This window comes from Elaeis guineensis, chromosome 14, assembly GCF_000442705.2.
Source record: "Elaeis guineensis isolate ETL-2024a chromosome 14, EG11, whole genome shotgun sequence".
Taxonomy (NCBI): domain Eukaryota; kingdom Viridiplantae; phylum Streptophyta; class Magnoliopsida; order Arecales; family Arecaceae; genus Elaeis; species Elaeis guineensis.
Genome location: NC_026006.2, coordinates 55,838,138 through 55,955,628, shown reverse-complemented (window position 1 = coordinate 55,955,628; position 117,491 = coordinate 55,838,138). Strand labels below are relative to the sequence as shown.

Sequence of the window (117,491 nt, the reverse complement as noted above, 5' to 3'; positions counted from 1 at the left end):
ATCCCGCTTATTTATGTTTGTGGATCTAAAGCACATCAAGTTTCTTAATTCAACCATAGTATAATTAGAAAATATTTGGGATACATCTATTTATCCACCAACTTTTTGTTCTATCCTATCTTGGAACTAATTCTCTTATGATCTGGCCTCTTTTATTTGGTCATTATCATAATCTTTTTTTTTTGAAGAAGTATGGGTTGTCTCACGAATTCATTTCATGAGAAAAGGAACGAATACAAGAATAACATAATTCAGCTTTTTGATATTGTTGTCTACAAAATATCATCTAGTGTAATAGATGCAAAAAGTGAGCCTTAGAAAATCAATTCATCCATGCCAAATGGTTGTTTTCTTCGAGTCAAAACGATGTGTTAAAATAACTTTTCCATTGAATAAGATCTAACAAATACCAAACAATTTTACATTTAAATTTTTAAAATTACATATCTATTTGGACTTACCATTGCTTTTTCCTTTCTACCATGCTGTTAAATATTAACCATTACAACATCTTAGATACATCATAATAGTTTCGGGACACCCATGATATGTTATAGCACATCTTATTATTGCTTAAATATTATGATTGTATCTACAATAATTATAATATTATTAATTGACTAAAAAAAGCAAATCACTTTTTTTTTCTTTTTATAAATGTGTGCTTCTAAAACATAACTATGGCACAACTACTTCGAAACCTAATATTCATAGCACTGTAATTTCACTGCTATGGTCTTTCTAAATCAACATTTTTTTTTTTTTTGGAATTTCTAAATACAGCCTTTGCATAGTCGCTAACAAAGGGTGCATGCAGGAGTAGGGAATAAATAGATGAAGATGACCTTGCATGTGATATACACACCATTTTTGGCTATCAAATTTCCCTCTCTCTCTTTCTCTCTCTAGTGAGCAAGAGTTGAATGAACTTAGATTCATTTTCATTAAAGAAGATGATATATATACAGTGCTTCAAAGACCAAAGATGAAAAGCTCAAAGTTATTTACATCAAAACAATAAAGGTCCTTCCTACCTAATTCATTGAAAATTGTTGGCACAACAAGCACATGTTCTATCAAAGTTGGTGTCAACACAAGTTTTAACATCAAGAACCAAATCAGTAAAGCTTAGTTAAAACTAACATTTTGTTGTATAATGAAGAAACCTCTCACATCTAAGATTACTAGAATCCCTTAATTAATAAGCCATTGTAATTTCGAAAATGAAGTTAGAAGCAATGCAAAAGTCTTAACATTTTTCTTTTACTAGCATGAGCCCAACAATTGTATTAAGCCATGTGTTCAAACATATGGTTTGAATTACATGTGCCATGCCTTAGAGTAGAGACAAAAAGAAAGCCTGGCATGTGAAGGTTCCCATACTAGTACGTGATTTGATCAAAAGAATATGTGTTTCCTTGTGGAGGGGAGGATTTTTGGTGTACCTTCCGAATAAATAAAGGATTCAAAAAAAAAAAACAGATGTGTTGAGGAAGTGTTTGTGGACATATGAATATTACTGCAAGGTGAGGGAATTAATGAGTGATGGCATAAGGTTAGTTTCCTCTGTAGTTGAACTACATTTGGAATTTTGATGAGGTTTGAGTGATGTCAATGGATTGCAGCCTCTGAAAGTATTGATAGGAAAGATGGCAAGTGAGAATGGTAGGGTGCATTGCTTTGAATGATGGCATTTTTGTTTTGGTAGATAGGATGAATTTAATTCACCGAGAACAAATTTATCTATGAGAATCAAAAAATAAAATATTCATTGTATCAAAAAAAGAAAATGAAATATTAAAGAACTCAACAGAAAGAATAGTTGTAAAAATCCATAATATAGATTATGTATGATTCACCTCGTTAGAAGCTATCAAATCAGTAGCATTATTAGTTTCTTCGTAAATATATGAAACTTCAAAACACAGCAATCAATTCGATGTTCACCAACAATACTATAAAAATGGATGGAGACTACTATCAGCATGAGATGTTGAGTGATAGCATTGGAGTTATATTGTCAAATGAAGTAACTATATTCATATTTAGGAATATTTGTCAAATGTAATAGATATGGTAGTTATATTGTGTTGTCACAAATGATCATCATACATAAGCAGCAATTGATATCTATATTACAATGTAAAACTTCCTGGAATTGTTATTATATTGACCATTACCTTCATGCACTGTATAATCCACCAATGCAACGTTCTTGTTCAACTCAGCTACTTTGGCAGCATCTTATTGATTACCAGAGGCTATAGAAGAGTTTTGGACCTCAGCAGCTAGACAATTTGATTGGGTAGCTTGTTAGGTACCTTGCTTTGGGATCCAGGCATGACCCCTAGGCATGCTCAAACATTGGCCACAATAGTCATCAATCTTGGGTAGTTTTCATACCAACTTGGAGGATGGTCAAGGACTTGGAGAGCCGTAAGTGCGAAAGTTAATTACCAGTTAAAAAGGACTTGTCTGCTGATGACATATAGTCATGGACTTGCCAGGTCATGTAATTTGCAAATTATAAAATTAATATCTAGGCAGGATTTGGTGCAATGTCTAATACTTTTGCTCCCTAGTTTTGCATTTGCTCAGACCGTAGAGCCTCAAACCAGCCTTTTGGCATCTTTTTAATTTGGAGGATGTCTGAGTAGTTGTGAAACTTAAATATTCAACCAATTTGGGAGATTGGCTTGTGGAAGCCCCTGATTTACTCCTTCAGATTTATAAGATTTACTCCTTGAATCTGGCTTGACCTATCTTGGTCGGACCTGAAGCCTGACCAGATTAGACTCCAACTAATCCTTTTTTTTGTTGGAGGGGATAGACAACCAAATGCTAACCAGGTTCTCTGGTTTTGACTTGATCTGTAACATAGCATGCAAAAGAAATTGGAGGAAATATAGCTTCATATCACATAAAACAAAAGCTGAAACTTAAATTGCTGTAATCCTTCATCCAATGTTCCATTACTTTTTTAACTTTGTTGAAAACCTGAGATGTCCCCCCTAAAGATTCATCATCATGCTAGTGTTTGTGTTCTGTCTTGTTGTAGATAGAAAATGCTCAATTGGACAAAGATAGCCTGGCTCATTTAGGCCTGTGTTAGTTTAGGATGCATTTGGTTACATTTTTTGATTTTTATTTTATAAAAAATATTTTTTATTTTTTTTATTTTTGCCACAGAATAAAGCATGTTTGTTAACTAGTTGCTACAAAACAAAAGACAAAAAAGCAAAAAAAAACATGTTTGATAAGCACATAATATTTTGTTATTATTTTACATATTAAAATCCCTCCACAACCCGTTTCACCTCCCTCAAATTTCCATCCTTATAGAGGCCATTCACAAGAGCATTAAAAGTAACTAAATCCGATTGAATACCTTTCCTACACATCTTTCTATAAATATTCATCCCAGTGACAACCTTGCCATCTTTACAATGCCCATCAATCAATGTGGTGAATGTAACGGCATTGGGAACAAAACCTCTACAGCACATTTCATCGAACAACTGGTTGGCATCCTCCAACCTGTTGGCTTTACACGCCCCCCTGAGCAAAACACTGTACGTACAAACATCAGGATGGACCCCAGCTTCCATCATCCGTCTCTTCAAATCAAATCCAGCATCCAAGTCACCAACTTTACGGTAGCCATTGATGAGAGTATTGAAGCTGCGGCACTGGGCTCAGTTTTAAACCTCCAAATCTCATCGAAAATCAAATGGGCTTCCCTGACCCTATCCTTCTTGCAAAGAGAGTGCATCAACAGGTTGAAAGTTTGCAGCTTGGGAGGGAATCCGGTGGCTAGGATCTCCGAGTAGAAGGCCCAGGTGGCAGCGGGGGAGTCGGACCTCATGAGCAAGTGGAGGAGGCGAGCGGAGGAGTGGAAAGGGAGGGGGAGGCGGTGCCGAAAAGCAAGGCGAAGACAGTGGATGGCATCGGAGACGAAGCCGGCGTCAGCGTACTCGGGGGCGAGGGAGTCAAGGAGGGAAAAGGGGGCGGGGGGCGGCGGCCTGAAGGGCAGGGGAGAAGAGGGCGGGGGCGGAGTGGCGGCTGCGATGGGTGATGAGGAGGCGGAGGAGAGGCCGGGCGAGGGAGGGGACGCGGCGGCGGTGGAGGAGGTGGGCCATGGTGAGATAGGAGAGGGGGATGTGGCGAAAGGGGGGGCGGGAGGAGAGCCAATGGAAGAAGGCGATGGCACGGGAGATGGTGAGGAGGAGGGGGTCGGAGGGTGGGGGAGGGGTAGGTGGCGAGCGTCGGGGTGAGTCCGGATAAGTCGAGAAGAAACCAAAGCAAATTTTAAAAAACGAAAAAAATTTACTTTCCACATAAGGCAATTATTTTTGTTTTTTTTTTTAATTTTTACTTTTTACTTTTTGTCGTGTCACCCGCTTTTTAATTTTTATTTTTCAAAAATCAAAAAATAAAATAAAAATATTTTTTTAGTGGTTAACCAAATGCACCTTTAATAATTTTATTGCAGATAAATCGATGCCCACTTCCTAAATTGCATCCAATTGTTTTTCAATTTTATAACGCATGGGATGAGGATCAACAGCAGTGCTTCGCTGGTCGCATTTATGTGAAAAAAAGCACAAATAGTTCTGACTCTTTTTTTCTTGCAAATAACTGGCATATTCCATAAGAACTACTATCATTTAGCAATTGCCAGGCACATACTATGTTTTGATGGGTTTGGATAGTTATTTATTTATTTTACCATACTATTTTTTTCCCTTTCTTATTGCATACAAAGGAACTAGTTGCAAACCTCCGTAACGAAATAAGATTAACAATAAGAAATTATACCCTACACCATGTGCACCACAACAGTGCACCTTAACACCATCTCAGCGTAAAGGAGAGAAGGGAGGAAGCGAGTGTTCCATCCCCTCTTCCGAGTGAATGGAACCCTTGCTACTTCCCTTTGCCATCCCATCCCAATCATCACCTCTACGCCTCTTCAAGCACATGGAACCCTTCGCTCTGAAGGGATTGCTGGGCCATGTTTGCCACCATCCACACTACCTGTTGCACTGCCTCCATCAATTCCATCGTCGCCCTTAGCAGCTCCGCCAACATCCTATGTGATTCTCCATCGCTCGCGCCATGAGTTTCCCTGCAATTCTACTGCAAGCTCCATGTCCATGATGTACCTGCCCTCACTACCATCACCATCGCGTTAGTATACCTATAGATTCTGGCAGTGGCCTTGCCAAACGTCTCCCACCTTGCCATGCAAATCCTAACATTGTACCTTACGGTCCTCAATGATACCATTGCTATCTGCTGGATTGCCGAATCCATTCTTCCTCACCCGCAAAGCCTCAGTTACCGCGAGAACATTCAAAAACTAGCTGAGTCAGGAATGGGTACCTCCCCCTTGACGAGTTGAGCAAATCCCATACAGTCTCTATGATGACCATAGCACAGTCGCTGGTGTTATTATCGTCGAATGTACCGCCTTTAATGGAGGTACGGCCACCGAGAGTGGTAGGCAAGGAGGACCCAGTGAAGCTCTTCAAGAGGAAGGCACGGACAAGGTTAGAGAGGAGGGCTGGCCTCATGCTCACTGTTATTGCTATTACCAACATAGTCGTGGTGATGGGTCTTCACCTTATCGTCCAGCAAATCACTCACTTCCTCCTTTTTCTCATTTATGCTGAGGTGGCATCAAGGCATAGCACGCCAAGATGGGCTTGTTGTGCTACACCACTCACGTAGTGTAATGGTGTGTGCTATAATTTCTTGATGACAACCAATCAGGTTGATTGAGTTTATTTTTGATTAAAGAATAGAAAAAAAAAAAAAAAAAAGCTTGTCAACCCAAATCTTTACTTATTTATTAAATAGATTAGTAACCAAAACATGAACCCAGTTCATTTATTAAATAGTAATACAACTAAACAAATACAACCAAGATAACTTTTTAACTCGATTTTACATGGATGTTAGTCCATATAAAAAGTATTTAACATGAGCCTTAAACATTGCAATATGTTAAATGGATCTTAAATAGGAAAGACCACAATTGTGTCAATCCACCACAATTATTAAATAGATTGAGTTGGCTTAGATGAAGCACTAAATATGAATTGACCTTTTTAATGAACATGTCGGTTGGGTTGGCCCATTTGTGCTAGGAACCGCTCTATAATAGACATGCTTATCTCATGTTCGGTATATATAGGTTGGCGGGTGCAATTGTTGATTGCCACCCTTAAGAAGAAAAAATTTTAGTGGAAAGAAAATTACCTATCCTATTTTGATGATCTTTATATGGAAAATACCTCATTCTCTTGAAAGGCTAGTTAATATGGTACAAGAGTGTTAAGTTTGCTAGATATGATGAATTCAAATTATCTCCATGATAATTGTTTATTTTATTAACGTGATTAGTTCACATAGTATTGCAATTGAAGGTTATATGTTCAAATCCATTTATTTTTGAGGCCAATTAATTAGTTGACATCCCTTCTCCTATGGAAATTAGCTTTTGCATTCACTCCAAAAATTCTTGAATTCCACAATAGATGATGAAACCATACACGTCAATTACTTTGAAGGACATCATCAAAGTTAATCTTGATCCACCCATTCTATGGACCATCTAGTTTGGAAAGAATATGGCCCAATCAAACAAAGGCCACCCTAGCAAGAGTAAGAAAATAGCATACCTATGTCAAGAATCACAGATCTCATGAGTAGGAAATTTAAAAAATTTTACCTCATACTGGGTAAGTTCTTTGATAGGTAAATATTATAAAAAAATTGATTAACTTTTTTATTGACTAAGTTATCCATATTCTCATGCTTATCTAGATAAGTAAATTATTTCTCTATTGATAGTATTTACCCATAAAATTAGAGGAAAGTTGGAGTTGATCATGGGACGAGCTCGGGCCTAGAAAATGTCAAATTTTACATAAATCCAAATCAAAATCTAATTAAAAATCAATAGAATTTAGGCCTGAGGCATGACCCATGATCAATTCTCAGGAAAGTCAAACTCATCTAGGAGCTAAATAAATCATTTTCCTACCAACTAAAAAATAATCTTTTTATTTTATTTTTAATATACTCTTAATCCTATAATAATAATAATATATAATATAATATAATTATTGGATAATAATATTTTATTATTTTAATATAATATATTATTATTATAACATAATGTTATAATATAATATCTTATTTTACTATTATAATATAATATTAATATCTTATATTACTATAATATAATATAATGTAATAATATATTATTTTAATACATATTAATATTATATACTATATTATAATATATATTATTTTATTATATATAATATAATGTATCATATTATATTATATATAATATATATTATCTATATTTATGAATATTTATTATATATTATTATATATTATAATAAGCAAAATATGATATATTATGATATAATATATCATACTAGATTATCATATATAATAATATTTATATAAGAAAGAATATTATGGGAAATATAGAGAAAACCCAATAATTTATTCAGAAAACTAGTAACACTATTAGAATTTAGATTTTTAGCGATGAAAAATTTGATCATAATTTTTTTATTTTCGTCAGTAAAAATTGTTAATGATCACAAATATTTCATCATTAGATGGTTACTAAAGATATTGTGGCTAAAAATTTTAATGATCAAAATATAAAATTATTAGAAAAAAGTATTATACATAATGATGAAATATAATAGTTATTAAAGATAAATATTAGTGATGATTATACTTATTATAAAAGATTAAAAAATGATTGTTAAAGATCTGAAAAATGATAATTTGATAAAAAACTAATGATCAAAAATAAATTTTAATGAGCATTTAATATCGTCCCTAAAATATCTTTTGTGACAAATTTTTATTGATATTAATAAGGTGATATAATTAGTGACGGAATAAGAATGGTCATTAAAGGCAAGTATTTATGATGATTTTTTTCTGTGGCAAAAGATTTAAATTTTTTTGAAAATAATCTACCAAAATAAAATTTGTTATTATAAATTAGGATTGTGCCATCTCTATTTGTATTTAGGATAAATTATAGGAATACTCCCTCAACTTTAGCTCAATTTTACTTATATTTTTTGTACCTTAAAAAGTGTCAAACTTATCCTTCTAATTATCGATATATTTCAATATGATCCAATCATTTATTTTATTAATAAACGGTATTAGATTTCTCTCTTAATGGACGAAAATACTCTTTATTCATGAATAGACTTAGAGAAGGAAGAAGATGAGAAGAAAAAATAGATGAAGAGGAAGGAGAGGAGGGAAGAATGGTCGCAGGTAAAGAATGGGTTAGAGGAGAGGAAGGAAGATAAAAAGGAGAAGAGGATGGGGACGAAGAAGAGAAACAAAAATGGATTATCGATGGAAAAAAGTGGAGATGAAAGGGGCCGTCGTGAAGGAGATGGCTTATGGATGATTTGGAGAAAAAGAAGAATGAAGAGGTGAAATGGATGAGAAAGAAAAGGAAGTGGAGGGAGCCATCATGAAAGAAGAGAAATAAATGAGAAGGAAGGGGAGAAGAAGGATTTTTTTGTCGATGAGAAGGGGCAGATTTAGGGGGGGCCATCTCAAGGGATTGGGCTCATGGGTTGGTTTCAAAGAAAAAGAAAATAAGAAGAAAGGGGATGAGGGGGGAGAGACTACTGGCAAGGAATAGAATAAAAGAGAAAGAAAGGGAGGAAAAGAGGATCGAAAGAAAGAAGATGAAGAAGGCAAAAATAGATGAATATAGAGGAGGCCGTCATAAAGAGGGATAGTTTGTGGTTAACTTGAAAAAAAAGGATGAGGAGAAGAGTGCATAGAAAGAAAAGGGAGGAGAAAAAGGAGGAAGAGAATGGGTGGAGAAAGTGAAGAAGAAAAGGGAGAAGGAGAATGGGTGAAGAAAGGAGAGAAGAAGAAAAGAAGAGGGAGAAAGAGGGGGAAGGAGAGGAGGAGAAATGGATGAAAAAGAAGAGGGTGGAAGAGAAAAATTGAGCTAAAGTTGAAGAGATGTTCCTGTTCTAACCGGATTCGATTAGAGATCTTATGAATCTATTATATATTTATTTTTTATATATAAGTCTAAGTCTCAATTAAGGATTGAACGCGAAACCTATTGGATATTTGTTTACTACCTAACCACTATGACAATATTAGTTTTTGATATGAAGTCATGGCTTATTATACTTATATAAAAATTTTTATATTATAAATATTTTTATTTTAATATATTATGATAAATTTTATTTTTTACTAATTAATTTTTTATAACAATTTAATCATCTTCTTTTTATAAAGTCCTTTAAAAAGTAGATAATTTATGACTCTTTTTATTTATGCTATAATTAATAAATAATAGTATTTAATATAAAATATTTTTTAATACTTAATACTATATATTCTATTTAAGTTAGATTGATGATCTAAATTCTTAGTTTTTCAGTTTTCATGAAAGATTTTAATAGTTACGTTTTAAACTATTACCTGATTTTTATACATTACTTCTAATATTGATGGTATATTTTGTAGCAAAAATAATTTTTCTCTAATTATTAAATTATTTTAACTTATATAACTTATTTATTAAATAGATGAAATCAAATCAAGTTGAAAATAAATATTTGATCTATCAAAGAATTCTAGCTAAATATAAAATATGTAATCAATTTTATTAAATTGAATCCTGATAGGACGTATGAATTTTCATAGTTTAATATATTTAAAAAATCTATTAAGTTTCTAATTAAAATCATGTGATATTAGGTACATCTTATTATTCTATAATTTTACTCCAATTCTCATAATGATTGGCTTTATTTTTAAGAATATACTAAGTACAAAGTAAAAATCCATATCTTATTTTAATGATTAATATATATATTATTTAAATATTATTATAATTAATATTTTTAGTGATGATATCATTATTTCATTATACTATGTAAGATTATAATAAAAATATAATAATTGGTACTAAAGATAAATTTTTAATGGCCACTTCATAGTTTCATCTTTAATATTATACACCTACAGTAACTATTTTAAAAAAATTATCATAAAAGAATATGCTTTAGTGATGAATCATAAAATTATCATCAATACATTGATCAATATTTATTTTAATGATCATTTTATCAGTTCGTCATTAAAAAATATATACATATAGTGATAATTTAAAAATATCATCATTAAAGATATAAATTTTAGTGATGAATTATAAAATTATCACTAGTAATTTGACTAACATCAATATTGATATTAAAATTATGATAATATAATATATTATCACTAAAAATATATACTTTTAATGATTGCTCTATAAATTTTGTCATTAAAACTATATATCTACAATGACCATTTTAAAATATCATCATTAAAGAGATAAATTTTAGTTATCCTTTTAGCGATAAATTATAAAATTATCCCTAATAAGTTGGTCAAAATTAATTTTAGTACTAAAATTATTTTTCATCATAAAAAATTTTATTTAATGATGAATTATTTATAACAAATTGAAAATAGTCATAAAAGATATATATCTTATAATGAAATCTCATGTCGTCATTAAAGAAATTAATTCAAATGATTTGTTATGGCCATTTCTCATTACCATCACTAAATATAAGGTTTTAATGAATAGACTTACAAAATTAATTTTAATATTAAAATTATTTTTCATCATAAAAAATTTTATTTAATGATGAATTATTTATAACAAATTAAAAAATAGTCATAAAAGATATATATTTTATAATGAAATCTCATTTTGTCATTAAAGATATTAAGCTAAATGATTTGTTATGATCATTTCTCATTGCCATCACTAAATATGAGATTTCAATGATTAGACTTATATTTCGCTACTAAAAATTTATCAATAAAAATCTAAATTCTTATAGTGTAATATAAAAAAACATGGATAACGGATTCCCAAGATATTTGCCAATACATAAAAGAAAATAGATAAATTATTATAACATATAGACTAATATATGCAAATAATAGGATAATAAATCTTTATTTTAATATATATTACTATTATATATATATATTATAATATATATTATTTTACTATATATTATCTATATTTATGAATATTTATTATATAATATTACATACTATAATATTTATAATGAGATAATATAATATATTATATTATTATATATAATAATATTTATATAAGAAAGGATATTATGGGAAATGTTGCTTCAATACTCAAAATTTGGGGTAGAGTGAATCGACTTGGACAAAATAGAGCTGGAGCAATCCTTACGATCTGACGAAAACTCCTTCAATCTGTAAAACTAATTAAGAAATTGGATGACGATCCTCCAATTCTTCACCCTCCGATGCTTAAGTCAATTCGTGCCTTGAGAACAGAGGTGGAAAAGAGTTGAAGAGCAAGAAAACTTAGATGAAATTGGAGGAGAACTATGTAGGAGGCAAGAATTTGGCTTGATGTCCTACTAACAGATCAGTTTCTCATAGTTTATGAGAGTTGGACTTATTGATGCAGGATCTTTGACCCTCTATTTATAGAGGAGATGATGAGATCGTTCTAGAGTTTGTTAAATCATTAGGAGAGTTTGTTAGGCGATTAGAGGGCCACCTGTAAATGAACTGACGTATAGCTCTGCATACAAGCTGGACATGAGATCATAGCCAGCTGTGGCCAAGTAGAGGAATCCATTGTGGGCATTTGCAGAATAGCCAAGTCCATCATAAGAATAGTTCACCTCGGTAAAAGATCGGGGTGCTATCGGGGGTGAAATAAGAATATCGTAACATTCCATGGTAGAGAAGATCAAGGTTTAGGTTAGCATATATCCGACCTGAATATTTTTGTTAGAAGAGTTTACAGGTATAATATCGATCTAAATCCGATTTATAGGTAAGTTGATATGCTGGGATCTGGCACTTTAAGATTGATATTCCTTTAATCTCGTATGATGATGTCATGTGTCTTAAGAATGATTTAATGCACCAATACTTTGCCCTCCACTTCCTATTTTCGAAGTGATATTTTTTTGATCGAACTAGGAAGTAAGAGTATCTTCATAAAATTTTCAATAATTTAAAAAATATTCACAATAAAGGTTGGATTTTATCAATCGAGATGTTTTATTTTCAAATAAGCTTTTTCTGATCAGGATATCAACTGTCTAGGAGATCTCATCTTCATGTTTGCTTCTTCTTGGTTGTTTACTGACTAGGAGATCTTATCTTCGCTCTTAAATTTTCAATCCGATTTTCACCGGTCAAGAGATCTTATCTCCGTATTTGATTTTTAGATCGATTTTTTATTGACTAGAAGATCTTATCTTCGTGCTTGAAATTTCGATCTAATTTTTACCGACTAGAAGATCTTATCTCCGTATTTAATTTTTAGATCAATTTTTTATCGATCAGAAGATCTTATCTTCGTACTTGAAATTTTGATCCGATTTTCACTGGCTAGAAGATCTTATCTCCATATTTGACTTTTGATTCGGTATTCAACCGATCAGGATATCTTATCTTCATATTTTACATCAGAATTTTTTGAGCGGATGTCACCGCCACCTAAAATAAATACACCATACCTCGAGAGTAGAAAAATTAATTATTTGGTTGAAAATGAAGGGACTTGACCTTTCAAAAAATGATCCATCATATCTTCCCTCATCATTGCTTGGACGGATAATTTAAAAATATCAAATAATAGCACAACAAATGTCAACGCCTAATAGGTTTATTAGCTTAGGCATGGATTGATCTGAATAGTCGGATCTGAGGGAAGGTGTGCCTAACCACCATCTGATCGAGTGTTGGTTGATGCCAAGTGGCATAAATCGGTAAGGAAACTAGTTAATCTTAGCCATTGGTCCACCCATAAAAAATTTTTGCCCTCCGATCACTGTTCATGTTCTCTGTTACCTAACAGAGGTACTGTTAAAATATTTTTAAAAGCTTCTCAACACCGAACGATCACCAGAGATAGTGAGGAGCTTCGTCGAAATGAGAGAGGAGGAGTCCATTTCATCTCTTGGAGAGTTTCATCTATTATTTTTAAGTACCAATCCTCCCTCACTCTCTCCTTTTCAACCTTAGGGTAGCTCTTCTTTTCTTTTTGAGTCTTCTTGTTTTTTCTTTGTACTTTTCTTTCGAGAAACATGTCCCACAGAATCAAGAAGGAAAACAAGACCATAGATGAGCCACAGATTAGGTCGTCCCAGCCCCTATTAGCCATAGAGTTAGAAAATGTACCCTGAGATCCTGAGACCGACCTGTTAGGCGAGGAGAGTTTGGATCACAATGCGGAGTCTCCTATGCGTGGTCTCATAGACTACCTCTATCCAAAGATAAAGAGATCTATCTTGACCGAGGAGAACTTCACAGTACTTAGAGATAAGTATGATATATCCGATGAATATGAAATGCTAGTGCCGGATCGGAAAGGTCGAGTCTCTGAACCTCTTGAGGGCTGCATAGACTTCTACAATGAGTCTCTTTGGTTTAGCCTATGATTTTCATTGCATCTTTTTTCTGTAATATCTTTTATTTCTATAGAGTCCACCCTACTCAAATAACTCCAAATGTCATTAGAATGATCATTGTATTCATCATCATATGCGACTTCCTTCATATAGACCTTAGGATCTCCTTGTTTAGATCTCTAGTCCTTTTAAAAAAGCATCCGAGTGAGAAGAGCTAGTGGTACTTTTTGTCTCGAAAGGATTATAAATTCGGGCCTAGCCTGTCTTCTTCTATTCACGGCTGGAAAGGCCATTTTTTCTTTATCCAGGCTTTCATTTCATAAGATTTTAGGACTTCATGGAGGCGTCCGGACACCAAACATAATTCTCATGATGAAAATTTTTTCGAGGATAAGGTGGCTCACTCAATCCGATCACCATCAAAACACTCAAGCTCTCCATTTTGATAAACGATCAGGTGTTGTATGATGTCAGAATCAGTCTGTACTCTCCTCGAGGTAAGATCAGACTGTTTTATTTTAAACTTTTCTCTTGTCTCCAATATTCTAAATCGTATATTTGATGCAGAGATGAGGTTCAATCTTGCAGAGATAGAGGAGAGGAAGAGAAAGGATCAACCGAAATCGTCTATTACTGTTCTCATGCCAAAAAGAGTTAAAAGTGCAGACCCTCTTTCTGCCCCGACGCCATCTCGATCTTCACAGTGACTCCCTTTCCGATCACCTCGGGAAAAAGTAAAGCCTCCTGAGGACCGCAGAACTCTCCTCGAGCATTGTCATTAGAGCCATCTCACCAACCCACCATGGTGAGGATCACGAACAACAACGTTCGACCTGTACCGCCCGCCAAAGAGATTAGGCACAAATCAACCACACTCTCTAGGGCACCATCAAGTTCGGCTGAAGGGGATGTCGTCACAAGAATGTCACTTTTAGAATAATCCTGACTAGATCGAGATCTCCTCGAATCTGTCATGCCGACTGTCGACCTGGAGGCACGTCGGAAGATTAAGCCCAAGGAGATCACCAACCATGGATTTGAATAACTCATGCATATAAGTATTTCTTTCTTTTCTTCTCTCCTCCTCCTCTTCTTCTTCTTCTTCTTCTTCTTCTTCTTCTTCTTCTTTACATTAGTGTATGATCGATCTGAATTTTTTATCCTGCAGATCGCTATAAATTTTAAAGTCATGTATGAGAACATGATCTACCTGCTAAAAAATAAAAAGGCTATGGATGCAAATTTACTCATCCTCCAAAGGGAGAAAAAGAAAGAGTCTGAACTCGCCGTCGAACTCAAATACTAACTCGAAGAGAAGCTGAAGGCCTTGAAGGAAAAGAATTCAAATTTGTTGGACCTTCAACAAAAAAATAAACAAGCAGGAGAAGAAGATCTTCGACCTACATACTGTTGCTAAGAAAAATAAAAAACTGAAACCGAGACTTAAAAATGCTGAAAAAACCAATAAAGCTCATGAAAAAGCCATTGAGGCCTTGAAGAGACAAATAAAGAAGGAGCAGGATAAGACGGCAAAGGTAGTAGAACTATACAAGACTTTCGAGAAGTTTGAGGATGAAGTGTCCGAGAGCTCTGAGGGTGCATATGACTATGCTTTCAGCCAATACCGCAATCTGATCAAGAAGCTATATCCCAAAGTGGACATCTCCAAGATCACTTCAAAGGTGGCCGTTGAGATGGGCGTAAAAGGGGATCTTTAATCACCCCCCGAAGTGGCAAAGGAGCCAGCAAAGGAATCGAGTCGGCCAACTACTAAGATGAATGCAACAGAAGCCACCACTGCGGAGCCCATATTTATGGTCCCTCCAGCGGAGACTGAAGACCTCAAGTCGGCAAGAAACCGAAGTCTACCCCAGCCATGGAACCTATCATTACTGACACCAAGAAGTCAGAGCAACCCAAGAAGGAATCGACTAAGGAGAGCTCCAATGCACCAATGATTATTCAGTAGAATTTTCTTTTCTTCTCAGGATATACTGACCTGATACAGGTCTTTTTATTTTTTTTTTCTTTTCTGAAATATGTAAATCCGATGTGGGTTCTTGTTTCTATAATTTTTTTAAATATCAATGCGAAGGATATTTTCTCAAGTGTATTTGAGTCATGTAATCTAGCAAACCTCATCATTTGCCAAGATGAAATAATCAAATGCATCTTTATAACTCAACAGAATCAAAAATTGATAATTAATTTAACAGAATCGAAGGCTAGTAACTTTAAATTCACCCACCATCAATTAATTAAAAAAAATAGACTGAACGTACCTTTATTTGCATGATCGTGGATGGATCAAGCCTTAAAATTCAATCCGAATGTCAGAGTTTTCAAAAGAACCCAAAGACAATCCCGCTCTAGATATCAATGTAACCTCGGTAAGAAACTGATGTAAAATCTCTCTGATTTTGTATCTGGAACAAGTCATCGGCCGATGAGGGAATAAAGTCCTCTGGGACACTTCCACATTGAGATTCGGAGGAACACGTATGCCTTTTGAATTTTTATCGGACTGAAATCTGGATTGACGTATCGTGCCCTACAGGGCTTTACCAAATTGAAATCTAGATTAAGATATCATGCACTGTAAGACTTTACCGAATTAGGATCCGAATCGACGTATCGTGTCCTATGGAGCTTTATCGGATAAAAATGTGAATTAAGATATCATGCCCTACGGGGCTTTATCAGACTAGAATCTGGATTAAGATATCGTGTCTGATGAAACTTTATCAGATTGGAACCTGAATTAACGTATCGTATCCTATGGAGCTTTACCGGATTGAAATTCAGATTAAGATATCGTGCCCTATGAGATTTTATCGAACTAAAATTTGGATTAAGATATCGTGCCCAACGAAATTTTATCAGACTGAAATCTGGATTAAGATATCGTATCCAACGGGACTTTATCAGTTTGGAATTCGGATTAACGTATCGTGCCCTACGAGGCTTTACTGGATTAAAATTCGCATTAAGATGTCGTACCCTACGGAGCTTTATCAAACTGAAATCTGGATTAAGATATCGTGTCCTATAGGGCTTTACCGGACTAAAATCCAGATTGACGTATTGTGTCCTACAAGGCTTTGTCAGTTTAAGAACCAAATCTTGATACATGGACATGATGTACAAGAAAGAGCTCATTAGAGCATTTTCATTAGTAATATTTTTTAAAATTTTTAGAATTTCAAATGTAAGGAATAACAGATTCATCTAAATTTTTAATTTTATAAGCCCCTAGGTGAACTACATCAGTGACTCGATAAGGTCCTTCCCAATTGAGAGCCAATTTACCTTGCTTAGTAGGCTTTAAAATTTTTACTCATCGCAGGACGAGATAACCCCTCTAAAATGATTTCAGCTTCACTCGGAGATTATAGTACTTAGCGATCCTCTTTTTATAAGCCACTATTCTGATATGGTATGGGCTTGTTCCGTCACTTCATCGAGAAGATCTATGTCAGTCCTTAACCAATCAGAGTGTTGGGAATAGTATCGCAAAGTCAATCATCAGCCTATTGACGGTTGTGCTCCTTTTGTATTAGTACATGAATTATAAATAAATAAAAGTTATTTTGATATTTTTTCATCACAAATGTTTCATCTTCTAATGAACTCCTGTGTTGTGGTGAAGTCCTTATGACTATTTAGACTCGACAAAAGGGGATTTGTCATTTAGTCCTTAAACCTGTTCGCGACCAAATGATACGTTGTTACCAAGGACAACAACGTTTATCGAGCATAGGTCGTTGTGTGCTATATGGGTTGGTTGTCCTCAAAACCAAACAGTGTGGAGACACTAGTATGGCATACAGGTGAGATGTAATGGTACATCTGCACTGAATGTGACCGACTCCGAAGCTATTTCTGCTGTCAAGATTTGCTCCGATGGGATATGGGTATAAATGTCCCTCCGACCTGAGACTGCCACGGTGACTTGCAAGCAACTCACTGCACTTAAGCACTGGACTACCTGAATTTCTAATTCAATGATGGAAGGCTGTTGGGTGTAGTCAAGTACTTGACTTGTCGGTGCGTGTGTCAAGATGGGATTGACCACTCCAGTTTAGGAGCTGTGTACAGTCATGTTTCAATTTAGCAAAATCTTGACTAGGATAGTCCTAGTGAGGAGTCACAGGACTAATTGAGTTGAGCACGATTCGGATGATCTCATCAGGGTTGACAGTTTAATCCTGAGTCATCCTAAACACAGGGGTCAAAAGGGATGAATTATGCAGTAACCATATTCACGTAGGTTCTGAGTGTTGCGATTACAACTATTCGACTTATCCGGATGTCGGGTACCATTGCTAGATGGTCACTTCAATTAGTACAGGAATTGGTTCCTGTGCTACCGGCTTAGGTTCGAACCTACGGGGTCACACACATTAGAGGTTCCTTTCTGATCTGATGGCTGATTATGAGTTTGGGACTCTATGATTGAGAATTAGAATTCTCTGATCATGAGTTCCACACATTTTGGGTACCGGGGTCAAAATTTTGAATTTCAAATTTTGAATTTGAAATTTGAACTCTTCGATCAAGATTTCATATTGATGGACTTTGATACCCGATTGCCCATCGGATTTGGACTCAATAATTATGAGAGATTTTATTAGTGATTTGATCGTTAATTAACTCAATTTGATTAAATAATTATTTTTGGATCAAGTCCAATTGAATTGGATTCAGTTGGGTTTGACCCGATTAGGTTGAGAGTTGACCTAATCATCGAGATGGTTTGGTCCCTGATTTGATCAGGGGTTGGGCTTAGTCAATTTTTGATTTGATTAAGATTTTATTGAGCCTAATTAAGCCTAATTAAGTTAGATTTAATTTAGTGTAATTGTGCTTAACCTATTTTGATTAGGTTGGTTCAATTAAGATCAAACCACCATTTGAATTTGAATCCCTGCACCACCTTAAATCTCTGCGCCCATTTGAATTCATGAGAAAAAACTTCTCATAAATTTTTCCTCACGCAAAGCCCTTCTCACGCCCACTCTTGCGCGCCAATATTTGGATAAAGATGATTAGTTAGCCATTCAAATTCAAAGCGTGTTTGAATTTGAAAGGATAACTTATCTCTTGCGCATACATGACATTATCCACTTAAGCACCCCACATCTCACACGAGAAAGAGTTTCTCGTAAAACCTTTCCACGCACAAAGCAGACTCGCACCTTTTCTTCTCACGCCGAAGTGGATAGGGATGAGTTGGTTTTAGTTTGAATTCAAATTTGATTTGAATTCAAATGTGTAACCACTTGTCTTTATCCTCTCACGCGGATAAGACACGTTTTGAACTGTTTTAAAAGAGATAGGGAGTTGGGGCATGCGTAGAAAAATTTTGAGAAAGAAAGTGGGGCGTGAGGAAGCCTTGTGCATGAGGTGAAGGTCCAAAACCTTTCGAGAGAAAAAGAAAGAAAATTGGGCGTAGGGTTTTTGGTGTGTACCCTAGGGTTTCTACCTAGGGTTCGGGAAGTGAGATTGGTATGCCACGAGTATCGTGAGTCCATCAAATTTCAGGAAGAGATCTATCAGCCTCTCAATCAATCATGCAGACAATCCGAAGCATCCGAAGAGTCGGCACACATCGATTGAAGGAGTTCGGTCAACATAAATCATCAAAAGGGTGAAATCACGAACTAGCATTCGTGAGGAGCCGATCAGATGGAAGCTTTGTGTGGATGATTCGCAGAGGTCAGATATTAGTGTGGCTATGATGTGACGATCAGAGCCCTCCGACAGTGATCAGATTGCGGTGATCGACTATCCGCAAAAGATGATTTGTTCTGAACACAGTACAGTAAAAAGTTTACTGTTTCAAATTTGAATTTCAAATTTAAATACATGCTATTGTATCATATTTAGATCCTAGTATAGAGTTAATTAATACTAATTAATGAGATTAATTAATAATTCTATTGTAAAATAATAATTTTGAAAAAAATTTAAAATTATCATTTTGCCCCTGCACTGAATTTTCGCTTCAAATGGTATCAGAGCATGGTTCTAGAATATGATATACATATGCATGCGTAGATTAAGGTGTAATCTATAAGTTTAAATTTGAAATTTAAAATTTAAAATTTAAAATTTGAAATTTGTTAGAAGTTTCAAATTTGAAATTCAAAATTTAAAATTTGAATTTTGAAATTTAAAATTTGAAATTTGAAATTTAAAATTTATTTAAAATTTTAAATTTAAAATTTAAAATTCAAAATTTAAAATTTAAAATTTAAAATTCAAAGATTGAAAATTCGAAATTTGAAATTCGGTTGAAATCTCAAATTTGAAATTTGAAATTTGAAATTTGAAATTTAAAATTTGAAATTTGAAATTCAAAATTTAAATTTTGAAATTGGTATATTTAGATATACTTGATCCAAGTAGCAAGTAATCTAATTGGATTGGTTGCCATGGCCGTCCGGTCATAGGAGAAAAGTAGGGTTTAAAGGCCCTCTCTTTCCATTCGATGGGATCTCCTATGGCGGTAGGGGTGCCGATGCAATTATATCCCATGCCGATGAAGCAGCGAAAAGACTTAATTATAAAATTTATCATGAATGTGTTAGATTAGATCTAAAAAAAATTTATAATTTATTTTTAGTTATTTTCTGTTATGAAATGAGCACTAGGATTGCTGTTTATGAAATGTGCTGACCCGTTTGTGAAATGAGTCAACACATTTGGTGATCAGAAAATAAAATCTTTCAAAATTTAAAAATTATTTTCGAAATGTCAAACCCTGACCCATCAGCCCAAGTACTTAATTAAAAGAATTAAGTGTTGTCTAGTAGGTCTAGAATTGTGAATTAAGACCTAAGACAATTGCATAAACTTGTGGGTCAATGGGTTAGATGAATTAGGTCCATAATTGGGTTAGACCTAAGGTTAGCTTAAAAAATGGACTAAATGGAGTAATTGGTCAAATCTAATCAAAAGTTGAATTAGATTAGGTCAAGGATACTCTAGACTCAACTTCAATAGTTGTAGTTGAATGGGTCCATGTCTTTAACTAGACCAAGATAGACTTAATTCATGGCTATGCGGTGGAGCCCTATTTACTAAGTTGATCAAAATTAAAACTAATGAACCGGTTGGTGTCTAAGGTAAGTTCGGCAGTTTTGATCAGTGGTTCTTAAGCGGGAGCTACTCGCATTGATTCGATCATTGACGAGTTAATGGCAAATCCCCACCACTGATCTCACTTACCTGGCCAATCTGGTAAGTTAGATTTTGATTAGATCACTTGGTGATTAGAGCTCACCCATGTCATTAGGTAAATCAGTGTGACTGATTTAGGTGCTCCTAATGCCAGCTTTAATTAAATTCTTTTTTAATCTGACTTGGTGAAGTCAGTGGGAGGATTAAAATTGACTGGATGATTTCTTCTCTACTATCCTTTAATAAAATCTTCAAAAATTATTAGGTCCCTAAAATGATTAAGTTATAATGATAACTAAGTCAATGCCTCCCATTAAGTGAGTGATAATGAGTCCATTAGTTCAATGATCATTGGAGACCCAAAGGCCTGGTGCTTATTGGCTAATGAAATTATTATTCATAATATGATAATTTGGTTGAGTCTTTCTGATGGTGGTTAGGTTGGCCAGCCAAAGTCGGACCTGATCATTTATTGGTCTGATTTACCAAATTAAGTCATGTTAATGGTTGGACCTAACCAGATCTTTTCAGTGGAGGCCAAAGCCTACTGATTAGGTTCTGGGGCAAAATCAATTACTAGAAGTTGTTTAGAGAAACAACTGGTTAAGAACCTACCTATAAATGCACATGGGTTGACCAACCAAAGTTGGGCTCGTGTGTAGTCTGTGTGGATTCTAGTACCCATTAAGGAATTAAAGTAATTCCTCGAATTGGAGGTTGAGGCTACCAGTTCGTAAAAATATTGGAAAAAATTTTAGACTAAAGTCCAAGTCTTTAGTATTAATTTATGTACTAATAGAGGTCTGATTTTTCTTTATACAGCTATGGCCACTACCCTGTCGTTCCGGTCATTATTAGATAATGACAAGCTCATGGTGTAGCGAAAATTTAGTGCAGGGGCAAAATGGTAATTTTAAAACTTTTTTAAAATTACTATTTTACAGCAGAATTATTAATTAATCTCATTAATTAATACTAATTAATCCTACACTAGGATCTAAATATGATACAACAGCATGCATTTAAATTTGAAATTCAAATTTGAATCAGTAAACTTTTTACAGTACTGTGTTCAGAACACATCACCTTTTGCGGATAGTCGATCACCATAATCTGATCACCGTCGGGGGCTCTGATCGTCACGTCGCAGCCACACAAATGTCTGGCCTCTGCGGATCGTCCACACGAAGCTCCCGTCTGATCAGCTCCTCACGAATGCTAGTTCGTGATTTCACCCTTTTGATGGCAGATGTTGATCGAACTCCTTCAATCAATGTGTGCCGACTCCTCGGATGCTCTGAATTATTTGCACGGTTGCTTGAGAGGCTGATGGATCTCTCTCTAAAATTTGGTGGACTCACGACACTTGTGGCACACCAATCTCACTTCCCAAACCCTAGGTAGAAACCCTAGGGTACACACTAGAAACCCTGTGCTCAATTTTCTTTCTTTTCTTTCTTTTTCTCTCGGAAGGTTTTGGACCTTCACCTTGTGCACAAACTTTTCTCACACCCCAAAGTTTCTCTCCTGAAATTTTTATGCACATCTCACCTTTCTCCTCTTTTTAAAACAACATCGAACGTGTCTTATCCGCGTGAGAGGATAAAGATAAGTGGTTGCACATTTGAATTCAAATCAAATTTGAATTCAAATGCAAAACCAACTCATCCCTATCCACTTGTGCATGAGAAGAGAAGGGGTGTGATTTGATTTGTGCGTGGAGAGTTTGCACGAGAAATATTTTCTCGTATAAAATATGGGGCGCACAAGATAAGACCATGGCGCATGGATTAGTTGGTTGCTCATTCAAATTCAAACTTTCTTTTGAATTTGAATGGCCAACCAACTTATTTTTATTCAGATATTTGGCGCACAAGGGTGGGCGTGGGATGGCTTCTGCGTGGGGAAAATTTATGAGAAGTTGCTTCTCGTGAATTTAAATATGCACAGAAGAAGTGAGGTGGCGCAGGGAGAAAAGTCAAGGTGGTTTGAACCTAATTGAGCCAACCTAATCTAAATAGGTTAAGCACAATTAGAATAAATTAAATCCAACTTAATTAGGCTTAATTAGGCTCAATAAAATCCTAATCAAATTAGGAATTAACTAAACCTAACCCCTGATCAAATCAGGGACTAAACCACCTTAGCGATTAGGTCAACATTTAACCTAATCGGGTCAATCCAAACTGAATCCAATTCAATTGGACTTGATCCAAAAATAATTACTCAATCAAATTGAGTTAATTAGCGATCAAATCACTAATTAAATCTCTCATAAATATTGAGTCCAAATTCGATGGGCAATCAGGCATCAGAGACCATCGATATGAAACCCTGATCAAAGAGTTCAAATTTCAAATTCAAAATTTAAAATTTAAAATTTTGACCCCGGTACCCAAAATATGTGAAACTCATGATCATAGAATCTTAATTCTCAATCATAGAGTCCCAGACACATAAGACTCATAATCAGCCATCTGATCAGAAAGGAACCACTAATGTGTGTGACCACAGGTTCGAACCTAAGCCGGTAGCACAGGAACCAATTTCTGTACTAATCGAAGTGACCATCTAGCAATGATACCCGACGATCGGATAGGTCGAATAATCATAATCGCAACATTCAGAACCTACGTGAATATGGTTACCGTATAATTCATCCCTTTTGACCCCTGTGTTTAGGACGACTCAGGGTTAAACTGTCAACCCTGATGATATCATCCGAATCGTGCTCAACTCAATTAGTCCTGTGACTCCTCACTAGGACTACCCTGGCCAAGGTTTTGCTAAATTGAAACACGACTGTACACAGCTCCTAAACTGGAGTGGTCAATCCCATCTTGACACACGCACCGACAAGTCAAGTACTTGACTACACCCAGCAGCCTTCCATCATTGAATTAAAAATTCAGGTAGTCCAGTGCCTAAGTGCAGTGAGTTGCTTGCAAGTCACCGTGGCGGTCTCAGGTCGGAGGGACATTTATACCCATATCCCATCGGAGCAAATCTTGATAGCAGAAATAGCTCCAGAGTTGGTCACGTTCAGTGCAGATGTACCATTACATCTCACCTGTATGCCATAGCAGTATCTCCATACTCTTTGATTATGAGGACAACCAACCCATATGGCACACAACAACCTATGCTCGATAAACGTTGTCATCCTTGATAACAACGTATCATTTGGTCACGAACATGTTTAAGGACTAAGTGACAAATCCTCCTTTGTCGAGTCTAAATAGTCCTAAAGACTTCACCACAACACAGGAATTCATTAGAAGATGAAACATTTATGATGAAAAAATATCAAAATAATTTTTATTTATTTATAATTCATGTACTAATACAAAAGGAGTACAACCGTCAACAGGCTGACGATTGGCTTTGGGATACTATTCCCAACACATGGGACCTAATTTCGATAGCTGGTATCGAAAATTGAAAATCATCTTTGAGCATGAGCGGATCCTTTATGTAGTAACGGATCTAGCACCTGAGGAGCCAGCTCCGAACGCTAGTAAGGCGATCCGAGACACTTACCAGAAGTGGCTCAATGACCGCACCACTGTCCGATGTATTATGCTGGCAGCAATGAATGACGAGTTCAGTCGCAGGTTTGAGAACGCCCAGCCACAGGAGATGCTTCAAATGTTGAACGACTCTTTTGGCACGCCTGACGACATTGAAAGGCACAAAACTAATTGTGCCATTTTCAATGCTCGGATGAGGGATGGGGCCTCAATCACTGATCATGTACTGTACATGATCGAGATGATTGAGCACCTAAGCAAATTAGATTTTCCTCTGCATGAGCAGCTCGGTAAGGATGCGATCCTTAATTCCTTGCCCAAGTCTTTCCTCCCATTCCTTACTCATTTTCGAATGACAAAGCCTGCAGTAAACTACCACGGGTTGTTGGAGTTGCTGCAGATCTTTGAGAAGGATCACCAGCTCCATAAGGAGTCGGTAAATGTAGTGGGAGGGTCTTCTTCTCGTCGTCGACCCTTTGGGAAGGGAAAGAAGAACAAGAAGGTGCAGCCTCATGCTGGGACGGTTGCACAGGGTCAGACCAAGAAGCGCAAGCCCTACCAGAGCCAGGCGGAGTGCTTCTTTTGCAAGAAGCAGGGGCATTGGAAGAGGAACTGTCCTCAATACATTGCCTCCCTGGACCCGAACAGGCCAAAGAAGAAGCAAGGTAATTATATGATAACTCCTTGCAACTTTTTCATTTGTGATACTACAGCCTGGGTATTGGATACCGGAAGCCCTTATCATATTTGTAATTCGATGCAGGGTATGCAGGTCAGTAGGAGATTTGATGAAGGCGAGAGGTTCCTGAACGTTGGAGATGGAAGCAAAGTTTCAGTTCTAGCTTTAGGAATCATGAGTCTTGTAATCAATTCTCGTAATATAATTCTGAGTGAATGTCACTATTGTCCAAGCTTTTTATTAAATATTATTTTTGTAGGTCTTTTGGCCATGTACGGTTATGATTTTTTAATAAAAAAAATATTTACAATATCATTTTGAATGGTGTTATAATGTTTGTTGGATAATTAAATAATAAAATTTACTTACTATCACAGCCTGTTAATGTGGTTCAAAACTTTGGTAAACGTCCTAGAATAGATAATGTGTCAGAAGTCTACCTTTGGCACTGTAGGCTATGTCATATCAATAAGAACAGGATAAATAGGTTGGCTCAAGAAGGAATTCTTGAACTTGGTGATTGTGAATCACTTCCAACCTGTGAGTCTTGTCTTCTTGGAAAGATGACCAAGTCACCTTTTACTAAAAAAGGTGAGTAAGCTAGTGAACTCTTGGGTCTGGTATATTCTGATGTATGTAGACCTATGAGCTCAAGTGCAAGAGGTGGATATTTCTACTTCATAACCTTCACAGATGACCTATCGAGGTATGGGTATGTCTACTTAATGAAGCATAAGTCGGAGTCGTTTGAAATGTTCAAACTATTCCAAAATGAGGTAGAAAAATAAACTGGAAAGTGTATTAAAATTCTTCGATCTGATCGAGGAGGTGAATACCTTTCCAATGAGTTTCTGACGTATCTAAGAGAGAATGAGATTCTCTCTCAGTGGACTCCTCCTGGAACACCACAACATAATGGTGTGTCTGAAAGGAGGAATCGGACCTTATTGGACATGGTTCGATCAATGATGGGGTTTGCTAGTCTGCCGATCTCTCTCTGGGGATATGCGCTCGAATCGGTTTGTTACCTTCTAAATAGAGTTTCGAGTAAGTCTATAGCCAAAACGCCATATGAGATATGGATAGGACGTAAGCCAGTACTCTCGCACCTTAGGGTTTGGGAGTGTTCGGCTTATGTTAAACATTTAATTACAGACAAGCTTGGACCTAAGTCTGACAAGTGTAATTTTATAGGGTACCCAAAAGAGATCAAAGGATATTATTTCTACCTTGCTGATGAGCAAAAGGTGTTTGTCAGTCTTAAGGCAATCTTTTTAGAAAAGGAGTTCCTTAGTGAAAGAACTGTTGCCTCTAAGGTCGAACTTGACGAAGTTCGACAGGTGGAAAAATCGACACATGTTACTGAACCTAAACCAAATTTGATTAGATCAGATCCGGAGCCCATTGATTATGCACCCTTAAGACGGTCTGGTAGAGTACCACATCAACCAGACAGATACTATGGTTTCTTGGTCCGGGATAGCGATCCTATCGAACTTGATGAAAATGATGATGATCCGATCACCTACATGGATGCAATGCAGAGATCTGACTCTGAGAAATGGCAAGAGGCCATGAAATCCGAAATGGAATCCATGAAGGTCTACGATGTGTGGACATTGGTTGACTCACCCGAAGGAGTGAAACCCATAGGGTGTAAGTGGGTCTTCAAGAGGAAGAGGGGCGCAGACGGAAAGGTGGAGACTTATAAAGCCCGTCTGGTTGCCAAGGGATATCGTCAACGTTATGGTATAGACTATGACGAGACGTTTTCTTCTGTGGCAATGCTCAAATCCATTCGGATTATGCTTGCGATAGCTGCCCATCTAGACTATGAAATTTGGCAGATGGATGTGAAGACAGCTTTCCTAAACGGAGAGCTGGACGAAGAGGTGTATATGATACAATCTGAAGGGTTCACATCCACAGATGAGTCTAATGTATGCAAGCTACAAAGGTCCATTTATGGACTTAAGCAGGCATCTCGGAGTTGGAACATACGTTTTGATAGGACGATCAAAACGTATGGCTTCGTTAAGAACGGAGAAGAGCCTTGCATTTATAAGTGGGCTAATGGTCCAGTAGTAGTATTTCTTGTATTGTATGTGGATGACATTCTCTTAATCGAGAATGATGTCTCTACATTACAGAGAATAAAGATTTGGCTGTCGTCACAGTTCTCCATGAAGGATCTGGGAGAAGCTTCCTACATCCTAGGGATGAGGATCTATAGGGATAGATCCAAAAGGTTGCTTGGCTTATCCCAGTCCACATACATTGATACTATGCTGAAAAGGTTCAGTATGGAGAATTTCAAGAAAGACTATCTACCAATAGGCCATGAAATTTCTCTCTCGAAAAGGGATTGTCCGACAATACCTCAAGAGAGAGAGCGTATGGGTAGGATTCCATATGCTTCGGCAGTGAGATCTATCATGTACGCCATGACATGTACACGATCAGATGTGGCATACTCACTAGGGGTAGTGAGTAGATACCAATCTGATCCAGGGGAGAATCACTGGAAGGTTGTTAAAACCATCCTGAAGTATTTAAGAAATACTAAGGACCAGTGGCTTGTATATGGTGAATCGAACTTGAGACTTATAGGGTTTACAGATTCTAGTTTCCAGTCTGATCGCGATGACAGCAAGAGTGTGTCAGGATTTATTTTTACCCTTAATGGTGGGGCTGTCTGCTGAAAGAGTTCCAAGGAGCACACTGTGGCTGATTCAGTATGCGAGGCAGAGTATAATGCTGCCAAAGAAGCGGTGTGGCTGAGAAAATTTATCACCGAGCTCAGAGTAGCACCCTCCCTTGTTGGTCCAATTTTGCTCTACTGTGACAGCTCTGGAGCCATAGCTCAGACGAAAAAATTGAAGGTACACCAGCGGATGAAGCATATTCTGCATTGCTACCATCTCATCTGGGAGATCGTGGATCGAGGTGACGTCGACCTTCAGAAGATCAACGGGAAGGAGAACCTGACCGACCCATTCACTAAAGCCATTGCGGTGAAGGAGTTCAACGACTACAAGTCGAAGATGGGTATTAGATACTGCATCGATTGGCTTTAGGCCAAGTGAGAGATTGTTGGGAATAGTGTTTCAAAGTCAATCGTCAGCCTGTTGACGGTTGTGCTCCTTTTGTATTAGTACATGAATTATAAATAAATAAAAGTTATTTTGATATTTTTTCATCACAAATGTTTCATCTTCTAATGAACTCCTGTGTTGTGGTGAAGTCCTTAGGACTATTTAGACTTGACAAAGGAGGATTTGTCGCTTAGTCCTTAAACCTGTTCGCGATCAAATGATACATTGTTACCAAGGACAACAACGTTTATCAAGCATAGGTCGTTGTGTGCCATATGAGTTGGTTGTCCTCATAACCAAGGAGTGTGGAGACACTGGTATGGCATACAGGTGAGATATAATGGTACATCTGCACTGAACGTGACCGACTCCGGAGCTATTTCTACTGTCAAGATTTTCTCCGATGGGATATGGGTATAAATATCCCTCCGACCTGAGACCGCCACGGTGACTTGCAAGCAACTCACTGCACTTAGGCACTGGACTACCTGAATTTCTAATTCAGTGACGGAAGGCAGCTGGGTGTAGTCAAGTACTTGACTTGTCGGTGCGTGTGTCAAGATGGGATTGACCATTTCAGTTTAGGAGCTGTGTACAGTCATGTTTCAATTTAGCAAAACTTTGGCCAGGGTAGTCCTAGTGAGGAGTCACAGGACTAATTGAGTTGAGCACGATTCGGATGATCTCATCAGGGTTGACAGTTTAACCCTGAGTCGTCCTAAACACAGGGGTCAAAAGGGATGAATTATATGGTAACCATATTTACGTAGGTTCTGAGTGTTGCGATTATAACTATTCGACTTATCCGGACGTCGGGTACCATTGCTAGATGGTCACTTCGATTAGTACAGGAATTGGTTCCTGTGCTATCGGCTTAGGTTCGAACCTGCGGGGTCACACACATTAGAGGTTCCTTTCTGATCTGATGGCTGATTATGAGTTTGAGACTCTATGATTGAGAATTAGGATTCTCTGATCATGAGTTCCACACATTTTGGGTACCGGGGTCAAAATTTTAAATTTCAAATTTTGAATTTGAAATTTGAACTCTTCGATCAAGGTTTCATATTGATGGACTTTGATACCCGATTGTCCATCGGATTTGGACTCAATAATTACGAGAGATTTTATTAATGATTTAATCGCTAATTAACTTAATTTGATTGAGTAATTATTTTTGGATCAAGTCCAATTGAATTGGATTCAGTTGGGTTTGATCCGATTAGGTTAAGAGTTGACCTAATCGTCGAGATGGTTTGGTCCCTGATTTGATCAGGGGTTGGGCTTAGTCAATTTCTGATTTGATTAAGATTTTATTGAGTCTAATTAAGCTTAATTAAGTTGGGTTTAATTTAATCTAATTGTGCTTAACCTATTTTGATTAGGTTGGTTCAATTAAGATCAAACCACCATTTGAATTTGAATCCCTGCACCACCTTAAATCTCTGCGCCCATTTGAATTCACGAGAAGAAACTTCTCATGAATTTTTTCTCACACAAAGCCCTTCTCACACCCACTCTTGTGTGCCAATATTTGGATAAAGATGATTAGTTAGCCATTCAAATTCAAAGCGTGTTTGAATTTGAATGGATAACTTATCTCTTGCGCATACATGACATTATCCACTTAAGCGCCCCACATCTCACATGAGAAAGAGTTTCTCGTGAAACCTTTTCATGCACAAAACAGACTCGCACCTTCTCTTCTCACGCCCAAGTGGATAGGGATGAGTTGGTTTTAGTTTGAATTCAAATTTGATTTGAATTCAAATGTGTAACCACTTGTTTTTATCCTCTCACGCGGATAAGACACGTTTTGAACTGTTTTAAAAGAGATAGGGAGCTGGGGCGTGCGTAGAAAAATTCTGAGAAAGAAAGTGGGGCATGAGGAAGCCTTGTGCATGAGGTGAAGGTCCAAAATCTTCCGAGAGAAAAAGAAAGAAAAAAAAGAAAATTGGGTGCAGGGTTTTTGGTGTGTACCCTAGGGTTTCTACCTAGGGTTCGGGAAGTGAGATTGGTGTGCCACGAGTGTCGTGAGTCCACCAAATTTCAGGAAGAGATCCATCAGCCTCTCAATCAATCATGCAGATGATCCAAAGCATCCGAGGAGTCGGCACACATCGATCGAAGGAGTTCGATCAACATCAGCCATCAAAAGAGTGAAATCACGAACTAGCATTAGTGAGGAGCCGATCAGACGGGAGCTTCGTGTGGATGATTCACAGAGGCCAGACATTAGTATGGCTACAATGTGATGATTAGAACCCTCCGACGGTGATCAGATTGCGGTGATCGACTACCCGCAAAAGGTGATGTGTTCTGAACACAGTACAGTAAAAAATTTACTATTTCAAATTTGAATTTTAAATTTAAATACATGCTGTTGTATCATATTTAGATCCTAGCGTAGGGTTAATTAGTATTAATTAATGAGATTAATTAATAATTCTACTGTAAAATAGTAATTTTGAAAAGTTTTAAAATTATCATTTTGCCCCTGCACTGAATTTTCGCTTCAGGGTTGCCTCATGAAAATTTTGACTCTGTCAGGCAATAAACTAATTTTCATTGAGATCATAGCTTCAGTCCCATAAGTGAGCCTAAAAGAAGTTTCTCCTATCAAAATTCGATGTATCGTTTGGTATGCCCATAATACACTATGTAGCTCTTCGACCCATAAATCTTTAGCATCAGTGAGCCTTATCTTCAAACTATGAAAGATGGTTCTATTGGTTACTTCAGCCTCACCATGTGACTGTGGATGCCCAATAGAAGCGAGCCGGTGATCAATATGAAACTTGGAGCAAGATTCTTTGAACTTGGGGTTGTTAAACTACCGATCATTATCAGTGATGATGATTTGAGATAAACCAAATCTATATATTATAGATTTTTAAACAAAATTTTGCATCTTTTTCTCTGTGGTTTGGACTAATAGTTCTGCTTCTACTCATTTTGTGAACTAATCAATAGCTACCACTAAAAAATTTTTTGACCTGCCGCCACTAGGAAAGGCCCTAGTATATCCATCCCCCAAATTGCAAAAGGCCAAGGGGCAGTAATAGAGATAAGTTCAGCAGCAGGTTGATGTTGGATATTAGCATACCTTTGACATTGCTCGTATTTGTTGATAAGATCAGTTGCATCTTTTTGAATAGTTGGCCAGTAATAGTCTTGTCGGATTACTTTATAAGTAAATATCCTGCCCCCCAGATGATTCTCACATATATCTTTATGCACTTCTCAAAGTGCGTAGTCAACTTCATATGGTGTTAAACATCAAAGCAGAGGAAGAGAATAAGACTTTTTATATAAATGGCCTTCTGGAAGAACATACCATGGAGTTTGTCTTTTAATGCTTTTGGCCTTGGTCGAGTCATTGGGCAAGATACCTTTAGATATATAATCCATGAGGGGATCAATCCAATTTGGCTCATGATCGACTTGAAATATGCATAGTACTTCAATACTAGGTCTGTGCAACTGTTCAATCAATATTTTTTGATTTAATTCGAAAAAATTAAAAGTGATGAGATGCGATAGAGCGTCAGTCCGGATATTTTTTGATTTAGAAATTTGGAGCACTTCAAACTTCTCAAGATAGCTTTCTGATATTCTATAGATAACGAGCCATCGTAAAATCCTTAACTTCAAACTAACCTCGAACTTAGCCAACCACAAGCTGTGAGTCTGTGAAAATTTTTAATTTTCTGACCCCGAGCTCTTTTGCCATTTTGAGACCTACCGTTAGGGCTTCATATTCAGCATCATTATTAGAAGTATTAAAATTAAATCTCAGAATCTGTTCAATTACGAGCCCTTCAGAACTAGCTAAAATCAATCTGGCGTCACTTTTCTGAGAATTTAAAGCTCCATCCACATGAAGAATCCAAAATAGATCATCACTTTTAGGGCCTGTCGGGATCAACTCATCATTTGTGATAATACATTCTGTGATAAAATCAGCTAATATCTGGCCTTTAACTATAGTTCAAGATCGGTATTAGATGTCAAATTTACTAAGTTCAATAGCCCATTAAGCAATCTGACCTGAGATATCAATTCTTTGTAAAATCAATCTAAACGATTGATCCGTCAATACGGCCACAGTATGAGCTTGAAAATAAGATCTAAGTCTCCGAACTACTATGATCAAAGTATATATCATTTTTTCAACCTTTTTATACCGGGTCTCTACATCTCGTGACAGTTTGCTGGTGTAGTAGATAGGTCTCTAAATTTTTTTTTCTTTCTGGATAAGATCGAGCTGATTGTAAAAGGTGAGACAGAGATATACATGCATAATTCTTCACCCTCGATCAGTTTAGAAAGAAGAGATAGAGAACCAAGATACTTCTTTAGATCTTCAAAACTAGTCTAACATTCTTCTATCCAACTAAAATTTTTGATATTTCTCAATACTTTAAAGAATGAAAGGTATCTTTCTGCTGATCTGAAAATAAATTGACTGAGGACTGCCACTCATTCGGTGAGCTGTTGGATTTTTTTGATAGACCCAGACATTTTATTTTCAATAAAGCTCTAATCTTTTCAGGGTTAACTTCTATTCCTCTTTGATTAATAAGAAAGTACCTGAGCCAACTCCAAAAGCACATTTGTTGAGATTGAGTTTCATCTGGTACCTTTTAAGTTCTCCAAATACTTTCTGCAGGTCGGTAATATGCCGATCCTCCTTAGTGCTTTTTACGATCATATCGTCAACATAGACCTTCATATTTCGATCAATTTGTTACTTGAAAACTTTGTTGACAAGACACTGGAATGTAGCACTTATATTTTTAAGATCAAAAGACATCATTTTGTAACAATACAAATATCTTTCATTGACGAAGACAGTATTTTCTTCATCTTCTGGAGCCATTTGAATTTGATTATAATCGAAGAAAGTATCTATAAAGCTAAGGAGTTTATGACCAGATGTAGCATCCATAAGTTAATCAATTTTCGACAGAAAAAAATTATCCTTCGGACAAACTTTATTAAGATCTTTGTAGTCAATGCATATCCTCTATTTACCATTGGCTTTCTTGACCATAACAACATTGGCTATCCACTTCGGGTAATAAGCTTCTCTAATAAATCTAGCTTTTAAAAGCTTATCAACTTCTTCATCAATGACTTTTTACCTTTGTGATGTGAAACTTCTTTTCTTCTACTGAGCCGACTTGAAATTTGGATCCACATTTAGTTTATGAATAATCACCTCGGCTGGGATGTCAGGCATATCAGAAGTCGATCAAACAAAGACGTCAGTATTTGTTCGTAGAAACTTAATCAGTCTCTCTCTTAAGTCAGGTTTAAGATTCACACTGATCTGAACTATTTTTTTCGAATCATCTTCCAAAGAAATGGCTTCAAGCTTTTCCATCGATTCTCCTCAAATTTTTTTGACCTCATCCAATGTATCTGGTACATCTACTGACACAATTTTCATCTTCTAGTTCATTTTAACAAAAATCATAAAATATTATCGAGCTACCATCTGATCATCACGTATTTCACCAACTTTTTTCTTAGTCAGAAAACATATCAGCAGATGGTAAGTAGAGATAATGGCCTTGAGGGCATTAAGACTAGGTCGACCGAGGATAGCATTATAAGTAGAGAAAATTCTGACTACAAAAAAAGTGAGCTATACTATTGACTGCTGTGGTTCTTATCCTACCATAACTGATAGAGTAATTTCTCCTTCAGCTACCATCAAATTTTTTGAGAACCCCATGAGGGGACTACTGATCCGCCTAAGCCGTTTGGTCAGATTCATTTTTAAGAAAATATCATAGAACAATACATTGATAGAACTTTCATTATCAATAAGAACTTTTTTTACATCATATTTTGCTATCATCATAAAAATGATGACAGCATCATTATGAAAGATTTTGGATCTCCTTCTCATCATTTTCAAAAAAAAAATATATATTTTCGGTTCTCTGCCTCTTAAGGGATGGGTCATCGGTGCCAGGCAAGACGCTGGATATCATATTGATAACACCAGCAGCAGTTGGTCAGTTGTGATCATCAGAAGTTCTTTCTGCTGAAGGCCTATATTTTTTAGATTTGGCTGGTCTGACATATTTATCGAGGTAATTCCAGTATACCAAAATTTTTATTTCATCTCGCGCTGTCTGCATTCCTCGATGTCATGATCATGATTTTTGTGAAAACGGCAATACTTTCATTTGTCTCTTTTTTCGGATGGGGCCCTCAAAGGATCTAGCCTTCAGAGATATCTCTCCCCTTCAATCTTCATCAGGACCTAAGCTCGAAGAAGGGATAGAGGGGCATATGAATTAAAATGCCAAGGTGGGCTCCTTGACCTCAGATTTTTTCAGGATTGATTTGAATTTTCAGCCCATTCATCATTCTCCCTTGATCATTTTTTTCATTCTTATCCTTCTTCGCCTGCCTTAGGATCTTCTCTTCCTCCTCGACCTAGGCATATTTATGTACCCGATCGAGCATCTCATCATAGGTATCCAAAAAATTCTTATTCAGAGAAAAAATCAGACTATTGCTCTGAAGTCCTCTTTTCAAGGCAGACATGGTAATTGATTCATTAATATTTTTCACCTCTAGGATGGCTGTGTTGAAACGAGCCACATACTTTCGAAGATCTTCTTCTTCCTGCTGTTGAATAGAGAGAGACTATCCACTTGCCTCCAATGAGGTCTGTTAGTGCCAAAATAAGTGACAAACAATCTCTCAAGTTACTCAAAAGAAGAGATGGACCTCTGTGGGAGTTCAAAAAATTAAACCCTCGCTGCCTTCTTAAGGGTTGCAGGAAAAGCAATACATAATAGGACATCAGAAGCCCCTTGTAAAGTCATGAGGGCCTTGTAGCCCTCGATATAATCCATTGAATCAGTAGAGCCATCAAAAGACTGGATGGCGGGTATCTTGAATCGGTTCGAAATAGGTTCATTCCAAATTTTATGAGAGAAAGAAGATCGAAGATTGAAACTATCTTTATTCTGAAATCGACCCCCTATCTGAAGTTCCATCTTACACCTTTCAAGATCCAGGACCTTATGCTCCAAGTCATTCCCTTTTTGAACTTTCAGAGTGCTAGGGGCAAATTTGCTGTTAGCCTTATCAATGTGGTATTCATCTTGATGGGCTGATTGAGGGCTATGCTGAGATAAAACATTTGGGGAAGAAACTTTTTTCGATGGCTGCTCCTCTCTCTTTTAAAGCTGTTAAACAGTGGCTGTCAGGACTTGGACTTACTGGATAAGAAAGTTGAATTGCTGAGGATCAACAGTAACTTGCTGTAGTGGTGGCGCCTCTGATACTCCTTCTGGAGCAGAGGGAGAAGAATGCTGAGCTCTTGCTTTGACCATCTTTCTCATAAAAAAAATTACATTCCTTCCTCTAGCGCCAATCTGTTGCTTCAGAGCTCAAAATCTAAGGTAGAGTGAATCGACTTGGGCTAGATAGAGCTGGAGCAATCCTTACGATGTGGCAAAAACTCCTTCAATCTGTAAAATCAGTCAAGAAATCAGATGGAGATTCTCCGATTCTTGACCCTCCGATACTTAAGTTAGTTCGAACATTGAGAATAGAGGTGGAAAAGAGTTAAAGAGTAAGAGAACTTAGATAGAACTGGAGGAGAATTGTGTAGGAGCCAAGAATTTGACTTGATATCCTACTGACAGAGTTTCTCCTAGTTTTCGAGAGTTGAACTTACCAATGAAGGATCCCTTACCCTTTATTTATAGAGGGGATGATGACGCCGTTCTAAAGTTTGTTAAACCGTTAGGAGAGTTTGTTAGATAGTTAAAAAGCCACCTATAAATGAACTGGCGTATAGCTGTGTATACAAGTTGGACATGAGATCGTGGCCAGCTGTGGCTTGATAGAGAAAAATACTATGGACGTTTGTAGAATAGCCAAGTCCGTCATAAGAATAGTTCACCTCGATAGAAGATCGGGGTGAAATAAGAATGTCGTAACATTATAGAGCAGAGAAGATCAGGGTTTAGATCGGCATATATCCGACCTGAATATTTTTGTTAAAAAAGTTTATAGGTACAATATCGATCTGAATCTGATTTATAGGTAAGTTAATATGTTGGGATCTGGCGCTTCAAGATTGATATCCCTTTGATCTTATATAATAATGCTACGTGTCTTGAGGATGATTTAATACACCAACAGAAAATATTGATAGAACTTAACAACTTATCAAGAAAACTAATAATGTCAAAGAATATGAATAATGAATTTTTGAGATATTTGTCAATGCATAAAAAAATATAAATAAATTATTATAACATACAGACTAACATACCCAAACAATAGGATGATAAATCTTTATTTTACCAAATACACATTCATACTTTCTAATACCGCTTTGATAAAAATATATTAAAAAGGTCATTACTCAATTATAGTTCTAACAAGACACAACCTCGAGATGGGATCAGATTTGAACTAGTGTCATAAAAAATTCTTTGTGCACCACAGGCGGTGTAGAAAATCTAACGTAGAGTGTACCACCTTATCCGATTAATCCATCTAGTCATCATTTTTCAATACATATTTAATACCTACAGATCATCTTTTTTATTTAAAAATTTTATATGATGAAAATATCTTTGTCTTTTGGTTATGACATCCCTTCATAAAAATTATGATATCTCTTCCAAAAAAATTATGACATCCTTATCTCTTAAAAAAAAATTATGATACCTCTTTTTAAAAATTATGACACTCTTTCATAAAAATTATGATATTTTAGTACTAAACAAAAAATCAAAGATAGGTGCCATAATTTTTTTGAAGGGGTATCATAATTTTTAGAAAAGGTATCATAATTTTTTTTAAAGTATGGGAGTGTCATAACTTTTTTGAAAAGATATCATAATTTTTATGAAAAAATATTATTATCAAAAAATAAAAATATTTTTATTATATAAAATTTTTAAATAAAAAATAATTTATAAATATTAAATATATATTAAAAAATAATAATTATATAAATTAATCGAATAAAATAATATACTCTATATCAGATTTTTTACGTCCCGATGTACAAAGTATTTCCGCCGGTGCTAATATCATTGTACTTATCAGTCCAAATCTTTTATTACTGAACAAAACAATGATTCTTTAGATAAGAATATATATAATGAAAAAAATGATCACATACATTCACCACATGGAATCGGGAGGGACCATGGACCACGAGTTTCATGTTTCCAGGTCCACGAAGTACAAGCCTTGTAACCAAACGACCAGTGGCAACTTGGTAATTGTAGGGCATCTGGCGAGGTATTTATGTGCTTCCATACCGGGCTTGCCCTGTTTTGCTTGGTGTCTGGGGTTTTTTGGGGCTAGGGTTTTCATTCAGCGGCGCCCTCTCCAATCTTCGTTCCTATCGCCATGACCGCCCAGACGCAAGAGGAACTCCTTGCCACTCTGCTCGAGCAGCAGAAGATCGATGTAAGCCTCTCCACCTCCTCTCCGTTCCTCTCTACTCCTCACCGTTCTCGATTCGAATCAGTTTCTCTCTTCTACTCCTCTCTTTTGGTTTTGGGGCTGAATGTTTGTTGGGTTTAATCACCACAACCTTAAAAATCTAATCGTTTTCCGCCTCTTTTTATTAAAAATCCTGTCTGTGGCCGATTCTCTTTAATCATTGATTGGAATGTTGTATCTATATGAGATCGATCTGTAATCATGATGTGGTTTTGCTAGAATTGTGATCCGGAAAATTGTCTCCGTAAATGTTGTTCACAATCTCGGTCCATGCATCTATCAGCTTAGGATCACCTAATTGCGTCTGTTTAATGGATGGATTGATCAAGTGAATATCACAAGAAAGTTGAGATCTTTTTCGATCATTGAATAAATTAAGAAAAATTGGAGGCTTATACATATCCAAATAGCAGTATTGGAAGAAAAACAGAGCCACATGATCTTGTGCTAAGTACTTTGAATAAGAAGTAGATGCGGGAGAGCGGAGGTGATGTTAGGGAACTAACAAAATCCACTGATTTTGCGGTTGGATTTACTTCAACACAAATTAAAGAGATGTCAGTTCTTGGGTTTTATTTATATGGAAAGGGGAAATCCAGGGGGATTGACTGGTAAATACTATAGTATAGTCTGGTCGGTATTGCGTAAGGCATATGAAGTAAACGAAGTTGGAGTTAGTATCTCAGAGGAAAGAACAATAAAGGGCTTAAATTTAAACACAAAGTTTTTGTACTTTATAGTAGCAGTATTAGATGTTATACTGAATTGTAGGTTCAAAGCATCAGATAATTTGCAGGAAGAGCAAAATTTCTAACACATGCATGCCATCCCAAGTGGTGACTAAAGCCGTAGACAAATTTGCTTCTTGATCTTCCATAAAACAATTTTTAATCATGATGTGGTTGTTGAAATTTCCATCTGAATTAAACGCATATATGCGTGCCCAGTATTAGTCTTACTAATTTCATCTGGAAAGTTCTTTGACATCATTATAAATCGTATGACATGGCCTTCCTAGGGAACTTATTTGTAAAGTTGTCATCAGAGTTGTGTATAAATCTCCTGTCATGAGTGAAAGTGAGTCAATTGCACCAGGTTATTACATTGTCCTTTGACTGCTAGGTTCCTTTTAATGATCAAATGGTTCTAAAGTTTTGGGAATTGACGATATTGATGATAAAATGCAACATGTTATATTTTTTTGTCCACACATCTGCTGGCAGCCCAACTAGTTTAGTAAAAGAGAGCTAATAGCGATGGAAAGAATACATGTTTTTACAAGGATAGCTCCTTGGTTATCATAGGGAATGACCCAAGGCAATATAAGGATTACAGACACATTTAACTTTTGGTGTGCATGTTGCTTCTTCTGAGTTGTGCCACCGACTTGTACATTTCCTTGGATTGGCATTGTTTTTGCTTTAATTGTCCGAATTCATCCATGGAATTCACTCAGGCTATTGGAAATGCATGACACTATCAAAGGAATAAGAAGATAAACCATTTGCATGTCAAAGGCATTCAAGTTGCAGTGTCAGGCTGGCGGAAGTGTACTTTAAAGAGAAAACCAAATATCCAAACCGGTAATTTATTGTATTAGAAAGAAAGGAACCAATATGATAGTGTCTTTAATTTTTTTCTTCTTTATACATGATATTTTGCATGATGCTTCTCCTGTGAGGGAACTAACGTGATAATGATCATGAGATTGATAAAGGTTCTCTTTCTCTCCATTTGAACAACATTTACCTCTTTATCGCCACCCTTTTCCCCTTCCCTCTCTCTCTTTGTTTGTCATTTAGTAAACCGTGCATAGTCATCTTAATCTGTACCACTTGATGCATGATACCATATGTGCCTTAACATCCCATGATCCTGTGTATCATGGGAGAGAGGACATATTCAATGTATTCCCTACATATACTGACATGAATTTGCTCAAAAGAAAGAATATGTTGTTCTCGAATTTTCTTTTGGCTTGACTTATTTCAGAGTTATTATCTCAATTCTTCTCTATTCTTAGTGATATTAGATGCCTAAGAGTAGGGTTATCAAATTTTATGGCTTTTTTTTTCTTTTAAATGTAGCCTGACAAGCCTGTGGTTGAAGACGAGGATGACGATGAAGATGAAGATGAGGACGATGATGATAAAGATGAGGATGATGCTGAAGGTAAGTCAAACCTTTTCCTTGATACTCATCTCTTGAAATGTTTTCCCATCAATTTATCAGAAACCCCTAGCCCAATTGAACTTGGAAACACCGAAGGGCCCAAGTAATTTATATGTTTCACAACAATAAAATTCATTTTCCAGTTTTGAAGCACTCATCGCTTCAACAAATGTACATAACCTTTTCATTTGCTTAGGTGAAGGAAACTGATGCCTTAGGAGATTATATAGTCTGTGAAGGACATAACTTCATTTTTCTCATTTTTAAAGTTAAGGAAATCAACAGTCTTCATTGTTGTTTTGTATTTTAATCTTGACGCCTGAAGTCTGGTCAATGATAAGACTAAGCTGTTTGCATTCCTTTAATTGCTGCATGGAACACATTTGAAGTTGCACTTTACCAACATTTGTTTGCTTGTTTCATGCACCTGCTGAGGCTTTCTATAGGCTGTTTAAACACATTTTTCTTGACAGGTTTGATGAAATAACTCAAGAACAAGAAAGGAAACTAGGAAGTCCAGGGTTTACGAGTTTGCATTAGTTGCAATGCAGTGTTTTGATGGATGATTTTGAGTGAGTGAAGTGATGTTATCTTGGGCAAAATCCTAGCAGATATATAATCAGATTTGATGTAGAGCAGAAAAATTAGAGGAATAGGGAGGGAAAGTTGGAAAGAATTAGAGGCCCAGAGGGAGTAAAAGAGGAAGAGACAGGTTAAGTTATTTTATGAATTATATTTATTTGCAAAGTTCTCATGCTAAAATTTGGTAGAGCTGGCTTTTTCCAATCATGGAATAGCTGGGCTACCCTGTTACAAGTATATTTAGTTCAGAGTGAGGCTCTTTGTTGGAAGAAAATAGAAAAGATATATTTCAAATTTCATTCAAAACCTCATGACCTTCAGACAAAATAAATGAAAGGGAAGAAAAAAATACTACTGGGCCGGCCGCCACCTCCAAGATATCCTGCATTAAGATCAGAGAATGACTTTTAAGTTCTTAAATCCTATTTATGCATCTGCAGGGCTGAAATAACCTATTTTACATGCTAAACTAGCCTACATGGCTACATATGACGATCCCCCACTCCCTCTCATGCGTGCATGCAGTGACAGCACACTGTCTATACTGATTAAAAAGGAGTCAGGTTCAATGAACAGATGTGCAGTCCTTGCTGGAAGCCTTATCTTTTACACACTTTTGCCCAAATAATTAGCAGCCGCATGATCTTTTTGTTGCTTTGCACTTAATGTCATGATGTTCTCATTTTCTATTGTAATATATGCATGATAACCAAGTTGTATACGACCTCTGCTTGTCCTTAAATCTGACTATGGCCTGTTGTCATCTGACTTATTGGTGATTAATTTTTTGCAGGACAAGCAGGCGATGCTAGCGGAAGATCAAAACAGAGCAGAAGTGAGAAAAAGAGCCGGAAGGCCATGCTGAAGCTTGGGATGAAACCTGTACCTGGTGTTAGTCGTGTCACTGTAAAGAAGAGCAAGAATGTGAGCTCCCAGTCCCCAGCACATCATTATTGCTTGAATCATTTGTTGGAAAGTTTCTACTTACCATTTAACATCTCTTTTCTTGACCTTTCAGATATTATTTGTCATCTCAAAGCCAGATGTTTTTAAAAGTCCGACTTCAGACACCTATGTGATCTTTGGCGAGGCAAAGATCGAGGACCTGAGCTCTCAGCTGCAGACCCAGGCTGCTGAACAGTTTAAGGCACCTGATCTGAGCCATGTGATCTCGAAGCCTGAGACATCTGCCATGGCTCAGGATGATGAAGAAGTTGACGAGACTGGCGTTGAGCCTAAGGACATTGAACTGGTTATGACACAGGCTGGAGTTTCGAGGTCCAAGGCTGTCAAGGCACTCAAAGCTGCAGATGGGGACATTGTTACTGCTATCATGGAGTTGACTAACTAATTCGAGATCTCTGGTAGAGTTGTTTCTCTTTCAAATATGGCCTGTTTTTCCTTGTGGCAAGGTCTGTGGGCTGAGTTTCTTGTGTGTCTATGCTGCTTAACCTCTTAGTTATTAATCTATCATGTTGTACGAGTAGTTATGGTGTTTTTATCTTTAATTTTTTGCCTTTATATACATACTCTTTGTGTTTCATCGGTTATCAGAGGATGTTGCAGCATAAGATCACATTAACTTTCAGGATAAGATTGGACCCTGGCTTTTCATAGACTGCTGTTGGTGAAAACAGGTGGTGATTTATTTTTTCTAACCCAGTCGGGTGGCATATTTTTTTAAAACACTTGAATTTCCTGTTTCCTTTTTGACATATGAATTATATTGCTGCTGCTGTTTCTGTGGTGCTGAAGAAACCTGATACAGGTTCACACGGTGACACCATTCCAGTTTTCAGTAGCTGGTTTAATGGAAGCAACTAGTCTATATTTTTAGCTTGTTTTCATGTTCACCGTTCCTTTGGATTATGTGTGCAGCGCTAAATGATATGTTTATATTTTCTTTACAAGTATTTACAAAAATGCTCAGAATATACTGCATTCTTTGTGCAATTTTAGCAAGCGGTGTCCATGTAAGAAGGATTTGGGTTTTTGGAAGGATTCTGGAGGTTCGCATTTTTCTGATAGCTTACCTGCTTGCCGCATTTCAAAGAAATGTGTTATTCTATGACTAGATTACTAACCCATGACCAGGCTTAATGAGCTGATGGGCATATAATGAGCAAGCACCCAAGTGCTCACCATGACCCCTCGCCTTTATTTATGAACTTTATGCTTATACTTGTCAGCAGATTTTGCTTGATCTGCCTCGTATTCAAGCACCTTTTTGTGGTTCTACTGTTCTAGGTCAGGCTTCTCATTTGTAGAGAGCACAGAACTTGGAAGCAAAGTCCTTGGCTGATAAGAAATCTGCAGACTTTCACTCCATAGCTGTAATATGGCTGATAAGAGGTTGTTGGAAGGGCAATGGAAATGTTTATCCTGGGGCCATTTTGTTTCAAGAGAGCCCAGATGAATGGGATGAATGTTTTCTCCAAGGAGTCGCGAAATCCTATGATTTCATGGACTATTAAGGTCATGAAAGGAATCATGATCACAGTTGAAATGATTGACAATGAGGTTGCACAGATCACCAGAATTAAAAAAGCAAAGGGATGTTTAATAAGGACCATGATTTCATGAAGTTTGGTTAGATCATTAAATGGTCAAATGATCAAATTAAAAAAGCAAAAGGGACGTTTAGAAATTGCACCATGAACAATAATACCATACTCTTCTTTAGATATAACACATATTTTTTGCTGTCTCATCATCCTGAAAACCTGTCTCCACTGCCTCTTGGACTTTCACATGCCACATGAAAAATCCACAGGCTCAACTTGTGTCGACCGTGCTGTCAATTTTTTCAAAGGGTGATGGAAGTCAGCCAAGAATAAGACAATAAAACACCGAGAGTCAATTTATACCAGGGCCAACATCAAGCTTGCTTTGTTGTTTCAACAACTAACAGAGTACAGGTGTAATAGACCATGATATGCAAGTTGATGGTCTCAAGGAAGACATTGTGTGTTGAAATGTTCTGTTTCAATAATTAAGGAAAACTAGCTTTAGAAGCTTATCGCATGGAATGCGATCATTTTTTGAAATAATATTTGTATAAATTAAAAGTTCAACATAACATAAAAAATATCATAGATGATATTAAATATTTTAAATGAAAATATAAAATCAGATTGTTTAAATAATATGACAATAAGAAATAATATAATTATTTTTATTTTTTTGTTGAAAGAGAAATCATTCTTTGAATTAATATTTTCAGCATTAGTTATTTCAGAATCTCCGTCATAAAGCAGAGTCTGACCACTTATTTGTATTCCATACACATCTCTTTTCTTCATAGTCGTATGAATAATTAAAATTTCATTCTCATCTACTTTAATATGCAAAAAAAAATAATTATCACTTATTAAAATAAAATATATAAATATAATCATCCATATGTAAAAGAATTAAAATACATCATTCACAATGAATTTTTTTCGACTTTTCTTGTCTTCTAATTCATTGCATGCATCATTTGAAATTATTTTAAGAACAATATAGCTTAGTCTTTCTTCTTTGAGATTGTATTCATCAACTTTAATTTGAAAGATATAATCTTTTTCTATAATTTTTTTGATTTCTAAGAAAATAATAGAATCATCATCTTTCTGTACAAAAAGAAATACATAACTCAATATCATCAAATACATGATATAGAAATATATAACTCGATATCATCAAGTAATTTTTTTTAGTATAAAAATTATTCATACATAAAAAGATAAAATAGAAATAAAAATTAAATTATATCAAAAATAACATCATCATGAACAATATATAATATCGTTAATTTTGAATTCACAAAATCTCTAGAATTAGGCATAATATTTCATAAAAGACTAAAGCCACTTAATATATAGCATATATATGAGTTTATTATTTTGAAAAAAAATTATTATTAATTTGCTTATCTAAATGGTTAATTTTCAGACCGTATAAAAATAACTATAGATGCATCCAGATCATAACGTTTCGATAGATAATAAAAACAACTATCTCTCCTTTCCCTCCAAAGCAATCTAGAAAGACAAAATAAACATCCCCACTAACCCATGCGTCTTCCAAATATTTGCTTGTCCCATGTGGGTCCTACAATTCTTTTCATTTTCTGTTTTGTTCATTTAAATTTATAACCTTATATGATACATAGGATATAATTTTTTAAAATAATATTTAATTTTATTTATCTATTTTTATTATATTTATTATATATATATTTTAAAAATAATTAAAATAATTATAAAAACTATATTTTGTACATAACATTCATTATAAACCATCGGATAAATCTGGTGAAGATCCGACGATCCTGATTCCATGAAGCACCTTTATAAACTCATCATTATTTATTATTTTATCTTCAACCATTTTTAAATCCTTCCATCTCTTCTTCCCCTCTCATTAGATCCTCTCCTCTCACACCTCCCACTCTTCCAATGGTAGCATCGATAATATTTATCACTAATGACAAATAATTTATGAAGATAAATTCATCATATTTTTAAATTAATTAATAATATATTTATATTTTTTAAACTCTTGAATAAAAGAGCTAACACAAAATGCGAGCCATCATCCCAACTTCCATGTCGGGCCGCTCCAAAATCTAAGCCATCGTCCAAACCAAGGGTAAGACCTTTTTCATTGTGCAAACTTCCCTATTCAGCTCCTTCAAGCCTCCCATCCGATTGAGATTCCTGAGAATGGAAAAAACATAGAAAGCATCCGGGGAAAACATAGAAAAAAATCAACAAGAACAAAGGAAAGACAGAAAAAATTATAAGGTAAGTCGTTTTCCCATATAAATTGAATTTTTTTTTTTTTGACTTATTTTTCTTTTCATTTCTTTCTCTTTTTCAAGATCCGTGGGAAGGAGAGCACTTGAGGGAGATCAGAGGGGTTTCCTAGGTTCCGATTGGGGTTTTATCTAGAGCATACCAGATTTTGTGCGAGGTGTAGGGGTGTGAGTTGGTCCCTTCAGATTTTGAGAGCTGCTTTCTTTCTTTCTTTCTTTCTTTCTTTCTTTCTTTTTTTTTCTTTTGGCTTCTTTTTCTTTTGATCGTGCGAGTTGTGGCTGTGTGAGCTTCATTCTCAAGTTGTGGCTATGTGAGTTAGTCCTTTGAGGTTTCGAGAGCTTCATTCTCTTTTTCGGAGATCTGTGAGAAAGAAAGCACTTGAGGGAGATCGGTCGGGGTTTCTTAGACTCCGGTTGGGGTTTTGCCTCGAGAACATGGGATTGTGCGAGTTGTGGCGGTGTGAGTTGGTCCCTTGAGGTTTTGAGAGCTTCTCTAAGAGGAAGCGCAGGTGCTGGTGGCCGACGGTGAGGTGAAAGACTGGCTGGTGACCGAGCTTGATCAAGTGCTCAAGCTCATAGAGATGATACTGGAGACCTGGTTCCCTCCCCTCCCGCCAAAAATCTACACGTGGTAGACGAAAGTAACCACTGATATCCTCGAACGCGTTCCCTCCGAGCTCGGCCGGCCTCCTTCCTCGTCCTCCTCCGCGCCTATGGCCGGACTCATCGCCCCCTCCATGCAGAATCTCGTCCGAGACCGGGGCCCCAGGAGAAGGAGATGAGGAGGGTTTTTGGTACGTCCAAAAAGAAGGATCCCTTCAGTCTCACCGGCATCACCGTCTGGGACGGAGATGCGTACACGAAGCGACACCGTCTGGGATGGAGAGGGATATGATCTCCGCTGTGAATAGTGCTTGAGAGCGAACAGGGAACCTTAGACGAAGCGCGCGAACAGGGGAGGCTGGGCATCCACATCGCTCTCTCACCCTTTCCCAACATCCCAAATGTCAAATGGAGAAACCTCCATTTTAATATATATATATATATATATATATATATATATATATTAGAACATGCAGCAATAAGAACGAGAATGACAATAGGTCTCAGTACTCAAACAAAAGATAGACACATCAAAGTACGTTACCATGCTCTCCATAGATTTATGAACCACAGCATTCAAGATATCCCACTAGCAATTGGTACTAGCAGATAATAGGGATAAATGCTAGATTATGCTTTGTAGAAATGAGGTAAGAACAAGAAAATTAGTCACTTATGATGGAAGTATGTAAAAAGCAACATCAATGGAAGCACTAGAAATATAATTGTAGTTTCACTAGCCAAGATCACACCCAAACAGATATCTCAGATCTATCATCTGAAAGAAGGTACTGATAGATCAAGAAATCAATAAAAGTAAAGTGGGATGGTGGATAGGATATGGCTAAATGAGATGTCGAAGTGTTTTTGCATGTTACTGCTGGTAAAAGTTTTAGAACACCAAACGAGATGACAGATCAGAACGGTGGCTAAATGACAAGAATTACTATCATGCATTGTCCCGACCATATGGGAATGGCTTCACATCACCTTATTCACCATGCAAGCTTTCACAAATTCTTTCTCACAACCTTCATCCTCCTGTCCTGTTAAAGCCTTCAAATATGAGTTCGGAAACAATCATCCAAAACTTTGTATACACTTCCATTAATACATTCATTTCTCACCCAGTTCTTTTCCATTTCGCCACAGGGAACAACCTAACATTCTTAACAATAACCTTTCATCCATATTGTTGTTCACAAATTTTCCCTCAGCTTGGAAGGAAAGCATCAGTGACATAACACCAGGAAAGCACCTCTCCACTCAATCCAAGCAACTTCATTTTTATTATTGCATGTCTTCGTATATCCATCGATACATAGGGTCACTGTATATAGATAATAGTATGTGGATGTCAAACCAGAAAGGTCAATTTTAGCATTGGTTGTCAATTTTAGCAATGGTTGATTTAAGTGAAGCTTAGGTTGAACCAAGCAAGCAAAAAAGTGGAGAGGTAATATGATGACAATAAGGCATTTGCAATGAAGAAAAAAATAGGACCCTATGAACAGAAATTTGAAGTTGTGTAAAACAGTCCAAAGTAGAAGACAATCTCAAAAACATTGACAAAATTGTAAGGAATTGGTAGAGGTTGTACCGGCAGGAAACTGGCTTTTATATGAAAGTGATAAACAGTGAATCAAAGATAGTTCAAATGATAGCTGAAACCAACAATTCACATTTATGGCATGGTTGCTGAAGTCAGGCAAACACCTGCTTTTTGAAACATACTTCAAACAACTTAAATTCACAAGTGACTATCCAAACTGACCATGACACACAAATTTTACTACAAACAGGTCATTTAGGATAAATTAAGCCCTTACATTGGCCTCAAAAATACAAATGCACATTATGCACCAAATAAAGAGATAGAACATAGATATAATGCTCACAATGCAAGTAAAAGTAAATGATGTGGAATGTACACAATGTGTGTAAAAATGCATCTGGCATGATCATATATGGAGAAGATATATGAAAATTGAACAAATTCACCTGATGTGTTGACCAGGAATGCAAAAATAAAAAAAATAATAATAAAAAAAAGCAGTCGTGGAGAGAGAAATGCTGTAAAACTGATGTGTCTTAGTTTTGAATAGTTAGGAGAAAAAAAGTCATTACCAGTGCAACAGCAATTAAACTGATTATAAACCAAACAAATCAAATAATCAGAGCAACTATGACAAGTGTATTCTGCAAGAATAAAGACCATAACTGTTATATGAAGACAGCAAAATTCAAAATGCCACCTTGAATGGATGATTAGATTATCTGATAAAGCATTATAACATGCACTTAAGTAGAATTAACTCAGTCTCATACGAACTATACTTTATACCTATATGTCAGTCTCCCAGCTCAGTGATCTTGAAGAAGCAGAAATATCATAGCAAGTAGAATAGCATGTAAAATGCAAGTGAGCTACTAAAGCAGTTAACTGCAAGGACATATCCTACCAAAGCAACAATCCATCAAAACTATAGTTTGGATGGTTGTCACTGTTCCAAAGTTTTAGACTCGTAATTTTGTCTAGGTAAACCAAAGTCATTGAATGACTGGATGTTACATCAATGTCACTAGCAAAACCAACATAAACTGATTGATAATACATATAAAAAACAATTTTAGACTTGTAATTTGTCTAAATAAACCAAAGTCATTGAATGACTAGATGTTAAATCAATGTCACTAGCAAAACCAACATAAACTGATCACCTGTATGATACATATAAAAAACAACAATTCATTCCTCTATTGTTATGTATCTCAAGCAATTATTACGAACACCACAAGGCAAATATGGTGAACAACAGGAGGCCACCATGACATCAAGAAGAATTTTTGCTTCTCTTTCTGCACATAAATATTATAATGCAGCATTCGAAAGCCCATAACCACTGCTCAAGCATAATTGCATTAAACTACATAAAAGTACATCATGGTTTTAATGCAAGAATAAAAGCAGATGCAGCAGAAAATAGATCAGACAATTTGCATTGTAACAAAAAAAATATATATTGACATAGGCCTTTGATTGCTGATCACCCTTGGCTATGGATCAGTAAATGCGGAGATCCGTAAACATTTCCAAGCCAGCATGCGTTTCACAGACAACAGAAATAAACTATCATCTAACAAGTGGGATACCCTAGAGAACCAAACAAGGTGATAGATAAAACTACACAAATCAAAAGATAATCCAGAATAACTCATCTGGTTAGTACATTCATGGACAGCAGCAGAATTAAACCCACGTAATCATTCTAACGAGATCTAGAATTTGAGTTTGAAGAGCGAAAAGGCCACAGAAAGGATAACAGATTCCTCCTGCATCGGCGTCCAGTGTTATTTCCATTGCTACTTGAACTTTGATTGCTTGATCTTGAACGTGTGTAATGACCAGAGCTCTGTGGTGGCAGCTCATGGCGGCAAACTGGACAGGAATTATGCTGCTCCAACCAGGGAATGATGCAGTCTGAGTGATATATATGTTTACATGGCATCTCCCGTGCCTCAATCCCTAGCTCAAATTTCTCTTTGCAAACAGGGCAATGCGAGTCTCCATGCAGATGCCTCTGGTTGATCTTCAAGGTTGGCATAGCATCAATTGCTGACTGTGATGCAGGTGGTGGTCCGTGTCTATCATTTTGTGTCAACTGTTCAATTAGATCTTCTAACCCCGGGCCAACAAAATAGTCTGCCATGTTGGCTCGTCGCACGCCAACACCACGGCGTCCATTGAAGAAGACCTCAAACCCATCGTTGTCAGACATATGAACAGGAAGCTGGCCCCTGAAGACCAACCAAGGACTAGAGCCAAATTCCATCCCAAAATCTGAGAACATATTGGGTCTGCCCTGGACATCAAACTCACGGTTCCTTCCCACCATCCCTCGACTCATCATGGCAGAGATGGCCTCCATGATACTGTGACGCGGGTCATGATCCATATCAGGGTCCATGCCAATGAACTGGCTCATAAGTGCCTCTATCTCATCGAGCTCCGACACAAAACCTGCATCACAGTTGGGGCAGACCATGTCCCGCCCCCGAGGCCGGACTCTACGCCTGCATCGATAACACCAATGTGTGTGTCTACTGCTTGACATCTTCTAGTTTCAATTTGTTAGACTCTTGATGAGTTCAACATGACCCAAAAGAAGAAACTGCAACCAAAACCGGGACATGAAGAAAACTTATTTATTATTTCATTCAGATCGACACTGTTGGGACAATCGACCAATTTCATGACACCAATAACAAGAACATGGAGGAAATGTAATTCAGTACATCGCTCTGATTGGACACGCAAAGCACAAAATGATATGTTGACAATAAACCAGCTCACATAAAATGGAAACCTTAGCTATGGAGGCAAAATTTAGTCAACTAAGACTCAGATATCACAATATCATATAGAAATTTTAGTATTCTGGACTTTTTACAAGATTTGGCATGGCTGATTAGCACTAAACAGGAAATTCTTCACGACACTCAAACAATTAAGAAAAAAAAATGTCTAACGGAGATTTTTTTTCCCCCCGCTCATCCAAGACTTGAATCAAAGCGACCATCGACGGTCTTATCTGGGGGAAAAAGGCAAAAAAAAAAAAAAAAAACTAAGGAAAAAGGTATGTCTATGGACAATAATTGCAGCTCCAATCTACGAATAATTTCAAATTTGGGGGAAGAAGCAGACCAAGGAACAAATATTGCTTTTAACATAGCAATTAAACTGACTCGAATTAAATTACCACAAATTTACCAAACAGCATACTAACTTCTAAAACAAACTTTTCCAGATATTCTGGAAGCAATCCTCCCAAATTCGGAAGGAAACCTAATTCAAAGAGCCCAGAAGCGTCACCATCTCCCGCCCCCACCCCATAACTATTACTACCATACTAACCAAAAAATCATCAGAGATCAACAAATCTGCACTGAAAAAAATTATAAAAAAAATCCCAAAAATGGAGAACAAAGAGATCTTTGAGCGGACGGCGAGATTCCCAGACAAAAAATAATTAGAAAAAAAGAAATTAGAGCATCGAGTATTATACCTTTAGGAAGAGGAGAAGAACAACGAAGCGGAAAAGAACCCCCAAAACCAGCTGAAGAAGCGCGTGCGAGATCCCAGCATTTTATATACGGATTGACTCCTCGGTCGCGTTGTCTTGCTTTTCTTCTTTCCACTCCTTGCACTACGGCCGTCGAAAAGCCAGATCAGCCGTTGATTTCACGATGGACAGTCCGATTTGGACTGCCGACGTGGACCAATTAGAAAATGGGGCGGTGCGCGCACCAAGATCCCCCACCAAGATGTTTCCACGAAATTTATCGGTGTAAGACGCAGAGGAAATTCTATGCGGTTGACGGCTCCGCCGTTCGTTCGCCAAACCATGAGGTGGAGTCCTCATCTCGCATAGAAACCTCTGTACATGTAGTTGTAAGATGGTGATATTAGGAGGGCGATTGGAATTAGATGAGCTGTTAGGTGGCCATAAAGGCGTCGGTCCGCAGAAATTATTGGCTTATAGAATATGTTCCATCTGCGTCACAATGATGTAGACTTTTTTTTTTTTTGGTACATAAACTTCTATTTGTTTTTTATAGAGAAAAATTGATACAGCACTTAGAAGAGGGACAGAGGGCTAAGTTAGCCCACCAGTATGATGTGATGTTTTTTTTTTTTTTTTAATTTCTTTTGCTAGTTTAACTTAGGTTCCAACCATGCTCGATTGCCAGCATGTTGTTTGGCTTCAATAAGCACATAGAAAGCATGGCTGCACGACAGTAAAATAATATACCAAAGTTGAATGAACAATACACTTGCTAGATGCGGTTTTGATGTATGAAAAAATTTATGGGCTTCAATCAAATATATATATATATATCGGCAAAAACATGGGCTAGGATCGATAGGACCGATGATCCAGCTACGTGAAGTTAGGATGCGTGTACGAAAGCTAAAGGGATTAATTTAATTGATGTTGCAGAAGCGTTAAGTTGAGGATTCTTGCAAGGGACAATTTGAGATGTCCAATGGTGTTAAGACTTAAGATTAGCTCAGCAACTAAAATAAATAAAGTAACATCTTTCGTTTGTCTTACAGCTGCTTGGATTCAAACGAGATAAAGTAAATAAATAAATGGTTACGTGGAAAAAGGAAACTAGAAGTAGTTAATATAAAAGAAGATAAACTAGCCAAGATAATTTGCTGGAGTTTTATCGGATCCGACTAGAGTTGCATGGATCCTCATTAGATTTCTTTTATTTTTGTTGATGTTGCCGTCAAATCCCGTACCTGAGGCCGAAGGTGGTCTCCTCGGATGAATCTCCTCAGTAGAGATGGAGAGCATTGATCTTCTGCTAGAATCGAGCCATCCACGAGAAGGACTTAGAAATTAGAACAAGACCCGTAAAAAATTTTTATCAGAGTATTTTTCGACAAGAATCTTTCGACGCTCAAATTAGTAGAGAAATGGAGAACATAAAGAGAGGGAGAAAGACCTCTTAAGAGCTTACTCTGGGGTTTTCATTTTTTTCTATTTATAAAGGGAGAATTTGAGTTGTGCACGCCCAAGGGACTAATTGATTTCTGGATATTTACGTGCGGATCAGCTGGCCGCGATCGTTCCTACGTTTGCAATGCGGAACCAGTTGTTAATTTTCATTCAAGGTGTGATTTGATTTTGACGATCTCTTTTTTTATCTAGACTTTCTAATAACTGCGAAGATGATGGACTCTTTCTCAATCAGAATCGTAATCTTTTATGAATGTATCTGTTTTAGGTCGGCTACGACCAACTTCTAATCACCTTAGTCAGAATCAAGATTTGAGCTACCACCCATAAAGGAATAACCTTGGAGCATGCAGGCCGGTCCACACGACTCTTTCAGATCGACCAAAATTGACCTCTTGTTGTCTCTATACTTATCGAGGATTGAGCTATCCGAGTCCTCAATATAGATCGAAGACATAATCAATCAAGACCGAGATGGTGATCCACAACAATTGACATCATACTACTTATGTAGAGAATTGCATTCAGAGAAGAAGAACATTTGATTCACATAAAGATGGCCATGACTGCACCGTAGCGAGATAGGACTACACCATCAAGAACCATCACAAAGATAAACCAAAAACTTCAATTTAATACATTATGGTACCAAAAAAGATTGCATGGACTTCTAATATTTGGTCCTTGATTGTCGTTGTTGTCTGATACAAAATTACTTAGAATTAATAATTTTGAATAAAATTTTTATTGCCATCCCACCATTTTAATGGCCCTTTAATGTTTAGCTCTTGGTTTCTCACACTTAAATATAATTTATATAAAACAAATATATCTGAATAAAATATATATGAGTATTTCTAAAAAAATACCCATAACATGTTAAAGTTAGTGCAAAGTTAATATAAAGGCATGTTTAGTTCAATCTCGGAGTCACAATCAAAATCGAAATAAAAATAGATGAGAAAAAAAATCAAAATGACTAAACTCTCAATATGTTTAATTTGTGATCAAAATTAAAATTAAAATAAAAAAATAAAAATTAGATTTTAAGAGGTTGGAATAATTTTTATTTTTTTTTGAAATTGAAATGAAAATAAGATGCTCCCAACTAAACTACATAAACAGAATAAATTATTTTTATTTTTATTCTAAAATTAAATTTTTTTCCAACCAAACGTGCTTGATATACACTATATATATCAAAAATATATTTAATTTATGATCGAAATTAAAATTAAAAATTTATTTGATTTATGATTCGAATCGAAGTTAAAATCGAAATAAAAATTGAATTCTAAAAAAAATAGAGATTAAATTTTAGGGTTCGAGATATTTTTATTTTTTTTTTAAATTACAATTAGGATAAAATTTCCTCCAAACAAACGCTGAGTTAGTCATCCCTATTCCCATTATAGAGTCCAACCATAACCAAACACGGTCTAAGTTCTTCCTAATACTCATGGAATTATCAATTGTCGTCGGACAAGGAGACGGATGCTTACGTTTGGTTTAAATCAGATAGATCGGGTGGATGTAGGATAGAAATCGAGATTAGCCCCCTTTTTTCCTAAAAAAAAAAAGAAAAAAGAGAGAGAGAGAGAGAAGCATCAGCCATCCAAAGCCCTGGCGCCCCCAGTTCCCGACCTTTACAACGAGAGATAGAGGCAGAGCTGTTGATGGAGAAGAAGAATAGGAACAGAGCCGAGAAATCCGGGTTTCAGCGAGCAAGGGAAACCCGCCGCAATCCGCCTTCCTCTTCGAATTCATGGAAACCTCGTCCACCGTATCGTAAAGAAGCCCCTGCTGCCGTCGAAGAGAGCTCCAATCCGAGTTCTTCAATCCGCGAACGGAGTCACAATGATGACGACCTCTGCTCTCCAGACCCACCAGCTTTGGTTGGAACTTGCTCCGATATGTGTCCAGGTACATCCCTTCTCTCCTCCCAAATTCAAAATTCCTGTTTTTTTTTTTTTTTTGATTATTTTGAGCTCAATTTATCGAATTTGGATCCAACACTTATAAATTCTATGATATTTATGAATGGATGGGGTTGCACTTGATAGTGGTGTAGTGTTTATAGTATATAACCCATCAGCAGTGAGGTAGGAGCGTTTGTCCTGTTCATAATTGGCAAAATTTTTGATTTTGGGCTGGTTTTTAACAATTTGAGCTCATGCTTATCACAGAGAAGGAGCGAGCTCAGCGCGAGCGGCTTAGAGACTTGGCAGTGTTTGAAAGGTTACATGGAAATCCGGCTAGAACTTCTCCAAGCCTTGCTGTAAAAAAGGTGAAATCTTGATCTTTTTTACTATTTTATGCTGTTAAGGAAAGTATAATTAAACGGGGATGATAGTGTTGCTAGGATTTTATCTCTGGGAGAGGACACTCAGTTGTAGGTAGTGCATTTAATGGACTTCAAATCAACTAAATAAGACTTTGTTAGTTTCCTTCCTTTTTTGATACTTGTGAGTTGGGGGGAGGGGTGCCAAGATCAGCACTTCCCTTTGCAAGAATATGTCTTTGTAGTTGAGTTTGGTGCCCAGTGTGATTGATTGTGTAATTAAACTTGGCTTGTTCATACTTCGCTAAAGATTCCGTATAGACATTTGTCCTTCTGATAGTGTGAGGACCCATGCGGACATATGTTTTGTCCTACATCAGCTATGCACTAGTCAAATTTTGGGTGCTTATATAGGGCCAAAGAACCTAAGTAACACCTTCTGTTATACAGGCTAAGGAATCCAAATAACTCTTTCCAGCTAGCCTTTTTGGATGAGGCCTTGGGATGTTTAATAGGAGCCATAAGGAATCACCCATTACTGAATGAACTTGTTTACAACTGCACATATCCTACAAAGATAGTGCCCTTGTGTCTTGAGCATTCCTTTAGTCAAAAATTCATTAAATTCACCCACTAGGCCACTAGTCAATTCTCATTTCTCAAGAAAAAAAAAATGAAATAATCAGTATCCTTCTTCTAGCATTTCATTTTGTGTGATGGAGACAAGGAATTTTGTTTGATATACGAATTGTTGCTAAAGGTCAAGGTGTTATTCAATTTTTGACACAAAGATGGGATGTTGCAGTTATTGAATATGAAGCTACGCAAATACATAATGACAATGGCGAGGATTAAGTTTTCATTTATGAAGCCATAATTAATTAATGTATTTATAATTATTTGGATAAATACTACCTATTTATATTAAAAAGAGGAAATCGTCGATTAGCAATGGGAGCTCAAGATTTTGTGTTCAAAATTCAGTATTGTGAAATTTGTGTTTTCTTGTCTCTTTGTTAGTTACACTTACAGAGTAGCATATGATTATATGTTTTATTCTGTTTATTGAAAGTGATGCATGTTTGCTGCAGAATATGTTACTTGTAGGAGATAAGAAATCCTAGTTCAGTTTGATCTTCTATTTTTGGTCACAAGAGTATCTTAGCATCTCTCCACATGCTATTACAAGTTTACTGCTGCAACCATGACAGTGGACCATACTTGGATTCTTGAAATCTTGAGAAAAAAAAAACCCTGATCAAATATTTTGACAGCTAAAACTTAAAACTATGAGGTTAGGCTGCTTTTGTTTGCTCCAAAATAGATATAAACAATGAAATTCATTTTTTACTCATTCCAAACTGCATTGCGAGACATGGCTGTAATGCAATTACACATGTACATAGATGTCTTGTTCAACATTGTTTTGTGAAAATTGGAGAGTCAAACATTGACCCATATCAAATGTTACAGTTTGAGACAATTGAAATTGGGCAGTAAAATATTATTATGTGGTTACATGATTAAGATATTGATTAAGCTTCATCAGTTTGCTGTAAAATGCACCTAGCAATGAGGTAGCCTGATGTTTCTTAGTGTGAGTTGTTTCTTCACTTATTAGTGGATCTTGCAATTATATTGCAACTGAAAAAAATTGTTTCTCAATTCTGGACTTGGAGGTTCTCAAATTTAAATTACAATTTTGTTCTTTTCCTCAGTCAAAAAAAAAAAAAAACTTTGAGATTTAAGTTTTATTAGGTCAGTGGTTTCAAAGGAGAAAGCAGGAAAAAAGAGAAATTTATAAAATTATAGGGAAGGGAAAAAACTTATGCTTGAATAGTTCTAGTCACTGTAGAAATTTTTATTTGTCATGGCTTCATAGGCTATATAAATTTTTTATATACGAATAAACAGCCAGATGTATCAAGGCAAAAGTTGTATTTCTTCTTTGGAAGAAGGACAACAAAATTTGTATTTTCAAAAGGCCTTTGAAATATAAGCTGCTATGATTTTGTATTACATTGAAGAAAATGCCACTCCTTCTACCTCCTAGGAGACTAAGATTCTGAGACATTAAGATTCACATATTTTTTTTTCTTTCCTTTGGTTTGTCACAAACTACATTCTATGTTTGTGCTTTTTTTCTTGGATATAAGAAAACATTAAGGCATCTTTTTAAGTTGTAAGACAGTAGGATGTATGATAATTTTGGATTATTATTATGTAAAAGCCTGTAAGGTTATGATTTTCAGCTAAAATGATAGCAATGTGCTTTGCTTGGTTGGTAGCAGGAAGAGACCATTTGGAAATTTATCAGATCTGATATTTTCAGCTTGTAGTTATAAATGGAGCTTGTAGAAACTTGTTCTGTCAATATGCCTGGTACAATGATCAGTCCAGTGTACTGACACTGGGTATGCCCCCTGTATTGTGTGCTTTAGTTCCGATATGTTCGATACATATGGGCACTGACCAGTATAGCTTACCATAGTATCATGTATTATAGAGTTATATAATGTCTTAGTTCCCAGAAATGTGTGCAGGTTTGGGAGTGTGGCTACTAGGAAGCAGCTCTCATAAAATAATTATTAATAAGAAACACTTAGGAAGTGGGTGCAGGGATGGGTTTCTGAATAGATTCCCAAGCAGATGCACCACCCTGTTGGGAGATTCCTGCTGCCAAATATAGGCAGCATGGTTTTTGCTTAACTGTCTCTTATATGACTGTTTGAAACTTTGAATGATATCTTGATCTGAAAAAGATTTTTTTTTATAGGTTGTTTTCTATGTGCCTCATTAACTAAACAAATTGAGATCATTGATGTTCACTGGGACTAGCTCATATTCCAAGTCATTCACAAGCAAGACTTAGGGGGCTTTTCTGGTTAAGAAAACTCTCTGCAGACTGCAAGCATGATCAATTGCATGTTTACATCTCCTAAGATTTTTGTATGATATATGGCTGTCATTGTGAATCTTACCTCTTTAATTTTTTATTAGATGATTTGAATATAAATGTTTCACCCTTCATCTTTTTCTAGTTTTGCAGAACTATCTCTACCACACATATGCAGGCATCAGATATCCGGGCTCTCCCAGTTCTGCAAAACACGTTAAAGTATCTTTTGGATTTAATGGATTCTCCAGAACATCCATTTGAAGTGGTGCATGATTTCATCTTTGATAGGACAAGGTCTATCAGACAAGATCTCAGCATGCAGAACATTATTAATGATCAAGCAATTTGTATGTACGAAGATATGGTATAGGTTCTTTTCTGACCTCTTTCAGTGCCCTTTTTATGAATTGTAAACATGCTAAGAAAATTTGAGCATTATCGTTTTAATTCTAAGAGCTACACTTTGCATACCTGTGATAAGCATCACCTTCTAAGTTTCCTATGTTTTAGTGTATGACATAATGGATTGACTTTACCTCTTTTGTGATTGAGAAGATATCCTTTTTCCATAAATTATTGAAACTTTTCACTCAAGCAAGCAGTGCTAGTTGTAGTGTTCGAGAATATTAAGGACATTGTAAAAATTGCCCGGAGATTTCTCATACTGCTTTGCGAGTTCTTTGTTCCTTTCTTTTTCAGTGAGATCATTTGTTTGTTTTTTTTGTTTTTGTTTTTGTTTTTTTTTTGTCGTCATTGTCTTATTGACACAAAAGGTAATGGTAGGCCAGATCATAGATAATGAGGTAAGAAGTTGGCACCTTAGGTTAACGGTCTTGAAGGACAAGAACAGTGAAACTCCAGTAAGTTTTCAATTCCTGATCAAAACTGAGAAATTTGCAAATGTAAGGGCACCTAAACTTAGTTGCATGGGTTATCTTTGATTACTGATCCATTATATATTTATATTCCATTTTTGAAAATGACAATTAAGCTAGCATAGGACTTGTTTGCTGTTTTATTACTCTTCCTCATGAATATGTTTGAGTGGTAACCTCATCTGTAAGCCTCCTGTCCTTCAACTTTCTATCTATGACACATTTCAATCTGAAAATTCATATTCAGCTTACATTTTTTTTCTCACAGCATCTAGCTTTCTGCTTTTTCATCAATGTTTCCATTATATAGTTTTGTGTTGCTGTATGCAAGCCTGCTGGCCCTTTACATTGAAGTTTCTGGGAGGCTATTCTTATTAATGTAATTAAGAAAATTACAATCCTTTTGTTACTGCATCTGGTTGATCTAATGTAAATTTGTGGTTTCTTTCATTGCAGTCTTGCATGTTTAAAAACATTAGTGATGCATTGTTTATTTAATATCTATTATGACTTTTTCAGGTTAAATTTCATATCATATCGCACAAGAAACTTGGCAGGTGCTGTGGCAAGTCTGATGTATCCTCCTTGTCCTACCTCAATATGGAACAGCTGATGAAATGCCTCTTGTCACTTTTTGATATGTATGATATTAATCAAAGATCCAAGTCCATAGGCAAGAAAGCTGAATTCTATTCATTTTATGTACTTCTCCATCTGGGTTATAAGATCCCAAAAATGGTCAGTATCTGCCTTTGCCTTGTTTGTGGATACTACTACTTTGTTCTTGCCCGTGATGATGCTGAGCTTGAGCAGATTGCGTGACCACTTGACCTTACATGTTACATTTATATACAGGGGGATTCGCTTTCTTTTTGGTATACCCAATTAGCTCTTCCAGTTCTCCAGTCAAAGGAAATGTGCTTCGCTAGGAGTTTATTAAGGTAAGTTATTGAATCATACAGTGTCAAACCTTCTATGCAATTCAAAATGTTTGTAGTAACTCCATCATGCCTCTTTTCTTGCCCCTCTTTTATGTGTTGGTAACTTGATGGACTTCTTTCTTTCTCCTATACTGCAACTTTTGCGAGTAAAATTTCTTTTTTACATATATGTGATTGATTGGACATCTTCATATATTAGTAACAGAATTTACTCTGAGAACACCTTTATGATGTCAGGTACTCTCAAGTGGGCAACTATAAGCGTTTCTTTAGTACCATTGCAGCTGAAGCATCTGATCTGCAGTTGTGTCTTCTGGAACCTTTTCTCAATGAGGTTGTTTGATGCTTTTATTGGCTTTATTCTTTTAGACTCCTATTGATCCATCCATGTTTGCTTCATTATCATGTGGCCCTTTGTTTCTGTGTTGCCTAGGTCTAATATGCTTTGGCTTTATCATTGCCTGTGGCACAACATCCATTTTAAGGTGTCCTGTTAACAAAGCTTCAACTGCATTATGCAAGTTCTTTGAATGTGTAAGCATTTTGCTATTATTACTAGACATAATTTGGAAGACTTGCTTAGTTGGTATTTTTGGAGATTCGTGATTTCTTGGTGTTGAGGATTATGTCGATCTTGCTGGATAAGGTGTTTACTCTCTGACTTTGGATCCTTTTTTGGAAAAAAAATTTAAGTTCTCATGATGGACTTCTAGTCATTTTCCCCTTATTTCTTTGATTGATTCTGGTTTTCCCTTTCCCTTCTTACAATTGCCTATCTTTCCTGTTTTCCATTTCTCAGTCTTCAATATACACAGATACCACAAAACTTCTTACACCTCGAGTAACAATGTGCTGTGGTCAACTAGCTCCATCATTTTTTCCTTCTATTTTGTCATAAGTAATTGCTGTATGAGTTGTTCTGTACAACTTTTGGGGAGAAGGCTGTTTACCCATCATCCAATGCAGAGAAGAAGGAACGGGAGGAAAAAACTGATAGGCTAGCCTGGGCTTTCACAGGGCCAACTTTCCCCCCATCCTGGCCAATTCTTTTGGAGGACCTTTTTTTGGCCTGTGCAACATAACTATACTGTGGTGTGGTCTGTATTATGAGAGTATAAATTAGAAAAAGCTACCATGCTGATTTAGAAATGCCTTCAGATCGGTGACAAATTTCAATGGACTAGTTCATTTCCTCAGCGGCAGGTACTAGTAATTATGGTCTCTTTCTGAAGTGGATCAACAGAGTTGTAAAGCTTATGGTAGCAAAGAGTACTAACCATATATTTGGATTGGACTATGATGAGACTTTAAATCCAGTTCCTGGAACCACAGACATATTGTGTATTGCTATATACCATTTTTAAGAAGTCTTTATGGAGAAATCCATAGGTTATTGCGTTGTTGGAAACCATCCCGTGCATAAAATCAAGCACTCCAGTAATTGGTTAAAGTTTCAATCCTGATTACCCTTTGATTCTTTCTATCGACCTAGCAAAATTTTGGATATTCTTATTTCTCAGGCAATGCAGCTCTTTTGTTGTTATTGTTTTATAATCTATGACCTGATGATGAGAAGCAAAATTTTCATTTAAATGTTATGATGCATCAGTCCTTTAATTTAAAGATTTGTTAGCTTTTTTGACTTGAGCATTCTTGAATTTGTTGCTGCTTTCTTGAATAACTAAATCTAGTTATTTATCAATTTACTAGAAGAATCTGGATTTTCACATAGGATGCCTGATAAGACTCAATATAACTAGGGTAACTAGCACTTGCCCAACCAGAAAAATAAGTTCAATCTTGATTGGCATCTTGGAATATCTTCCATCCTTGCATCCTAATGTCAGTGTGTCACATATTATGTCAATGAGGTCTGCCAGTTTATGGTCACTTACACATCAAAGGCATTATTAGAGATCGCTTGATTTCTTCTATACAACACAAGGTCAAAAACATGATAACCTACTTGGGCTGACTCGGAGATTCATTGATTGGTTACTGGCTGCCATATTATCTTCTGAAAATTTCCTGTTAGGTGTAGTGGCAAAATCCAAGATCTTGTGAAAAAATGTATCTGGAGTAATACCTTTCCACACCAGTTATTAGGCATCTTTTCCTCTGAGCTTCGGTCAAGGTACCTTGAAGTCATTCTTTGTCCAATATTTTGTGCTTGAGCAATGCTTGATTGATGGAAATATCATTTCATTTTAAAAGAAGTGGAGAATGGTGACGTAAGTCATAAATATGCTTGTGCTACATGATTGCTTGCAATAAGAGTTCATAATAGTGCACTGATCTCTATCCAATGAAGTCTCATGTGCAAACCAACAAAAATTTGAGGGGTGTGTCCTAGGTAAGGTTAAGCTTATCCATGCACTCCAAGATGATGATCTATGGGCTAATTGTGAAAACTAATGCAAGGTTGTCGGATGAATTTCCAGATAGAAGGCTATCTTCTTTCTTCACTTTGGGTTATTTGGGGGAATATCATCTGGTAAAAATACAGGGTCATGTACTTATAGAAAGGAAAACAAAGTTCTTCGTGCTTCTATATTTTCCTTTCAATTTTATGTTCTTACTTTCTGCATCTAATGCCTCCTCTATTTTCCCCTTCCCTCTACTTCCTTTTTCTTGTTGGGTGTTTGCTTGAAAGGTTTGAGAAAGCTAGAATTTATCAGACATTTGACCCTTAATATGGCAACGAGGGATTGATGATGCTAGCTCTAGAGAGTTGGAATGAGCCCGGTTGGTTAAAATATGGTTATTATTGCCTGGAAGGAGTATTTAGGGTGTTTGGCACCATTTCTATTTATTTTCTATTTCTAAAAATAAAATTATAGAAATGGAGACAAAAATATCATTGATACTATTGTTTTTTCTCCTATTTTTCAAAAGTTATTTTCATTATTTTCAGAAAAAATAAAAATAAGAAATATTTATTTTCAACATTTTCAAAAACAAAAAATTTATGTTTTCTACCACCACCACTAACACCACCACAACCACAACCACCACTATTGTCTTCACCAGCAATGCAGCATTCGCCTCTACTACTGCCACCACCACATCCACCACTATTGCTGCTTCACTACACTACCATCATTGTTGCCTCCTATATATTGTTGGCACCCCCCACCATTGCTGTTGCCACTGCATCACCCTGCCATCTTCGCCACCTCCACCAAATAGCTGGCAGTCTTGTCACTACCATTGTGACTATTATGTTCACCACATTTCCACCTCCATTGTCATCATCTTCTCCACATCACTGGTGCCCCCACCACCCGCCATACCACTGCCACCTTTGACGCCAACACCACCGGCGCTTCCACTACCTATGTTGCTAGTACCATTGCACTACCATAGTGATGTTTATATTTTTAAAAATAGTTGACCATGCCAAATATGCTTGTATTTCTTAAAAATTAGAAAAAGTGGAAATAAAGTTTCTATTTTTCTGTATCTGAAAATAAAAAAAAAAATAAGAATTTTTCCAAATGGCACTTTAGTATATAGTTTGTTTTGAATTTCTATAATCCATAAGTATTAATGTTTACATGCTTCTCTTGTTAAAGGTTCGTGGACAAGCATTGTGTTATATTAGTTTCGGCAGCTACAAGCTTCAGCCTTACCCCTTAAGACACCTATCTAAAATCTTAATGATCAAGGTACTATTTCTGTTATTCTGCCACTCGTGATTAACTTAGACTATTGTTGATTAATAGAAGGACAAGCATTGCTTTAATTTTTTGTTATGTTGATAACCTGTATTTTGACCATTTAGGAGGCAGAGCTGGAGTCCTTGTGCTATGAGTGCGGCCTTGAGACCAGCACAGATGAAGCAGGTTCTAAGTTCTTACCTGCCAAACAGACAAGTTTCCGTCTACCTAAAGCAGGGTTCCAAAGCTATAGCCTCTTCAATTCTGAAAATAATTACGGGTATCTTAGTCTTTACATTGGTCCTTATTTTTCATAAGCTCAATAATAGCCCAATCTTTTCTCTATTTTAGCATGTAACATTAGTCAGAAGTATCCAATGTGCAGCATCCTTTTCCATCAGTTTGTGGGATGTCTCATTGAAAGGCAACAATGGATATGTTACTACCTAAATATAAAGAGACACAACATAAATGCACCTGAAGGGTGTTGTTAGGTTTTAGATAATTTGGGAAGGTCTTCAGCCTGTACTAGATTTAGTTCACTTATGGTTTTCATATTCTTGCAAAAATGCTGTTTAAGCAGATCTTTATTGTGTAACATGATGTATGCCATTTAATTAGAATCAACTTCATCATCCTGTTTGCAATTGATCCCTATTCTAAAATTAATTCATCAAACTGGAAGTGTCTTTAATGGTCAAACAACTAAGAATGCTATAATTTTTTCTCCATCAACTTTAGAATAACAGTGAACTTTCTTTCATTCAAAAGAAAGAGAGAAGGTGTTCTTCCTATCAAATACCAAGTTTTCTCAAAGCATCTTCAGTATCAAACAAGGAAACAGTTACAACAGCCCTCAATTCTTTGATTACCTATCCAGATCGGGTCAGTTGTGTGCACAATCTAGGGGTCCAGGTCTTAGGACCAGAGATCATTTCTGCAATTTTTCCCCTTCCTTAAAGAAACTAGGAGCATAGTTGTTAATGTGTCCCCATTTTACATGAAAGAACACAGAGTTCTTCACCATATTTTCTGAAGCTGCATAAAGATTTTATAACCTTAATTGATCACCAGCAATAAAGTTAAGAGGTTTTTAAGTATAGTCTAGCCAACGTGCTTATCAAACATTCCAACAGACTAAAAAACCAAAGATGTTCTTATCTAAAGTGAACTTTCAAACTTAAAGCTAAACCATCATGACATGATTATTCTTTTGATAATCTCTAATTGATTAGTCATCCCCTGATAAAAATGAATGTTGGTGGATTGCAAATAAAGGTTATGATCAGAAAAAGCGCATAAGGTTTTAAGAGGCTAAATAGTGGTATGTAAAACCTTGATATATAATATGTGAAATTATTTGAATCTCTATGGTTTCAAAAGAAATGCATTGCTGATGGCCTAAATCAGTCAGTATATCACTTGAATAGCAGAAGTCACTTAATAGGTTTTTAGCTACCCAATGTATTTGGATTTTCAGTCAATGAAGACCTCAAAGCTTTAATTTGCTGATGCTCATTCTTTTGAATGCACTTCTTTCTCTTGCAGGTAGCAAGCTTCGGGCCCATGGACTAGAATATCATGTGTCCACAGCCATTTGATCCATAACACTAGCCCGAATTTCACTGACGCTGTTGCCTATAACTTGTAAATGTATATGGCTTTTTAGGGATATGATGGAATCTATATGGTTAAAAGCATCTAGGCGCATGAAGTCTGATGCAAAAGTTGAGTCAATTGAGTTGGCCTACTGTAACTTTCTTATTTTTATAATCATTGTCCATGTATAAACTAAGCAATGGAGAAGAATGAAGGGTACTCTCTCTCTCTTTTGGAAGACAGGTAGTCTTAAGATCTACTGCATTATTCTTGCCCGCAATCACCACGCCAAGAAAAAAAATAAAATATAATAATATTGTTGCTGCTGCTGTTATTTTGGCCATTTTATCAGCACTTTGTCTCCTTTAGACCTCAGTAACATTATTGGTCTAAGCCATCGCAGGAATTATCATGTAAATCACAGGAATTATTTGTCTCCTTTTATCTTTCCCTTTTCCCTTTGTTTTTTTTCTGTTTTTTTTCTAGTCGTGGAAGCTGTTAATTGCTTTTGTCAATTAGATTTTATCCAAATTTCATATGAGATGGTTTAAGCCAAGCGCAAGCCATGTATAGCATTATGGATTAGTTTGGTTGGTATGAATTGGAGAGGGGAAAGGTGATTTGTAGAAATTGAACGAGAGCCCATTTGTTTGGTTGGAATTTTAAAAAAAAATAATAATTTTTTTTTTGTTTATGAGAGTATACTTTCCACGTTCCATAGGAAATAAAAATTCATGATGGAGGTAGATTTTGGAATTTTTTATGGTATGCAAATTAATGATTAGTTTTTCTTTTTAATAATATTTTTTTAAAATTTATAGTCGAAATTCTATAAGGTGGTAATAGATGGTTAAGATAAAATACTAAATAATGACATATTTATATTAATATAAATATTATAATATTTGTTATATATTAATATTATTCTAATATTAATATTTATATAATATTTTTATTAATATTAATATAATATTTATATTAATATATATTAATATCTATATTTGTTAATTTATTATATTAAAATATTAATATTATATTAATAAAATATTAATGTATATATATGAGTACCGTATTAATATAATAAATTATTATGATCTAATGTTATATTATATTAATATTTATAAAAGTTGGAAGCAAAAATTAGGATGATTTTATATCGATTAAGGGTAGAATATGTATTTTATACAGTTTTTTTTAAAAAAAATAGATGTTCAACTAAATATAAACTATTCTGATATAAATAATTTTTTCATGATCAATCAAATATATTAAGATTACATTTTTAGATATCATATTTTTAAAAAATAAATTTTTAAAAATAATATTTTTGAGAAATTTTTTTTTTTCATGAACCAAACGAGTCCTACAAAAAATCTATGGATATTTACTTGTTTGTTATGCAGGGGCACATTGCCCTGGAGGAAGAATGTGATGCGTTGTGTTGGCATCCAAAACCCAAGATCAAACTTCATCTGCGAGAAGCTGAATGTTTTCAATAAACACAACCTCGTGAAATATAGGCTGGTCCTTTGCATGGAAGACTTCTCAGTTTACTTAGTTTGTCCAAATATGACAACGTTGTTCCTTGCTGTAAAGTTCATATAGACATCTTACAAATCTTGAACATTCTGATTTTATTATGGTTTTCACGGATATCTTTGATCTATCAGGATACAAACCATACGAAGAATGTAGGACTGGATCATCTCAGGCTTGTTATAATAGTTTAGGAAAAGCTAGTATCCATAAATAAGCATATAAGATTTCCTTTGGCAAGACTGGAAGTTGGAGGAATCAATTCGTTTGGAGTGCATCAGGGAAATACACAGATGTTGCCACCTCAAAATTGAGAGAGAGATCCAAGTCCACCTGCGGTCCAATGAGATTCTCCAATCAAAATTAGATGGATTTTGCCTATCCATCTTCTCAAAGAAAAATAGAAAAAGATGAAAGTATGTGAACTAGTAGAGGCTTTGAAGAGCCATTTTGCAATATATTGCACAATTGGAAGGTGAAAACTTCACTAATAAATTAGCAAATTTTGTCCCTTACCAATGGAAATTCTTCCATAGAAAAAAAAACGTGTGCTACCTGGGCATATGACCCCTTCATCCTGTAAAACTTGGGCCAATCATGAATCTTTGACAAGTTTGCAGAAGCCTTTGCATCATAAATCTATTAGCAAATAAGGCTAAATAAAGTCTAAGAAGAGAGAACTAAATTGCTCTTTATACTAAAAAGTGCTAAGGCTTATGAAACCTTTTAAGTTTTTCTTAGCTATACCAAATTACATAGGATCAAATCCTGCCTTCATCAGAATTTGTGGATAAGGATAATTGAGATAGAGCTATCCATCGTGTATTGTCCCCCTCCTTTTTATTCTTTTTAGATGAAGTTCCCTACGAGAAGGCAATATGAACTATCGAAAAGTGACTATATATAATCGGAAACTCGCCCGCATCCATCTTAGTTAAATATGAATTATCTAACTTGAGACAAACTTGCCAAGTCTAATGCCAACCGTATATTAATAAATGACCAATGCCGATATATAAGCAACTCTCACATACAATCACCAAGACATAGGCTAACTCTTTTTGGAATTTTTGCCTAGAGTTGGCAATGATTAACTTGTTTAATCCATCTAACTTGATTCCATGCATTGTAGATTGAGTCAGCTTACGTGTTTAATAAAATGATCAAATTCAGATTTGAATATTTGATCTATTAAATAAAAATATCAATTTCAGCGCAACAAATTTTTAATATATCTTATATCTTAATTGATCTGATTGCCATCATTATTTTTTTTGCTTGTCATGGCAGGCACCTAAGCACATTGAAGTTAATCTTGTTCTTTTAAGCTCTTCAGAGTGCCCAAGAGCCTAGCAATGACACTTTGACATGCCTAGAAATGGTGAATGATGATCCAAGATCACATGATTATCAGCCGTCCATTTCATGCACCTCATATAACTAAAAGCCAGAGTATTTCCTTAGAATATTCCGTTAATTTATTCCCGAGTCCTTGTCGCAGTGAGGGACCATTTTAAGGGCTCCCAATATATAAATCTCTATCTTTCCACTTGCCTGCTCCTTTTTCTCCGGTTCGAGGGTTTTTGTGACCGTCCTAGAGTTTCTGCTCTACTCCCGCCGTCCTCTCGCTCCATCTGCACCCGCTCCAATGGCGATCTCCTTCTCGGATCTCCACACCGAAGCCGGCCTCAAAACCCTTGAAGAATTTCTTGCCGGGAAGACCTACATCTCCGGGTGAATTGCTACTCTTCATCCTTTACTTCGTTTTTTTTTTTTTTTTTTCAATTCTTTTCATTTAATTGGATCTATGATTCGTTCTGTTTATCCGTTTTTGCCTTTCGATTGCGGGTGTTTACACTGCAAAAATCTGATCTTTTGACGATCTGGATCCGTTGAATCTTTTTGGATAGATTTGTTAATTTTTTTTGGTTACTTTCATGCTTTTATGCATCTTGATAGCTGTATATTTGGTGTTTTAGCCCAAAGGTTGCATTTTTCACGGGTTTTTGTGGTTTTTTCAGAGATCAGATCACCAGAGATGATATCAAAGTCTTTGCAGCAGTATCGAAAAGGCCAGGAGGGGAGTTTCCGAATGTGTGCCGGTGGTACGAGAGTGTATCTTCGATTATTGCTCCAAGGTTGGTGCGTTAGATGCTTTTGTGACTTTGATTTCGTTCTAAGTTGTTGCTTTTGAGCTGTGAAGCTATGAGTTATACTCCATGCTTTAATGCATTTTAAAAATTATTTTTAAAATTTGAAGTATTTTAGGAAGACAGATATCTGCTTTATTATTCTGTTATAAATGTTCTCATGTTGATGATATCCTGATTAAATGTTTAAGTGTTTGGTGATGTGTCAGAATTGCTTCATTATGTTGGCAATTGGCTTGAAAGTGTGCTCGGATTAGTCTATCTATGACTAGGGAAAGGGCAATTGGATAAAAAGAGCTGTTTAATTGTCAGATTATTGTTCTTTAGAAGCAGTGTAGTCTAGCATTTTTTTTTTTATTGTACTGTTTGTTCTTGATTGGTGTTTCTATTGTGGTTCGACTGGTTACCCTCCTTTTCTGCTCATTCTTTTTGTGAGATGTTATTGTTAGCGGTCTTGTATAAGGTGTACAACTTTGATATGTTTTGACTTGCCTCCGTGTTCCAAGGAAAAAATCTGTAATTTAGTGAATATGCTCATCAGTGGTTTCTAAAACAGTCTTTTCATCTGTGATATGTTTGGACTTGCCTCTGTCTTCCAAGGAAAAAATCTGTAATTTAGTGAATATGCTCATCAGTGGTTTCTAACACAGTCTTTTCATGCTTTCTTCATGAACAGCAATTTTTATTTTTATTTTTACATTTTTGTCTAATAAGATTCATGCATTCCTTTCATGGCGCTAGGCTAACTACTCCACTCAATCAGTAGAGATAAATTTCTGTTCCATAAAATTCAGTGATGTTGTTTATTGGTGATATGCATGCTCATCAAACTACCTGATCAATGCACATTTTTTTTTTTTGGTGAAGATTTGTAGCATGTAATAAAATTGAAGTTCTTCACCACTAGTAATATGGAATTCTTGCCGTTTCTTTGTGATGGTCCATTGCATCACTTCTCTACCAAGAAGAATAGTCTTGATTCCCTCTTCAGAAAATCATAAGGACTTCACTGATTTGTAATTACTTAGGTTGATAAAACATGTGTTAATTGAAGCAGCCCACTCGAATTTGAAATCGAAACTCATACCAACTTCTTGTGATTGAGCAATCAAAAATTGACATAAAATATGCTTTTATTATGTCTTTTAAGGCCCAGAACTTCTGGATGTCTATCACTAGCTAAGCTTGGTCTGTTTGAACCAAAAATGTTGAGACTTCTGGACCATGTGAAATGGGTCAGTCACTTTTCTTGTTTCTATACGGAACAAGATTACAGTGCTCTGGACAGTGGGAAGTTGGTCATTCACTTTTCTTGTCTCCATATGGAATCTATGGTACATCCAAATTTCTCATGGATTTTATTTTATGATCTTTGAATGTATGCACCAGGTTGTGACAATGATGTATGGGTGTCCATGTATACCCCAATTGATTTTGACAACCCTTGTATTTTGTATAGTTTATAACATTGTCTGGTGAAGCAATTGAGTTAGTTATCAGATTTTGAATGTCTGATGTTTGATTTGGAGATGTAAATTTGATGAGAGTAACTCTAAATCTGATAATATATATATTATATGGGAAGATAACATGCTGCTGCTAATTAGGTCTGTGGCTCATCAAAGGAAATATTCTTACTCCAGTAGAATACTCTTTGGTAGGAAGGATTCGAATAGAGAAGAATTCTTAAATCTTGGCACCAACCTCTGAGCTTATTCCATACATGTTACAACTAATGTCCAGGTTGATGTCAACCCTATGAATTACTGCTGGATTACTAGCCAATATAATTTTGGGCAAGAGATGGACTGGCTATAAATTCTGAGGACATGATAAGGGAGAAATTCTCATATGTTGTAGATGTTCATGCAGCATGAGGCTTTTAAGGTTTCTTTGTAAGTCGCTAGAGTTTGTGTGGTATAGGATTAGATAGTGGCTTGGTATTGATGAATGATGAGTTCTTAGCTTAAAAGTTGAATTTTGTTATTTCACATTTTGGATTTAATTACAGCTGCAGCTTACAGGGGTCATAACTTGTGATTTGGGAGTTCATTTAGCTAGTTATATGCAATTTCAGGTTGCCAGGCACATCCTGGAGTTTTAGGTGCATCCAACTTGATTAGACTAAGTTATCATGGCCTGTTATTTTTCTTTAAAAAAAAAATTCTTTAGTCACAAGTTTGGTTTAAGGGTTTGAATTAATTCTTTCAAATCAATATTCAATTTTAGACTTTATAGGTTTAAGTAATTGTGTTCTATGTGTTGTACTGGTGATGCCATTTCCTAGATAACAAAGATGAATTAATGGTTTGCATTTAGTTTTGGTTCCTCTCTTCTCTTTTAAGTAAGTGTAGCCTATATATTTGGATTAAAAGAATAATCCTATTTTAGTGCTATCTAAGCAAACTGGATTAAGTAAAAAATTAGCCATCTTTTTCTCCTTTTTTTTCTAAAAAAAAAAAACCCTTACACTCCGGTTAATGTGCCATTGTCATGGAAATAAAATGGCTATGTGGTGTGAAAAAGTGGATTAAGGGATTTGTTCCGCCTCATCCCTGTATCAAATAGGGTAGTGGTGGACTATGCACATTCGCTAAATCTTTGAACGGACTACGAAGCATAGTTGTCAAATCGGGATTCGACTCGTGAATTGCCCATGTCTTAACTCGAATCGTGACTCAAATCGTAAGATTCAAGAATAAATTCAGTTTTTTTTATAAAACAATAGATATTAGCATAAAAACAAAATTAACATTATAAAAATGATAAAAAAATATAATAATATCTTATTTTGTGTAATGAATTTGATAAAAAATGATAAAAAATGTAAAAAATATTCAAAAAAAAAGTTAAAACTATTAAAAAGTAAGAACTATTAATTTTTTTTTTGGTTAAGTAGCTGTGCCTTGGCTATGTGTGTGTATTTTTTTTTTTTTGTAAGTGGCTGTGCCATGGCCCACGGGAACAATAGGCAACGCCACAGGTCAGCCCACAACAAATGTCCGATCAAAAAAAAAAAAAAGGGAAAAAGCCTTCATCAGTGGCTTCGTACATGGCTTCGTAGGAAGATTCGAGAAAAAGCTTCAGCCGGATTATTAAAAAAAAAAAGAAAGGCTTCGTGGTGGCTTTAGAGAAGAGAAACAGAGCGGGGGAGAGAAACAGAGAGATCAAGAGATTGGGGAAGAGAGACAGAAAGATTTAAAAAAAAAAAGAAAAAGGCTTCGAGGTACCTATCAGACGAACAATGAACTCGCAGGAATGCTTCGAAGGCTTTGAGGATTCCTTTTCCCCACGTGCTCTCTTCTTGTTCTCGCCGTAGTCTTCGAAGACTCAAAGCAGTCGGAGAAAATGGAGAAACAGTTGCAAATAGAAGTTCAAAGGTTTGGGACTTACTTTTTTTTGCCAAAATCTGACTCTTCCACTTCCAAAAACAATGAACGATTGATTTGGGAATTATCTTTTCCGACTCGACGGTATCGGACGACCCCACGAGTCGCACGATTCAGCCGATGAGTCCGCGATTCAGGTACTATTCTTCCTCTCTTGCGATTCTTCATTTCGGTTCGACTCAGCCTGGCTTAGAATCGTTTCGAATCGTACGAGTCGAATTGTGACTCATACGATTCTAACAACGGAGCTGCGAAGTCCCTGGAGTTAGAGAATTAACAAATTATGAAATATGCTGCAGAAAGTCCAGGTGCTAAAAAATAGGAGAGCAGGAGTGCAATTGGCTCCTTAGACAAAAATTTAGGTTTGTGTTGTGTTAATTAATTATTCGTGAATCGTGATCCTTTATGTAAAAGTTACATTTTGCTATTTCTTTCTTTATGATTTTTTTGTGTACTCAGCGATTGCAAGGTCATATGTGGAGATAAATTTAGAATGGAATTGTGAATTGCTTTATAGTTTATATCCTTTTGGCACAAGAAATTTGTTATGTATTACAGCAAGTAGGTATATTTCAAGAAGCATGAAATCATGGTGGTCTTCGCATATAGTATAGGTCCTGGGATATTTGAACACTGGTCTATGCATTTATTATGTTATATGATATAGCCTGCATAATTCAGATTATTCATTTGAAATGTATGGTAATTATTTAAGAAATTGTTTAGTAATTGGCATGTCTCAGTTTTAAATAGTAAAACTTTATTCTGGAAATAGGAAACAGGTTCTCTGTGTGAGATCAGCTTTAGCTTCCAAAATGAGTTCCATGGTAGCTTTGCATTTACCTGATTAAAATTATGATGAGCATGCTTTGCGTTTTCCCACTAATATAGACTTGCATATCAACATATTTTTTTACATTGTTGTGGTTAAATATTGTACATACATTTTTACGTGTTAATTCGGTCAAATTGCTTCTTATTCTTGAGTATGATGTTTTCGATCTTTTCTTCTTCTTTTTTTTTTTTTAAAAAAAATTTCTCAGCACTCTATTTTACCCTGTATCATGACAATTCATTGTTTATGAATCAGATTTCTCGGTAATGCTGTTGGAGTCAAAATCACAAGCCAAGCTGCATCCTTAGCTCCTGCCCCTGCAGCTGAATCGGCAAAGGTAATCCTTTCTCCTTTTACATTCATTTCCTTTTTGTTGTTTCTGTGAGTAGGCGTCTGGATGTGGTGATGACGTTTCAGATATTCTTTCCTTTTTTTTCTTTTGCAAAAACAATTCTCCATCTGTGGAATGTGAGGTTGGAATCATATGAACATATATTTTTTATGATAAGGATGATTCTTACATTCTTTAAAGGCAAGTTGTTGTCTCCTGATATGAAAAGGCCCAAGTTGTGCATTTGAATCATCATATTGATTTAATATCGGTCAAAAGTGCTCCCATCGAGGTTTCAGTAACAAGCACTATTGTTCTGTTATAATAGTCCCCACCAGAACCATTATTAACTATTAGAATGGTTATAACATCCATTATTTGCCAAAAAGTGTCAAGATTCAGATAATTATGGATTAAAATTATGACAGTTATAACAACTTTTATCTGCCATAGCAAGAGGGAGTAATGGTCAAAAAGGGAAATAATGTACTTATTTCCTTCACTACAGTTTTGAGCATGATAAAATATTCTTTTATCAGTTATAACATCTAATATCTGCTACTACAACAAGAAATAATATGCAATAGTGGAAATAACATTGTTATTTGTTCCACAACACTATGGAAGAAGGACTTTTTTTGTTTTATCTGTTTAACTGAATAAAAATCCCAGCTTAGGAAGATTTGAATTTTTAAAATAATGGTATTTTGTTAAACGAAAGTTAAAGAGGTAAATAATGACCATTATTCCTTTTATATAATGATCACTCTATCAAAACAGTGGTCAAATAGCATTGTTATTTGAAGCATTGTTGTTTATTGATACAATGAAAAAGATCCCTCTGGAACATTGTATAATGGCGATTATTTTTTAACCATGGTTTCCATTAGTATCAGTTTATGCGGACTTAATATCTGGAGTGGTGAGTTGGGTGGCTCCATGACTTATATTACAATCTGCTCATCGAGTTACAGTTTCATTTGCATAGGTTGTTTCAGCTTCTTACAACCAAATGTCTTTCACTGTGTAAAGTTGGCCATTTTGAAATATTCTTTTAGATTGGCTGCAGTCTATCAGTCCTAGCATAATCTATCTTGCATTTTTTTGTAAATGCTTCACCTTTCAATCTTCAACTTAAGAATGCTTAATGTGCTCCCTGAAGGCTACAGAGGATGATGATGATATAGACCTCTTCGGTGAGGAGACAGAGGAGGAGAAGAAAGTGGCAGCGGAGCGGGAGGCTGCTGTGAAAGCCTCTTCCAAGAAGAAAGAATGTATGCTCTTCTGAACTTGTTCTTTGCTTGTCTGTCATTAAGGAAGACAGTTTAAATGTTCAACCTTTTTCATTCAACCACATTATATTGTGGTCTTACTATCGTGGTTATCATAGTTGCTAGTTAAATAAAAAATGCTCATTTGATTTTTTGTTGTCAGCTGGAAAGTCATCTGTCCTTATGGATATCAAGCCTTGGGATGATGAAACAGACATGAAGAAGCTGGAGGAGGCTGTTCGCAGCATTGAGATGCCTGGCCTCTTATGGGGAGCATGTGTGTCCTCTTATGTTTTGCCAATCTATATTGTGGTGCTTTTTTTTTTTAATTAAAAAAAAAAAACTAAAAACTGACTTGTTATTAATCAACTGCAGCAAAGCTTGTGCCCGTGGGTTATGGCATTAAGAAGCTGCAGATCATGTTGACCATTGTAGATGACCTCGTATCAGTTGACAGCCTTATTGAGGAGCATCTCACGGTGGAGTCCTGCAGTGAATATGTTCAGAGCTGTGACATTGTGGCCTTCAACAAAATCTAGATGTGTCTCAGCCATTTAATCCAGGTGAAGCGGTTATTAGGTAATTGTGTTCTCAGGGTAAAACCTTGTAGTACTGTTTTTTGAATCTTTTTTTAGGCTTTGGCTTGGAAAAATATTATGAGATTTATTGTCTGACCCCAAGGGGATTCGTAGGTACTTTTGTTTGAAAGGTCGTTTCGGCTGTCATGATATTTTATTATATTTTACAAGTTTTGAGAACTCTATGAGATGAAGTGTTTTACGTGATGAAATTTCTGAGTAAATGTCGATATGACAATGGGAAGCTGTTTCTTGATGTTCTTTGTTCTGAATAATGAGCATGTTGATCAGAATAATCAGAGCAATCAATGTGAACTTGGTTTTCACTTGTCCTTCAATTGGGAATCTGCAGGATGGGCATTAAAGCCCTGCATGTAAACAATAGTGGCATTGTTTTGGATGCATGTAAACAATAAAAGCCTGTTTGGATGCACCTGGTTCATATGGGATCGGGAGATTTCCAGGAAATTATAAGCTTTCGGTTGAATAGAATTTAAAATAATGTTTGAATGACATTTTAGGGATCCAAATTTTTTATGGCAGCTAATAGGTAGTTTGGATTGCTCATCGGTGTATTTTCATCCTCATTTGTGTTAGGAGATGAAAGAGGACAGGGACTACCAAGTCTCCAGAAATTACGGAAGGTATTTTTGAGAGGAAATGAGCCAGGAAAGCAGGAAGGTTAAAAGAGACTTTACCAGCCTGAAGAATGGCCCCCGCAGCCAATAGGGTCTTGACATGAAAGCTTATAGCTTTATACTCAATCCGAGAAAATAATCTAAACTTCAATATAAAAATAGTAATAGAATATTGATGGATAAAAATATTATCCATTTTAGATCAGATTTGGTGGCTTGGCCAAGGGGTAAGGCGGGGGCTGCATGTCCTTTTATCCCTATTTCAAATTCGAGTGTCACCTCAGACAATTTTCTTATTCAGCCGATTAAATATCACAAATTCTTGCGCCTCAAGAAGCATGTAAAATATGCAATTTTTTTCACAAACTATGATTTCAGGGTACCGGTCCAAACCGGTATCCATGGGGATGAAGTAGACCTTGTTCATGATTGATTCAGACATCTATTTGATTTATGATATCAATTGGAAACCAAGAGAATTCTGGAATTCAGAACTACGAAATGGATCGGAAATGTTAGCATCCAAAAGTTGTTAAAGGGTATTCCATTTCATTGCAGGTCTTGGTGAGCTGGTCCTGTAAACTCGGGGTGCTGGATGAAGTGGAGCAGGTTCTGAGAGAATTTTCTAAGGAAAACAGAAACTGCATTCTTCAAATTGTTCCTCAAATAAAGGTGGTACAAGTTGTGTGAGGTTTTCAAATGGTTTCCAGTGAACAAGTGTATAATGCTTCATGGATGGTTAGTCTAAGGCACATGAAAATGGAAAATCCAGACAGCCTCTACGATTTCTTTCATTTTCCTGGTCATATGAAAACATTTCAGGTGTCATTACTATGGAGAGCCTCATAAATTTATTCGGATAGGAGTAAATCAAGAAGACAATAGCGTATCTCAAATATAAGACTCTTATAATAATGAGTTTAAAACTTTTATGATTTCAGACAAACATTTCACTTGGCTTGGAGACAAGAGGAGACCAAGTTCCTGAAACAGCCATTGAATTCAGAGCCTTGTTAAGTTACAAATCCTGGACAATATCCCCACTTGGGTCTACTCAGCAATCCCCAAAGGCAGGTGGGCATCTTCTATGCCAAATCTTCTCCCTGTTCTTGATGCATGCTTCGTTGGCATACATTTTAGGCCAGGGTCACTGCATTGCTTCTCAGATGAGAAAATGCCCAGTTCTGCATCAGTCTTTGCCTCGAAGCCGGCCAAGAGCACCCTCAGTCTAACAATCTCTGCCTCTAGTGCTTCTACCAACTGCAGTCTTCCTCGAAGGTTTTGGTTCAATGTGTGCAATCTCTTCGCTTCATCTTCCGGGTGAATTGCATCGGCCACCTTCTCTTGATGCTTCCTAACAACCTCTCTGTTCCCCTTTGGCTTTCCAGACTCCTTGGCTCTACTCTCTTCCTCCTCTTATCTTTCTCATTCAGAATCTGCCACTTGGTTCTGCATGTGGTATGGTTTCTAAGGAGTTCATCAAAGTCATTAGATATGTCGGAATTCAACAATACTAAATGGCTGGAATCATTTACTTCTCCATCATCCATTTTCACTTGATTTGGCCATATGAAGTGCCAATTGTCATCAGTTGTTTTGATTTAGTAAAGAATTCGATCAAAACTCAAGTATGTAAAATTTTATTAAGGATGAATAAACAAGGCACCACCGTTCTTATAGCAAAATGTCTTCAAAAATTGGACAATAGCATTACAAGAGACTGCCTGTGTGGGCAAAGGTCTAGTCGAGCGTAGCTCAAGGAACATTTGCCAAATATGTCCATATCTTTGGGAAAAAAGATCTCGACGTGGAAGCAAACAAAAAATATGTGGTTTCAAGTCATAAAATCCAAGCGAAGGGACAGAACTCTATGATCATCTCTAAATTGGTAGGTTCTTGGAATACAGACAACAAATAATGGAACTTTTATAAAAGAAATAACCAGATAGTTATTCAATCTATAGAGTTGAATATGAGCATCAAGACAAGGCCAAAGCATATAAATCAATAATAGGTTGGAGGCAGCCGAGCTTTAAGTGAAAAGCAAGATAACATCGGAGAAGAAAGCTTTTTGTAACATTTTTTGACGTTCTTTTAGAGATCATAGAATCTAAAAAAATAGAAGAACTGAGGTAGGGGTTTCAGTTGTAGTAGTCTGACTGAGAAATGGATCAGAGAGGAAAACTTCGACTTTTCCTTCTATGCTCTCTGGACGTTCGGCATAAAAATCTGTGGATACCCAAACTTTGCATGTACTTGGAAATACAGGAACCCCTCTTTTGTATATAATTTAAAGTGCATTTAACTTATAATTTTCTGAGTACCAGCTTAATGGAATGCTTTCTCAATTTCTTTTTCAGCTCAATTCCTTTTAATGTCATCCTCAATATTTTCTTCCTGAAATTATTTCTTCCGTTTTTTTCTCCATGCGACCCTTCAGCTTCGACTTTTCAGTGACTTCCATCCATGGCTCTGCATTAGAATTTAGAACCTACCAAAGAAAAAGTATTTCATAACAAGCATACCGCATTCGATCCCATCAAAGACTACCAGCCTCACTGGCCTCTTAACACAGCCACACAAAATAAAGAAATCTAATATGATGAACTTTGTGAAAACCGAAAACTGCTGAAGGTCCCCACCAGTCAAGTGTTTCATGTCTCTCCAGAAAAGGGAGATTTTCACTTAAAAATTCTGGGATTTAGATGAGCATTCACAGAGTGGAGAATAATAACAGGAACTGTTTTCAGCAACCCATCATTGGCATTGCACAGGTAGAACAATTACGACAGCAAACATAACTTCGCCACTTAAACTGGTGGGAACGTAAAACCTACCATGAGTGTGCAAGGCAAATCTGATGCACTCAAAGACGAGCATATAATTCTGGTGCGCCAAAGATGCAAGTTCCAATCACTGGAATTTGTGATTGGGAACTATGCAAGTAGAACACAAATTACAAAATAAATTAGCATTTGAACGAGTGTTCTATTGCAAACCCACCAAGTTCAAGAGCTCAACATAATTTATAGGGGCAAACCTTTGACTTAGACAAAAATATGAGCCTCGGTGGGACCCACTAGCTAATGAATCAAAAACATAAACCAACGCTAGTTTCATACCATAGTTACTCATCATCCTCAGTTTTTGCCCTTTTCTTCTTTTTCTTCTTCTTTTCAGTTTCCATATGGACATCACCATCTAATTCTTCTCGATCCTTCTTCTTCCTCTTCTTCTTGGCAGTCCCATTTTCTTCTATATCGTGAGCATTCACCCCATTCACTGCTTCAGTAGCCATTCCGTCTTCCTGTTGCTCCTGTGCCAGCTTATGTTTCTTTTTCTTCTTTTTCTTTTCAGTTCCAGGCTCCGCAGAAGCATCCCCATCAGCAGCAACTTCAGTTGGCTTATCCTCATCCATGGGCTCGCCATTCACAGCCTCACCTTTAGATTTCTTTTTCTTGCTTTTCTTCACAGAAGCTTCATCCTTCTGTCCATCTGAATTGACAATTTTTTTTGTCAGTATATATATGGCCCAGTTTGCAAAGTACTACTTGACATGTTGAAATAAGAGCAGCTTTAGTGAAAAATCAGATTTGACAAAGGTAATAAACAAGCAGCAGCTGCATTTAACAGCAAAACAGAGAACCAAAAAGGTTAAGATGCATCGAGAACTTGTATAAATGTAGGATTCGATGCTATTGTAGAGTAACAAAAATCTGCTTCTAGAATCCAAATAAGCTTATGAACGGACAAAATTTGGATTGGAAAAATCAAGAAACCAACTCTCCAATCAAGAATAGATGATTATTCATCAGATAATAGCAAAATTGAGAACCAAAAAGGCCTAGATGTACTAAGAACTTGCATAAATCTAGGATTCAATGCTATAGCAGAGTAACCAAAATCTGATTCTAGAATCCAAATAAGCTTCAGAACAGAGGAAATTAGTATCGGAAGCATAAAAAAACCAACTCTCCAATCAAGAACAGATGATTATTCATCAAATGAGAATGCAGTTTATGGACTTGCACACTGAAAGAAATGAGAACTTCCGAACTGTCAAAAAGTTTCTCTGCTCGTGATAGAGCATTCATATGTGAAGATTCAGATATTGGTTCAATGAAGGGCCCATACCATCAGCATCTTGTGAGCCGATGCTCTCAATAGCTGCTTTCATCACATCAACATTCTTGCGAGGCGCAATGCCCTTGTCATAGAAGTCCAATCTCTCTTCAACCTGTTCACGCAGCTTTGCCCCAAAAATAGATGTATTCGTCTCTGCATGCAATATTGTACAGATCAATGAACAAACAAAAGATCTACAAAAATGATATATAGCTCAGAAAAGAGATACATCCTCCACAAATAAAGACTAACCAGAGAAACAATCGATACGGGATGCAATGGAACACTTATTTGCAAGGTAACGAGCTAACCGGCCTTTGTTTCGAGCAGATGCCCGGCCAATAAATGAAGAGTGGAAGATGAGACCATACTTTGGAGTGTTTCCTCGGGTTTTCAATGCTCTATAGACATCAAGAAGAAAAATAGTAATGCAAACAATACAAGTATCACATAATTGGTGTTCAGTGAACTGGCTAGCACTGCAAGTAAATATTTTAAACTTCAATGCACAGTATCATGTCAATTAATATATTTGGTAAGTGCAAAATATTGAAAAAGACCTATGCAATATTAACCTAGTATTTTTATATGCAAGAGCTCCTTGAAGGGAAGCCTCCACAGTTTGAAGGATGTCCAACATTTACGTTCATAAAGATGACTCATATATCAAGCATATCCTATTCTAGCATAAACGGTGCCATTTTTTTGATGGCCAAGGTTGATTCTGACCTTGTATGATTGGATAGGAAGCTATGGTAGGGTGAGATTCAAACCTGAAAAGTGCCTTCTCAGCACCAAGTATCTGAAGAGTAGATGAAGGGCATTTTGCAAGATTTGAAAGACTCCCAGCATGAGATATCAAACGGGCACCCACAACTTCACCTATCAGAGATGTGAGATTTGGTGCTATATCATTCATTTTTGTGACAAGATACTCATAGAGCTTCTTCCTATACTCAGAGAGATCCATTACTCTCTGCGCAAACTGCTGAACATTAATCAAATCAATTGGAGACAGATCCTGTCCTGAAGAGGCAAGAAGAAGTATAAATGAAGGATAACATTTTGAAAATTACAAAAGGATAATGATCTTATTTTGTGTTACCCATGGATGCTTTAGCTGCTTCTACAATTTCTTTTGCTTTGTCCTCATCACCTACTACGTCTGCTAAGGCAGGAATATGAATTTCAGACAATTCTGATTTGTTCTCCACAAACTTTGCAATTTTGGCATACAAATAATTGTCACTGATGATCTTTACCAGCTCTGGGAAATGCCAAGAGTACCATTCTCTGCATAACCAGGCAAACTATTTGTTTAGAGGCAATTTTCATGACTGTATGCAAATCCAGGCCCCCATCACACAATTCCAGGTATCTTTTTTCCTTGGAAACTTGTAAAAACTACTAAAAAGACACCAACACAAATACATTTAGCCACTTGGCAACTTAGGTTTCCCTTTCTAGCAGAAAAGGGTGAAACTAGCTTTTTCCTATTCCATTATCTCATGTTGCACTCAAGCATAAGATACATAATAAGTAATTACATATCATGAAACAGACATGACGTTTATAATGAAAGTTGATTATGAGGCCTAAACATGTCTAAATCATTTATACTGTTCTTCTTTAAAAAATAATAATAACAAAAAGCTGATCTATTTTGTGATATTTTCAAGGTCTTAAGCAATTTCACTAGATAAAAATTTTATTTATCTAGAATACAGGACAGCTTCCACCAAAATTGACCATGAACAAAACAGTGTCATTTACAGATGGCAATAATTAGAACCTTATCTTTTACATGTAAGGCATGTCATGCATCAATATTGTGCTAACAATCAGTAGAAAGTGCAACATAATCATCAACTATTCTACGAGATGTAGCTATTTATATCCAAAATCATATAATATGGGAAAAAAATAACTAGCCATGCACAAGCAGAGCAGACAATGGCCAGGACACATGGTTAGCCAGGCTTTGCACAAGCTCTGTGTATAATAGGTTCGGGTTAGCACCTGGCGTCAACTGTGTGTTAGTTGGCATCATTTGATATCATTCTACCTCATGTCAAATCAGTCCTAACAATAAAATATGAAGCATTACATAAAGAGCCAACTGACATTTGATCAATAGTTTTTTAACAATATTGTCCCACTTGCCAGTAGATATTTTGTTAGGTCACTATTAAGATTGATAAAAGCCTGTATCATTTTTGTTTATTGATTTATCGGCATCAGCAGGCAAACTTATGCATGTGGCATGTAACTTGCTCAACTGATCTAGGCTATTTACTTGGAAGCTTGAAGGACAAGTTATGACATAAACACAATGAAAAAAATATATATATAAGCTCATGGGAAAGATATATACAGAATTTAGTATATCACCAGTTGCGCCATTGATCAAATGCTCCAAGACAGACTAAGATTATTCTGGAATACAAACCTGACTCTCATGGAGAAGGTGTTAATATCCTTGTCCAGGGTATCAAGGAGAAAGATGGCTTGAATAACCATATTATCCACCCTATTAACATTGAACTTGACCTTCGCTCGGCTGTAACTATGCCCCAAACCCAGCTGAGCCTTCTCCAAGTCTGATGGCTATAACCACAAAGACAAAATAAACAGAACAACACGATCTTTAAGTGAAAATCCAGTATAACTTATAGCAGAGACATAAACTACTCAATCAGGTAACAAAAATCCAACCTTTAAGTCTTTAATGAACCTGTCAAAGTGCAACCTGACACCACGAAGGAGCTCGAGAACAAACTCATTACTCTGGCAAGGAATCTTGGTCACTTCGAATATCTGAGACCCAACCTTGGGCTCTGCAACGCCGAGGCTGAACTTGGCCTTCTTCCCATCTTTTGGTTTCGGGAGGTTGATTTCCAAGAAGTTCCTCAACTCATCGGTCATGAGCCCTAAAGACCGCAACAAAATCGAATAAATTCATGACTTCGAACTCCAAATGGGCAACAGATCAGGGAAAAAGGTTTGATTTGGGGTTCACCTTCGGAGATAGCGTTGCATTGGTTGAGGGCATCGAGGGCGGAGGAGAAGGGCTGGAAAGCGACGAGCTTGACCACCTTGCCAAAGCGCGTGAGGTCGTGGACCGAGTTCCGCACGGCCTCGGTGTTCTGGCCGATCTCGTCGAGGCCGTAGGCGTGGAAGAGGGAGTAGCCGGAGGCGGATTCGAAGAGGAGGTAGAGCGCCATCGCGCGACCGAGCGAGCCTTCAACGAGGAGAAGATTGCGATCCTAGGGTTTATTCTCTCCCTCCCCTCTGGTTTTCATCTGGGGTTTTGGAGGCGCGAGGGAGGAGAAGTGGGCAAGCGATCGGGAAAGGTAGGGTTTTGAGGAGGGAGAGGAAGAGAGCTAGGGTTTTACGGGCCTCAGACTCCGCCCGGTGTTCCTCCCAAAATCTTTAACTCGATCAGGGCCGTCCGATGGATCCGATCCCCACCGCCCCCCAAGCCAGGGAAATTAAGTCTGTTTCGGGGCCCAAAATGCCATGACACAACCGGCTAAATCAGACACAGCTTGGTCTATTTGTAGAACTGCCAAAAAAATTCATTAGAATGGGCGACTCGAATCCCACAATTTTTTTTTTTCACTACATTTGAGCCGATCCATTAGATTGCTTCTCTAAATTCTTATAAATATAGATCTAATTCAATCTAATTTAATAAATTATATCAATTTAACTCATGAATCTTAGAAGATGCTTGATTCGCGATCAAAATGATCAAATTATTTAAAATATTTGATTCGTGATCGAAATCGAAATTGAAATAAAAATTTAAATTTATAGAGAAGAGTAAAAATTAAGTTTTATATAAATTAAATTATTTTTATTTCACTCTAGAATTGAAATCGGAATGAAATTTCTCTCAACCAAACGATTGAAATAAAAATCACCCATTCCGATTCCAGATCTTCACTCTCCTCAACCAAGCATCTATTTATAGAATTTTAGATCCAAACATCCAAAAAATTCTAAGAATATGTATTTGAGTTGGATCATGTCCCAAAGGACAAACCAATTCCAACTTGCTCCAGCTATCTACCAGCAATTTAGATAGAATTTGATAAGAGCATAAGGCCCAAAATAAAATCTTCCATCAGGCAAATATTTTTGGCGAGATAATAATTATCCTCTATTATTAGTTATTTTTGCATATTGATGTTATATATATACACACATACATGGAGATATGTGTCAATGCCTTGATATTATTTCAGAGTCTTGGAAGCTCTTGGCATATATTTAAATCTCATACTTTTTAGCATTGGTGGTGTCCCAAAAGATGGGGTAGTAAAAGAACTCGGGAAAAATTGGGAAAGGTGGTGTCCCAAAAGATGGGGTAGTAAAAGAACTCGGGAAAAATTGGGAAATGATTGATGGTGAAACCGCTTTCCCAGCTTGTGTTGTATTTCAAATGCATTATTTTCCACTAAAAGTGAACCAAAAAAAAAAGTACGGCAATTTACTTTGCTCTTTGAAGTCATGGACGGAGGATTGTGGAAATTTTTTTGTTGTTGGTGGAGAAGGTACTAAGTTGCTTGCTGCTAAAAGCATGGAAAATTAAAGTGGAAGAGAGTCTTAGAGTTGTGCTTAAACCAAACTAATTTCATGATGATAGGGTTTTTGATTTAGTTATGTTATTCATAACATGAGTATAACCAATCTTCTATGATCAAATAGAATTCACTGAACAAAGAGTACTAAAATCGGACAGAGTAGCCAATTAATTTCACCGTGATAAGGTTTTTGATTTAGTTATATTGTTTATAGCATGAGTATAATCAATTTTCTAAGATAAAATAGGATTAATTGATGATGAACCATGATATTTAGGATATGATCTATCTATTTCAGATCGTACATGGTTTGTCTCCTGGATGTCCCAACAACATCTTCTAAGCTCAAATAAAAATTATCGATGTTGAGATCTAATATTTGATGTACTCATCTTTCTATTTCACCTCATATATGTTTTATTTTTTTTTTAATTTTTTTTTTTACAAAAAAACTTTTCCTCTCATTTTGCAGTAGGGTCATAGAGGGTGGGTTGGAGGAGTCTGCCAAAGTCCGATAATCCAACCCATCTAACTTGAAAGATTGGCTTGAATACACATTCTAACAATGAATTAATCTCGATAGAAATACAACTGAACTTGTCTTAAAGGTGGTGCAGTTTGATGCTTGGTCTTTAGCAAACCAACCTCATTATCCAATTTCACAAAAACATGAATTAACTAAAATTGACCTCCCATAAAGAAGTTATTGTTAAGGCAAATGTCATATTTTTGCAGTATTCACAACTAGATATTGCAACAAATAGAATGTAGTCACTGTGATACTATGAAATAAGAGTAAATAATTCAAGCGAGTGATTAGCAAATAGTTCCAAAAGCCTTAGTCTGGGATGGGGGTCTTTTTTCTGTTTCCCTGCCCATAAGTTAATTTCATTTTGATATTCTATTCTTCTGTGGGTATTGATGCCACCAGCTTTCGTTCAACACATGAAATAAACTCCTACCAAAAAAAAAAAAAAAAACAAAAACTCGTGCGACGGTTCTTTCCAAAATTCACGTCTAGTGCATTGATTTTCTAACCAACTCACGTGCTCACGTGCCTTCTGTCAGCGACATGAAATTTAGTCCCATATCGAACACAGGATCAAAGCTATCTTTCTACTTCTATATTCTGTCAACATGATGGAACGTCTCTTTGGAGACATCCGATAAAATTGGAACGATACAGAGAAGATTAGCATGGCCCCTGCGCAAGGATGACACGCACAAATCGAGAAATGGTCCAAATTTTTTTTCCCTATTCTAGGTGAGCTCTTTAATCTTTTTTTTTTTGTTTTTTTCGATCCATCGTTCGATGTTTTTCTTCTTCGATTTAGCGTAGTTTTTCTTCTCTATTGCAAAATCCTCACCGAGGTACACAAATCGCACCTGATCCATCGTTCTAGGGTTTTTTTCTTCGATTTAGGGTAGTTTCTCTCCTCTTTTGCAAAACCCTCAGCGATTTCCAGGAGTTCTCTTAGGGCTCGTTTGGGTAAGTTTTGATATCAACTTCTGATCCTTTCATTTTCTTTTCTCACGATCCCAAGAGCTCTTTAATCTTTTTTTTTTTTTCGATCCATCGTTCGATGTTTTTCTTCTTCGATTTAGCGTAGTTTTTCTTCTCTATTGCAAAATCCTCACCGAGGTACACAAATCGCACCTGATCCATCGTTCTAGGGTTTGCTTCTTCGATTTAGGGTAGTTTCTCTCCTCTTTTGCAAAACCCTCAGCGATTTCCAGGAGTTCTCTTAGGGCTCGTTTGGGTAAGTTTTGATATCAACTTCTGATCCTTTCATTAGCTTGCTTTTTCTTATACGTTCGAATTTCTATTCTATTCATATGCATGGCAACCAGGATGAACCAGATTGATTTGTTTTCGAATTGGTTATGATGTGTCATTCTTTTCTTATAATTGTAATATCTGTTCTTCAGTTTGATAGAATGGTAACTGTATTTGGATTTGGCGTCTTTGTGAAATGATGTGAAATGAGTCGATGGGTAGACTTACTGGTAGAATTTAGATGGCTAGATATGTAAAATGGATGACAAAGGAAAACAAATAAAATTTACAGGATTAAATTTTATAGTGCAGGAGTTACAGTATTAATTTTTTTTAAAAATCATTTAACGACTACAATTCCCTTTTTTGCTTTGGACTCATTTTGAAGAGATGAAGAAGATGGTAAATGAAGAGATGAAGAAGATGGTGGGTTTTCTAAGGTTGGAAAATAGTGGCGGGTATTGATATAAAAAAAATTACTTTTATTCTTTAAGTTTGAGGCCTCTAGATATGGATTCTTTGATAGAGGAGACTGTAAGGAAGGCCAAATATATAGAATAATTTTCAAAAATTCCATTGTCTGTTGTAATTCTCTAAATCCACTGATTTGATCCAAAGGATTACAAGAGAAGGAAGCAGAAGTTGAGGAATTAAAAATTCCCACTGATTAACTTATGGTTACAACTCCTTGATCTTCTTAGGAATCCTTGTCAGAAATACTTAGATCCAGACATGTTCTTATCCTCGTATGAATTCTTACCTTGTTTGTTCTTATACCATCTAGAATGAAGTCATTTAGTTTCGGCCTATAGAAGCCTCCGAATTATTTCGGTCTAACGGGTTCAAATCCATCGGTTGCTCATTGAGAAAAAAATCCGAGAGTGTGGGATGACTATCTTTATCATCCTTCTCACTTATTTCTGGGATATTCTTGGTCTGTCTGCTTAACGGCGCTAAATCTCTTTTTTCAGTGTGGTTCATTTATTCTTCACTCCTAAAAGCATCTGCTTGAAGAAGTGTGAATCATTCATTTGGTGTCTGGTGATTTGATTCCTGTACACTTAATACGTTCCGTAGTATATTTATTCATGACCTAAATCATCCATGTATCGTTCTGCCCAAGTATGAATGGATGGATAAGTGACTTGGGACAATCACTGTGATAATGGCATCTATAGCAACACCATCACTAATTGGATCCTCAGAATCCAACAATATCTAGCATTTTCTTTAGTCTGATATTTCATTCACTGAATGATTATAGCATTTTACACATGTTCCCAGAGATTACACGTATTTGAGTGATTTTTTCTTGTGTGCATGTAATTAGAATGCTATATGAAGTTTGTTGCCCAGCTATGCAACCCAAGAGGGGGGGGGTGAATTGGGTTTTAAAAATTTTAGGCTTAACTAATTACTTGTAAAAATTATATATCAAAAGCTTGATGAATGAGGAGAGAGACTTTAGTTTGAGATTAATTACTTAAAACAAGAATGCAAGGATATAATGGAGAATTAAAGAGAAACAATAAAGCATGCCACAAACACAATGATTTATAGTGGTTCGGTGCCAACCTTGCACCTACATCCACTCCCCAAGCTCCTACTTGGGAATTCCAATCCACTATACTTTGTATTCAACCCGAATACAACCGTCGGAAACTCCGACACTAGCTATCCCAAGCTAGTCCACTTGTTTCCCGGGTACAAGCCGACCCAATACACTCCGATTTCAGGTTCGGATCAACCTTTCCTTGTTTTGGAAACCCTCCAAAACAAAAACAATTACTCACAAGATAAGATCAGTTTAGAGCACAAATAAGTACAAGAATAGCTCCTTAAGTGAGCGAATATAACAATAAATACGCTTTACTCAAATGAAGAAGCCCCTCTTGGATTTCCTCAAAATGGATGAGAGATGAAGTAAATGCTTGAGGAGTTGGTGAGCTTGATTGATGGCTTCTTGAAGGCTTTTAAATGAGCTCTTGTATGATGTTGAGTAGTTGGCTTGAAAAGCCTTCTCTTGAATGCACTTGAATGCCCTCTTGAATGCTCTTGATTTTCTCTTTTCAAATCACTTGAATGCCTCTTGGATATTTGGATCTCTCTATTTTTGTTTTCCACCTTTTGAAACCTTTTATAGCCTTAAGAGACAAAGGAAAACAAACTAGGCAGAAAAAGAGCCGTTAGAGCACAAAAAGCAGCATTAAAAAGCAACCAAATCTGGCCAAAAACTAGCCGTTACAGGCAAATCCCGTCATATGAGTCGACTCATGAGTCGACCTCTGTTGCAAAGTCCAGAGATTTGATTTCTGGATTTTCTTGGCCCAAAACAGCAGAAGTCGACTCATGCCTTGTGGGTCGACTCATGAGTCGACTCACAGGTCGTGCCAAGCCAGAAAACCAGCGTGCCATGGCTAATCTTTGCGTGCCAATCAGCTCATAGTTTCATGAGTTGACTCATGAGTCGACTCATGAACTTCAAACCTTCATAACTCCAAAAATATAAGTCCAAAAACCATGAAACTTTCACCAATAGATTACATATCATTTGTTCTACACGATGATGCTATCAAATCAGAGTTTTGATGAAATTACGATTTTGCCCCTGTAGAGCATAAGGTCTTTTTCAAATAAAAAATATTTGTATCCCTTCAAACTGTTTTGTAGTCATCAAAATCAATCTAGGAGCAACAATCTCCCCCTTTTTGATGATGACAAAACATTTGAACAAAAGCATTTTTCTGAATCATGAATTTCAACAGATTGTATTTTAGGTGCATATGCTTGAAAAGAGTATGATTCTTTTGGCATGTGATACAAATGGTTATATGCATAAATAGTTTGTCCATTTGCTTAAAGATTGGAAGATATGCTCATTGGATAATTGTTTTGGTGTTAGAGCAGAAAATTTGATTTTATTATCAGAGCAAACTGTATTTTGAAAAATTTTCTCAATTCTCAAAACTAGTCATGTGTGCCAAAGCATATTGAATAGTTGATTTGGAAAGAGTATTAGAGCATTTAAGTTTAAGATGTATCAGAGCAAGAGAAATGAAAATTTTGCAATGTATCAGTGTAGGGAAAACAATTTTACAAAGTATCAGAGAAAAATTTTGCAAAGTATCAGAGTAATAAAAATAGTTTTTCAATGTATCAGAGTAAAATTGAGTAATGTATCGGAGTAGTAAAAAAAATTGTCAAAGTATTAGAGCAATGTATTCAATATATCAGAGTGGGTTTAGAATTTGAAAGCCTATCAAAGCATATTCAAAGTATTAGAGCAATGTATTCAATATATCAGAGTGGGTTTAGAATTTGAAAGCCTATCAAAGCATATTCAATGGTTTACAGCAAATCAGAGTATGAGTAATTTTAAAAGGTACTTATTTGCAGTATATTTAGCATTTGTACTTAAAATTGTCAATGTATTAATTTCTCATAATTTGTAGTGTTTGCTTTTGATGGATTTCTTTGTGTTTAATTTCTCCCCCTTTTTGACATCATCAAACAAGGTTAAGTCCTTTTTCTGAAGCATTCTTTAATTTCTCCTCTTGTAGGGTTTGCTCCCCCTTAATGAAGCAACTATTAACAGCAATCATAAAATGATAATACCATAAAGAGAAGACAATATTTCACAAAAGAGAATATATAACCAAAGTAAGATAATCATCATTCCAAAGGTAAAGCCATAATTGTTTCAGTACATAGATTGTAACATAAAAAGTATCATACAAAGTCAACTAGCTCATGTCAATACATGGCCCCAAAATACAGATCCTAGAAAGGACAAAACACTAACACCTAGGATCTAGAAATGATCAAGATAAGTCAATGATCGGAATCATCAGAAATGTGATGAGGAGCAGATGGATCTGGATCTGAGATGCGTCCTCGACCCCGTCTGCCTCTGGCACGAGAGGAAGAACTGGCACGAGCAGGCGAACGGGAGGAACTGGGTGGCTGAGAACGCTGAGAAGCTAGGGACTGAACTGAAAGGGTAAGTCTGATGGAGTCAAGTACAGTCAGTGCCCTGGAGACAGCTTGGAGAAGTGCAGTGAACTGAGTAGTAGCTTGCTCACTTGATCCTCTGATCTCCTTCCTCAGTAACTCATAACCGCCCTCAAGAGCTCCTCTGAGTCTGCCGGCCTCTGCAGTGAGATCAGTGACCTCAATCGTAGACTCCTGAGGCTGAGGGTGTGCCAAATCGAAGACCTGCCCCTGTAACTCGAGAACTCTGCCAGTCAGTCTCAGTACAGTGTCCTCAAGCTGCTGAATCCTCATGGATTGATCTGCCATCATCTGATATACTGTGGAGATGTGGGGAGTCAAAGTCTGATCAGTAGAAGTAGCCCCTGGTACAAATGAAGTACTGCTCATCTGACTCGACATCAAAGAGACCATACGCTGTGCAATCCGCTCAATCTGATAATCGGACAGTGTGAACTCTGGCGGAGGTGCTCTGCTCTCTGGCTGATGCACAGGTGTGGGTATCCTGGTAAACTCAGAAGGGCCAGCCTCTGGATCCGGAAATAACTGTATATCTGGTGAAGCTGCCCTGAAGTCATGAACAGGAGATGATGGACCTTCTTCTTCTTCAGCTCTGACTCCTGCTGTATCCTCAGCTCTTTCTTCTGCTCTCTCTTCTGCTCTTTCTTCTGTTCTCTCCTCAGCTCCCCTGATCCAACCACCACCACTTTTTGTGAACCCCATTCGATGCAAGGTGTGTAGGTTGAAGGTATCAACATGAGACAGTTTGGTGGGAGCCTCCCCCTCACAACTAACTCCAAACCTCCTGAAAACTCTAGTCAGGGCCATACCATAAGGCAAATGTGCCTTAGATCTGTTCAGAGTCTCTCTCATGGCCTCTATCATAAGTGCTGGGAGGTTTAGGGGGGTTTCTGTGATAATGTGAAACATAATGCATATGTCCCTGCCTGACAGAAGATCGTGCCTACCACTCCTAGGGAAGAAAAGTTTTGTGACCATTTGATGTAAGATTCTCATTTCTATAGGTAAAATCTTGGCCTCTAGTTTATTCAAATTCCCTTGGTAGGTTCCTCCAAGTATAACACTTATACCTTCTTCTTTCACGGGGAGTTCCATGTATGCATAACCTTCACTAGGTAAGTGTAAAATCTCCCCTAAAATGACAGGATCCAGACAGATATCAATCCCTTTCACAGTTGAAGTTACTGACCCATTTCCATAAATAAGATTCTGATAAAACTCCCTAACAAGGTCAACAAAGGTGACTTCTTTGAGTGAACAGTAAAAGCTCCATCCCTGATTTTTGATCTTACTTGCTAAAGAAAATCCCTCACTTTCAAAGAACCGGAAGTCAATGTTTTTCCCGGTTTTTACTTTTCTATCTGAGAGAGGGTTCTTACTGGGGGTTTGAGAAGACTGTGAAGGACCTTGAACTGAAGCTGGAACGGGAGCAGAGGAGGACTGTGCCGCTTGCCTTTTCTTTCTGACATTTTCTTCAAGTTCTTGGACAGACTTTCTCCTTTGGGGAAGCTTCATTTTTGGTGCCATACCCTCTTCAATACCAGGCGAGGAGACTTGAGGAGCAAGTGAGAGAGTGGAGGAAAGATCACAAGAGAGTGATTTGAGGTTTTGGAGGAGAGAAAGAGTGGATTTGAGAGGGACGGTGGAGTGCTAGGGCACGCTCCAACCGTGAAGAACAAGGGAAGAGGTCACAAAAGAACCTTTCCCGGAGTGGCTATTTGCGGTGGAGAGGAGGCGGGAGGAGTTCCACTAGCTCAAGCCTTGGAAATGGAGCAAATGGGAGAAGGGAGAATGGATTTCGGAAGGAGGAAGACGAGCGTGAGGGTCGGCTCACGAACAGTAATTCAAAATATAAACCCTTCAGCCCGTTGGAAGTTGCTGGGAATTACAAGTTTGCCATTGAGTCGACTCATGGGGGTCGACTCATGAAGTTCAGAAAATCAGGAAAAATGTGAATTAATTCCAGAAAAATTTGAAATTTGGGGAGAAGGAGTTTAGCTCTAAGATGAGTTTTTAGAATGAAAAACTTGAGCTTTTGGGACCAAGAAAGGTGTTGGAAATTGAGCTCTTAGGAAATTTTGACCATAAATCATTGGAATTTGAAAATTAATTCAGGCAAATGGATCAAGAATTCCTAGATTTCTCCTAATTTCACAGAATCTATCCTCACTAAGGGCCTTTGTAAAGATATCAGCTAATTGATTTTCGGTGCAAACATATTCAAGAATTATATTTTTGTTTTGAACATGTTCTCTTATGAAGTGATGTCTTATTTCAATATGTTTGGATCTTGAGTGTTGAATAGGATTTTTAGATAGATTTATGGCACTTGTGTTGTCACATCTTATTGGTGTTTCATTAAGTTTAATTCCAAAGTCTTCGAGTTGTTGCTTAATCCACAAGATTTGAGCACAACAACTTCCGGCTGCAATGTATTCGGCCTCAGCCGTAGACAGTGCTACCGAATTTTGTTTCTTGCTAAACCATGAGATTAGGTTAACTCCAAGAAATTGACAAGTTCCACTTGTGCTTTTTCTATCTAGTTTACATCCAGCAAAGTCAGCATCAGAATATCCTAATAAATCTATTTGTGAGTCCTTAGAGTACCATTACCCTAAAGTTTGAGTACCATTTAAGTATCTAAGGATTCTTTTAACAGCATTCAAATGAGATTCTTTAGGATTAGATTGATATCTAGCACATAAACAAACACTAAACATGATATCAGGCCTACTTGCAGTTAAATATAATAATGATCCAATCATACCTCTATAGTATTTTAAGTCTACACATTTACCTTCATCGTCCTTGTCAAGCTTACATGAGGAACTCATTGGTGTGCCAATGGGTTTGGAGTTCTCCATTCCAAATTTTTTGAGTAGTTCCTTGGTGTACTTGCTTTGGGTGATGGAGATTCCCTCTTTTGATTGTTTGATCTGGAGTCCGAGGAAGAAGGTGAGTTCTCCCATCATGCTCATCTCGAACTCCCCCTGCATAAGCTTAGCAAAGTCTTGACAAAGGGATTCATTAGTAGACCCAAAAATTATGTCATCAACATAAATTTGTATGACTAACATATCATTTTGATTTCTTTTGATAAAGAGGGTTGTATCTACATTACCTCTTGAAAAACCATTATTTAGTAAAAATTTGCTTAGTCTATCATACCATGCTCTAGGTGCTTGTTTTAATCCATATAAAGCCTTATTTAATTTAAAAATATGATTAGGAAAGGCATGATTTTCAAATCCAGGGGGTTGTTGTACATAAACTTATTCAGCAATAAATCTATTTAAAAATGCACTTTTAACATCCATTTGAAACAATTTGAATTTCATAAAGCAAGCATATGCAAGTAGAAGTCTAATGGCTTCTAATCTAGCTACTGGTGCAAAGGTTTCATCAAAATCAATCCCTTCTTCTTGATTATATCCTTTAGCAACCAATCTTGCTTTATTTCTAATTACATTACCATGCTCATCTAATTTGTTTCTAAAGACCCATTTTGTGCCAATTATTGAACAGTTTTTAGGTCTTGAAACTAAAGTCCAAACATTATTTCTTTCAAATTGATTAAGTTCCTCTTGCATTGCATTAATCCAATTATGATCTTTTTCAGCTTCTTCAATAGTTTTAGGTTCAAAATGAGATACAAAAGCACAATGATTAAACACATCTCTAAGTGAAGAGCGAGTTTTTACACCATGCATAGGATCACCAATAATTAACTCCTTAGGGTGGTTGTGAACATACCTCCATTCCTTGGGTAGGTCATTTGTACCTTGAGGTTGTTCTTGAATTTCCTCACCTATCTCATCTTGTTTGTCTTCTTGTTCCTTGTCCTCTGGAGTGGCTGAATCTTTCAGAGTGATCTCCTTCATACCTTCTATTAATGGATCTGCATCATCAACACCCTCATTCTTCCTTGAAGGAAGATCGTTAGATTCATCAAAGACAACATGAATGGACTCCTCAACTACTAAAGTTCTTTTATTAAAAACTCTAAAAGCTTTACTAGTAGAGGAGTAACCCAGAAAGATTGCTTCATCTGATTTTGCATCAAATTTACCAAGTCTTTCCTTGCTATTATTTAATACAAAACATCGGCAGCCAAAAACATGAAAATAAGCAATATTTGGTTTTCTTCCTTTCCAAAGTTCATAGGGGGTTTTCTTTAAAAATTGTCTGATCAAAGCACGATTTAAAATGTAACATGCTGTGTTAATAGCTTCCGCCCAAAAATATCTTGGAAGGTTGCTTTCACAAAGCATGGTACGGGCCATTTCTTCTAAGGTTCTGTTTTTCCTTTCAACTACCCCATTTTGTTGGGGTGTTCTAGGAGCAGAGAAGTTATGGCCGATTCCATTCTCATCACAAAATTTTTCAAAGTCTTGATTTTCAAATTCAGTTCCATGGTCACTTCTAATATTTTGAATTGAAAATCCTTTTTCATTAGTGACTTTTCGATGAAATTTAGTGAAAATATGAAAAATTTCATCTTTGTGTGCCAAAAAGAAAACCCAAGTAAAACGTGAATAATCATCTATTATTACAAAACCATATCGTTTTCCTCCTAGACTTGTGGTTCTAGTTGGTCCAAATAAATCCATATGCAAAAGCTCTAATGGTCTAGAAGTTGAAACAATGTTTTTGGATTTAAATGAAACTCTAGTTTGCTTACCTAGTTGACATGCATCACAAATCCTATCTTTTTCAAAATTCAGTTTAGGCAAGCCATGAACTAATTCTTTCTTAATTAATTTTGAAAGAGAATGCATGCTAATGTGAGCAAGTCTACGATGCCAAAGCCAACTAGTCTCATTAACTTTAGCATTTAAGGATACTAGGCATTGCATGTCTAATTTGGCTAAATCATTTAGATCTACCATATAAACATTGCCATGTCTATGTCCTATAAATTTGATGCCATCATTAATAGGACTAGTCACAATACAAACAGATGATTCAAAAACTACTTTATACCCTTTATCACAAAATTGACTAATGCTAAGTAAGTTATGCTTTAAACCTTTAACTAACAAAACATTTTCAATATATTTGGAGGGAGTGATACCAATGTTACCTATCCCGATGATCTTTCCTTTGCCATTATCTCCAAAGGTGACCATCCCTCCATCCTTAGCATCAAGCGTGATGAATTGTGATTCATCACCAGTCATGTGTCTCGAGCATCCACTGTCCAGATACCATTTCCTGTTTTCTCCATGGGATGCTAGACACACCTGCAAACAAATATCAAGTTTTTGTTTTAGGTACCCAAGCTTTCTTGGGTCCTTTTTGGTTAGTCAAGATGGTTCCTTTTGGAACCCATATTTTCTTTACAGTTATGTTTGCACAAGTGTAAGATTTATGTCCTATTCTACCACATTTAAAACAAGTAGTATTGGTAGGCTTGTTACTTGAATAATTTACATAAATATTTTTCAGAAATTTTTATTTCTTTAAGGGGTTATAGCCAAGTCCGGCCTTATCATATACGGCCTTTTGATTTTCAAGAATCATATTTAGTTTGTTTGAACTTAAGGTGAATTTATCTACTATAGGTTTCAGCTTATTAATATCATTCTTTAGGCTTTGGTTCTCTTGAAGCAAAGTAGATTTTTCAATTGAAAGATTTTCTGCTTGTTTTACTAAAGACTGATTTTTCAATTTTAGTTCTTTGTTTTTCATTCCTAGTTTCTTCAATTCATCAATTAAATCATTGAAGGCTTCATGCAATTCTTCAAAAGTAAATTCACTAGGGGTTTCAGAAATTACCTCATTATCGTGTGCCATAAGGCACAGGTTGGCTTGTTCTGTTGAGGTCTCCTCATCGGAGCTTGAGTCGTAGCTAGCACTCCATGTGGCCATCATTGCCTTCTTTTTGAACTTTTTGGGACCTTTCTTCAATTGTGGACATTCGGATTTGAAATGCCCCGGCTTCTTGCACTCATAGCATATAAGGGGTTGATCTTTTTCTTTCTCTTTGCTTTGTTCCCCTTTTGTGAAAGGTCTCTTTCTCATCCCCTGTTTCCTCTTTCTTAGGAACTTCTTGAATCTTCGGGTGATGAGTGCCATTTCTTCATCCTGTTCTTCATCTTCTGTGTCGTCAGTTTCTTCATCAGGAGAGGCTGTGGATTTGAGGGCAATGGTTCTCTTCTTTTTGACTTCATCCTCTTGATGTTGCTTCATGCTAAGCTCGTGAGTCATCAAGGATCCAAGAAGCTCTTCTAGAGGTAGAGTGTTCAAGTCCTTTGCTTCTTGGATAGCAGTCACCTTGGCTTCTCAGGTTCTTGGCAATGACCTGAGAATCTTCCTTACAAGCTCACTGTTAGTATAAGATTTGCCAAGATTCTTCAAACCATTAATTATGTCAGTAAAGCGAGTAAACATAGCAGTTATGGACTCATCATGCTCCATTTTAAATAACTCATATTTATGTACAAGCATGTTTATTTTAGACTCCTTTACTTGATTTGTTCCCTCATGGGTTACTTCTAACCTATCCCATATTTCTTTAGCAGATGCACAGGTAGAAATGCGATTAAATTCATTTGCATCAAGTGCACAATAAAGAACATTCATAGCTTTAGCATTTAATTGTGCCAATTTCTTATCAACCTCATCCCATTTTTTTTCGGGTTTGGTTGACTCCTCACCATCTATAATCTTGGCGGGTGTGTGAGGACCGTTCACTATGATACTCCACATATCATAGTCTAGTGCTTGTATGAATATCTTCATCCGAGCTTTCCAATAGGTGTAATTAGACCCATTGAAAAGTGGAGGTCGGTTGGTGGATTGCCCCTCGGCTAGAGAAGTGCCGACGTGGGTTGCCATAGATCTTTGGCTCTTTGATTGTTATATCAAAGAAGGGCTAGAGCACCGGGCTCTGATACCACTTGTTGCCCAGCTATGCAACCCAAGAGGGGGGGGTGAATTGGGTTTTAAAAATTTTAGGCTTAATTAATTACTTGTAAAAATTATATATCAAAAGCTTGATGAATGAGGAGAGAGACTTTAGTTTGAGATTAATTACTTAAAACAAGAATGCAAGGATATAATGGAGAATTAAAGAGAAACAATAAAGCATGCCACAAACACAATGATTTATAGTGGTTCGGTGCCAACCTTGCACCTACATCCACTCCCCAAGCTCCTACTTGGGAATTCCAATCCACTATACTTTGTATTCAACCCGAATACAACCGTCGGAAACTCCGACACTAGCTATCCCAAGCTAGTCCACTTGTTTCCCGGGTACAAGCCGACCCAATACACTCCGATTTCAGGTTCGGATCAACCTTTCCTTGTTTTGGAAACCCTCCAAAACAAAAACAATTACTCACAAGATAAGATCAGTTTAGAGCACAAATAAGTACAAGAATAGCTCCTTAAGTGAGCGAATATAACAATAAATACGCTTTACTCAAATGAAGAAGCCCCTCTTGGATTTCCTCAAAGTGGATGAGAGATGAAGTAAATGCTTGAGGAGTTGGTGAGCTTGATTGATGGCTTCTTGAAGGCTTTTAAATGAGCTCTTGTATGATGTTGAGTAGTTGGCTTGAAAAGCCTTCTCTTGAATGCACTTGAATGCCCTCTTGAATGCTCTTGATTTTCTCTTTTCAAATCACTTGAATGCCTCTTGGATATTTGGATCTCTCTATTTTTGTTTTCCACCTTTTGAAACCTTTTATAGCCTTAAGAGACAAAGGAAAACAAACTAGGCAGAAAAAGAGCCGTTAGAGCACAAAAAGCAGCATTAAAAAGCAACCAAATCTGGCCAAAAACTAGCCGTTACAGGCAAATCCCGTCATATGAGTCGACTCATGAGTCGACTCATGCCTCAGGGGTCGACTCATGAGTCGACCTCTGTTGCAAAGTCCAGAGATTTGGTTTCTGGATTTTCTTGGCCCAAAACAGCAGAAGTCGACTCATGCCTTGTGGGTCGACTCATGAGTCGACTCACAGGTCGTGCCAAGCCAGAAAACCAGCGTGCCATGGCTAATCTTTGCGTGCCAATCAGCTCATAGTTTCATGAGTTGACTCATGAGTCGACTCATGAACTTCAAACCTTCATAACTCCAAAAATATAAGTCCAAAAACCATGAAACTTTCACCAATAGATTACATATCATTTGTTCTACACGATGATGCTATCAAATCAGAGTTTTGATGAAATTACGATTTTGCCCCTGTAGAGCATAAGGTCTTTTTCAAATAAAAAATATTTGTATCCCTTCAAACTGTTTTGTAGTCATCAAAATCAATCTAGGAGCAACAAAGTTACTGTTTATGAACTGTGGCAGTGAAGATGCTAATAACTAGTAATCTGTTCTAAACAGCTATTGGAGCAATCTATTGGACATAAGAAAAGAAAGATTCATCTCCTCCTTTTTTTTTTTTTGATGGTCCGTTCATAAGTTTTTCGTCATTTTCATGATCCAGATTTCTGTTTCATTTTATGCATTGCAACTTTGGTTAGTCAATGGTAGCCTTTTCAGTTCCTAGTCCATGTTTGAGTAGACTAAGTGGTTCGAGCAGAAATATTTTTGTTCAGAAACTTTTTACAGACGTGATTCTTTTGCTTTACAGAGAGTTCAATATTTGGCGGGACACTAAATCTTGTCTCTAGGCAGCCTTCCCATCAACTTCTGGTACTTAGCCAGAACCAACTTTGGGAGCATCATCAACTAGCACATCTGGCAGTTCTTGCATTTCATTGGTGGAGATGATCCAACAAACTTTCAAGGACTAAGATATTTTCATGCATCTATATACTGATTGTGTTTTTTTCCTTGTTAGTAAAATTATACATTATAAGTATGACAAAAGAGTAAATTCATGTGAGATCAGTGTTATTCTTCTACTTTCGGATATGGGATGATGTAACAGACTCTGTTGGATTTATGAGTTTGATGTGGTTTATAGCTTGCTTGGTTCCTTTGACTTTGGTGCTTTATGCAGATGAATTTTGTACTCCCTTATTTTTTGGACAAATGGTGGGTGGAATTGTTTTAGGTGGGCTCCTGAGGTTGCTGAGAACAGTGGAGTGTTGTGAATTGCGTGCCTTATTACTTAAGTGAGGTTTTACTATCTACGAAATTATAGACCAATACAAAAAAATTTAGTATATTTTTTTTGCTGCTCAACACATTAACTTCATAATTTTCAATAGATGTTTGCTTGTCAATCTTGATATCAAACTTTACATTGTGTACTCTTGATGCTTTGACTTTATGATGTACAACCTTGGACTCATGCCCTCCAAATATGAAGTTTATAATGTGTTAGCTTCTTATGGTTCATCAACAATACTATTTTCTTGCTATAAGTGACCTAATAAGCCCATTTCCCGGTATGGTACTATTTGCAATAATGTTATGGGATGATGTTATATATGTGGCTTCTATCACGGCTGGTTGCCCAAACATTTTGGTATATTGTCATGATTTGTTTTCATTTGATATTTTGCCTTGTTAAGGCAGTTTGTTCTATTATATAATGTTCCTTTGCATTATAAATTCTGATCGATTTCTGCCTAGGTTACTATTGTCTTTTTAATGAATTTTGATGCTGTATTTGACATGTATCATTTGTTTTATGCGCACTTTGCAGCTATTTTTACATTTGTTCCCCTTCATTAGTTGGCAGATGCCGCAGATGTGAATGAATATGAAAATTAGAATTGTATGGTTGACATAGGTAGCGTTCGTGCCGCAATATGGACAAATGATGATGAAAAAAAAATTATTCTACTTGTGGAAGAAGAGGTTATCAAAGGGAACAGGCCCAAATGAAGCCTGCATGGCATCGTTTCTGCGAAGCACTTCATGCACAAACCAGGAAGAACTGTGATGACAGACAATTGAGAAATAAGTTCAACCAATTAGGGACTTGACAGAAGGAATTTGCTAATTTGATAAAGGAGAAGGGAATTGGTTGGAACTCAAGGACAGGCATTGTTACTGCAACTGATGAGGTCTGGCAGTGCTTATACAAGGTAAAATCTTGTATCTTGTGGATTGTTTCTGTTTTTTTTTTTTTTTAAATAACTTTTTAAAGCATTTATTTTAATAAGTTTACATTGCTGACTTACATGCCAGTGCAGAAGTTTGCAAAAAGGTTTCACAAGAAAGGGCGTCTGCTATTTAATAAATTGTCTGATTTACGGGGGCATAGTAACTGGCTCGTTCAAGCATCCTTCAGGAAGGCATCCAGAAATGGTGAAAAGCTGAATGTGGATACTTCTTTCGTTGAGCATATATTGATGGTCACTTAATCAATACTTAGAATGCCTTCAACAAACAATACAAGGGTAGGGTCCAAGCTGGAGGGGGAATGATGAATTCTTCCCCATCATTTGGGTTCAAGTCTGTGGAACCAGCAGCTCTCTAGGTTGTTGTGAGAGAGAGCATGCAGTGCTAAATGCACTTAAGGCATAGATGGAGCAGCCTATGCTAAGGCAATTGGGAAGTTTCATGATAACAAGCTATGGATGGGGCTATTTTTGGAGATGCCAAACGATAGAAAACAGGATTGGGTGCTGCATATTAAATGATGGTGAGTTTGTGGTTGTATTTGTTTAGCCTTTGGTCTTGGTTTGTAATGTGTCACCTATTTCAGACATGATTTTTGTTGGTGGATTATGACGTGCTAGTCTTTCAGAGTATGAGCTGTGGATCATGACATCTTTAGATGTTTGAACCTGTTTTTCATGAATCATGACATGTTGATCCATGGCTTACGAAATATGCATAGACGCTATTTGTTTCCTTCTTTTCTCACCTTCTTTCATATTGGTTCAGAAAGACTTGTTGCCTGTCGGTTGGTTGATTTTTCGGCTTGAGACGTATTGTCCCATGGTTGAGATTATGATAATTCATATTTGGTTGATCGGTAGAAGGCAGAGTTGGAATTAGGTTCCCTGATTGCACTGTCTGGGGTTTAATCAGGTGGGTTTTCTGAAACTTAATGAAGCTCTTCTGAGAATATATGAAAACTTCTGAAAACTACAGAGGAATAACATTAAGGAATCATGGTTAGTGTCTGTTTCGGGGCCCATTCCATGTATCATATCCAATTCTGATATATCCTGGTTCAGGAAATACAAATTACAGTTGACCCCCATGAACGTCAATTTTGAGCTATTCTTTGCTTTATCTCCACTGCAAAGAGCAAATGTCAAAAATTTGTAAGATTGGAAGTGCTATTTCAGCATGTTTGCCTGGCACCACACATTCGGAGAGGTGCTCTTGAAAATTGTATCATGGAAATAATGTGCACTCACCATTTGATATTGGAAGAGTGGATTAATGCAATCCCTGGAGTTGAAAAATTTATCAAGTGCCATGTCAATGGAGATTGAATAAAGCGGGAGGAATGGAGTGGTTTCCAAGCATTGTTGGTCATATGCTAAGATTCTGATTGATATAGGATAGCGTCAGCATTTTGGAGTGGCAAGGGGATCACAAGTGAGACAAATATTTTCCTAGATTTTGTTTGATACATGCCAAGAGTTTTTAGGAGAAATGACTTCAATGACACAAAGTATCATCTATATAATTAGTTATAATTAGTTGATTAAATAAGAGCTGATTCAATTAGTAAAATGTGAGAAACAAAGCTAGAGCTGAGCTTCAAGTGCAGGGCTCTCCCTTTAAGCACGACTTTTCTTACAATGCCTACTTTATCGGTCCCTCTCGTCTGGTTGGCCTCGGGCTCAAAGATCGAGATAGAAAGGATGGGTTGTCAGCTGATGGAATTTTTTCTTCGATACCACTTTATGCATCTAATTCATTCCAGGATTTGCAGTCCAATACATTTCCATTATGTTACCTAGCTAAACCCGCCACCTCATGTGCCAAAGCAAAATGGTTGTTCTTTCTTCTCCGCTCCCTATGATAAAGATCCCACACCCAAAACATATGATACACACCCCATATATAATCTTCAATTTGTATGTTATGCACAGGTAGCAAAAGAGACTAGGAATGATGATGTGATAATATTAGATGACAACTTCACCATTATAAATCTACCTGATGGGGTCCTGGACTTTACATTAACATCCAGAAGTCTGATGGTCAATTCTGTTTCTGCGTGCATCACTGCTAGACCCCAATCCTCATTGGAACTGCTTTGTTGCTGCACTTTGAGGACTCTTGAGCTGCTCTGGCTTCTAAAAATCACACATTTTTCATGTTGTTCTACTCATAGGGTGCTCCACTGACTGATACCCACTTGCTTTGGGTCAACATGATGATGGATATTCTCGGTGCTTTGGCATTAGCAACAGAATCTCCAAAGTGATGAATAGATGCAAAGATTACCTGGTGGGGAGAGAATTTCATCACAGGGTCATGTTTGAGATTCAAGAAATATCATTGGCCAGAGTATGGTTCCACTGATTGTACTTGGACTTCTCATGTTTGATGCCAACGATTTTTGAAAATTAGCAGTCCAGATGCTGATTCAGTTCATAACACATTCATGTTCGGCACATTTATTTTTTGCCAGGTATCCGTTGTAATTGTAGTTTTCAGTAAAATATGGAACGTTTCTAGCAGCTATAATTTCATTGTTCTTGATTCTGCATGAATGTAGAACTTGTGTGTGTGGTAAAGACTAATCTTTGTTTTTATCATTCACAGAACTCTTGTAATTGTTCCTTGGTATTTGGAAATCTATGCACTTCATAGTACCCAGTTGCATACCATTATTAGTTGTCTCTGTTTGCAATAAATCTCTTTCGTTCTGTAACTCTTGCCATTGTCGACAAAAACTAATTATTTTGGAGAAAAGATTGTATGATGGTGGTTGTGCATGATCATTCTAAATCGATATCTTATTCAAACAGCATAACACATTCATTCATGAGCTAAATAAAAATCGTCAGCATGAAAACTAACAAGGTAGAAGGAACAACAAAATTACAGCCAGCAGTAATTTTGAGGAGGGGGGGGGGGGGGGGAGAGGAATCAACCCTTGATCATGGTCCCGGCGCCCTCGTCGGTGAGAATCTCGAGGAGGAGGGAGTGGGGGACGCGGCCGTCGATGATGCTGGCCGTGCGGACCCCCTGGGCGAGCGACCTAACGCAGCAGTGGACCTTAGGTATCATCCCGCCGGCGACCTTTCCCTTCTCCACCATCCTCCTCACACCGCTGATGTCGATCTCCTTCACCAGGCTCCCCGGGTCGTTCCGGTCCTCCAGGATCCCCGCCACGTCCGTCAGCAGGATCAGCTTCTCCGCCCCCACGGCGGCCGCGATCTCCCCCGCCGCCGTGTCCGCGTTCACGTTGTAGCCCTGCCCGCCCTCGTCCGCCGCCACCGAGGCGATCACGGGGATGTGCCCGTCCGCAAGGATGGGCCGGAGGATGGTGGGGTCCACGCGGGCCACCTCGCCCACGAAGCCCAGGGCTGCTGCGTCGGGGGCGGGGCGGGCGGTGAGGAGCCGGGCGTCCTTGCCGCAGAGGCCCACGGCGGTGGCCCCGGCGACGTTGATGAGGGACACGAGGGACTTGTTCACCTTGCCGACGAGGACCATCTCGACCACCTCCATGGTGAGGGCGTCCGTGACGCGGAGGCCGTTGTGGAACTGGGGCTGGTGGCCCAGGCGGAGGAGCCACGAGTTGATCTCCGGGCCGCCGCCGTGGACGAGCACGGGGCGGAGGCCGACGCAGGAAAGCAGGACGAGGTCGTTGATGACGGAGGACTGGAGGGCCGGGGACTTCATGGCGGCGCCACCATACTTGACCACGATCGTCTTCCCGCGGAACCGTTGGATGAACGGGAGCGACTCCGAGAGGATGTCCACGCGCGTCTGGGCCGGTGTCTGGAGAGGCGCCGCCGCTTCGGTGCTGCTGCTGAGCGGGGTGGATTTGAGGGAAGAAAGGAGGCGGGGGACCCTGGCGGATCGAAGCCTGAGGCCAGGATTGGGGTTCAGGTTAGGGATCTGGAGGGGCTTGGGGGGTAGAATGGGGCGTTGGTGGTGCGGAGTAGTCGCCCTCGCGGCGAGCATCTTCGCTTCCCTAGCTCTGCTCTACCTTGGACCGGCCGTCCCTCTGCGTCAACACTCCCCAAGTGTTTGACCGAATTGCTAACAGAAGGACGTGGGAGACGGAAGTTTGGAAGAACGGTTTAAGTTTTGGGTTGTGATCACCGCCGCTCTTGTTGGTGTTATGCCTTAGAGAAGAGATATTAGGGCTGCATATAGTTGGCCCGACATAGACATGGTTGACCTCAACCAGACCTTGTTTCATGTTTAGCTCTTGATATTAGATATGGAACTAACCCAATAGCGGACTGAGTCGAGTTTGTGAAAATTATTCTAGACCCAGCAGATCGTGCAAGTTGGATGGATGACATGGACTTAATTCAAAATATTTAGGTCCGGCTTGAGACCAAATCAGGTTTGTGGTTTGGACCTGTCTAGAAATTATTAAGTAAAATCTTTTGCATGAATTGCTGAAAGATTAGAGCATGGAAGATGTAAGTCTCAAATAGCGTGTATGGTTACCACCACCAACATAATTATGATATCACCAGACAACAAATGGTATCACAGAATTCTTGTAATTGTTCCTTGGTATTTGGAAATTTGAATACCATTAGTTGTTTCTGTTTGCAATAAATCTCTTTCGTTATGTAACTCTACAGTAATGTCAGTGCGTAAGATAGAAAGAGCAATAACTCTTGCCGTTGTCGAAAAAAAATAATTATTTTGGAGAAAAGATTGTATGATGGTATGTGGTTTCTAGGGTTATTTGATTAGATGCTCGTTTTAGCCTTGGTGTTAAGTCTAATCAAATAACAGGTAGACTTTTGCAAGACTTATCAGTTTATCTGTGTAAAGATCAAGTTGCAGTGGAAAATTTTATTCTGGGGAGTATAAAGTTTGTGTTTGTGTGAATTTCTTCTGATTTGAAGGAAAAGTTTAGATCTGATATATTATATCAGTTTTCATTTTAAAGAAAAGAAATATACTTCATACAGTTAGTTTTGCAGGGCTGCCAGGACATCAGATGTACTCTGCTCTAGCCAACCTGCACCAAAGCCAACCTGCACCAAAACTAAACCAGCTTCAAGTCAAGACTTTGTTAGTTGTCAGTCCAAGAATAATTGAAAGTTTGAGCAAATAGATTTTGTCCAGTAATGGCACACCCTGAACCTCAGGTTCGAACATGAACTTATTATTTTGTGGGTTCATGGAATATTGAAGCATATCCTTGTTTAGGATCTGCTTTGAGTGGGACTGGAATATACCACTTTCCGCAAGTGATCTACCATGTTTGAATTTTAATCATCTAACAATTAGATGATGTTCTTGGAGCAAATTATTAGGGAATGCTGCAATATGATTGAATAGCACCATTGTTGACAAATAAATCTAGTAGAAAGAGTGAGATTAAGCTACTATTGACTCTAAGAAGCCTATAACATATAACTTACTATCTTTGGCATGTTTCGGCCATATGAGTATTGACTTGATCAAGTGAGTCATTTTGACATCAACTTTCCATACACTTCATGAAATTAATGGTTACATGTGCAATCAACCGCAGTATTCAATAGATTTTTCACTGCACTTAATCCCAATTTAACTGATTGAATATTTAATTTCCTGCATGAGGTAAGATTGATTAAATTTGGGTACCACATAAGATTCCATATATCAATTGTTTAAGGTACATGGTTAACCATGAATGCACATATAATTGCTAAGCTGTTAGACGGGTACTTGCAGAAACATGTTAGTATCTAGCACCAAAGGGATTGGCATTTCAACCTACAGATATAGGCATATATATTGCACATGGAACTACTGAACTGTGGAAATTGGAGCTTGATATATTGATAAATCATTGGATTTATGAACTTTATAGATAAAATTAAAACATAAAGGGTTGTGACATATTTTCAGAGTTAATTAAAACATAAAGGGACAACATTTGAAAGTAGACAACTTGTAAAATCCATCCTTCAATAAATATCAATATCATAATTCAGGATGAAATATTACACCAAGCAAAACATAAGATCCTACAGAAAGCTCTATCAAACAAGATGAAGCATAAGAGCTATCGATTTGTAATACAGAAAAGGTGGAATCCAATTCAAACAACAGCAGGTCCACTCCTCGAACACCTCACTCTTTTAATTCCACCTGCAAGAACCATAAGAGTAAGAATAAGATACTTACAAATAAACACTCCAATGGCACCCTGGGGTTTACCCAACCTTTGTGTGTATGCCCAGCCTTCCGTGTGATTCGTGGGAGAGCCAGGGTGTTTTTCAATGCCAAAATGCTAGATGTGCACTTGGTAGTTCACAGAGAAACTCTGTACAACCTTCTTTGTGGAACTTGTGGGAAAAAATATCATTTTCCTTGACATAGCAGAGAAGTCTTACAATGCACATTAAAGCAATCTAGAAAAATGGTAAAGGCAAAGCCCATATGGAACAGAAACTTACCAAATATAAGTCCCTAAGTTTTCACCCAGTTATAACTAAAATTACATGGTAAAGGGTATGAGTACTGCTAAGACGTCAGAGGAAACAGCAAACTTTATCCCTGGCATCTCCTTGATGCCAGCTAAACTAGATCATCCAAGATATCCATTATGGTAAAGCATGCACTACTAGAGGACAGCCTCTTCTATACCTTTTTCAACCATTGCTAGATCAAGTTTGAGCATATGTGCAGTATATCAATGCAAAATTGAGAATACTGCATGAAATTGAATTTCAGTTTGTTAAGCATCAGAATTCCAAATAAATTTCAATGATAAGAGAAACTGTCAATGCTGCAAGAAATCAGGCCCGTAACAGTGGGGCAAAATATTCTATTATAATGGTTCTCTATTTGGGTCTGTGTGAGCTTGTTTAATTTGCATTATCTGGAATACAGGATATTGATCCTCAAAACAAAGCCAAAAAAGAAAAAAGGCAAAGATCTCCAACTTATTACCATCTGATCATTACTATAAAACTTCTAAGCCTCCAAAAGATAACAATCTCATGATCTTTTATCTAAAGGAGAACCATTTACAGCTAACAATCACACAGATAAAACACTTTGACTTCAAGCGAAACTTGCTGGCTGTCAAAGCTTATGGACAAACAGCTCCTAAATTGCCAGAAAACTTAAGAGCGGTCATTTAGGAAAAGCTTCTTGGAAAAATTTATGGCAAGTTCATGACCGGAAGTCCTAAATCAACATCTCAGTTGCTCTAGAATATTTATGTATATCTAGTTTTCCAATCTCCTATATTACTGCAGCTTTACATCACTTCACAATCTTTAATTTACAAAACTATCATTTTTGGAAGCCTTTTTAAAAGGTAACGAGAGATCATGATATTTTATTCAAGGTGCTGATACTGACAATAATAATGAACACACAAAATGTGGTCCAAAACTCACAAAAATAAGACCTTTATTAATTTGCCAACTTAGAATCTGCCTCCTTCAATGCCCGAACAAGATGAGTGATACGATATTGAAGCTTTATGTTCTCTGTTGCAAGTTTCTGGATCTCCTTTGAAGCCTACAGGCAAACAAAAGGCAATAAGATTCTCCTTAAATATATGCTGTATGTGGAGATGCAACTCTAGACAGAATCTAACCTTTTCTTGCTCAGACTTGAGCTCCGCTTGTGCAGTTTCTAGCTTTGATTGGAAGTCTTTTACTATAGATGATATTTCCTTGTTTTCATTGTCCGAATCACCTAAGGTGTAATAACACAAGAATCTAAATACAATTTACGTTTAAAGAAAACTTGGACTTGCATAATGACACTGCAGTCTACCTTTCTTAGCAAGCAAAGCCTCCAATTTTGCTAACCGATCCTACAGATACAATACAAAAAAGTAAGGATGCTGCTAGAGACTAAAAGTGCAGATAAGTAACATGTAGAAGTTCTATAAAAAAATAAAGAATATTTCTTGCAGCAGATTGTCACGTTGTTATTTTGCATGCATTTATGCAGACAATTTTTTCTAGACCGGCTATAATGTAAGAACATGGACAGTATTTTCCCACAAACGATATTGCTATGGATGTGTATAGCCATACATATGTCTAACCATGTCGGGTTCTCTCAATCATAAAATCATACTTAAAGCAGTTGCAATTAGACTAAGTTATTATATGTTTGCAAGAATATTTAGCACATGATTGAGTTGATATGGAAGTGGTGGATAGTCCTTGTTCATTACTTCTTTAGGCTCTAATTTTTAATGATAACAAACTGCATCTCACCTATGCAGGCTCAACTCTACAGATGATGGATCCCACTTTACTGATGTCTTGAATCAGCAAAAATATCTTCAGTAATCCCATCCAGCTAGGGATGGAAGTGGACCAAGTAATACCCATACAGACCACTTTCCATATCTGAATCTATCCAGCTATGAATACAAATTCGAGCATCCGACTAATATCGTATCCGTCATCCATCAAAAATGAATATGACTAGACAACTATCCAATCCATATCTGAATTCCTGGTTCTATTTGCAATCCTACTTAGTCGTATATAGCTTTCATGAACATTAATGGAAAATAATTAGCAATATTAACATGTCTTTCACTTATTTTACCTTCAAGACAGTGAAATCTTTGAGTGGCAGTTCACCAAATTAAACTATCTGATTTATAGCCATGCATATCCATATTGTTATTATCTGATTTGTATCTATATATATTTAAAATAAATATAGATATGAATTTTTAACATCCCATCAATATCAGTATCCATATTTGTGTTTCCCCCCCAAAAAAAGGTTATGAATATGGATACATTATGATCTGTTTTCAGCCCTACATCTAGCCTATGTAATTCCTTAAAGTAGGTCATCTTTAGCTTACACTCCACATGGCTTTACCATAACCAACATTTTTCTCTCTCCCCAGCTTATATTCATTTGGGGCTACTAGTATGTTCTCTATTATACTTCACAGTCCGGGGTTCAAATATTTTCTTCTGATGTACCCAATACTCATCTCGAAAACTATCCAGAGATATATCTAGCAAGCTTCGCATTGTAGCTAGTAATAACCTGCCTCTGATGTTCTATCCTTCATAGTTCTATCAAAGATTCACTTGTCAGTTTTGCTACTCATAATATATGCCCTTTCCTTCCTGATTTCATACACTAATGAAATCAAGGGCCCCGTCTTTGACCCTCCTCACCCTTCAAATAATAATAATTATAATAATATGCCTGCCTATTCTCGATTTCGCACCAATTGCCATAGCCCAGCATCATGATCCACATAATTAAGCTATGCGTAAATAAACTATGTCCGTAACAGGATCTTTAAACATCTAAAAAACAATCCCCACTACTACTATTATACTTTTTTTCACGAAATGGTGTGAATAAACAATGTTCATAATAAAGCTTCAATGTAATTGATCTACAATCAACTTTCCCTTGTCTTCAAACTTTATTGGCTTTCTCTCCTTACAGATTTCAAAGGCAATAACTTTCGGTAAAATTCGACCAAACTCAAACAAAAACTTCGAGCAAGGTCCAATCTTCAACACATCCAACACCGTATCATGGCATTTTACCACGAATGAGATCGATGCCAATAGATCTCTTGAACTCAGTAAAATAATAACTCTAGATGCCCTCAATCCAAACCAAACCAAGGTCGACAATCTAGGAGAGAGAAGGGGGGAGCGAAGCTGGGTGCATACCTCGGCCTCCGAAGCCCTCTGGTAGAAGGGCTTGAGTACCTCGTCCAGATTCTTGGATTTCTCGACCTCCGCCATTGCTCTTCTCCTCCCCTGTGCTCCGAAACCCTCGTGCGCTCTACCGCAACGCAGTAGGAAGGCGGGGTCCTTGGTCTCCTTATAACGCGAAATGGCAACCAGCCCGATCCAGCGAAAACGATCCTCATAGAATGCCCAATTCCTTGCCTCGGCCCATTTAGAATGTTGAGTTGGTCCGATCCAACAAGTTGGGCACATAAATATCTTACAAAAAAAATTTTTTTGTGCACCGCCCGCAGTATAGAAAATCTGACATGAAACATATCACTTTTCAATGCATATTTAATATCTATAGTTTTACTTTTTCATTTAAAATTTTGAACGATGAAAATACTCCTTCCCTTCCGAAAAAATTATGACATCTTGTACTCATATTATGGCTCTTGTGTTAAAATTATGATTTCTCAATAGGATATCATAATTTTTTCACAAGATGTCATAAAGAGGAAAAAATATTTTCATCATTGAATTTTTTTTCTCTCTTTATGACATCATGTGAAAAAATTATGATATTCTGTGTAGAAAATCATAATTTCAATGCAGAATGCTATAATATCAACATAATATGTCCTAATTTCTTTTAGAAAGAAAGAAACATTTTTGCCATTCAAAATTTCAAACTAAAAAGTAGAACTGCAGGAATTAAATGGATATTAAATGCACGTTGAAAAATGGTGACTGTTGGGTATAAAATACCCCCAGCCGAAGTCCTCCACAGAATCAACGGCTCCGCCAACAAGGCCAACCTCAAAAGAAGTCCCCGCCCGGACTCCCACGGAAGCCGGGCTTCATCCTCGACGACCAACAACTTCAGCTACAAGACAGCTCCGGTCGGACTCCTACGGGAGCCGGACCCCGCCGACGACTCCAACGACTGCAAGACAGACTGCGTCCGGACTCCTACGGGAGCCGGACTCCACCGACAACTTCGACCTCAAGTGGACTCCGCCCGGACTCCTACGGGAGCCGGGCTCCGTCCTCAACGTCAACTGCTGGTAAGCCTTGTCCGGACTCCGACGGGAGCCGGACTTCGCCTTTAACCCTGATTGCAGGAAGACTTCGCCCGGACTTCTACGGGAGCTGAACTTCGTCCTCGACTCCAACGACTGCAAGACAGACTGCGTCCGGACTCCTACGGGAGCCAGACTCCACCGACAACTTCGACCTCAAGTGGACTCCGCCCGGACTCCTACGGGAGCCGGGCTCCGTCCTCAATGTCAACCGCTGGTAAGCCTTGTCCGGACTCCGACGGGAGCCGGACCTCCCCTCTGACTTTAATTGCAGGGAGACTCCACCCGGACTCCTACGGGAGTCGGGCTTCGTCCTCAATTCCAACAGCTACAAGCAGACTTCGTCCGGACTCCTATGGGAGCCGGACTCCGCCGACAATTCCAACCGCAAGAGGACTCCACCCGGACTCCTACGGGAGCCGGGCTTCGCCCTCAGCTCCAACAGCTACAAGCAGACTTCGTCCAGACTCCTACGGGAGCCGGACTCCACCCACGACCCCAACCGCAAGGAGGACTCCGCCCAGACCTCTACAGAGGTCGGACTCCGACCGCTGTCGAGCTTCAACCGACAGATCCGCGCCCCCTGGCAGGTCACAATAACAACCATAATCCTGTTCCACTTCCTGTAGTGGATTCCGCACGGCTCCATCACGCCCTGCGGCGAACCCACTACTCTCTGACAGGCTGTGTCAACGGCCACGATTCTGCTCCGCTCCCTGCGGCAGGTGCTGCGCGACTCCACTACTCCCTGACAACTAGTGGCAACGGACGCCGCTCCACTACCTGCGACAGGCTCTACGTGACAGGCCATAGCAATAGCCACGGGTCTACTCCACTACCCTTCGCAATAAATTCCCCTGACCATGGGCGGCCCACTACCAGACAGTTACAAATGTCGCCATCAATCCGTTGCCTCCTCCACCTATAAAAGGGGGACCCAGATACGTTATTATATAAGCTCATTTTTTTATCTCAAAACTCTGCTAAATTCTCCGTTCGAGCACTCCATTCTTGTTGAGGCAGAGAACTGACTTGAGCGTCGGAGGGTCTTGCCGGAGCAACCCCACCTCCGGTTTAGACTTCCTTTGCAGGTCCCGGCGGCGACCGCGACTTCCCCGACTCCAGCTTCTCCGGCGCAAGCAGATTTTTGCACCAACATGATTGGCACTAGAGGAAGGGCCGTGCCTTCACGGTACCCTTGTTCTTAAAGGAGTGCTCAACGGATCCGCTTCCGGCCATCTTTTTCGGCACCCACTCCTCCTTCCCTCATCTGATGCCTTCTCACGAGGTCTTTGCACAACTGCCTCCGGCTATGGTCACCGATGAGGAGTGGCCGGGTGATCGGCCTCTGCCGGGTCCCGTCAATACCGTCTCGGGGGAATCCCGGCGGGAGGCAACCAATGTACCAGCTGCATCCCCCAAACGGCAAAAAGTTGAAGAACCCATAACCTTCACCGAAGAAGACACCCGGGGAGTCCAATTCCCTCATAACGACGCGGTCGTGGTTTCCTTGAACATAGCAAATTACGACGTCCGTCGCATTCTCGTCGACAATGGGAGTTCGACCGACATCTTGTTCTACAACGTCTTTTCAAGAATGACCACTCTTGGCGGTCATCTGAGACCGATTTGCTCCCCCTTGATAGGGTTTACCGGTGATGCCGTTCCGACGGAAGGAATGATAGCTCTGACTGTGATCGCGGGTCAGTATCCAAAGCAGTCCAGAGCTCTGGTGAATTTCCTGGTGGTAAATGCGCCATCTGCCTACAATGCAATCCTTGGCCGACCCGGCCTCAATGCCCTCAGAGCTGTCGTTTCAACCTACCATCTGAAATTGAAGTTCCCCACCATCCAGGGGATCGGAGAGGTCCGGGGAGACCAAGCCCTGGCCAGACACTGCTACAACATCGCCTTGCAAAGAAGCGATCAAGCGGACCTCTGTCCGGTCGATGGATTGGACGCTCGCGATGACCTCACTGAAGAAAGGGGCGGTCCAATCGAAGATCTAATACCAATCCCTTTGAATGATGGGAACACGGAGCATGTGGTGTTAATTGGCTCCAACCTGGGGGAGGAGGTGCGGACGCGTCTTGTTGATTTCCTCCGAAGGAATGCGGACGTTTTCGCGTGGGTCCCGACGGATATGCCAGGGATCGACACAGAAGTCATGGAGCATCATCTGGCAGTCGACCCGAAACATCGGCCGACAAAAGAAAAAATCCGGAGTCATGCCCCGGAGAGGCAGAAGGCGATAGCCGAGGAAGTGGATAAGCTTCTCAAGGCCAGATTTATTAAGGAAGTCAATTATCCTGAGTGGATCTCCAATATTGTTTTGGTCAAGAAAGCAAACGGCAAGTGGAGGATGTGTATAGACTTCAAAAAGCTGAATAAGGCTTGTCCAAAGGACAGCTACCCCCTTCCCAGGATCGACCAACTGGTGGACGCTACCTCAGGCCATGAGCTCCTCACTTTTATGGACGCGTTCTCCGACTGTAATCAGATTAGAATGGCATCGGAAGATGAAGAAAAGACAGCTTTCATCACTAACCGCGGCCTTTACTGCTACAGGGTCATGCCATTCGGCCTCAAGAACGCGGGCGCAACCTACCAACGACTGGTGAACAAAATCTTCAAAGAGTAGATCGGCCGAAACATGGAGGTTTACGTGGACGATATGCTTGTAAAAAGCAGGTCTTCCAGAAGTCATGTCGCCGACCTCGAGAAAACCTTTGACGCTCTTCGAAAGTATAGAATGAAGCTGAATCCAACCAAATGCGCTTTTGGGGTAACCTCAGGAAAGTTCCTGGGCTTCATGGTATCGGGGCGCGGGATTGAGGCCAATCCAGAGAAAATTTGCGCCATCCAAGAGATGACCGCCCCGAGGTCGATCAAGAAGGTTCAGTGCCTCACAGGAAGGATAGCGGCTCTTAATCGCTTTGTCGCGAGGTCGGCCGAGCGATGTTTGCCCTTTTTTCAAACCCTCAAGCAGCCGAAGAACTTCTGTTGGATCTCTGAATGCCAACAGGCGTTCGAAGAATTAAAAAGCTACCTTGGCTCACCCCCGCTGCTGGCGAAGCCTGAACCTGGGGAGGAACTATTTTTGTACCTGGCGGTCTCTCCCACGGCCCTCGCAGCTGTCCTTGTCAAAGAAGAAACGAAAGTCCAGCGACCAGTCTACTACATTAGCCGCGCGTTGAGGAACGCCGAGACCAGGTACACTAAATTAGAAAAACTGACCTACGCCTTGTTGGTTGCAGCTCGGAGACTCCGACCTTACTTTCAAGGGCACACTGTGACGCTACTCACCGATCAACCGATCAAGGCGGTATTGCACCGAGCTGATACCTCCGGAAGGATGGCAAAATGGGCGATCGAGCTCACAGAATTTGACATCAACTACAGACCTAGACCAGCAGTAAAGGCCCAAATATTGGCAGATTTCATTGTAGAATGCACCATCCCAGAGGAGGCAGAACCTGAGCAAAGCAGAGTTGACGACCTGAAGTCTCAACCGAACTCCCCCAACGAAGAGACCAGTCCCTCCGATTGCTTTTGGACCCTCTATGTGGACGGATCTTCCAACATGGCAGGCGCGGGCGCAGGCCTGATCTTGGTCAGCCCGGAGGGAGTCATCGCGGAGTACGCTCTGCGTTTCGAGTTTCCCGCAACAAACAATGGAGCGAAATATGAGGCTCTGATTGCAGGATTAAGGATCGCCAAAGAACTGGGAATAGGTCAACTCCGGGTGCACAGCGATTCCCAACTTGTGGTGGGACAAGTCAGCGGAAGTTATGAAGCGCGGGAGGACAGTATGGCCAGGTACCTTGAGAAAGTGAAGGAGCTTACCCCCGCCTTTAGCAACTTCGACATTAGGCAAATTCCAAGGTCGGAGAATACCAGAGCCGACCTTCTCTCCAAGCTGGCCACATCGGCTCCGGCTGAATTGCCCAAAGACGTCCTCTTTGAAGTTCTAAAACATCCGAGTACAGAAGAAGCACGGCCTGTAATGGAGATCGACCACGAGCCCAGCTGGGTCGACCCGCTGATAACCTATCTTAGAGATGGAGTTCTTCCCCGGGATGTGAAGGAGGCTCGGAAGCTCCGAAATCAAGCCTCCCGGTACATCCTTTATGAGGGCGAATTGTACAAAAGATCATACTCCTTGCCCCTCTTAAGGTGCCTCCGATCCTCAGAAGCTGACTACGCTTTATGGAAAGTACATGAGGGAGCTTGCGGAAACCATTTGGGTGCCAGATCTTTATCCCACAAGCTACTCCGCCAAGGGTATTACTGGCTAACGATGCATCATGATTCGATTGAATATGTCAAAAAGTACGATCGATGCCAGAGATACGCCAACGTCCAGAGACAGCCCGCCACTGAGCTCACACCCCTAAGTGCCCCATGGCCTTTTGCGCAAATGGGGGATGGACATCCTTGGCCCCTTTCCCATGGCGTCTGGGCAAAGGAAGTTCCTCCTTGTGGCGATTGACTACTTCACCAAATGGGTTGAAGCCGAACCACTAGCAAAAATCACAGAAGCAAAAGTACAAGATTTCGTCTGGAAGTCAATTGTGTGCAGGTTCGGTCTACCTAGAACCCTAATAACTGATAACGGATGGCAATTCGCGGGAGCAAGATTCGTCGAATTCTGTGAAGATCTAAACATCTCCCACAACTTCACATCTGTAGCCCATCCTCAGGCGAACGGCGAAGCTGAGGTAACTAACAGAACCCTTTTGCAGGAAATTAAGACAAGGCTTGAAAAAGCAAAAGGAACTTGGGCGGACGAGCTTTATCACGTGCTATGGGCGTATCTAACTACCTAGAGGTTACCTACAGGAGAGACTCCCTTTGCTTTAGCCTTTGGTACGGAAGCCGTCATCCCGATCGAGCTTAAACTCCCGTCAGCACGAGTCGTGGCATTCGACGAACTCCAAAATGCACAAAGTCTCAGAGCCAATCTCAACCTGCTGGAAGAAAGACGGGAGATTGCTCAGGTTCGAATGGCAGCCTACAGACAGAAAGTTGCTCGATATTACAACGCCCGGGTCAAGAACAAAGCCTTTAAAGCAGGAGATTTAGTGCTTCGACGAGCTGCTGTCTCGCAACCTTAGGACCGGGGGAAGCTCGCCCCGAACTGGGAGGAACCTTATGAGGTCAAAGAAGTAGTTCGGCCCGGAACTTATTATCTTAAGGAGCTCGGAGGGGCCGACCTCCCGCGACCGTGGAGCTCAGAGAACTTACGGATGTACTACCAGTGACTTCGTTTTAATCGAAAATCGCATACCCATGTGTCTTTGGACAATTCAAGCAAACTGTATCAAAAATAAAAAGGCAACCTCATAAAGTCGAAGGCCCGGTTCCTTTTAGACCGGATGGGGGGAGAGGCCTTACAACGCCCATATGTGCCCCCACAGCCCTGTTAGGGACAGGAGGAGAACCTCGCCCTAACTTGAGCAAAGTCGAAGGCCCGGTTCCTTTTAGACCGGATGGGGGGAGAGGCCTTACAACGCCCATATGTGCCCCCACAGTCCTGTTAGGGACAGGAGGAGAACCTCGCCCTAACTTGAGCAAAGTCGAAGGCCCGGTTCCTTTTAGACCGGATGGGGGGAGAGGCCTTACAACGCCCATATGTGCCCCCACAGCCCTGTTAGAGACAGGAGGAGAACCTCGTCCTAACTTGAGCAAAGTCGAAGGCCCGGTTCCTTTTAGACCGGATGGGGGGAGAGGCCTTACAACGCCCGTATGTGCCCCCACAGCCCTGTTAGGGACAGGAGGAGAACACTCGCCCTAACTTGAGCAAAGTCGAAGGCCCGATCCTTTTAGACCGGGTGGGGGAAGGCCCTGCAACGCCCATATGCGCCCTCCAAGAGGAAAACCTTGCCCTAACTTAAGCTACTCCGACCGATGGTAAGCCCAACCCGGACTCCTATGGGAGCCGAGCTCCAATCGCCGACATCAACTACAGGACAACCCCCGCCCGGACTCCTACGGGAGCCGGGCTCTGCTGACAACAGCAACTGCCGATAAGCCTTGTCCGGACTTCTACGGGAGCCGGACTCTGCCTATGACTTTGATTGCAGGAAGACTTCGCCCTGACTCCTACAAGAGCCGGGCTCCGCCCACAACTCCAACTTCAGGAGGGATTCTCCGTTCGGACTCCCGAGGGAGCCGAACTCAGCTTCGACTTCAGCAAAAAAAAAAAAAAAAAAACTCCAAGCAAAAAAGGAAAGCAAACAATGTCCGAGGGCAACGGAAGCTCGGATCTCCGAATTCAAGCCCTAGGAGGGACCTCGGGCCCGAATGACCCCAAGCGAACCTGCAGCCATCAACGGAATGACAATTGGATATCTTCGAACGGCGTAAAAGCCAAAAAGGAGCTCGGCAAATGACAACCCTACATGGATAGAAGAGGTCGTCGATGACCTTGGGACAACGTGAAAAAGAAAAGAAGAAGAGAAGGAAGAAAGAGGAAAGGAAAGCGAAGAAATTCGACAGACAACTATTTAATGCGAGATGCAGACGAGGTAACAAAATCTTCTTTTCATTTAACAAGAATATACGAAGATACACATCGTCGCAAGCCTCGCGAACACGGTTCGGGAAGGATGAACCGGAGGCCGCTTCGAGCTGCAAACTCCTCTTCCCGTCTCTGTCCTTCTCAACTGCATTCTCCAGTGCGTGTAACAATTCTCGCCCCACCTCGCTTCGCTCTATCTTCGAAGTCCCAACCCTAGGGAGAAAAGGGTGGGATAGATCCCCGGGGGCGGTAAGGGCAATGGCGGCAGTGGCGAAGACCTGTTTCAAGAAGAGCCGAAGTCACCTTGGAAGCAGTAGTGATGCCAGAGATATGCTTCATCTCCGAATGCTCCGTAACAGTCGCCACCCAAAATGCTCCGGCAAGGTCGGCATGCGCTACTTCCACCGTCCCCGCAACAAGTTCCACTGTCCCACCATCGATGCCGACCGCCTCTGGTCCCTCGGCCCCGACGGCATCAAGGATCCCGCCACAGCTTATGACGACA

At 37.8% G+C, this 117,491-nt stretch overlaps 8 protein-coding genes, 1 non-coding gene and 1 pseudogene across 10 annotated transcripts; 5 read left to right on the top strand and 5 right to left on the bottom strand.

Moving 5' to 3' along the window:
* Window positions 1-3,254: 3,254 nt before the first annotated feature.
* LOC114914791 (uncharacterized) lies at window positions 3,255-4,256 on the bottom strand (annotated as a pseudogene).
* Window positions 4,257-37,303: 33,047 nt separating this feature from the next.
* Window positions 37,304-41,868, top strand: LOC105057690 (nascent polypeptide-associated complex subunit alpha-like protein 1). Its single transcript, XM_010940376.4, has 4 exons — window positions 37,304-37,462; window positions 39,586-39,670; window positions 41,046-41,176; window positions 41,271-41,868. Exons 1-4 carry the CDS (start codon window positions 37,403-37,405, stop codon window positions 41,601-41,603), a joined length of 609 nt encoding a protein of 202 aa, XP_010938678.1. The 5' UTR covers window positions 37,304-37,402; the 3' UTR covers window positions 41,604-41,868.
* Window positions 41,869-48,658: 6,790 nt separating this feature from the next.
* On the bottom strand, window positions 48,659-50,860 carry LOC105057689 (E3 ubiquitin-protein ligase RZF1). The gene is made up of 2 exons (XM_010940375.4): window positions 50,723-50,860; window positions 48,659-49,828 (listed from the first exon to the last, which is right to left on the bottom strand). The coding sequence occupies exon 2, from the start codon at window positions 49,769-49,771 to the stop codon at window positions 48,926-48,928; it is 846 nt and encodes a 281-aa protein (XP_010938677.1). The 5' UTR covers window positions 49,772-49,828; window positions 50,723-50,860; the 3' UTR covers window positions 48,659-48,925.
* A 2,796-nt stretch (window positions 50,861-53,656) lies between these two features.
* LOC105057688 (SAC3 family protein C) lies at window positions 53,657-64,678 on the top strand. The gene is made up of 9 exons (XM_010940374.4): window positions 53,657-54,109; window positions 54,373-54,473; window positions 57,509-57,730; window positions 58,761-58,979; window positions 59,097-59,182; window positions 59,420-59,516; window positions 62,758-62,850; window positions 62,967-63,121; window positions 64,390-64,678. The coding sequence occupies exons 1-9, from the start codon at window positions 53,863-53,865 to the stop codon at window positions 64,391-64,393; spliced, it is 1,224 nt and encodes a 407-aa protein (XP_010938676.1). The 5' UTR covers window positions 53,657-53,862; the 3' UTR covers window positions 64,394-64,678.
* Window positions 64,679-67,550: 2,872 nt separating this feature from the next.
* Window positions 67,551-74,766, top strand: LOC105057687 (elongation factor 1-beta-like). Its single transcript, NM_001319916.1, is given in 6 exon segments — window positions 67,551-67,710; window positions 67,998-68,114; window positions 72,606-72,687; window positions 73,844-73,955; window positions 74,116-74,229; window positions 74,328-74,766. Coding segments are annotated over 6 exon segments (675 nt in total). The 5' UTR covers window positions 67,551-67,624; the 3' UTR covers window positions 74,492-74,766.
* Window positions 74,767-75,729: 963 nt separating this feature from the next.
* Window positions 75,730-76,619, top strand: LOC140853818 (uncharacterized). Its single transcript, XM_073248847.1, has 3 exons — window positions 75,730-75,990; window positions 76,110-76,242; window positions 76,335-76,619. The coding sequence occupies exons 1-3, from the start codon at window positions 75,868-75,870 to the stop codon at window positions 76,490-76,492; spliced, it is 414 nt and encodes a 137-aa protein (XP_073104948.1). The 5' UTR covers window positions 75,730-75,867; the 3' UTR covers window positions 76,493-76,619.
* A 1,517-nt stretch (window positions 76,620-78,136) lies between these two features.
* On the bottom strand, window positions 78,137-82,709 carry LOC105057686 (nucleolar protein 56). The gene is made up of 8 exons (XM_010940372.3): window positions 82,313-82,709; window positions 82,009-82,223; window positions 81,743-81,900; window positions 80,399-80,586; window positions 80,067-80,319; window positions 79,546-79,694; window positions 79,303-79,446; window positions 78,137-78,663 (listed from the first exon to the last, which is right to left on the bottom strand). The coding sequence occupies exons 1-8, from the start codon at window positions 82,515-82,517 to the stop codon at window positions 78,296-78,298; spliced, it is 1,680 nt and encodes a 559-aa protein (XP_010938674.1). The 5' UTR covers window positions 82,518-82,709; the 3' UTR covers window positions 78,137-78,295.
* Window positions 82,710-85,029: 2,320 nt separating this feature from the next.
* On the top strand, window positions 85,030-85,132 carry LOC114914818 (U6 spliceosomal RNA). The gene has a single exon (XR_003802607.1). It is a non-coding gene; the product is annotated as a U6 spliceosomal RNA (small nuclear RNA).
* A 17,370-nt stretch (window positions 85,133-102,502) lies between these two features.
* Window positions 102,503-105,482, bottom strand: LOC105057684 (uncharacterized). The gene has a single exon (XM_010940371.4). It carries the CDS (start codon window positions 103,689-103,691, stop codon window positions 102,651-102,653), a length of 1,041 nt encoding a protein of 346 aa, XP_010938673.1. The 5' UTR covers window positions 103,692-105,482; the 3' UTR covers window positions 102,503-102,650.
* A 146-nt stretch (window positions 105,483-105,628) lies between these two features.
* On the bottom strand, window positions 105,629-109,534 carry LOC105057683 (uncharacterized). Of its 2 annotated transcripts, none has more exons than XM_010940370.4 (5): window positions 109,379-109,534; window positions 107,481-107,520; window positions 107,299-107,399; window positions 107,096-107,219; window positions 105,629-105,836 (listed from the first exon to the last, which is right to left on the bottom strand). In XM_010940370.4, the coding sequence occupies exons 1-4, from the start codon at window positions 109,451-109,453 to the stop codon at window positions 107,112-107,114; spliced, it is 324 nt and encodes a 107-aa protein (XP_010938672.1). In that variant the 5' UTR covers window positions 109,454-109,534; the 3' UTR covers window positions 105,629-105,836; window positions 107,096-107,111. The 2 variants fall into 2 exon arrangements, with proteins under 2 accessions (XP_010938672.1, XP_010938671.1); XM_010940369.4 differs by having other exon boundaries at window positions 107,107-107,219; window positions 109,379-109,533.
* Between the last annotated feature and the right edge of the window lie 7,957 nt (window positions 109,535-117,491).

Excerpts from the sequence above, each read along its gene's own strand:
- LOC105057690 (XM_010940376.4), top strand. The coding sequence starts at position 37,403 with ATGACCGCCCAGACGCAAGAGGAACTCCTTGCCACTCTGCTCGAGCAG. Across the intron at positions 39,671-41,045 it reads AGATGAGGATGATGCTGAAG|GACAAGCAGGCGATGCTAGC; the intron begins GTAAGTCAAACC and ends AATTTTTTGCAG. Across the intron at positions 41,177-41,270 it reads CTGTAAAGAAGAGCAAGAAT|ATATTATTTGTCATCTCAAA; the intron begins GTGAGCTCCCAG and ends TTGACCTTTCAG.
- LOC105057689 (XM_010940375.4), bottom strand. The coding sequence starts at position 49,771 with ATGTCAAGCAGTAGACACACACATTGGTGTTATCGATGCAGGCGTAGA.
- LOC105057686 (XM_010940372.3), bottom strand. The coding sequence starts at position 82,517 with ATGGCGCTCTACCTCCTCTTCGAATCCGCCTCCGGCTACTCCCTCTTC. Across the intron at positions 80,587-81,742 it reads ACCTTCTCCATGAGAGTCAG|AGAATGGTACTCTTGGCATT; the intron begins GTTTGTATTCCA and ends CTGGTTATGCAG. Across the intron at positions 79,447-79,545 it reads CCGTATCGATTGTTTCTCTG|AGACGAATACATCTATTTTT; the intron begins GTTAGTCTTTAT and ends TATTGCATGCAG.
- LOC105057683 (XM_010940370.4), bottom strand. The coding sequence starts at position 109,453 with ATGGCGGAGGTCGAGAAATCCAAGAATCTGGACGAGGTACTCAAGCCC. Across the intron at positions 107,400-107,480 it reads GGCTTTGCTTGCTAAGAAAG|GTGATTCGGACAATGAAAAC; the intron begins GTAGACTGCAGT and ends ATTACACCTTAG. Across the intron at positions 107,220-107,298 it reads TCAAGTCTGAGCAAGAAAAG|GCTTCAAAGGAGATCCAGAA; the intron begins GTTAGATTCTGT and ends GTTTGCCTGTAG.
- LOC105057688 (XM_010940374.4), top strand. The coding sequence starts at position 53,863 with ATGGAGAAGAAGAATAGGAACAGAGCCGAGAAATCCGGGTTTCAGCGA. Across the intron at positions 59,517-62,757 it reads TGGAACCTTTTCTCAATGAG|GTTCGTGGACAAGCATTGTG; the intron begins GTTGTTTGATGC and ends CTCTTGTTAAAG. Across the intron at positions 62,851-62,966 it reads CTAAAATCTTAATGATCAAG|GAGGCAGAGCTGGAGTCCTT; the intron begins GTACTATTTCTG and ends TTGACCATTTAG.
- LOC140853818 (XM_073248847.1), top strand. The coding sequence starts at position 75,868 with ATGGTTTCCAGTGAACAAGTGTATAATGCTTCATGGATGGTTAGTCTA. Across the intron at positions 75,991-76,109 it reads GTCATATGAAAACATTTCAG|ACAAACATTTCACTTGGCTT; the intron begins GTGTCATTACTA and ends TTATGATTTCAG. Across the intron at positions 76,243-76,334 it reads TCAGCAATCCCCAAAGGCAG|ATGAGAAAATGCCCAGTTCT; the intron begins GTGGGCATCTTC and ends ATTGCTTCTCAG.
- LOC105057684 (XM_010940371.4), bottom strand. The coding sequence starts at position 103,691 with ATGCTCGCCGCGAGGGCGACTACTCCGCACCACCAACGCCCCATTCTA.